This window comes from Lissotriton vulgaris, chromosome 9 (genome assembly GCF_964263255.1).
Source record: "Lissotriton vulgaris chromosome 9, aLisVul1.2, whole genome shotgun sequence".
In the NCBI taxonomy this organism is placed as follows: domain Eukaryota; kingdom Metazoa; phylum Chordata; class Amphibia; order Caudata; family Salamandridae; genus Lissotriton; species Lissotriton vulgaris.
In genome coordinates this window covers 879539828-879684006 of record NC_141697.1, presented here as the reverse complement: position 1 = coordinate 879684006, position 144179 = coordinate 879539828, and positions in this window count along the sequence as shown.

The window sequence follows — 144179 nt, the reverse complement described above, 5'->3', positions numbered from 1 at the left end:
GCTATATGCAAATCAGTCTGTCCCTGGCCCAGTGCATCATGGGAACAGGGCAGACTAAACTACCAAGCCAATTCTTCACCAGAAAGGAGACAAGCTACCGGGGACCGGTTTCTGGCATTTCAGCCTTCTTCGACCCGGCTTGCTTGAATCCTGATGGTGCAGTGAGAAAGGGACTCATGTCTGAGTATACCCTGCCACACCTATAGTGGCCAAAAATGATTCAGAAAAGGGGGTGGTGATGAACAGAGTGTCTGAATTAAGCAGACCACTCTTACCCAGTCCAAAGATCAGGGCTTGATCCATCACCGTTATTTATCTCACTGCACCATCCCAGCTCAGAACCTGGCTATATGCAAATCAGTCTGTCCCTGGCCCAGTGCATCATGGGAACAGGGCAGACTAAACTACCAAGCCAATTCTTCACCAGAAAGGAGACAAGCTACCGGGGACCGGTTTCTGGCATTTCAGCCTTCTTCGGCCTGGCTTGCACCATCAGGATTCAAGCAAACCTGGCCGAAGACGGCTGTAATGCCAGAAACAGGTCCCCGGAAGCTTGTTTCCTTCCCAGTGTAAGAATTGGCTTTTGTAGTTTGGTTTGCCCTGTTCCCATCATGCACTGGGACAGGAACAGACTAATTTGCATACAGCCAGGTTCTGAAACTGGGATGGTGCAGTGAGCTAAAAAACGGTGTTGGATCTAGCCCTGATCTCTTGACTGGGTGAGAGCTTTCTGCTTCATTCAGAGACTCTGTCCCTCACCACCCCTTGTTGTAAATATTTTTGTCCACCCTAAGCGTGGAAGGGTATTCTCAGATGTGAGACCCTTGCTCATTGCACCATCAGGATTCAAGCAAACCGGGCCGAAGACGGCTGTAATGCCAGAAACCGGTCCCCGGGAGCTTGTTTCCTTCCCAGTGTAAGAATTGGCTTTTGTAGTTTGGTTTGCCCTGTTCCCATCATGCACTGGGACAGGAACAGACTAATTTGCATACAGCCAGGTTCTGAAACTGGGATGGTGCAGTGAGCTAAAAAACGGTGTTGGATCTAGCCCTGATCTCTTGACTGGGTGAGAGCTTTCTGCTTCATTCAGAGACTCTGTCCCTCACCACCCCTTGTTGTAAATATTTTTGTCCACCCTAAGCGTGGAAGGGTATTCTCAGATGTGAGACCCTTGCTCATTGCACCATCAGGATTCAAGCAAACCGGGCCGAAGACGGCTGTAATGCCAGAAAACGGTCCCCGGGAGCTTGTTTCCTTCCCAGTGTAAGAATTGGCTTTTGTAGTTTGGTTTGCCCTGTTCCCATCATGCACTGGGACAGGAACAGACTAATTTGCATACAGCCAGGTTCTGAAACTGGGATGGTGCAGTGAGCTAAAAAACGGTGTTGGATCTAGCCCTGATCTCTTGACTGGGTGAGAGCTTTCTGCTTCATTCAGAGACTCTGTCCCTCACCACCCCTTGTTGTAAATATTTTTGTCCACCCTAAGCGTGGAAGGGTATTCTCAGATGTGAGACCCTTGCTCATTGCACCATCAGGATTCAAGCAAACCGGGCCGAAGACGGCTGTAATGCCAGAAACCGGTCCCCGGGAGCTTGTTTCCTTCCCAGTGTAAGAATTGGCTTTTGTAGTTTGGTTTGCCCTGTTCCCATCATGCACTGGGACAGGAACAGACTAATTTGCATACAGCCAGGTTCTGAAACTGGGATGGTGCAGTGAGCTAAAAAACGGTGTTGGATCTAGCCCTGATCTCTTGACTGGGTGAGAGCTTTCTGCTTCATTCAGAGACTCTGTCCCTCACCACCCCTTGTTGTAAATATTTTTGTCCACCCTAAGCGTGGAAGGGTATTCTCAGATGTGAGACCCTTGCTCATTGCACCATCAGGATTCAAGCAAACTGGGCCGAAGACGGCTGTAATGCCAGAAACCGGTCCCCGGGAGCTTGTTTCCTTCCCAGTGTAAGAATTGGCTTTTGTAGTTTGGTTTGCCCTGTTCCCATCATGCACTGGGACAGGAACAGACTAATTTGCATACAGCCAGGTTCTGAAACTGGGATGGTGCAGTGAGCTAAAAAACGGTGTTGGATCTAGCCCTGATCTCTTGACTGGGTGAGAGCTTTCTGCTTCATTCAGAGACTCTGTCCCTCACCACCCCTTGTTGTAGATATTTTTGTCCACCCTAAGCGTGGAAGGGTATTCTCAGATGTGAGACCCTTGCTCATTGCACCATCAGGATTCAAGCAAACCGGGCCGAAGACGGCTGTAATGCCAGAAACCTGTCCCCGGGAGCTTGTTTCCTTCCCAGTGTAAGAATTGGCTTTTGTAGTTTGGTTTGCCCTGTTCCCATCATGCACTGGGACAGGAACAGACTAATTTGCATACAGCCAGGTTCTGAAACTGGGATGGTGCAGTGAGCTAAAACACGGTGTTGGATCTAGCCCTGATCTCTTGACTGGGTGAGAGCTTTCTGCTTCATTCAGAGACTCTGTCCCTCACCACCCCTTGTTGTAAATATTTTTGTCCACCCTAAGCGTGGAAGGGTATTCTCAGATGTGAGACCCTTGCTCATTGCACCATCAGGATTCAAGCAAACCGGGCCGAAGACGGCTGTAATGCCAGAAACCGGTCCCCGGGAGCTTGTTTCCTTCCCAGTGTAAGAATTGGCTTTTGTAGTTTGGTTTGCCCTGTTCCCATCATGCACTGGGACAGGAACAGACTAATTTGCATACAGCCAGGTTCTGAAACTGGGATGGTGCAGTGAGCTAAAAAACGGTGTTGGATCTAGCCCTGATCTCTTGACTGGGTGAGAGCTTTCTGCTTCATTCAGAGACTCTGTCCCTCACCACCCCTTGTTGTAAACATAAAGAAAGACGGCAGAGCTGAGCTGATCCATTCCTTGGTAATACAAGACCTAGCTGCAGCCATGCAAATAAATAAAAAATATGAAATTGATCTTGACCTGGTAACAGTATGGTCAATACCCAGTAACAGCAACTCCGCTGTTATCTTAACCTCATATTTAAGAATAATAAATAAAAAAATTCGATATGTTGGAACAGATTAGAAAGTTTAGGACAAGAAAAAAACATATGTAAATCATCAGCTGAAAATAGACCACATCGACTGCAGTTCGTACCGGTCGTCGTGCTCCACTTAGCAACTTTACTAGGGGTATAGTACAGATTATGAATACACATAAAATGTTGTGATTTCATCATCCCTGTTATTAAACAATCTGATGCCATTTTGATCGATAGCAAAATATCAACTTCCGGTATACCTAAAATATTGGCCCATTTCTGCTGACATTGTCCTAAATCAGTACCATATTCCTGAATTAAACTTATATAAATTGCTCCTATACGGGTTTTTTTTTGCAAAAGTTCTAACAGTGGGACTTTAGATGGGGGAATAAAAGGATGATTTTGTAGGTAACTTCGTAACTGGAGAAATTTAAAGAAATCTTTTCTTCCCACAGCGAATGTGTTCATTAGCTCCTGAAATGACAACATTTGATCATTACTAAACAAATCTCCCAGATAGCATATTCCTTTCTGTTGCCATCTATACATAGTTAGATCACAAAAAATGTCTGGTAACAAGCCCTTTGATATTAGGGGGGTATAAGAGTTCAGTTTACATAATTTCAGATGTTTTCGAACTTTTTGCCAAACTCCAAAGGCCGCTTTCAATATCTTATATTTTGTTTTTTTATGGTAGCTGGTCTCTACAATCTTCAGAAAGCTACCCTTAACTTTCTCACCCAAGATCATTTCATAGATTGACGGAGTTTGATGTTTCTCCACCTCTACTCTATCTCCCAAAATCAAGGGACTTATATATTGCAGTACGGCAGAAAAATAATAGAGAAGAAAGTAAGGAACGGTCCATCCACCACATTCATTGCTCAGTATCATTTTCTTTGATGATTTCCTATGGCGTTTATACCCCCATAAAAACCGAAAGGTAGTTCTTTCTAAATTTTTAAAACAGAGCGGTTGGAATTCTAGTGGTATTGTACGATACAAATACAGCACTTTTGGTAAGACCATCATTTTTAAAATGTTAAGTCTGCCATAAAGTGATAAATGTAAATGGTCTAGACGCTGTAATGAAGCATTAACTTGCGTTATTATGGGATTTATATTGCGTTCTGGTATCTTCTCTATGGGGAGGGAGATCTTAATTCCTAAGTATGTAACCTCTGAGGTATTGGAAATGTTTGACGGTGGTTTATCTCCTGAACAAAGAATTTGAGTTTTCTCCAAAATAAGTTTGTACCCTGCGAAGGATCCAAATTGCCTAGCAATATCATCAATCACCGGTAGGGCTGACTGAACATCGGTGGTGGTTATCACTATATCGTCAGCATAAGCTAAAACTCGGTAATTAACATTAGCTAATGCAATAGGTTTAATTTTTTGCTCCAAAAGAAAACGATTAATTAAAGGATCATGGTCTTTTGACCGCAAATTACTATACGATTTATCCTATATTGATCATATGAGCAATTGGATTCCGGAATTTTTTTTATATAATAGAGGCACTGCGTCTACAGAAACAGTGTGGGATGCTTTTAAATGTGGGGTTCGGGGAGAAACATTGAGCTATTCAATAAAAAAACAAAAAGAGGCCAGAATGCGAGAAGTAGTAGAAATGAAAAATTTAAGAATGTTACAGATTCAATTTATGCAGGCGTACAATAAAGGATCAGCTACTGAAACCATAATAAAGGATTAATGACCCTTAAAGTCAAGATTCATCAGGGATTTGCTACAAAATTTGCTCAACAAATCTCTGTCTTTAGGACAGAGGTTTATGAAGTGGGAGAAAATACCGGTAAACATTTGGCTAAGAGGGCTAAACAGAAAGCGACATTTGCCAGCATTGATAAAATAAATAATCTGACAGGAACGAGAGTTAATAAAATAGAAGATATTCTTGAAGTATTTAAGGATTTTTATTCTAAATTGTATACAGAAGATGTTAGGTCAGCCTGCTCAGATCAGATCACTCAGTTTGCTGACTCAGCTCTGGATATCAAGCTATCTAGTGAGGAAAAGGAGAAATTAGATTCACCATTTACCTGGGAAGAAATTGAACTCTCTCTAATGTCAAGATTTCCCCTCCTTTTTTATTTACCAGAGGCACCCGACAAGGATGTCCTTGTTCCCCTTTACTTTTTTTACGAGGTCCTTTCCTAATAGTGTAAGATGCGGTAACCTTCGTTAATCTGCTGCACTAGGTGTGTGAGCCTGTGCTTCAACTTGAAAATTAGAGTGTAAATTGTGATGGTGGGCCAGGAGGCTGCAGCAGCCAAAGTAAAAAGATAAATAGACATTGCTGAGCTGGTGTAGTGTGGCGACGTAGCAGAGTCCTAATCATTAGCAACCACAGCAACTTGAAGAGGTAGGTGCACTGATGCTAGTATAGGTGGGGTCAAAGTGGTCAGAGGAGACCCTGATGAAGCTATTCAAAATGGGAAAAAGATTTCCACTATTCACTCCACTTTGTGGACATGCAAAGACATTGAGGTGCCTTGGGTACCTTGCAGCATCAGAGGCCAAAATTGACAGATGTTAGTCAAGAGTGGCAAGTTTTTGACCACTTAATGCTTAGGTACGACCCCCTGCTGAATAATCTTGAACCCCTCAAATTTCTAGGGCTATAAAGGGGACGACTGAGTTGCTTGGTGGGCACTCAGATGAGTTTGGCTCTGAAAGTAATTGGACCTCCGTCCGAGTAAAGATATTTTTTTCCTGTGTCAGCATACAGAAAGGTACTACAAGATACAATCTACAATCCACTTGTCTGTCGGGAGTGTGGTGAGACACCCGGCCACTACAATACATTGTTTGCAAGCAACTCCCTGGGCAAACCGTGGGCTGGGGAGTATTTAATAAATGGTGACGTTGGTGCACGTGGCTGATGGCATGAACGGAGCACATGAGTAGCTGTGTCTTATTGCTGTTCAGATGGAATCAGTTAGGCCCCCCTAGTCCCTAGCCTTAGCCCCCTAGCAGTAGACTGTGGCTACTGCTTCCTGCTATCTGGAGTACCTGATGTTCTGTTACACTCTGGGTGTTCCCACTGGCAGTGGGGGCACCACAAGGAGCACAGTCACCTCTCTAAAAGCATGGAGTGTGACAATATTGTCGATTAGCCATTGTGCAATCGGCCTAGTGTGCGGATGATGCCCTTGCAGGGGTGTATTGGATGAGGCTCTGAAGCAGGCCAACGCCTAGAACAATTATTTTATCACACTACATCTTACACAGTCAAAAGAAAGAAAGAATCAAACTGAAGAATTGTAAATGGTGTCTCTAGGAGTTTGTGGAGAATAATTATTATGTTTATTTTTTCTCTTTAATTAAAACTGAAAAATAACTCAGAAAATCAAATTAACAAACACAACCATCAAACTCTTCAAACGGCTCAAAGATAATAATCTTTCTACTTAGAACAGAGGGTTGTAGATATTTTAGGCAGTTGCTTTAAGCAAGTTTTAACACAATAAATATCTTGATGTTTTAGAGGGGGGGCACACACTGATAAATGATATGGGATGGTGCAACCATTGAGTCCATAGCTATATACATCCAGCAGTTAATTGATACTACTGCTCTGCAGACAAAACAATGATAAATAATATGTGATTTTACAACCCATGGAGTAAAGACTCCACAGCCGTATATATGCAGAAATGTTCTTTCTTGAGTTCAATTTCATAAAAACAGCCGGCCAAAGAACAGCCAATGTGTTTCATTCATATTCATGAACTTCTTCAGGGCTCTTTAACATATAAGAAAAAACTGTTCAAATTGCATCATCAATTATGGCCAAGTTGTCATTCAAATCATCAATCAATTGTCTCTATCCCAAAAGGATGTGGTGTATTCTTAAGGTGGCACCAAAAATCAGTGCCCCTTGCTGCTGGTCCAGCATCCGATCCTGACAAGAAGAGTTTTTCTTACATGTTAAGGAGCTCTGAAGAAGTTCATGCATATGTGCCTCCAGAAAGAAGATACTGCCTTGGACACTGGGGACTAAGAAACAGTCTTTCATAGAACCTTTTGGTAGTTCTGTGAATCTGCATAACTCTTACAAGAAGGCTAAAATCTTGCAAGTAGGATTTTTTTGGGAAGGATGTTTCTAGAAAGATTAATTATTGGAAATATGTCTTTACTTACATTCTAGAATCCTTTTGATTCATCCATGTTTCCTTCTCTGTTCCCACAGAATTTCAGGAATAGGAGGACACAGAATCTATCAATGCCCCCTAATCAAAATGGTGGGTGCTTCAGAGTCCAATAATGACATCCCAATATTATGAATATTTCCTCACTTCTTCTCCTGATCTGGTTCTCTCTTTATGTACGAATCTGCCTCTGGAGTTCCAATGTCAGCGATCCACGAAAATGCCAGGAGTTGCGGTAGTGACCTCACATACCCTTTGACCTTAATGACATCACAAGTAATTACATCATATGATCCTTGACCTTGATTCTTCACCAGAAAGGCATGTCACATGACTCTGACATCACAGCATTTGACATCTTTGAACTACCATAATAAGTGCATGACCACTATAACAGAACACAAATGTCTATTTTAAATATCACCTATACCATAGTATTGACTTGATCTTTGGAAGTTCTGGAGCATAATAATTGCCCTGAAATATAGCAAATAAGCAAAGCGAGTAAGTTAGACGTTTTCTAAGGGAGTTCTCCCACTGTGACAAATTTGAAAAGAATGAATGGAATTGTGAATTTTAAAGACAATTTTCACATAAATTTACTAGAATTAAATAGGCACTGAAATGGTCCTCAGTTAAATTTAAAATCATCTAACGGTGTGCCAAGCCAATGAAACTTGACATTCCCCAGGAGTTGACCGATTTTTTTTCAAAATGTGGTATGGTTTCCCCATATGTCAATAATTATCTCAATTGGACCAGGGCCAGCATTTTGTTGTGGATGCCCCATATTGCTTGGGTCCTCCCTTATATAAAAAATGGCAAAAAATATGCCAGGGACAGAATTTTGCAATTTATGCCATCGATATACCATAGGTGACCATTGTGTGAAAAAAGACCTCAGTATGGCAGGCCCAGCATTTTGTTATGGTTGCCACCCTCTCATATGCCAGGTTGTACACCTTTATGGCGAGAATTGCCTCAATTGCGCTAGTCCCAGCATTCTGTCACTGGTGTCCATAGGCAGAGAATTTCCTCAAGTATATCAGTATTTTTCAGCTGGTGAGCATGAATTACGTCTAGTATGCAGCACCGTAATTTACCATCTGCATCCCTAATGGCAAGAATTACCCAGTGTGCCACTGTGAGTATTTTGTCACAGGTTTTTGCCATGCTAAGACTTGCTGCAAGTATGCCAGGACCAGTATTTTGCCCTGAGTGTATTTATAAGACAATAGTTACCTTCAGTATGCCAGAGCCAACAACAAATTCACAAGCACCACTTCACATTGTTGCACACACTCACACTCATTGTCTCACTCACACTCATTCAGACTTTGTCACAGTCTCTTACACACCGTTACTTTCAAATCGGCATCCCATGTAACCTCCCAGGGGTTTTGACGCAAATCCCGATCTACAAACATTGGTCGTTAGGAATTTGTAGAAAAATCTTACAGTTTCTCCAGGCAGGCATAACGAGTAGAAAGGCTTTCATTTCTCCTAATTCTTCCAACTTTGCATGTGTGCTACATTGTACAGCATACATATAAAGTGAGGAAAGCTTTAAAGCAAAGTTGTTGTACTGGAAGAGACCTCTTTGAATTAAAAAACCAATGCTTCAGAGAAAACCCACAGCCTTGCACTATGTTTTTTCTATTTTTTATTTCTGAGAAGTCTGTTTTAATTACCCTTCCACGACTCCTTCCTGTTACTCACAGTCTGAGCTTTCATGGTGAATACAGATTACAAAATGTTCTTTTCCATTTGGATCATAGATAAACTGTTTCATGAATCTGCCCTGAAACTAATAATTGATGAACTGTAAGCTTCTGGATGACTCTCTTGTTGCAATCTGCCCGCCAGAGAAGAGGGATTTCGCAGAACGTACATGGTGCAACGGAATACATTTTACAGGACAGGGAGTCCAGAAACAAATGAGGCTGCTGGAGTCCGCTACTGCTGGGATACCCGAATGAAATTAAACTTTATGTGTGATGGGTGGGTGAGGAGGAAAAAGTAAGGATTTTTTTAACTCAGTTCAATTCAAGTTCTTGTACCTTAAAGAGATGAACTCTTGATATAAGAAGCTTGAGGTGGCTGGCTGGTCAGTTTCAGAAAACTGTAAACACCTGAAAAGAGCTACCTACATTATAGAGCAAAAGGACTGGGGGGCATATTATCAACAGCCAGCGATAATTATTGCTGGCAGTGCTTAGCGATAAATTTCTTATCGCAGGCTATCCCTGGAATTTATCGCCCTGGTAGCACAATATTAACAACGCGTTTCTCCAGGGCAATAAAAATTCCAGAGATAGGGAGGTTATCGCCGTTCTGCTGGGAACATCGCTGGTTTTTCAGCGATGTTCCCTGCAAAACGGCGATATCCTTGCTGATACGACCCACAGGGTCGAATCAGCATAATCCACCCCAATGTTAGGGATAGGTAAGTCTGCATTTTAGCAGACGTTAGTTTTTGGAGAAAACAACGGTTTTCTCCAAAAACGAATGTCTGCTAAAATGCTGGGGCAGCCTTGTAACTATTGCGATATTTGCAAGGTTGTAATGCTCAGTGACGCCCACTTTGCATTTCATTAGAGATACAAAGCGAGGCGTCAGTAACAAGGCTGCTAGCATGCACTAATGCATTTTAGCACTGCCTTGTTAATAGGGCGAAAACATTATCTCCACTTTTGTTGGCTTTTAAAGCCAAAAAAGTTGAGATAAGGCCCTTGATAATATGCCCCTGGAATCGTTAGGCATGGTTTTAGCCCTCAGTCTGGTCCTTAAGTTCAATCAGCTGCAAATTGGCCCTCTTCAAAGTTCATGTATTTACCACACTTTAGGCAACCTGAAAATGTGAACAAATGGGATTTTAGTACTAAATGTTATTAGATGGAAGATACCAATACTTGTTTATGATCCAAAGATGAACCCAAATTCTGTAAATGCAACATCTGGGCAGGAGGGCTTGTGGTGAGAGACACTGGGGCATATTTATTAACAAATCCCCCAGGGCAGCGCAACAAGTCACCTTGCTGCTCTGCATGATAGGGAAAGGGCAGGAATGAGCCGTACTTAATATTGTTAGGCACAATGCTGTCATTTCTCAGCGCTGGTGCATGATGTGCTGCATAGTCCCTATGCAGGCACTCTTGCACCATGGAAAGCAGCATAATTAGAAAGAGGAAGCAACGATGATAAATGAAGATATTTTCCCTCGTTGCGCCCCTGGTGAGGAGGTGTACAATTCTGATGCATTCCCAGGTCTACCACTCTTTGTAAACCTGGGATTTTGCCAGAATACATGGATGGGTGTGTGGCAACACCCACGCTCCACCCATGTAATGCCCTCACCACACAGTGTAACGAGAGGCAGCAATTTATGGTGGTTTGCATAACACTAGATTTTCCAAGCCACGCAGGGCAGCCTTGCATGGCTTGATAAATCTGATTGTAGGTTTTGCACTAACCTGCGTCATCTTGCGTGGTGCAGAGAGATGCAAAATCTATTTTAAGTATCCCCCTGGTTTTGCAGGAAGGTCAACTTCAACATGAAAAAGATCGCAATGTTATGGAGATATCCTGACCTTGTCATACAAACTAATATGACCCTAGACATCAAACTAAAAGTGTTCACTCCACCCAGTTGCCCTGTGAGTCAACCCTCCATCCACCAGTTTGGCTCCATTGTCACCTCCATGCCAATCCATTTCACTTTAATCTCAGATTCTATAACGTTTCCTATTTTCCTGGGCCTACTGGTCCTCTGACTGGTCTCTCGTTTGTTCCTAATAACCTACTGGTCTTTTTCAGCCTGTACTCACCAGTCCTCGCAGGCCAGCCCTTAAGCATCAAAGCAACAAACATGTGATCGAGAATTCAGAATTTGCTTGCACGATTTTATGTAAAATAAACAGAAAATAGAATGGAAATTGTAGTTTAAAAAACAGTAGATGAAAAAGTAATGACTAGCAAGCATGTCTATGAGAAAGTACAAAAATGTAGTGGTGAAAAGTCATAATGTTAACACAAGGTTATAGGCATTGATATATTCATAGATGAACCCTTAAGGGTCACTTCCTACTTAGCCTTATTGTTTTTCTATTACATCATGCTTTCTCGCTCAATTTACAGAAGGACTTCCCTGCACCAGTTCCTGGGCATTCCTTCTCCTATATCTTCTCTTTATATCATCTGTTACACCTTCCATTACTCTAACCCTGACCCAACTGCTCAAACCTAACCAAAACTTAGGTGCAGAGTCAAAATATCGAATTTTCAATATCAATCTACACTAATATCGAGTTTTTAATATCGTAGGGACAGAATATCGAAGTCAAGAATATCGTTGACTAGTATATCGACTTAAAGGTAAGTAATATCGATTTTTTAAAATATCAAAGTAAGTAATATCAAAGTAACTAATATTGTTAGCAAAAATATAGTTGTAAATAATATCGATTTTTTTAGTGTTATGTATCTTATATGTATGTTTAAATTTTTTTTTAATGTTTTCATTATTTTTAAATATATTTATTAAATGTTTAGAAAATAGTAATTTTCTTAAAGTAAATATTGTGTTTTAGTATCAGAGCGGGTTGTGGGTTTATAGGGGAATAGGGTGGGAAGCATTTTAATTAGAATTAATTACTTAATATGTTTTTATTTATTGTTATTGATTGTTAATTTATTGTTAATTCATTATTAATTGGTAATTAATTATTTTGATGATTGTTATTGTTAATTTGTTTATTGTAAATTAATTATTAATTGGTAATTAATTTTTATTAAATGATAATTACATTAATTATGTTATTTTTAATGTGTAGTGGGTTGTGGGTTTATAGGGTAATAGGGTGGGAAGTAATTGAAATATAAATAATGAGTTAATATGTTTTTATTTATTGTTATTGATGATTAATTTATTGTTAATTAATTATTAATTGGCAATTAACTTTTGTTAATTGATTAATTGATAATTATATTAATTGTGTTCTTTTTTATGTGTAGCGCATTGTGTGTTTATAGAGAAAGAGGGTGGGAAATAATTTAATGTTATTTAAGTAAATATGAATTCAATTTAATTGGAATTTATTAATACATTTTTTGTTAAATATTTATTATGTTATTTATTTTACAAAAAATATTAATAGATAAGTATGTTAATTTAACCCATACGCTATCCTACATGTTCCCTACTGTTACACTCACTGGAGTTGGAATAGTAATTTTTACCCCACCGCTACCTAACACTTTCCCTACTGTTGTACTCACTGGAGTGGGAATAGTAATTTTTACCCCTCCGCTATCCAACACTTTCCCTACTGTTGCACTCACTGGAGTGGGAATAGTAATTTTTACCCCTCCGCTATCCAACTCTTTCCATACTGTTGCACTCACTGGAGTGCGAATAGTAATATTAACCCCTACGCTATCCAACACTTTCCCTACTGTTGCACTCACTAGAGTGGGAATAGTAATTTTAACCCCCACGCTATACAACACTTTCCCTACTGTTGCACTCACTGGAGTGGGAATAGTAATTTTCACACCTACGCTATCCAACTCTTTCTCTACTGTTGCACTCACTGGAGTGGGAATAGTAATGTTTACCCCTACGCTATCCAACACTTTCCCTACTGTTGCACTCACTGGAGTGGGAATAGTAATTTTTACCCCTACGCTATCAAACACTTTCCCTACTGTTGCACTCACTGGAGAGGGAATAGTATTTTTTACCCCTATGCTATCCAACTCTTTCCCTACTGTTGCACTCACTGGAGTGGGAATAGTAATTTTAACCACTACGCTATCCAACACTTTCCCTACTGTTGCACTCACTGGAGTGGGAATAGTTATTTTTACCCCTACGCTATCCAACGCTTTCCCTACTATTGCACTAATTGCAGTGGGATTATTAATTTATACCCCTATGCTATACAACACTTTCCCTACTGTTGCGGTCACTGGAGTTGGGATAGTAATTTTATTTCCTCCGCTATCTAATATTTTTTGTATTTTTCTAGCTAACGTACTGTATAATTAATTTTAAAAAGATAAAAATAATAATTTAAAGATAAATGTGTTACATATATTTATTTAATTTGTATTTATGTTATTGTGTTATGTGTATAGATGTATTTATAATTTATAAAAAATGTTTTAACAATTTATAAGTTATTAAAAAAAAAAAATTTAAACATATTAATAAGTAAGTATAAATATTATATATTATGGGGTCGATTCCGATTTGGGAAAATGCCCTCCCAATTGCCGTACAAAGCTTTTTTCCCACGGAAGAGTATGGAGAACCGTACCCGTACGTACGACCTAGTACGATGTGTACCCAAAGCAGTTCTCCGTACAAATCGTACCGAAGTCCACACAACTCACTGATCCGTACGAATCGCATTCGGAACACGCAGTACGTGACGTCCGTACGGATTGACGCTGTATTTTCTGACCCAGCAAGTACGAATCGTATCGACAACACTTTGTACGACTCTTTTTCTACGGGAACTTAAAAGATCGGTAAAAGCATATTTTGCCTCGAAATGCGTACGAAACGGACCCCCCGGGTACGGTGTGTGCACAAAAACAACAACTTTCAGAGGAGGGTCAAAGGGACTATGTTTGAAGACCATTTAAGTTAAGGCCCCTACCGAAACTATGTAAACAACAAAGAAACTTGAAGGTCTCAATTAAGCTGAGTAATCTAGGTCATCACCAAAAGCAACACACTGAAAATACAGTGCATCAGCTACCACGTGATGGAGAGACACTTAAAGTACTAATATAAGTCCTATCAGCCCACCCATATGGCGGAATATCGTCATGTAGGACGTCTTGAACCAGGTCTATGTGCCCACGCCCTGATAAATCGGCGTTGTGTCACTAGGCCATGGTTCAGAGGATAGAAGTGTCCTCGCCACTGGCGGTCCTGATGTAATGCAGTGCAGTGAAAGAATGAAGAAATAAGTGGTGTTTAAAATGACGGTCAAGGCAAATCAAACAGTTTAATAATATCCACCTGGACGTCAGATTAAAAAACAGTGTAAAAACAGTGTGAAAAAATCACTGTGAATTTTGCTTGGTAATCAATAAGGCCAACATGTTTCTGCCGTAAGGTGGGAGTTCACCGGCATTCATCAGGGCCAAGCTGACAAAAATGCTACTGCAAAAATGCACTATTGGAAGTGAAAAAAACTGAACGTAAATAAATGAAATAAATCAGACCGGAACTTGTCTGTAAGAAGTGGATGCGGTCAGATAGACCATCCTACCGTATCCTCTTGATTGATGTTAATTTAGAGGATGCTGTTCCTGCGGAAATCAAAAGAACAGAAAAACAAAAATTCTTTCGCTATTTCAAAGTACAGTCATGAAAGTTGAAGCCACTTAAATAAAAGCACAATGATGTGTAATTTGTGAACATACTGGTGCACAACAAAGTGATAGTCAGGAGAACTCAGCTTTGCCAGTCATACCTATGACGGCCATAGTATTATATATGCGCTCTAAATGTCTCAATCAGATAATCTGTAAATTTGTAGAAGATAATAATTTTAAACGGACTTACCCAACTATGTGTGGGAAGATAGCCTCACCTCACCCGGCAACGGCTCGGAGAATGAGGCCCCGCTCTAAACATATAAACAAGGACATTTTCAGGGGTATGATAAATGTCACAACAAATGTCTGTTTAAAATGTGTTCTAAAAACTCGGTTATCTAAGTTGCCCAAAAAAAGCCTGCTATGCAATAGGGACCAAGGTGGTGGCCACATTCAATTCTCAGTGCTTGAAAAACGATCCTATTAGATGTCTAAAATAGGTTAAAGCCTCTATAAAGCATGCTACATTCACCCTGTGATAGAAGTAGCAGCCTTTCTAGATCACCTTAATGTAAATCCTGCTAGGGGCCCTTCTAACTGCTGGTAGTTACTTAAATGGTCTAAGCATAAGCTCTAAGTATCAACTAGAGCTGGAAGTGATATCACGCTGTTGCAGTGAAGCCCAGCGCTACTGCTCACAGAGTAACAAGGGTAGTGATCCGTAAGCCTAGAGGTTGCTCTTATCTATCCGTCGGTACCTCTCTGCGTAGTCCAAAGCCGAAAGGGAGGCACCGACGGTAGGGAAAGGGAGCGTATTTATACTGCCGCTGATTGGAGGAACCTAATTCAAATTCCGATCAGCTGGCGTAGGTTTGATATTCAATCGGCTCTCTCGCCGGGTAAGGACATCCTGCGCATGCTCGCACTTTAGTCCGCTAATACTGTCTTCGCGTATGTGTCTATCTGGCGCGCATGCGCAAATATCGTTGGAGAGCTCAGACACTCCTGAACGCGCTCGTGCCGGGAAAAGGAAATGAAGTTTGTGCAAAGCAAACTTACATCCTGACGCGGCGCTCTAACTAATCTGTATGTGCGCTATACTGGGAAATCAAAGCAGTTACGCCTGAACCAATTGTTAAATGAAGGTGTCAACGAGTGCAACCATCCCCCCATATTCATTTAACTACAACTAGAGCGTCAGGTGAGTGCACATGTAAAAACAATGCCTCATTAGGAATATACAGTCTAGGAATAGTCAGCTATTAGTCTTTGACTCAACACTATCCGTTAGTCTGATTTGTTACCAGCTATTACATGTTTACCGTAGTGAAAATACAGTATAGGAGTGGTCCATTATTAGTCATTAACTCAAAACTATCCCTTAGTCTGATTTATTAACAACTACTACATGTTTAGCGTAGTGTTCACTTCTTCCTGCACCTGGTAATCACTAAGATATTGTATGTCATTGTGATTCAAGGTGAAACTCAGAATATACGTTAGTGACTAAAAGAGTCCTAGAATAATCAGGCATATAACTATCATAGCTACATAGTGTTAATTTGAGTATCTGAGGCTCAAACAGGCCTTAGAGGCATTAGCATAGCGGTGAACTCAACAAACATTGGGACAAATAGTGCCTACTTTCATCTATGAATATTGTAGATGCAAAGTGCGTTGGTTTCATTTAGAGATACTCTCAGTGTTGTTGATTAAACAGGCTCTCGTAACGGATCAGATCAGACAGGTACCGGATGGTAAGTGTGCTCATCAGATTGATACCCATGGTATGCTATCATTCAGCCCTTTAACGTCGGTCTTGAGTTTAAAAATCCAACGTTGTTCTTTTATGTTTCTTTTCTAAAAAGTGGTTCGTTAAGCAGGTCGATTGTTTATTGCAACGAATTGTGCTCTTGTGCTCGCTGATACGTAGCTTAATCTTCCTAGTAGTGTGGCCGATGTAAGCCAGCATACAAGGGCACGTAATCATGTAAATCAATTTCTCTGAGTTACAGTTAGTATGATTATTCAACCGCCATGGTCTAGCTGTTCCGATGTCTATTGCTAAAGTCTTCTGTGTCTGCGGGCAAACAGTACAACCTCCGCAGGGGTAATGACCCCGCACTGGACTCATGTTCCAGAGAGTGTTCGTGATTTCTCTTTTTTGGATTCTGGGCCTGGTATGCACCAGATTGTCCCTGATGCTGGGACCTCTCTTATAAGCAAAGAGGGGTCGAGGTATTTGACCTGATGCTGTGTTGAGAATCTTCCAATGTTTCAGCACGATTTTTATGACTCCATTGGATAGGGTACTGAAGGTATGCACCATCGTCATCCGGTTTTCTGGTGTTTTTGATCTAATGTGTTCAATGAGTGCTTCACGGTTGTTATTCGACGCTCTTTTGTGTGCACGACGTACTAAATGGTTGGGATAATGTCTTTCTTTCAGATGCACAGATAGCTCCTTGGCATGCTGTTCGAACAAAGTATTAGAGGAACAGTTTCTTCTCACCCCCAGGAATTGACCTACCAGTAGGTTGTCACGAAGTGATTGAGGATGGAAGCTCTGATAAGATAGCAGGGAGTTTCGAGCCATGGGCTTCTTATACAGTTCACTTTGTAAGCCTCCTTCTCCGGGAAATATTAGAATGTCTAGGAATGGAAGCTTCTCCTTGCTATATTCCATAGTGAATTTAAGATATTGATTCTTAGAATTCAGCCAGTTGTGGAAGTCAGACACCTCGGTAGATGAACCTCTCCAGATTACTATGATGTCATCAATGTATCTTCTCCACAGCAACACCTGGTTGTAAAATGGGTTGCTGCGGTTGAGGACGTATTCTTGCTCGAACTGATGCATGTATAGATTGGCAAGACTGGGGGCAAAGACGCTCCCCATTGAAGTCCCTGATACTTGTAGGTAGAGGTCGTCTTGATATTGGAAATAGTTTTCCATCATGGCCAGTCTGGCACACTCCATGATAAACGGTACTGGTGTGATTGTATCCAGTTGCCTTGATTCCAGCAGACTCCTAATGCAATCCAGTGTCTCCTGTTGCGGGATGCACGTGTAAAGAGACTCAACGTCAAAACTAACTAATAAGTCAGTGTCGACGTTGAACTCAATTTCCGCCAGGAGTCTCAAGACGTCACCAGTGTCCTGCAGATACGTCGGTGTCTCCCTCACTATCGGTTTTAAGAAAAAAATCAACGAACGTGGACAGTGACTCGAGTAAGGAGCCAATACCCGAGATGATGGGTCGCCCGGGAGGAGGTCTCCTCTCCTTGTGGATTTTCGGGAGGCAATAAAAATTTGGTATAACTGGGTGTGCCGTGATGAGATATCTGGCCGCTTTGGGGGTGATCCAACCTTCTGACGATGCTTCCTCGATAAGGCTCTTGATTTCATTGGAGAGCCTGGTGGTAGGATCCTCAGTGAGACGGCGGTAAGCTCTGGTTTCATTCAATTGTGTCTTGCACTCATGATGGTAAGTGTCCGTGTCTTGTAGCACAATGGCTCCGCCCTTATCAGCGGGTTTAATGGTAAGGGTCGTGTCTTTTGACAGACCCGCAAGAGCAAGTTTCTCAGCTGTGGTAATATTGTGATAGATCCTTTTTCTGATTTGATTCAGGCCCATGATATCGTGGGTCACCGCTTGCTCAAACGCAATTACCCTTGCAGGCACTTGATGGTTAAGTGGCATATACGTGGATTTGGGTCTAAGACCTGTGTTGCGGTCCATAAGGTCATCCATGTTGGTATTGTCGTTGCCAGTTTTAAAGAAAAAATGAAGACGTATCTTCCTGTAGAACGTTTCAAGTTCACACCTCAGGGTAAAGGGGTCTCCCTCATTGGTAGGGACAAATCCCAATCCTTTATTCAGAACAGAATTTTCAGTGGGTGTAAGTGCCCGGGTGCTGAGGTTCACCACTAGGTCGCTGCTCCTGTCCGGGCTTGGCCCCCTCTGTTGTTGGTGGTTTCCGGTGCCCAGTTCACCGACTGTTGCCTTCCTCTTCTTACACGGCTTCTGCCTTGTCCCTGCCATAAAAATGACTGGTCAAAGTAAAACTGAGGATCCACAATTATCCACCTCATCCTCAGTTTTACTTTGACCAGTCTTTTTAATGGCAGGGACAAGGCAGAAGCTGTGGAAGAAGAAGAGGGCAACAGTCGGTGAACTGGCCACTGGAAACCACCAACAACAGAGGGGGCCAAACCCGGACAGGAGCAGCGACCTAGTGGTGAACCTCAGCACCCGGGCACTTACACCCACTGAAAATTCTGTTCTGAATAAAGGATTGGGATTTGTCCCTACCAATGAGGGAGACCCCTTTACCCGGAGGTGTGAACTTGAAACGTTCTACAGGAAGATACGTCTTCATTTTTTCTTTAAAACTGGCAACGACAATACCAACATGGATGACCTTATGGACCGCAACACAGGTCTCAGACCCAAATCCACGTATATGCCACTTAACCATCAAGTGCCTGCAAGGGTAATTGCATTTGAGCAAGCGGTGACCCATGATATCATGGGCCTGAATCAAATCAGAAAAAGGATCTATCACAATATTACCACAGCTGAGAAACTTGCACTTGCGGGTCTGTCAAAAGACACGACCCTTACCATTAAACCCGCTGATAAGGGCGGAGCCATTGTGCTACAAGACACGGACACTTACCATCATGAGTGCAAGACACAATTGAATGAAACCAGAGCTTACCGCCGTCTCACTGAGGATCCTACCACCAGGCTCTCCAATGAAATCAAGAGCCTTATCGAGGAAGCATCGTCAGAAGGTTGGATCACCCCCAAAGAGGCCAGATATCTCATCACGGCACACCCAGTTATACCATATTTTTATTGCCTCCCGAAAATCCACAAGGAGAGGAGACCTCCTCCCGGGCGACCCATCATCTCGGGTATTGGCTCCTTACTCGAGCCACTGTCCACGTTCGTTGATTTTTTCTTAAAACCGATCGTGAGGGAGACACCGACGTACCTGCAGGACACTGGTGACGTCTTGAGACTCCTGGCGGAAATTGAGTTCAACGTTGACACTGACTTATTAGTTAGTTTTGACGTTGAGTCTCTTTACACATGCATCCCGCAACAGGAGACACTGGATTGCATTAGGAGTCTGCTGGAATCAAGGCAACTGGATACAATCACACCAGTACCGTTTATCATGGAGTGTGCCAGACTGGCCATGATGGAAAACTATTTCCAATATCAAGATGACCTCTACCTACAAGTATCAGGGACTTCAAGGGGGAGCGTCTTTGCCCCCAGTCTTGCCAATCTATACATGCATCAGTTCGAGCAAGAATATGTCCTCAACCACAGCAACCCATTTTACAACCAGGTGTTGCTGTGGAGAAGATACATTGATGACATCATAGTAATCTGGAGAGGTTCATCTACCGAGGTGTCTGACTTCCACAACTGGCTGAATTCTAAGAATCAATATCTTAAATTCACTATGGAATATAGCAAGTAGAAGCTTCCATTCCTAGACATTCTAATATTTCCTGGAGAAGGAGGCTTACAAAGTGAACTGTATAAGAAGCCCATGGCACGAAACTCCCTGCTATCTTATCAGAGCTTCCATCCTCAATCACTTCGTGACAACCTACCGGTAGGTCAATTCCTGAGAGTGAGAAGAAACTGTTCCTCTAATACTTTGTTCGAACAGCATGCCAAGGAGCTATCTGTGCATCTGAAAGAAAGACATTATCCCAACCATTTAGTACGTCGTGCACACAAAAGAGCGTCGAATAACAACCGTGAAGCACTCATTGAACACATTAGATCAAAAACACCAGAAAACCGGATGACGATGGTGCATACCTTCAGTACCCTATCCAATGGGGTCATAAAAATTGTGCTGAAACATTGGAAGATTCTCAACACGGCATCAGGTCAAATACCTCGACCCCTCTTTGCTTATAAGAGAGGTCCCAGCATCAGGGACAATCTGGTGCATACCAGGCCCAGAATCCAAAAAAGAGAAATCACGAACACTCTCTGGAACATGAGTCCAAGCGGGGTCATTACCCCTGCGGAGGTTGTACTGTTTGCCCGCAGACGACACAGAAGACCTTAGCAATAGACATCGGAACAGCTAGACCATGGCGGTTGAATAATCATACTAACTGTAACTCAGAGAAATTGATTTACATGATTACGTGCCCTTGTATGCTGGCTTACATCGGCCACACTACTAGGAAGATTAAGCTACGTATCAGCGAGCACAAGAGCACGATTCATTGCAATAAACAATCGACCTGCCTAACGAACCACTTTTTAGAAAAGAAACATAAGGCTGATGATTTAAGGTGGGTCGTCTTGGAGCAGCCCCACATCCCTGCACATATAACCGATGTCTCACGTTTTCTTTTTATCAAAGAATAACGTTGGATTTTTAAACTCAAGACCGACGTTAAAGGGCTGAATGATAGCATACCATGGGTATCAATCTAATGAGCACACTTACCATCCGGTACCTGTCTGATCTGATCCGTTACGAGGGCCTGTTTAATCAACAACACTGAGAGTATCTCTAAATGAAACCAACGCACTTTGCGTCTACAATATTCATAGATGAAAGTAGGCACTATTTGTCCCAATGTTTGTTGAGTTCACCGCTATGCTAATGCCTCTAAGGCCCGTTTGAGCGTCAGATACTCAAATTAACACTATGTAGCTATGATAGTTATATGCCTGATTATGCTAGGACTCTTTTAGTCACTAACGTATATTCTGAGTTTCACCTTGAATCACAATGACATACAATATCTTAGTGATTACCAGGTGCAGGAAGAAGTGAACACTACGCTAAACATGTAGTAGGTGTTAATAAATCAGACTAAGGGATAGTTTTGAGTTAATGACTAATAATGGACCACTCCTATACTGTATTTTCACTACGGTAAACATGTAATAGCTGGTAACAAATCAGACTAAGGGATAGTGTTGAGTCCAAGACTAATAGCTGACTATTCCTAGACTGTATATTGCTAATGAGGCATTGATTTTACATGTGCACTCACCTGACGCTCTAGTTGAAGTTAAATGAATATGGGGGGATGGTTGCACTCGTTGACACCTTCATTTAACAATTGGTTCAGGCGTAACTGCTTTGAATTCCCAGTATAGAGCACATACAGATTAGTTAGAGCGCCGCGTCAGGATGTAAGTTTGCTTTGCACAAACTTCATTTCCTTTTCCCGGCACGAGCGCGTTCAGGAGTGTCTGAGCTCTCCAATGATATTTGCGCATGCGCGCCAGATAGACACATATGCGAAGACAGTATTAGCAGACTAAAGTGCGCGCATGCGCAGGATGTCCTTACCCGGCGAGAGAGCCGATTGAATATCAAACCTACGCTAGCTGATCGGAATTTGAATTAGGTTCCTCCAATCAGCGGCAGTATAAATACGCTCCCTTTCCCTACCGTCGGTGCCTCCCTTTCGGCTTTGGACTACGCCGAGAGGTACCGACGGATAGGTAAGAGCGACCTCTAGGCTGACGGATCACTACCCTTGTTACTCTGTGAGCAGTAGCGCTGGGCTTCACTGCAACAGCGTGATATCACTCCCAGCTCTAGTTGATACTTAGAGCTTATGCTTAGACCCTTTAAGTAACTACCAGCAGTTAGAAGAGCCCCTAGCAGGATTTACATTAAGGCGATCTGGAAAGGCTGCTACTTCTATCACAGGGTGAATGTAGCATGCTTTATAGAGGCTTTAACCTATTTTAGACATCTAATAGGATCGTTTTTCAAGCACTGAGCATTGAATGTGGCCACCACCTTGGTCCCTATTGCATAGCAGGCTTTTTTTGGGCAACTTAGATTACCGAGTTTTTAGAACACATTTTAAACAGACATTTGTTGTGACATTTATCATACCCCTGAAAATGTCCTTGTTTATATGTTTAGAGCGGGGCCTCATTCTCCGAGCCGTTGCCGGGTGAGGTGAGGCTATCTTCCCACACATAGTTGGGTAAGTCCATTTAAAATTATTATCTTCTACAAATTTACAGATTATCTGATTGCGACGTTTAGAGCGCATATATAATACTATGGCCGTCATAGGTATGACTGGCAAAGCTGAGTTCTCCTGACTATCACTTTGTTGTGCACCAGTATGTTCACAAATTACACATCATTGTGCTTTTATTTAAGTGGCTTCAACTTTCATGACTGTACTTTGAAATAGCAAAAGAATTTTTGTTTTTCTGTTCTTTTGATTTCCGCAGGAACAGCATCCTCTAAATTAACATCAATCAAGAGGATACGGTAGGATGGTCTATCTGACCGCATCCACTTCTTACAGACAAGTTCCGGTCTGATTTATTTCATTTATTTACGTTGAGTTTTTTTTCACTTCCAATAGTGTATTTTTGCAGTAGCATATTTGTCAGCTTGGCCCTGATGAATGCCGGTGAACTCCCACCTTACGGCAGAAACATGTTGGCTTTATTGATTACCAAGCAAAATTCACAGTGATTTTTTCACACTGTTTTTACACTGTTTTTTAATCTGATGTCCAGGTGGATATTATTAAACTGTTTGATTTGCCTTGACCGTCATTTTAAACACCACTTATTTCTTCATTCTTTCACTGCACTGCATTACATCAGCACCGCCAGTGGCGAGGACACTTCTATCCTCTGGACCATGGCCTAGTGACACAACGCCGATTTATCAGGGCGTGGGCACATAGACCTGGTTCAAGACGTCCTACATGACGATATTCCGCCATATGGGTGGGCTGATAGGACTTATATTAGTACTTTAAGTGTCTCTCCATCACGTGGTAGCTGATGCACTGTATTTTCAGTGTGTTGCTTTTGGTGATGACCTAGATTACTCAGCTTAATTGAGACCTTCAAGTTTCTTTGTTGTTTACACGGTGTGTGCACCCCATGATAGCAGGAGTATGGTGCGTCTGTGTACGGTGTGGATTTCAGGGGTACGGTGTGTATGTCCCCGTGCGTACACCCCATGAATTTTGGCATACGGCGCGTAGGGGTACGGTTCGTACCCCCCAAAGCCGTAGGTGTACGGTGCATACACGCCGTGCGTACACCCCTTGCGTTTAGGGGTACGGTGCGTATGTGAATGTGTGGCTCTCCGTACGAATTGCCTATAAGCTACGTGTTCCGTACGAATCACGTACTCGTTCCCCGGTCCGGATCGTACTTGGCGAGTCGTACTGCATGTTTACAAATCGTACAGTTCACTGTGAGAATCTAATCATACTGATATAGCCTTGTATTTCATACGGTTCGCACGGATTTGGACGTATTTCTATTCTACTGATCGTACTACGCGATTCGGACGGATTTGTACGAATCGTACTGAAACGGCTTCGAATACGAATCGTCAGACGGATTTGTTTCCCGAATCGGAATCGACCCCCATATGTATATGTTTAATGTATTTTTAAATGATATATATTACTTACATTTTTAAGCATTTAAAAATGTTTTTAACTGTGATAATTTTAATTATAAGGATTAATTACTTTATTTTACATTATTTTTTTAACTTAAATAAAAAACGATATTTTTGACAATATTTTTGACCGATATTTTTTCTCGATATTTTTGTACTTACCATAATGTAGATAGGATGTCGATATTCTTGACTTCGATATTTTTGCTGCAATATTTCTGTAGGTCGATATTGTGACCTTGAATATTTTGTCAGTGAGTCTAAAACTTAACCCATCTCTTATCCCAACCCTAACCCATACTCAAATCCTAATTATACCACTTTGTCCTCCTGGGCCTAACCATACATTCTAAACCAATCCTCAAAGTTAATCTAGCCTTAACCCAACCCCTTTTATGACTACTGACATTAAACCCTATTCTAACCATAACCTGTTCACCTTACCTTGCATCATCCCTCACACTTTTACCCCAAATGGAAACCCCTAAACATAACCTAAACCCAAACCTCTTCTTAATCCATTTGCTTCCCCCAACCATATCCCATGCACTTTTTTTTACAAATTTTCAAAATATTTTCTGGGGCATATTTACAAGCCCGTTGCACCACCGGTGCATCACTTTTTGCGACGCACCGGTGCTCATTTTGCTGCCTCATATTTACAAGGAAACGCAAAACCACCCTGCGTATCTATTCATGTCCTTGTAAATACAGCCCCTTTTCATGCAGTACTTTGCATGAAAGAGGCGTTCCATGGGTGTTGCTGTGGGTGTTCTCATGCAACACCCATGAAATCTGACACATACTCAGATTTACGAGAACTCGCAATCCTGGGAATACGCCGGAATGTTACGCCTCCCCAGGGGAGGTGTAAGGAGGTACAATGAGGAGAAATGCTTTCACTTCTACTTGCTTATTTTCTCTTTCCATGCGTTATGCATTAAGCAGTACACATAGGAACAGGAAAACATATCTTGTGATTGCTTTTGTGCAGAAAGGTGTCCCTTACTGCACAATAACAATCTCCCCGCATGGCAGGCACCCTTGCACCATTGTGCAAGGGTGCCTGCATCGGTGCATGGCAGCCAATTGTGCACCAGCACAGGGGAGAGCACAGGGATCCATCATATCATTGTAGATATGACGCTTCCCTGTGCTTTGAAAGTGACTCAGTGCGGCACAGCAAAATGGCTTGCGGCACCGCGCTAAGTCACTTTCTCATAAATAAGGCCCTTTGGTTTTTTTAGGCGTATTTTCTTAATCTACTTTTTTGTTACCATCTTTGAAATTATATTTTACCGCAAAACATTTAAACAGCTATTCCAGCCTCTTAAAACATTTCGGAATACACATTTTCGGCTACAGTGTCTCCAGAAGTAAAGGTGTACACCAAAACCTCCTGACAGGGCTCTGAGCTGCCCTGTGGTTCAGATAATCCAAATGCCTTTGCAAGTTTGGCCTCCATGGGAGTGCCCTACAGTATTGACATTTTGTTGGGCCTTCGCATGAGAGATGGCTCTACCCCTGTGGCGAGTGGATGTGATGTCAACCGCACATCCGGCTGGTCCCTTGGCTTTCTTCCCAAGGTCCTTCAGAAGGGAGGGACGCCGCTGCCCTCTGCTCGGGGCCTTCCTTGGCCTTTTTAACATTCATGGGCTGCTTCGCTGGGATGATCACAAGACATCCCTGTGATTTCCAGGGCCTCTAAAACTGCTCTGGTTTGATGTCAAAGGTGCACGAAAAATAAATGTAAAAAAGCTGAGAGTGAATTGAAAGGGGCAACAGGCGCCAGCATGACCAACATCTGCAGCATCCTCGGAAAGCCCACCTGATGAAACATTCATGGGGGTGAAAATTATAGCTAATTCAAATGCAGCATAATTATACTTTCATAGCGAAATTCATCTGGAAGAGGCTTATGACTTGAAAGTGTCAGTTCCTCTGAGTTGCTGTGCAGAGGGACATGGCAAGACAGGCTGGCTACCGTGGAGACACTGACAGAGGGACAAAAAGATTCACAGTATCAGACCAGAACAGAATGTGTACAGGGAGAGATACTGTGACCTACAGGGACGAGCCTGTGCATTAGAGCGAAGGAGGATACATCTATGAAAAGAGTGGATGCCTGAGGCAGAGGCATAGAGTAAAGAAGGGGGAAAAGAAAAGCACAGGAGGGTCAGAGACAAAGAAAACATACAAGAAAATAACAAATATGAGCAAAACCAATAGACCTGGCTTTAACTGAAAGCGCCTGGATGTGTCCACTCATTCATTCACTCATCCACCAGTACGCGCACTCATCATCCATTCACTCAGTCAGTCATCCTTGGTCTTATCTATCTAGTTATCCATTCATTGACCTAGTCTTGCATTCAGCTAATTGCCTGTTCACTATACCGCTACACAACTTTTAGCATTATGATTGTACTGCTAGTTTGTGATGGACGTCAGAGTGCTTCTGGTAGTGTGTGACTATTAGTCTGTGAGGGGTGTGAGGGTTCTTCAGTGTGTGAAATTACTACTCTGTGAACGGTGGGCTAGAGTTGTCGGTAGTGGGAGACTGGCTGTGTGTGAAGATGTGAGAGAGCCATCGCTATTGTTAACTGCTATTCTGTGACGGATACAGGAATGCTTGTGGTAGTGTGTGACTGATCCTCTGCAGAAGTGTGAGTGTGTTTCTGAAATTGTACGACTGCTGGTCTGTGGGGGGTGTCTACTCATGTTATAATGGACGAGTCTTATTCTTGAAACAACATTGTAGTGATCATTCCTAGGTGAATTTCTCTTATTTTGCTTGTGAGCCTTGATGATCTGCTTTGTCTACTAAGGATGAACGAAGATTGGGGGTGTGTGCATTCATGAACCAATCTGTCCATATATTTGTTTTTAAACCCTTGCCATTGTCTGCTGCAAGGCTGGCTCTGACCACCAACACCACACCTAAATCACTAACCCCACATCATGTGCACACGTGATTATGCTTACTTTCACCACCAGTTACCCCAGTGAACTGAGGTTCAGACCCCTCCCACAGAACTCTTAGGACCGATTACAAGTTTGGAGGTCCACGGTCCACCAGATCATGGGGCCCGGCAACCCTAATACTATTAGGACAGTCAGACTGCCATTGCCCTGCAGCAGCCACCAGGGAACCGCTGTCCCATGGCCGTGTTACTTCAGTTCAGGAGACATCCATATGTTTGGTGGGAATGCCGTGGTCCCGCCAAGCATATGAGGAATTTCCTCTCCGCCATGATTTCCATGGCGGTTCCTTCTCCATGAAAACCCTGGCGGATAGAAAACAAAGGGGCCCCACAGGATCCACTTGTGTTTCTGCACCCTGGGGTTCATGCAGGGGGCACAACATGTATCCCCCTTTGTGCATGCACTCCAGAACTGTTTTTGGCGTTTCCATTGCAGTACCCATTTTTAGAGGCACCACCATGGGAATGCCAAAAAAAGCCCGCTAGACAGGAGCAAACTTTTAATCTGGCAGGCGGCCTGAACATGACTTTGGCAGTGCGGCGGCAGAGTGGGGCGGCAGAGTGGGGCGGACCTGGCGCTGCATCGTCAAAGATGTAGTCATGCCCTTAGTGCTCACTGACCTTCTGCTCCAATACTCTCCCTTTGGCATCACATGAACAGTCATGTTTCTACCAGCTGATCCCCATGGCAAAGCCGGTCTCAGTGCACCAATCTCAAAGCTATTCCAGCTCTCCTGTATGCCAAAGAGGGGCCTGTTAACAAACTGCATTTTGTAGTACATTTTGTAGTTCTACAGTAGTACTAAAGACATTCTGCAAGATGGTATTCACAAACCTAAGTGCGAGTTTCAGCCTCTGCCACTCCTATCATTTTCTTCGTTGAGCTTTCTATCCTGACTATGGAGCGGCCGCACGAGTAGGGGCCTCATTACGATGTTGGATGAAAACCTTCCGCCAGACACCTTCTACGATTTGGGAACTGACTGATTACGATTACTATGGGAGCTTCTTCTCTGCCAGTCAACACAGGCTCCTATTGGTAAATAGGGTGTGTGGTAAATAGGCTGTCGTGGGCACCCCATGGTGCCTGCCACACAGTGCAGGGTTTTACAGGCGGTCCCTTAGGTACCCCCTGGGCCCCCAACTGGAGGCCTCAGTATGAAGGTGGCCATGCTAGGGGCTCCCAAAGTCACTTTCTGACAGCCTTTTTATGTCGGACAGGCCGACTTGGAAAGGCAGTTGGAAATCGTAATCGGTTGGTTGGAAACGCAGTTCGTAAAGGGGCACGATGCGTTTCCGACCGACACAAATACTCCTCTCGCCATCCTTGCAGCAAAGATCCCCTGCCATATTACTATGGCTGGGGGGTCCGCGCCGGACCGAAAGACCATCCACTGCTTTTCCTTCCAGTCGACAATTCGACCGGGCGGTGAAGGGTTCAATATGGCGGCGGTGTCTGTTAGATACCTCCAGCCATATTAGGATGTGGGCTGCAAAATGGTTTAAGGCATGCAGAGTCTGCTTGCGGGGGCCCGTTGTGGGCCCTCACCGACCCCAGGGGGTGGGAGTTGCACATGGGGGATACCTATGGTTGCCCCCTGCAGTTCCATGCACAACATGGCAGGCAGCGCATGGTGAGTGAGGGTTCTAGTCCTTAAGAGATAAATTCCACCACAATTTTCCCTTAGGTTTAACAAATTCCTTGAGAGAATTTGGACATTGATCACACTTTTTTGCCAAGAATATGCTCTTTTTGTGCATTTTCTAGACCCGAGGTGATAGTGTTTTGTCAATTATGCTTAGGAAAAGTTTCTACTCGCAGGTCTGTAAACTAGATTCCCTAGGACCTTAACGCCACCCATTTTGTTGTTATAGCTTTAGAGGGTCCATTAAGTGTGCCTTTGACGAGGACATGGCTCTTAAAACACCAACGCTCCATGGTTGTTTCTTTTTTCGTAGTACTACAAACTATCCTGTGTTGAGGAATATTTTATAACTGGGGATAGCACTCTCACCACATTTTCAAGATGGCAGACAGGCTAGGCTTAGCCTTTGACGAGGACATGGCTCGTGAAATCCTCAGTACACCAAGCATCCTCGAAAGTACGACAAGTGGCTTGGATGGCAAGGAGGCAGTATACCTAAGTCCAGAGCTCCCGACCCCCAAGTCGAACGAGCGGCGCGCAACGAAGGTTAACGCGAGGAAACGCAACAAAAAAAGCTACGAGGGCATGTAAGAACACAAGAGGCACCCAACGCGAGGCTCAAAAGACCGAAAGGGTAAAGAACGAGGCAACGGCGGAGAAGAAAGCAAACGGGGCAGGAGAGGAAGGAGCGAGCACAAGATGGCGGCGTGACCCCAGAGGAGGAGAGGAGAACGCGAGAGGCGATAGGCAGAACCAACAACGCCAGCCGCAGCCGCAGCGAGGAAGCGACATCCAAGTAAGAGCGCCCCAGGCGAAAAGCAACTCCAACGCTCAGCGTGAGCCACAGAGCGAGCAGCCAAACCCGCAAACTCACCGACTACAAAGATAGCCATTTTCGGCAAAGGCAAAGAAGTAAGCGGTGGCCATCTTGGCAAAGGCGCAGAAGTAAGGAGCGGCCATCTTACCAAGCACAAGTAACGGCGACAGTAGCGGTGACAGTAAAGCGAACGCAGTGGCCACTTTGACAAGGTTAGAGAGGCGCGGGGCGGCCTTTTCTTCATGCAGTAAGTGAACGAAGAGGTGGTGCTCACATAAGGCGCTAAGCAGGACCCACCCCAAGCAGGGAAACAAGCCGAGCGGCAAGTCAACACCACGGCGGCCATCTTGGAGAAGGGAAAGAGGCGCGTGTCGGACATCTTAACATAGCAGCAACCAAAACAACAAGGGAACAGCAAACAAACACAGCGGCATACCCGAGTGGGAGGAACTCGGAAGCCTGCGGCAAGCACGAAATGGCAAAGAACTTTTGTAGGTCCAGCGCAACAAACAGCCGCAGCAAAACAGCCAGCTGGGGACACAGGAGGCACTGACAAGGGTAGCTGCCCGAAGGTGCAGAAATCCACAATAGCCCAAGAGAGAGAACAGCAGGGAGGGAAGGCGCGCAGACAATAAGCAGGCCTAGACAAGCCAGCCAACACGAGATAGCGCACACCTCCCCGACCAGCACGGCGAGAAACAGACACAGAGGCGAGCCAAGACAATCGCTAAAACGAGCGAGATTGCCGCAGGGGAGCTCAGGCGACAATAGGCATAGCAAGGGTACGCAAGCGCAAGAGACTGGCGGGGGCGAAGACCAGGACCCAGGTCATTAAGTGGCCGTGCAGGTTCAGAGAAAGCACCCTGCCCCCACTCAGCAACCAAATCACCAAAGAAGCAAAAGACCCAAAGGCAGAACCAACCAAACAACAACAAAAAGAAGGAAGACTTCTGACATATCAGGTCAGAAGAGGCTTTGACACCATGACGGGGAAAGACGACAAGAAGATCACAAACGACCCCAAAAAAAGCAAGAATGACATTCCAGACTCACAAGCAAAGAAACAAAACGGCCAAGGCAACGAAACGATAACGCTAGACACACTACTGAGGAAAATCACGGAAGACCTAACAAAGGCCACAAAAAAGACAGTGGACAACATCCAAAATGGAACTGATAGCAATAAGAGCCGAGCAAAGCAGAGCTAACGGAAGGATAGACGAAGAGGAGAAAAGGGTGAGCCATCTGGAGGATCGCGCAGGGTCAGTGCACAAAGACCTGGGGTTAGTGATAAGGAGGACCTCAACACTGCAAGGGGCAATGGCGGAACAGGAAGATAGATGCCGCATAGGGAACGTCAGATTGCTGGGAGTCCCCGAAGAGGAAGAAGACACCCCAGGCGCATGCGCTCTGATGCTGGAGACCATAATTCCGAAGCTGACTGGCCTAAGCTTTGACAGGCCCTTCGAGATCGAAAAAGCCTACCGCATCCCGGCAAAGAAACCAGGAAACAGCAACATCCCGGGACCAATAATTTGCAAGCCCTTACGAGCAAATCACACGGAGCGCAATATTCCCTGTTGCTAGGAAGGGCCATCCAATGTTGGTCAATGGGAAGAAGGTGACAATCACCCAAGACTTTTCAAAAATCACAGTTAAAGTGAGAAAAGGGTTCCTAGCCCTGCGAGGTCAACTGCGCAAAAAATAACATCACCTTCACTTTCGCGGGCCCGTCCAGAATGAGAATAACGGACAGACACGGAAGTAGACTCTTTGAGGAACCCAGCGACCTACGCAGATACTTAAACGGCCCAGCACCTGAGGAAATGGAGCTACAGAGCCCAGAAGCAAAGCGAAGAGCATCGTCGGACGGAGCTCAGGGAGAGTGAGAATGAAGCAAGGGCAAAGAGCGCTACAATACCGGCAAGGCCTGCGTAAACCTTTGTGTGACTATACCCCCAACTGAGTCTATCCACTGACAATCGAGAAAACATAAGGATAGCAGAACTAGCAAACAAACCAAGGCATGATATGAACCATACTACCTCAGACAACGCACATTGGTGCACGCACACGGACATAACAGCATCTACCTCTGGAGGGGAAAGGGAACAGCTGCTAGCTGCCAAGGAGAAGACAACCTGCTACAACCAGCTATATCCTTTTTCATACCCTGTAACCCATGCTGATCCATAACAACAACTAATAGTCACTAAATGAACTAAGTGTGCCAACACTATGCAAAGACACAAGGGCAAGAGCGCTACGCCTTCCCAGCAGACATAGACTTGGGGGGGGGGAGAGCGGGAGGACCCTTGCTGTCGCACACCCACAATTCCACAGGCAGAGGGTGGGGGGGAGGGAGGGAGGGGGGAGGACGAGGGAGAAGGGGGGGACATGTGGACCGGAAGGCAAATGGTACAGTACGTAAATGTGTAACTAGACTATCTTTTTCTTCTTATATCCCTTTCCCACCTATCACCCCACACCCCACACTCTAGTCCTCGGGGAGGCTCTTAGGGAGATCCAAGGAGGACAGACCGAACAATCAGCCATGCGCATAGTGAGGAACAAAGAACACAGCGATAACACAAGACCACCATGAGTAATGCACCAAGAACCAAACTAACCACAAACCTCAAGGTGGTGTCCATGAACAGTAAAGGCTTCAACCACCCAATTAAACGAAGGAAAATACTAGACCACTTAGCCAAACTAAAAGGCGACATCTACACACTGCAAGAAACTAAACTCACAGAAGAAGAAGCTACGCTTCTGAAAGCGAGGTGGATAGGGGAAGTCTTCTGCTCGCCGGCAAACGGGAAGAAACGAGGTGTAATCACCATACTGAGGAAGGCAAACCTAACCATAAAAAGCAGAAAGCGCAGACGAGGATGGGCGGATACTAATAACGAGCTTACTCAAAGGAGGAGAACGAATACATATAGAAACATTTATGAGCCGGACTCCGAAGACAAAAAATTATGGCAGGATGTAGACACGAAGCTCTCCAACATTCCTCAAGACGACCTCATGCTGGTAGCAGGGGACATGAACAGGGTGATGGACCAAGCCACCGACAGACACCCGCACAGAATAAGCCACGAATCTCAAAACACCGACACCCTGAAAGACTTCTGTACCAAACTACACCTTGCCGACCCGTGGAGGCTACAGAACCCAAACGCACGCGAATACACCTTCTACTCGCATCCACACAACTCCTACGGCAGGATAGATTACATACTGATGTCTAATACACACACACACCTAATCGAAGACTCAGAAATCACACCAATAACCATCTCTGACCACGCACACATCACACTATCATTGAACGGAAGACATAATGAAAGTCCAACCAGAAGATGGCGACTAAATGACGACATCCTGCAGAACAAAGACAACGTGAAGGAAATTGAAGACCCTTTAAAGGACTACCTAGAATACAACGACAACGGTGAGGTAGGGAAAAGTACCATCTGGGATGCCCTCAATGCGACTTTAAGAGGAAAATTGATCAACATCAAAGCAAGAATGAACCGGGGTAGGAACAAAAAGATCAGCAAACTGGAAGAGGAAATAACACAGCTGGAAAGAGGGAACTGCGCTAACATAACGGACAAGAATACCCTCACCACACTAACGAAGAAGAAATATGAGCTGAACAAGATTCTAAGTGAAAGAGCAGGGACGTGGCTGACTAAATTCAAATCCATAAACTTATGTGCCACCAACAAAGCTGGGAAACAACTGGCGTCTTACCTGAAAGCAAAACAAAGGCAACACACAAAATAAGAGACAAAACAAATAAGTCCCAAACGACAAACAAAGGTATACTCAAGGTATTCAGACAGTTCTACCAAGAACTATACACCGAAGACAAGAATCTAAAAGAAGACGGCGGCGCAGCCCTGCTCAAAAACACCAACCTGCCAGAACTCCCCACAGACGAAAGAACATCACTGGAAGCGGACATAGCGGACACAGAAATCGAAGCAGCCATCAACCAGCTCAAACCAAACAAGGCACCAGGTCCAGACGGATACACGGCAAAGTTCTACAAGACCTTCTGCCAGCAACTAAAACCACAAATAGCGGAAACATATACTCACTGCATACAGAGAGGCAAGATGACGGAGTCCATGGGCGAAGCGAACATCATAATAATCCCCAAGGAAGGGAAAGACCCACAATACCCGCAGAACTACAGACCGATCTCGCTCATAAATGTGGACTGTAAGATGTACGCGAAGATATTGGACAACAGACTGAACAAGGTCCTACCAAATATCATTCACAACTCACAAGTAGGATACATCAAAAGCAGATTATCGCAAGACAATACACGCCTACTGTGCCATCTCATCAACCACACAACACACAGCAGCAAGCAGGTGGTGATGATAGCACTAGATGCGGAAAAGGCGTTTGACAGAGTCTCCTGGCCATTCCTTAACAACTGTATGAGCAGGTTTGGGCTAGGGGCCAAATACAGATCTATGGTGATGGCCCTGTACAACGAACCAAAAGCAAAAGTGGTGGTAAATGGAAGCACATCGGAAACACTCACACTGGGTAGAGGCACCAGGCAAGGCTGCCCCCTCTCACCAGGCCTCTTCCTTCTAGCACTAGAACCACTATTGCCAGAATAAGGGACAATAACGAAATAGCTGGCATCAAAATCAAAGAAAAAATACGTCAAACTGGCAGCATACGCGGATGACATCCTCACCATGACCACCAGTCCGTCAACGTCAATAACGGCACTCATGGACACAATAGGAGAATACGCGGAAGCCTCGGTATACAAGCTCAATAAAGACAAATCAGATTGTAAGCCAATGAACATCCACACCACCAGGGAGGTGCTTGGTGACTCAGGACTGACATGGCAGATGAAACCACTCAAATACCTAGGCCTGCTTTTCGGGAGAGACCTAACATCCACACTAGAGCACAACGAGGACTCAACCCTGAAGAAGATAAGGGAAAGACTAGACCTATGGTCACCCAAATACATAAGCTGGTGGGGCAGGATAGAAACAATAAAGATGATGGTAACGCCAGCTGTCAACTACACGCTCAGCATGCTACCGCTCCCGATGACAGACGCATTCCACAAAAAACTGGACAAGCTCATAAATAACTTCATATGGAGAAACAAAAAACCGAGAATCAACATACAGAAACTGAGATTAACGAAAGACCTTGGAGGACTCAACTTAGCGAACTTCAAAACCTTTCAAACAGCCTGCCTAGCGAGGCAATGAATCTTCTGGCTAGATAACACCCAAAGCTACGAACCTGTCTGGTTAGAGGTGGAAAAGAACATTCTGGGGGGGCTAAACCCCGTAGCGCTTCTAACAGTAAACAGGCACCCCCAAAGAACGAACCCGATACTGAGATACACCAAGGACGCACTGATGATAATAGACAGGCGTATGGCACGGAAACTGAAGGGCACGACATGGGAGTTGATCTGGTTCAACACAAAGATAACCAATCAAGGGGCAACAATGCACAATGATACATGGATAGAGAAAGGAATAAGCCTTCCAAACCAGCTAGAAACTAGACAGTCACCATTAACATTCCAAAACCTGCAACAACTAAACAAACTCCCGAACCGAGAACTCTACAACTTCCTAAAAATCAAAACAGCCATAACCAAAACAAACCTATGCAAGGAAGAACCCACCATCATCAAATACATGCAAACCCTAAACTCAGCAGGCCACCAACGGGCAAAGGTATACAAGCTCCTCAACCCATCCACGTCGTCATTGGACAAGAAAACAACAAACACATGGGAACATTTCCTAGGCAGGCAGTTAAACGACAGCAAACAATGCAAACTGTCGTGCTCAGCGTCAACAAACAAGATAACCCCACAACTAGCCCAGACAAAATTCTGGCTCCTCCACAGAGCCTACTGGACACCATCAAGACTCCACAAAATCGGCATCACAGAATCAGGCAACTGCTGGAACTGCCGGATAGAGGAAGGTACTCTAGAACACCTCATCTTCAACTGCATGAAGGTCAGGAAGTTCTGGATGCAGGTGAACAGCTTCCTGAACGAGACTTTCAACAAAGACTTAACAATCAGCTTTGTAAGCCTGGCAACAGAACATATGACAGCAGACCTAAACAGCAAAGAAGAAAGAGACCTACTAGACCTACTGCTCACAGCGGCCCTAAAAATAATCCTGACGAACTGGAAAAACACGGCCAAAGGAAACTTTAAAACGTGGATGAATTGGGTCACCTTTCTCAGAGGGGCGGACAATATAACGGGGAAATTCTCAAAGGAACACAACTCGAAAAGAGAGATGTGGGAGCTACTGGATGCACAGCTGACGAGATCCCAGCAAAAGACACACAACTGAGGCCCCCCCCATCTCTCTTCCTTCTCTCTCTTTTCTCTTTCTCCCCTCTTCTTCGGGGAAGATGAAGGCGAAGCGTACCACATTCTGTACTGTATATAAGAATTGACAAATGTATATTAAACTTCTTTTTATATTTTAATAAATAACTTTTAAATAAAAAAAAAAGAAAGTACGACAAGTGCTAGTACGACGTCAAGTGATGACTGGGTGAAATTGTTAGTGCTTAAACGCTCACATTCAAGAACACATATACACGGAGCTATTATGATAGTGTTTTTTAGGGCTAACTGTGCACCATCAGGTCTGATAGTTACTAATGCCCCTAGACTCTTTTAAGAGGATAAATCTTTTCTAAAAGTTTGGTGATTAATAGCATGGAGGTGTACCAGATACTGGTTAATCTTGATCATCACTACAGCAAAATGAATTGCTGATACGATATTCGTGAAGATACAGACACTAGAGTCCAACATCAAATCGGTGCTGGTTACGTCAGTGTATAGCAGTCAGACGAGACCAACAAAAACAATAAAGAGTTTAAAGAGTCCATTCTAGCTACGAAAATTGCAAAATTCAAAAAAGATTTGGAGAGATTTTCTCTAGAGAAAGTGTACCAGTACACCAGTGATCAATATGTTCCCCCACAATTTAATCACAAAGGAGGAAGATATGGTTCCAACTACTCTACATCTGCTAGTGATGAGGTTTCAAGGGACTCAGATTCTTCATCTTATGGAGTAAGAATTGGACAACAGTCGAATAGAAGGAGCAGAGGAAGAGGTCAAAGAAGAGGAGGGTCCTTTGAACAAAGGCAAAATCAATAGTGGCCACCTGTTCCTTTCGGATACACACCACCACATCCGCAACAACAGTTCTTCCCATTCCAACCATTCAACAATATGATGCCAAGCCAGCCTTTTTTAGGGTATGGTCAAGTCCGTCCACGAGGGAGACAAAGAAATGCCCAAGCAGGAGTACAGTGGAATATACCAATAGCGTCAACAACGATGCGCAGAATGATGCAACCCCCTGTACACCCGGGGAGCAGCAGTAATACGCAGGCCACGCAAAAGAACTGCTAACAGCAATAGAGAAGCACTGTTAGAGAGCCACCAGAAAAAGACCAGAACTCAAGACTCACCTTTGTTAACACCTTTTCTGGCTACTTAAATCAAATAAAGAAAAGTATTGTTCAACATTGGAGAATAATTAATACTGGAAATACCAAACTTCCAGTCCTGATGTTTGCCTACAAAAGAAGCACCAACATTAGAGACAAGCAGGTCCATACCCGACCGAAAGAGAACAAGATGAAGGAAGTACAAACATCGCTGTGGAATCTTCCACTTATGATGGGCCACTTCCCTTGCGGAATGTGTGCTGTGTGTCCACAAACAGAGAAGACAACACAAATTGACATATGAACAGGGAGACCTTGGAGACCTTGGAGACTCATGAGACATACAAATTGTAAAGGCGAGAAATTGAAATATTTGATTTGGTGCCCATGTAAGCTCCAATATGTCGGGATGACAACAAGAAAAATTAAAACCAGAATCTCAAAAAATAAGAGCACTATTCGGTGCAACAAGAGATCAACTAAACTCACTAATCACTGGATAAACATCATGCAGAAACAGATTTGCGCTTGGTTGTCTTGGAGCATCCCTGGATTACGTCACATATATCTGATGTCTCGAAATTTCTTTTGCGACGTGAACAACGGTGGGTGTTTAAACTCAAAACTGACACTAGTGGCCTGACTGATGAGATACCATGGCTATCCCTTTAGGAACAATCAATAAACCAGGGGGGAGAAGGTCTATAGGTATGGTTTAACGACCCCGAAATGCTACTATCCCTAGGAACAGTAATAACAACAAAAGGTAGCACGGGGTCAACAAAAACTAAGTAAAACCCTATATGGTGACTCAGAAGAATAAAGGAAATGAACTAATAGTGTGTGTAAAGTGAGAAAGACATGGGACCACTAGTCTCATTGAGAGAAAATTCCCATCAGTCACCATTCGATTCCGCCCTTCATCATCTGGGATCTTTTGCCCTCAGAGACAAAAAATGGAACCACAGGGGACTGGTCAGATGTTGGAAGCCTAATCTCGCCTGTGGAGTCCAAAATGAGGGGAAACCGCTAGAGGTGGTGACTGAAAGCAGTGCTTCAACAAGTGAGGTGCAGAGTGCAATAGTGAAATGAAATATATAAAAATTAGGTAGGGAAGTGAAAAGGAATTATTTATTAAAGAATCACTTCACTCCTAAAGTTAAAAACTGAGTGCGTAGTGGTCTAAACAAATAACCACTGTTGGAAAAAGGAGGTCGACATGTTTCTGCAGACTAACAGGATCAACATAGTATCCATCTGCTTCTTCAGGACCAAAACGCTACTGCTTTAAAGAGAAAGGAATTTATTATAAAGAAGTAAACAGATATCACCTGTGATCCAGTGATACTATCCTTCTCCTGGCTGTGTAGTTCAATGCCAAGAATGGTTCAATTCACCGTGAGACACACATAAAGGGGAAAAACAAAGTACAAGGAAAGGTAGTTGGAAATAAAGTCCTGTGTTGAAACCAATTCTTTCTAACACAGTTCTCTTGAAAATACCAGGAGAATACCAAACATGTATACGTCATGTCCTGATATTGCATGGTCACACACTCATAGCTGCTCACTTACCAAATCGGCAGGAGAGAGAAATCCCACCTCACCTGGCACACAGCGCAGGTAAAACAGGGCACCGCTCTGAAAGTAGCGAAAGAAATATATGAGAAAAGGAAACTAGGAGGTCATAGAGACTCTACTTGATACCCAGGATCTCAATTCCATAACACCTGTGAGACAGATCATGACTTTGGCTACCTTAGCCATGACGGAAAACTTTTTTATGTTCGAGGATTCTGTGTACCTACAGATTAGCGGGACTAGCATGGGCAGCGTTTTTGCTCCTAGTCTCGCTAATCTGTACGTACACAGTTTCGAACAACACCATGTGCTCAATGTGATCAATCCATTCCTAGAAAATGTGCGTCTTTGGAAACGGTACATTGACGACGTTTTGGTGGTGTGGCACGGTTCAGTGGATGATCTTAATAAATTCCATGTGTGGTTAAACGCGAGGAATCCTTTCCTGAAATTCACCATGGAATACAATAGAAACCATTTATCCTTCCTTGACTTGCTAATCACGTCTACTCCCACTGGTTTGCATACAGAAATATATTGCTAACCAATAGCAAGGAACTCACTATTGAATTACGAGAGTTTTCATCCTAAGGCACTTCTTAACAACTTGCCTTATGGACAATTTCTCCGTATTCAACACAACTGTTCAACTAAATCTGCTTTCGAAGAACATTCTCGAATCTTGGAGAAACAGTTGATTGAGAAGAAATATCCAACCAAATTGGTGAGAGCTTCAAGAAAACGTGCTTCAAACAACAACAGGTAGGGTCTACTAGAACTGTTACCCCCTAAGCCAACATCTAAAAGGATAACTTGTGTGAATACTTTTAGCACAAAGTCCAATCAGATTCAAAAAATTGTGAAGAAGCACTGGGCTATTTTAAACACTGGGAGCGATACGACCACTTTACCTCCCCCCCTTTTTGCTTTTAAACGTGGACGAAATGTTAAAGACCAGCTGGTGCATACCAGACCGAAACACACTTGTCCACGACCAGTTGGGACTTTATGGGATATGCCAGCGGTCACAGGGCATCATCCCTGTGGGAACTGTGTAGCGTGCCCTTTAACAACTAAATCCACTCAAATTGATATTGGCACAGGTCGCCCCTGAGAACAGCGACGTTTTACAAACTGTAATAGCCATAATGTTATCTATTTTATCACTTGCCCCTGCAATAAGCAATATGTAGGCATGACTACGCACAAAATCAAGACACGAATATCTGAGCACAGGAGTTCTATCAGATGTAACAAACAGTCAACAAGGCTGACTGCTCATTATATAGAAGTTGGCCACTCACCAACAGAACTCAAATGGACAGTAATTGAACAGCCTATAATTCCATCCCACATTACTGACATTAGTGGTTTCTTATTCAAAAGAGAACAAAGATGGGTATACAAACTTAGATCTGATAAAGAGGGCCTGAACGAGGAAATCCCTTGGATGGCACTCAAATGATATTTGCCCATAGTCTGATTCTGCTTAGAAATTGCTGAAATATGCTGAATTGGGCGACCATTGAGTGGGGTGTTCTAGTCTTTTGCCCCATCCAGCACGGGTATTTTGAGAACTACACCTGTATTGGGTACGAGCCAGGTGGCACTTCGCAAAGATTTTTTCCTGTGTGAGCGCACGCCACTTGAGGCTATGACTGCATGGCACTCAAATGATATCTGCCCATAGTCTGATTCTACTTAGAAATTGCTGAAATATGCTGAATTGGGCGACCATTGAGTGGAGTGCCCTAGTCTTTTGCCCCATCCAGCACGGGTATTTTGAGAACTACACCTGTAGTGGGTAGGAGCCAGGTGGCACTGCGAAGAGGTTTTTTTTTTCCCCCTGTGCGAGCGCACGCCACTTGAGGCTATTACTGCATGATCTCCTTCGTCCCCTCACCCTATGACGAGCGATGAGAGTCCTGTTTAGTCGTTATGTTTTTATGTTTTCATGAGGGATATCATATTCCAATGCCTCGGTACTCCGTTTAGCCCAGACACTGACTGATAGTGTATATTCATTTCTGTTTTCAGACCCCTGTGACATAGACTACGAGGGTCCCATGACGCGCTCATTGGCCATATTACCGTAAAAGACTTCAATTCCCAAGACACCGTGCGCGTGGCGCATCGACTGACGTCATCCAGTCGCATCCCTCGGCTGAGGGAGTGGGCGGAAATATATGGGCTGATCAGGCGCCGCGTCGGTACCTCCCACGACAGCCCAGAGGGACGCCCGGGGTACCGACGGACAGGTAGCCTTCCTGACCTTGTCTGTCTACTTCTGTTTAGGCAACCGCATTAGCGGTTTAGCATATGTACCAGCCTTGCACCAGCCAGGTCAAGCGTTTTGCATGCAACATTATAAAATGTGATCATGTACGGATTCTGACTGTCTTTTGGTCAGACTTCTTTGGGGGGTTTTTCCTTCCCTTTCCCTCCGTCTTTTCTTTAACTGAGATGCCATCATGTTGTTCGGATTCCGAGCACCCTTGGATGTTTACTGGCGCTCTATTACCATCTCAACTAAGAACGTAGTTAACAATCAATCATACTTACTCTCGGACACAGTATTATGTCAACAATTAAATGCTGGTGTACTTTCTTTTAAACGTTTTGTGGGCTGTGAGTGTTGCTGGAGTATCGCGACACCCCGAGTTGCCTAGTTTCCTTTTCTCATATATTTCTTTCCTGCCCTGTTTTACCTGCGCTGTGTGCCAGGTGAGGTGGGATTTCGCTCTCCTGCCGATTTGGTAAGTGAGCAGCTATGAGTGTGTGACCATGCAATATCAGGACATGACGTATACATGTTTGGTATTCTCCTGGTATTTTCAAGAGAACTGTGTTAGAAAGAATTGGTTTCAACACAGGACTTTATTTCTAACTACCTTTCCTTGTACTTTGTTTTTCCCCTTTATGTGTGTCTCACGGTGAATTGAACCATTCTTGGCATTGAACTACACAGCCAGGAGAAGGATAGTATCACTGGATCACAGGTGATATCTGTTTACTTCTTTATAATAAATTCCTTTCTCTTTAAAGCAGTAGCGTTTTGGTCCTGAAGAAGCAGCTGGATACTATGTTGATCCTGTTAGTCTGCAGAAACATGTCAACCTCCTTTTTCCAACAGTGGTTATTTGTTTAGACCACTACGCACTCAGTTTTTAACTTTAGGAGTGAAGTGATTCTTTAATAAATAATTCCTTTTCACTTCCCTACCTAATTTTTATATATTTCATTTCACTATTGCACTCTGCACCTCACTTGTTGAAGCACTGCTTTCAGTCACCACCTCTAGCGGTTTCCCCTCATTTTGGACTCCACAGGCGAGATTAGGCTTCCAACATCTGACCAGTCCCCTGTGGTTCCATTTTTTGTCTCTGAGGGCGAAAGATCCCAGATGATGAAGGGCGGAATCGAATGGTGACTGATGGGAATTTTCTCTCAATGAGACTAGTGGTCCCATGTTTTTCTCACTTTACACACACTATTAGTTCATTTCCTTTATTCTTCTGAGTCACCATATAGGGTTTTACTTAGTTTTTGTTGACCCCGTGCTACCTTTTGTTGTTATTACTATCCCTTTAGGAAACCATAATTGCCCTTCTTCTTTCACATACTGTGTCATCAGGCATAATGTTTTCTCCACGTAGGATATACACAGAATCAGGGCACTTTGGTACACTACCATCCGCCCCTATGTATGTGCAATATACCTTTGGGTTATAGAGATATCTCCACCCTATTAGGAGGAATACACAGAGCCCACAATGGTTGGGACTATACTTGTGAAACAGTTCGTTGCCTGTGGGAAACCAGTATGAGTGTAATAGCAATTGTCTTTGGACATATAGTAGAGATGGCGAGTGTAGCCTCCCGATATTCATCAGAAATATGAAATAGCAGAATCACTTGCCCAATTATGCGATCAGTGAAACATCACATCATGACCTTTGTAGTCATGTATCAATCCATGCGCGCTAAGAAAACAAGATATTATGGCTCTTGAGGCCATTGTTAAGTTATATAATATATCTCATGATTTTACAACCTGCACACATGAGATATAGAATATGATACATAAGTGCACATAAAATTGGCTACTACTCTTTTGACACATATTGAATGTGATCGTTATATTTGTTATAATTGCTTACTAACTTGTACATATGGTGAAAGGAATTGATAATAACATGTGCCATACTTAATCCCCCTTTCTGATTCTAATATGTTGATAACGAATGAGCAGGGAACTAACATTTATAACACTAACACGGAATATCGCGCAGGCATCGCCCTAGCCAGGAAATGTGGAAGCCAATGTTAAGAGCGCATGAGCAGAGAACTAGTATCTCTCTGCACATGCTCAGTCTTTTACCATTAACGGTGTCCATGGTACACTAACTTTGGAATAATGCGCATGCGTGATTAAAATCGCATGATCAGGCAAAGTAAAAGCCACCTTGGAGCTTCTCAGAAAGGCGGACTGTTTGGTCGATGAGACACTATTTAATACGAGTCCGCATGTTCGTTCTGTACCTCCTAAGGCAGCTCGTTTTCGCTGCTGGGTACCGACGGACAGGTTGGGCGCTCTATAATCGTTTCTTGATGGAAATGTTTTCCCATTTGGGCCCTGAGATGAGTTGGCTAATTTATAATATCTTACATAGGGTGCTAAGAGCTATAGCTATATTAATGGTCATCCCATGTATGGCGTCTTGTAGAAATAGTAGCTCCCAATACTTCTGGCTAACTAGCGGCTGTAATCTATAGTATTGCTCACACTACTATTAAATTTCACCTTTATAAATGTGTGTGAACTGAGATTTGAGGCGTAAACGCTCAGTATTTTTAAACACTAGCACTAGATTACAGCTTTGTAATATAAGCTATTTAGAGTTGTGCAATAAAAACGTGATCCATGAGCACAGCTAAATTGATATGACAACAAACAAGTGGCACTTCTTAGAAGACACTGCGATAGATTTAAGTGAAAAAATACCCCCAGTGTAATTCCCTCTACTGGGGTAAACGCTGCATTGTTTTGTTTTTTAACAAAGTGGATCTGTGCTAGTAATGTCAACCTAAAATATTGTGTTAGGTGTGACTTACAGTTTTACCTTCCACAGAGGGGCGTCTCCTTCCCTGAGCTGCCTGCCAGGTCGAGGTGGGCATTATATCCTACTGATGAGGGTAAGTGAAACAATATCTATTGTAGATATAGAGGACTATTGACAATACAATGATAAAGAGTATGTCAATAGCAGAGCACTTTAACTGATTGGTGTGTTCTTTGTTGTTCTTCTCTCTTATGTATTTCCCGATATTCGAGGTATTACCTGACATCATGTCGCAGGTATACTGGTTTTGTATATTTATTTTTGTAACACTTTATACAACGGCAGCAGCAATTGTACCACTCTATTCTTTTTGCCCTGAAGAAAGCCACTGATACAGATTCCTGATCATAAAGCTGAAACATGTCGACCTTTTTTAATAGTAGTTAAAAATCCATACTACTTTCTGCACTTTTTTTTAATCCTGCCAGTGAGAACACGCTAATAAAATCAAATTTGAGCATCAATCTAGGCAGTTTTAACATTCACCACTTTTCACTACACATCACTCCTTTTTGCGCTGCACCATAAGCTCCACATATGGGAATTTATCATCCTGTCTCCATGGTTACATACCAATGAAAACATCTCTGGGCTCCTTGCTCACAGTGATGAAGTTGTAGCTCCCAGTAGTAAGGTTCCTCCTTACCAGTAGGATTTCCTACTGGTAAGGAGGAACACATGCGATGAAGCATGTCACCCTCGGGTGAGTGAGGGTTCTAGTCCTTAAGGGAGAAAATCCCCCACTATTTTCCCTTAGGTTTAACAAATTCCTTGAGCGAGTTTGGACATTGATCACACTTTTTTGCCAAGAATAGGCTCTTTTTGTGCATTTTTTAGACCTGAGGTGATAGTGTTTTTCCAATTATGCTTAGGGGAAGTTTCTCCTCATAGGTCTATAAACTAGATTCCCTAGGACCCTAACTCCACCCATTTTGTTGTTACCGCGCTGTGCCTGCCATGTTGTGCATGGAAGTGCACAACATGCCTTCCTGGCATTGTGGTGGGTGGTGCTGAGTGCAACGCCCGTAGCAATGTCAGAAATGCAGGATGCACCCTACAGTGTGGCGGGTGCATCCTAATGTATGCAACGGGACCCCCCGCACCAATGGCGGGTGGTCCCATTCCACCGGGGGATGTCGGCTGGACAAAGTCCGCCCGCCATCCTAATGACTCCCTAAGTGTACGTTTTACTACTAAATATAGGAGGGACAGAGGAGAGTATCTATAAATGGAGAATACTTATGAGCAAAGAGGATGGGATTGGGAAGGAGTAAGAAGGGGTGTGTGAAGGGATAGTGACGGCTAAAGAGAGGTTTTGAAAGCAACGTTTACCCACCACCCACAAAAGAGTAAGCCTATTGCTATTCACAAACTGCACTTCTGAAGGTAGTACAGCCAAAAAGTAGACCAACACAGTAGTAAATCATTTCATATGATATATTAAATTGAATATACATTAATAATTAAATATAAATGTTAATGCAAATTCATTTTATATAGTTCTTTACATGTAGAACTAAAGAAAAAAGTGCTATAATACGCTTAAGTTAATCTTGAAATAAACCCAATAAACTAAATTAAATTAAATGTATTGTTATGAAGTTTAGATTTTAAAAAAATCCACCTAAAGTAAAAATATATACATTAATAACTATTAAAAGTGATGTATAGAATTCATTAAAAGTAATTAAATTACATTTTAAGAACATGTGCTGTTACATTACTTTTTTAATTAAAATGTTTCATTAAGCTATTTTATAACTCAATAATAAATATGTACTATTTTCTATTTTTTACAGATTTTAAATAATTTAATTTAATTTAACATTATTTCCTATGAGTTTCAATTTAAGTCCATCATTTATTTCCTATAGGAAGGTTTTTTACTGCCTGTAGTTGGCCATGTGTGGTGCTGGACATACTGCTGTTTTTTTTTCAGTAGGAAGAGTTGTGCAAGCCTACACCTTTGAGTAACTTTACACTTTACATTTTATAAAAAGTCAAAAATAGCAAAATTACTCACAAGTATAAGAGTAAATTACACATGAAAATAAGCAAAAGTGTAATTTACCTTTGTAAATAGGCGTAAGACTGAGTATGTTCAGAAAAGCGTCCTTCACACCTGTATATGCATAAGAGTGAGCTTTAGTAGATCAGCTGGTTCATTAATAGGCAGTGTTGTGTCAATGAACACGTGCTCATGGATGCACCAAAAAGAAGCATCATGGTTGTACACTACATAAAACAGCATAGTGAAGCATAGATCTCCCCATCAACTATCTCCTCCCTCTGAGATTGAGAGATAGAGGTTCTGTGGAGAGACCATAGTGACTAATGATTACAGAATCCAATCACACATGAGGAGAGGAAGGGAGCACACTAGTGTTGGGACAAAATATCGGATAATAAATATTGTGATAAAAAACTATCATGTCAGGAATATCAGGAAGTCAAAAATATCTTCAACAGGAACATTGTAGATAAGAATATTGTTTTAAGTGTTGTTTTTTATATCGTAAAAGATATAGATTTAGAAATGTTTGTTGAATGTAATAACATTTGTAAGTGTTATTTTGTGTGTCATTTATTGTAGTGTGTTTGATAACATATGTTTAAAATATTTTGTAATTGGTGTTTTTAGGAAGAGAATTTATTATTTATGACATTTTTGGAATTAGATTTCCTTGGTGTTATGTTTAAAAACAATGGATTTATATATATTTTTTAGAGGGATATTGGGATTTAAGGGAAAATGTGGGTAGATTATTAAAAGGTTGTATAATTCTAATTAAAATGTAGTATAGTAAATGTTCTAAATTACATTTGTAACATTAACAGCTTTATTTATCAATAATTTATAATAATTGTGAACATATATTATTATATTAAACTGAAAAATATAATTTAATTGTACATTTTAAAATAAATAATAAGATTATAAGACAGGTATGAAAAATGAAAATATATAGAAAATGCATTAAATAATGTGAAATAAATGTATATTTTTTAAAAATAATGTAGATTTGAGTTAAAAAAATAAAGAACAATGTATCGAAATTAAAATATTTTGATCTCTTCATTTTTAAATATATAATCTAAATGTAAAAACTTTCTGGAAATAGATTTATTTTCATATTTACATTTTTTTAAAGGTTTTTGAAAGGTATTTAGTTATATTATTTATTAAATATCATGAATACATTTATATTCTACAGTATGTTTAAATGTTATTGGCTTATTTATGACAAATATATTTAAAAAAAACAATATTCTGTTAAATATTTGAATAAGTTCTGTTTGGAATATATTTTCAAAATGTAACAAATGTAATTCAATGTCAATAAAATATTAAAACAGCTATATTTTTTGTTATGGTTGTTAATTTTAAAGTATTATGTTAAAATATTTGAAATGGTAGTAAATATTTTTAGAAATATATTAATTAGTATTAGTGATAATAAGAATAATCAAATATATGTAAATGTTCAATTATGAAAATTTTGGGTTGTATGTTGGGTTAGTGTATTTTTTAAGTAATTTTTAATTTATTTTATAGTTAAAAACTTTTGTGTCAGTATGGAGCTTTAAATGTGTATATAAAATCTTTAGTTTGTAGCACCTTGCATAAAATCTTTTCGATTGTAATGCAAAAAGTAAATGTCACCCCATCAGTGTTCCAGTGCCTTCCCCAAATTTTTATAAATTGGAGTGGGAATAGTAAATGTCACCCCTTTAGCGTCCAAAGCCCACCCTAAATTTAGGTAGATTGGAGTGGGAATAGTAAATGTCACCTTTAGTGTAAAACACTTTCTTCAAAATAGTTTACATAGGAATAGGGATAGTAAATGCCACGGCCTTTGAGTCCAACATCTTCCCCAAATTGGTATAGATTGGAATGGGAATGGTAAATGGCACCCTTTTAGTGTCCAACACCTTCTCGAAGTTGGTGTGGATTGAAGTGGGAATAGCAAATGCCACCAGTTTAGTGTCCAACTCCTGCTCCAAATTGGTATATATTGGAATGGGAATAGTGAATGCCACCCCTTCAGCGTCCAACACTTTCTCCAAATTGGTATAGATTGGAGTCTGAAAAGTAAATGTCACCTCTGTAGTGTCCAATACATTTCCCAAATTGGTTTAAATTGGAATGGGAATAGTAAATGTCACCCCTTAAGTGCCCAACGCATTCTTAAAATTGCTAAGTTATATTGTAAATCCTTTTAAAGTGCACAAATAAACGGAAGTGCCTTGGTTCTAACACTGCAAAACACAAGTTGAAGAGAGAGCTCACAGCTATGCAAATGGCCAGGTTTTTCATGCTTTTCTAAAAGCTAGCAAGCTAGTCATGGATTTGCTGTGCAGAGGTAAGGTGTTCCATGCATTAGCTGTGTGTGAGTGGGCTAGATGAACGCAAGGACGCAGTTTCTTTAGGTTCAGGGGATTTATTTAGACTCAACAAAAGCTTTCTCCTTATAGGACTGGGGCGATAATAGGGAAATGAGGACTCTGGTTCGTCGTCAGGCAACGGGCAGCTCTTTGGCATCCGACGTCTCCTCTCCAGGATGACTCCACACACGGCCATGCCCCCAAAAGAAAAACAAAAGATTCAGTCAGAAAATGTTCTCTTTCCTAATGTGTAAAGGGAAGGGAGTGAGGGAGGCACACAGTGCGTTTTATACAGAGGCACACGGTGAAGGCAGTGCTCAGGAGGGGAAGTGGGGGTTTGGAAGAAGGGATCTTGTGAGGGGGTCATTTCACACTCTCCTCCCTGCCCAGCCCGCAATTCGCGCTCGTACCTGGTTGAGCCACTCTTCTCCTGAAGAGCGGCTGGGCGGCGCGTGGGTACGTTGGCCTCCAGGCTCCTCTCGTCTCCCGCTCAGGATCGCAGCGCTCGGGCTCCGCAGGGACACTTGCTCGGTTTTCTCTCGCCTCCGCGTACTCCGTCTCCTCCCCTGATTCCGCTTCGCTCCTTTCCGGTGTCTCGCACACTCCTCCAATGGGCGTCCTGCCTTTCATGCAGTCTCCCCCTGTGACGTTGGTGAACGGGGTGGGAACACCCGCCAGCTCTGCCCAATTAAAGAAACAGGGCTCTGGTTCAGGCGTCGCAACCTTGCACGGAGCATGAATGGGCGGGGGACACTGTGAAGAGACAGATGGGGAGGTAGTGAGACCAGTCCAAGGAGAGGGTGATGTCCGTCTACCTCCTATTGGCCCCACTACCCCATCACACTGTGCAAGTAACAAAACATTTTTCACCCCAGAGGGAGAGTTTGAACTTAACATTTTTTGCCCCTGAGGATCACAGAGTCCTACTTGTACTTGAAGTTAAGTCTCAAACAGTCCGGGCCCATATCATGCAGTGTTTTATAAGCAATGCACAGGGCCTTTAAACTGATCCTTTGCTTGATTGGTAGCCAGTGTAGTTTTAGAATTGCTTGAGAGGCGGGTTGAAATGTCGGAATCCCTAACAGCAATTGTGCAGCAGCATTTTGTAATATTTGGAGTTTATTCATTAGTTGTTACTGCATGTTTAGGTATAGACCATTATAATAATCTGTTTGGAAAGCACTAATGATGTGAATACGGTTTTCTTTGCATTTGGAGGAATGTATGGAAGGATTTTTAAAATTATCCTTAAGGTATAAGAAGAAACACAACTGACCGCACTGTCTTGATCACCATTGGTGAGCTTGTTATCAACTAACACTCCGAGGTTCTTTGCCATCCTCATTGGAGTAGGACGAGTTACCATTTTGTCAGGGCACTAGAAAGGCGAACAGGATGTGACTTGATTCCCGAACAGGATGACCTATGACCTCTCAGAGTTCAATTTCAAGCAGTTGTTATTCCTCGAGTTACTCAGTGCCCGCATGCAGTTATGGAATCTGCTTTCAGTGCTATTATCACTGCTGGAGAGGGAACGGCAATCTGGGTGTCATCAGCATAAGATGTTAAAGAGAATCCAAAGGATCTTATCAGAGTGGCCAAGGGGGTAACGTAAACCTTCAACAATGTTGAGCTTAACAAAGACCCCTGTAGTACCCTGCAGGGCAGTGAAAAGGGTACTGACTTAAATTCATTTTGTGCCACAGATTGGTCTTCCCCACACAGGAATTATCTTAGATGGTCAATCAACAACTCGTAATTGACCATATCGAATGTTGCTGATAGATCGAGTAAGACAAGAGCCGATCATCCTCCCTGATCCAGAGCAGCCCTTATCACCTCTGTTGCCATGATCAAGGCAGTTTCAGTGCTGTTGCCACTTCGGAATCCAAATTGGGTAGAATCCAAGAGATGGTTGATCTGCATGAAGGAGGCCAGTTGTTGATTCATGGCCGATCTTGGCTGGTAGTGCGACTTGGGAGATTGGACAGCAGCTATTAGGATCTGCAGAGTTAAGATAAGATTTTTTAATCAATGAGAGTACTGACGCTATTTTCCATTATTTGTAGAAGTGGCTTGTCTTAAACATTCTGCTGAAAATATCTGTGAGATTAGCAGCAATAGTGTCAGGTGCAAATTTGGCTACTGGAGAGGGCATGGATCAAGTGCTGAACCTGACTTTGAGGATTTAATTTGCAATATTACCTGCACGACTGTAAAGGCAGTGAATTTAGTAAAGACTTCATTATCAGAGCAGGAAGTGGGGGACATGTTTCCTTCTGAAATGGGTACCTTATTTGAAGAGAACTTGTTATAGACCTGCATCACTTTATTTTGAAAAAGTCAATAAGAGTATCACTAAACTAAACTCACAGAAGAAGAAGCTAAGCTTCTGAAAGCGAGGTGGATAGGGGAAGTCTTCTGCTCGCCGGAAAACGGGAGGAAACAAGGTGTAATCACCATACTGAGGAAGGCAAACCTAACCATAAAAAGCTCAAGCGCAGACGAGGATGGGCGGATACTAATAACGAGCTTACTCAAAGGAGAAGAACGAATACATATAGAAACATTTATGAGCCGATCTCTGAAGACAAAAAATTCTGGCAGGAGGTAGACACGAAGCTCTCCAACATTCCTCAAGACGACCTCATGCTGGTAGCAGGGGACATGAACAGGGTAATGGACCAAGCCACCGACAGACACCCGCACAGAATAAGCCACGAATCTCAAAACACCAACACCCTGAAAGACCTGTGTACCAAACTACACCTTGCCGACCCGTGGAGTCTACAGAACCCAAACGCACGCGAATACACCTTCTACTCGCATCCACACAACTCCTACAGCAGGATAGATTACATACTGATGTCTAATACACACACACACCTAATTGAAGACACAGAAATCGCACCAATAACCATCTCTGACCACGCACACATCACGCTATCATTGAACGGAAGACATAATGACAGTCCAACAAGAAGATGGCGACTAAATGACGACATCCTGCAGAACAAAGACAACGTAAAGGAAATTGAAGACGCTTTAAAGGACTACCTAGAACACAACGACAACGGTGAGGAGGGGAAAAGTACCATCTGGGATGCCCTCAAAGCGACTTTAAGAGGAAAATTTATCAACATCAAAGCAAGAATGAACCGGGGTAGGAACAAAAAGATCAGCAAACTGGAAGAGGAAATAACACAGCTGGAAAGAGGGCACTGCGCTAACATAACGGACAAGAATACCCTCACCACACTAACGAAGAAGAAATATGAGCTAAACAAGATTCTAAGTGAAAGAGCGGGCACGTGGCTGACTAAATTCAAATCCATAAACTTATGTGCCGCCAACAAAGCTGGGAAACAACTGGCGTCTTAACTGAAAGCAAAACAAAGGCAACACACAAAATGACAGACAAAACGAATAAGTCCCAAACGACAAACAAAGGTATACTCGAGGTATTCAGACAGTTCTACCAGGAACTATACACCGAAGACAAGAATCTAAAAGAAGACGGCGGCGCAGCCCTGCTCAAAAACACCAACCTGCCAGAACTCACCACAGACGAAAGAACATCACTGGAAGCGAACATAGCGGACACAGAAATCGAAGCAGCCATCAACCAGCTCAAACCAAACAAGGCACCAGGTCCAGACGGATACACGGCGAAGTTCTACAAGACCTTCTGCCAGCAACTAAAACCACAAATAGCGGAAACATATACTCACTGCATACAGAGAGGCAAGATGACGGAGTCCATGGGCGAAGTGAACATCATAATAATCCCCAAGGAAGGGAAAGACCCACAATACCCGCAGAACTACAGACCGATCTCGCTCATAAATGTTGACTGTAAGATATACGCGAAGATATTGGCCAACAGACTGAACAAGGTCCTACCAAATATCATTCACAACTCACAAGAAGGATACATCAAAAGCAGATTATCGCAAGACAATATACGCCTACTGTGTCATCTCATCAACCACACAACACACAGCAGCAAGCAGGCGGTGATGATAGCTCTAGATGCGGAAAAGGCGTTTGACAGAGTCTCCTGGCCATTCCTTAACAACTGTATGAGCAGGTTTGGGCTAGGGGCCAAATACAGATCTATGGTGATGGCCCTGTACAACGAACCAAAAGCAAAAGTGGTGGTAAATGGAAGCACATCGGAAACACTCACACTGGGTAGAGGCACCAGGCAAGGCTGCCCCCTCTCACCAGGCCTCTTCCTTCTAGCACTAGAACCACTACTAGCCAGAATAAGGGTCAATAACGAAATAGCAGGCGTCAAAATCAAAGAAAAAAAACGTCAAACTGGCAGCATACGCGGATGACATCCTCATCATGACCACCAGTCCGTCAACGTCAATAACGGCACTCATGGACACATTAGGAGAATACGCTGAAGCCTCGGGATACAAGCTCAATAAAGACAAATCAGATTGTAAGCCAATGAACATCCACACCACCAGGGAGGTGCTTGGTGACTCAGGACTGACATGGCAGACGAAACCACTCAAATACCTAGGCCTGCTTTTCGGGAGAGACCTAACATCCATACTAGAGCACAACGAGGACTCAACCCTGAAGAAGATAAGGGAAAGACTAGACCTATCGTCACCCAAATACATAAGCTGGTGGGGCAGGATAGAAACAATAAAGATGATGGTAACGCCAGCTGTCAACTACACGCTCAGCATGCTACCGCTCCCGATGACAGACGCATTCCACAAAAAACTGGACAAGCTCATAAATAACTTCATATGGAGAAACAAAAAACAGAGAATCAACATACAGAGACTGAGATTAACGAAAGACCTTGGAGGACTCAACTTAGCGAACTTCAAAACCTTTCAAACAGCCTGCCTAGCGAGGCAAGGAATCTTCTGGCTAGATAACACCCAAAGCTACAAACCTGTCTGGTTAGAGGTGGAAAAGAACATTCTGGGGGGGCTAAACCCTGTAGCGCTTCTAAAAGCAAACAGGCACCCCCAAAGAACGAACCCGATACTGAGATACACCAAGGACGCACTGATGATAATAGACAGGCGTATGGCACGGAAACTGAAGGGCACGACATGGGAGTCCTTCTGATTCAACACAAAGATAACCGATCAAGCAGCAACAATGCACAATGATACATGGATAGAGAAAGGAATAAGCCTTCCAAACCAGCTAGAAACTAGACAGTTACCATTAACATTCCAAAACCTGCAACAACTAAACAAACTCCCGAGCCGAGAACTCTACAACTTCCTTAAAATCAAAACAGCCATAACCAAAACAAACCTATGCAAGGATGAACCCACCATCATCAAATACATGCAAACCCTAAACTCATCAGGCCACCAAACGGCAAAGGTATACAAGCTCCTCAACCCATCCACGTCGTCATTGAACAAGAAAACAACAAACACATGGGAACAACTCCTAGGCAGGCAGTTAAACGACAGCAAACGATGCAAACTGTGGTGCTCAGCATCAACAAACAAGATAACCCCACAACTAGCCCAGACAAAATTCTGGCTCCTCCACAGAGCCTACTGGACACCATCAAGACTCCACAAAATCGGCATCACAGAATCAGGCAACTGCTGGAACTGCCGGATAGAGGAAGGTACTCTAGAACACCTCATCTTCAACTGCATTAAGGTCAGGAAGTTCTGGATGCAGGTGAACAGCTTCCTGAACGAGACTTTCAACAAAGACTTAACAATCAGCTTTGTAAGCCTGGCAACAGAACATATGACAGCGGACCTAAACAGCAAAGAAGAAAGAGACCTACTAGACCTACTGCTCACAGCGGCCCTAAAAATAATCCTGACGAACTGGAAAAACACGGCCAAAGCAAACTTTAAAACGTGGATGAATTGGGTCACCTTTCTCAGAGGGGCGGACAATATAACGGGGAAATTCTCAAAGGAACACAACTCGAAAAGAGAGATGTGGGAGCTACTGGATGCACAGCTGACGAGATCCCAGCAAAAGACACACAACTGAGGCCCCCCCCTCTCTCTTCCTTCTCTCTCTTTTCTCTTTCTCCCCTCCTCTTCGGGGAAGATGAAGGCGAAGCGTACCACATTCTGTACTGTATATAAGAATTGCCAAATGTATATTCCACTTCTTTTTATATTTTAATAAAAAACTTTTAAATAAAAAAAAAGAAAATACGACAAGTGCTAGTACGACGTCAAGTGATGACTGGGTGAAATTGTTAGTGCTTAAACGCTCACATTCAAGAACACATATACACGGAGCTATTATGATAGTGTTTTTTAGGGCTAACTGTGCACCATCAGGTCTGATAGTTACTAATGCCCCTAGACTCTTTTAAGAGGATAAATCTTTTCTAAAAGTTTGGTAATTAATAGCATGGAGGTGTACCAGATACTGGTTAATCTTGATCATCACTACAGCTAAACGAATTGCTGATACGATATTAGTGGAGATACAGACACTAGAGTCCAACATCAAATCAGTGCTGGTTACGTCAGTGTATAGCAGTCAGACGAGACCAACAAAAACAATAAAGAGTTTAAAGAGTCCATTCTAGCTACGAAAATTGCAAAATTCTAAAAAGATTTGGAGAGATTTTCTCTAGAGAAAGTGTACCCGTACACCAGTGATCAATATGTTCCCCCACAATTTAATCACAAAGGAGGAAGATATGGTTCCAACTACTCTACATCTGCTAGTGATGAGGTTTCAAGGGACTCATATTCTTCATCTTATGGAGTAAGAATTGGACGACAGTCGAATAGAAGGAGCAGAGGAAGAGGTCAAAGAAGAGGAGGGTCCTTTGAACAAGGGCAAAATCAATAGTGGCCACCTGTTCCTTTCGGATACACACCACCACATCCGCAAAAACAGTTCTTCCCATTCCAACCATTCAACAATATGATGCCAAGCCAGCCTTTTTTAGGGTATGGTCAAGTCCGTCCACGAGGGAGACAAAGAAATGCCCAAGCAGGAGTACAGTGGAATATACCAATAGCGTCAACAACGATGCGCAGAATGATGCAACCCCCTGTACAGCCGGGGAGCAGCAGTAATATGCAGGCCACGCAAAAGAACTGCTAACAACAATAGAGAAGCACTGTTAGAGATCCACGAGAAAAAGACCAGAACTCAAGACTCACCTTTGTTAACACCTTTTCTGGCTACTTAAATCGAATAAAGAAAAGTATTGTTCAACATTGGAGAATAATTAATACTGGAAATACCAAACTTCCAGTCCCGATGTTTGCCTACAAAAGAAGCACCAACATTAGAGACAAGCTGGTCCATACCCGACCGAAAGAGAACAAGATGAAGGAAGTACAAACATCGCTGTGGAATCTTCCACTTATGATGGGCCACTTCCCTTGCGGAATGTGTGCCGTGTGTCCACAAACAGAGAAGACGACACAAATTGACATATGAACAGGGAGACCTTGGAGACCTTGGAGACTCATGAGACATACGAATTGTAACAGCGAGAAATTGAAATATTTGATTTGGTGCCCATGTAAGCTCCAATATGTCGGGATGACTACAAGAAAAATTAAAACCAGAATCTCAAAAAATAAGAGCACTATTCGGTGCAACAAGAGATCAACTAAACTCACTAATCACTGGATAAACATCATGCAGAAACAGATTTGCGCTTGGTTGTCTTGGAGCATCCCTGGATTACGTCATATATATCTGATGTCTCGAAATTCCTTTTGCGACGTGAACAACGTTGGGTGTTTAAACTCAAAACTGACACTAGTGGCCTGACTGATGAGATACCATGGCTATCCCTTTAGGAAACCATAATTGCCCTTCTTCTTTCACATACCGTGTCATCAGGCATAATGTTTTCTCCACGTAGGATATACACAGAATCAGGGCATTTTGGTACACTACCATCCGCCCCTATGTATGTGCAATATACCTTTGGGTTATAGAGATATCTCCACTCTATTAGGAGGAATACACAGAGTCCACAATGGTTGGGACTATACTGGGGAAACAGTTCGTTGCCTGTGGGAAACCAGTAAGAGTGTAATAGCAATTGTCTTTGGACATATAGTAGAGCTGGCGAGTGTAGCCTCCCGATATTCATCAGAAATATGAAATAGCAGAATCACTTGCCCAATTATGCGATCAGTGTAACATCACATCATGACCTTTGTAGTCATGTATCAATCCATGCGCGCTAAGAAAACAAGATATTATGGCTCTTGAGGCCATTGTTAAGATATATAATATATCTCATGATTTTACAACCTGCACACATGAGATATAGAATATGATACATAAGTGCACATAAAATTGGCTACTACTCTTTTGACACATATTGAATGTGATCGTTATATTTGTTATAATTGCTTACTAACTTGTACATATGGTGAAAGGAATTGATAATAACATGTGCCATACTTAATCCCCCTTTCTGATTCTAATCTGTTGATAACGAATGAGCAGGGAACTAACATTTATAACACTAACACGGAATATCGCGCAGGCATCGCCCTAGCCAGGAAATGTGGAAGCCAATGTTAAGAGTGCATGAGCAGAGAACTAGTATCTCTCTGCACATGCTCAGTCTTTTACCATTAACGGTGTCCATGGTACACTAACTTTGGAATAATGCGCATGTGTGATTAAAATCGCATGATCAGGCAAAGTAAAAGCCACCTTGGAGCTTCTCAGAAAGGCGGACTGTTTGGTCGATGAGACACTATTTAATACGAGTCCGCATGTTCGTTCTGTACCTCCTAAGGCAGCTCGTTTTCGCTGCTGGGTACCGACGGACAGGTTGGGCGCTCTATAATCGTTTCTTGATGGAAATGTTTTCCCTTTTGGGCCCTGAGACGAGTTGGCTAATTTATAATATCTTACATAGGGTGCTAAGAGCTATAGCTATATTAATGGTCATCCCATGTATGGTGTCTTGTAGAAATAGTAGCTCCCAATACTTCTGGCTAACTAGCGGCTGTAATCTATAGTATTGCTCACACTACTATTAAATTTCACCTTTATAAATGTGTGTGAACTGAGATTTGAGGCGTAAACGCTCAGTATTTTTAAACACTAGCACTAGATTACAGCTTTGTAATATAAGCTATTTAGAGTTGTGCAATAAAAACGTGATCCATGAGCACAGCTAAATTGATATGACAACAAACAAGTGGCACTTCTTAGAAGACACTGCGATAGAATTAAGTGAAAAAATACCCCCAGTGTAATTTCCTCTACCGGGGTAAACGCTGCATTGTTTTGTTTTTTTAACACAGTGGATCTGTGCTAGTAATGTCAATTTTGTGTTAGATGTGACTTACAGTTTTACCTTCCACAGAGGGGGGTCTCCTTCCCTGAGCTGCCTGCCAGGTCGAGGTGGGCATTATATCCTACTGATGAGGGTAAGTGAAACAATATCTATTGTAGATATAGAGGACTATTGACAATACAATGATAAAGAGTATGTCAATAGCAGAGCACTTTAACTGATTGGTGTGTTCTTTGTTGTTCTTCTCTCTTATGTATTTCCCGATATTCGAGGTATTACCTGACATCACGTCGCAGGTATACTGGTTTTGTATATTTATTTTTGTAACACTTTATACAACGGCAGCAGCAATTGTACCACTCTATTCTTTTTGCCCTGAAGAAAGCCACTGATACAGATTTCTGATCATAAAGTTGAAACATGTCGACCTTTTTTAATAGTAGTTAAAAATCCATACTACTTTCTGCACTGTTTTTTTAATCCTGCCAGTGAGAACACACTAATAAAATCAGATTTGAGCATCAATCTAGGCAGTTTTAACATTCACCACTTTTCACTACACATCACTCCTTTTTGCGCTGCACCCTCGCTACACCATAAGCTCCACATATGGGAATTTATCATCCTGACTCCATGGTTACATACCAATGAAAACATCTCTGGGCTCCTTGCTCACAGTGCGGAAGTCGTAGCTCCCAGTAGTAAGGTTCCTCCTTACCAGTAGGATTTCCTACTGGTAAGGAGGAACCCATGCGATGAAGCATGTCACCCTCGGGTGAGTGAGGGTTCTAGTCCTTAAGGGAGAAAATCCCCCACTATTTTCCCTTAGGTTTAACAAATTCCTTGAGCGAGTTTGGACATTGATCACACTTTCTTGCCAAGAATAGGCTCTTTTTGTGCATTTTTTAGACCTGAGGTGATAGTGTTTTTTCCAATTATGCTTAGGGGAAGTTTCTCCTCATAGGTCTATAAACTAGATTCCCTAGGACCCTAACTCCACCCATTTTGTTGTTACCGCGCGGTGCCTGCCATGTTGTGCATGGAAGTGCACGACATGCCTTCCTGGCATTGTGGTGGGTGGTGCTGAGTGCAACGCCCGCCGCAATGTCAGAAATGCAGGATGCACCCTACAGTGTGGCGGGTGCATCCTAATGTATGCAACGGGACCCCCCGCACCAATGGCGGGTGGTCCCATTCCACCGGGGGATGCCGGCTGGACAAAGTCCGCCCGCCATCCTAATGACTCCCTAAGTGTACGTTTTACTACTAAATATAGGAGGGACAGAGGAGAGTAGCTATAAATGGAGAATACTTATGAGTAAAGAGGATGGGATTGGGAAGGAGTAAGAAGGGGTGTGTGAAGGGATAGTGACGGCTAAAGAGAGGTTTAGAAAGCAACTTTTACCCACCACCCACAAAAGAGTAAGCCTATTGCTATTCACAAACTGCACTTCTGAAGGTAGTACAGCCAAAAAGGAGACCAACACAGTAGTAAATCACTTCATATGATATATTAAATTGAATATACATTAATAATTAAATATAAATGTTAATGCAAATTCATTTTATATAGTTCATTACATGTAGAACTAAAGAAAAAAGTGCTATATTACGCTTAAGTTAATCTTGAAATAAACCCAATAAACTAAATTAAATTAAATGTATTGTTATGAAGTTTAGATTTTAAAAAAATCCACCTAAAGTAAAAATATATACATTAATAATTATTAAAAGTGATGTATAGAATTCATTAAAAGTAATTAAATTACATTTTAAGAACATGTGCTGTTACATTACTTTTTAATTAAAATGTTTCATTAAGCTATTTTATAACTTAATAATAAATATGTACTATTTTCTATTTTTTACAGATTTTAAATAATTTAATTTAATTTAACATTATTTCCTATGAGTTTCAATTTAAGTCCATCATTTATTTCCTATAGGAAGGTTTTTCACTGCCTGTAGTTGGCCATGTGTGGTGCTGGACATACTGCTGTTTTTTTTTCAGTAGGAAGAGTTGTGCAAGCCTACACCTTTGAGTAACTTTACATTTTATAAAAAGTTAAAAATAGCAAAATTACTCACAAGTATAAGAGTAAATTACACATGAAAATAAGCAAAAGTGTAATTTACTTTTGTAAATAGGCGTAAGACTGAGTATGTTCAGAAAAGCGTCCTTCACACCTGTATATGCATAAGAGTGAGCTTTAGTAGATCAGCTGGTTCATTAATAGGCAGTGTTGTGTCAATGAACACGTGCTCATGGATGCACCAAAAAGAAGCATCATGGTTGTGTACTACATAAATCAGCATAGTGAAGCATAGATCTCCCCATCAACTATCTCCTCCCTCTGAGATTGAGAGATAGAGGTTCTGTGGAGAGACAGTAGTGACTAATGATTACAGAATCCAATCACACATGAGGAGAGGAAGGGAGCACACTAGTGTTGGGACAAAATATCGGATAATAAATATTGTGATAAAAAACTATCATGTCAGGAATATCAGGAAGTCAAAAATATCTTCAACAGGAACATTGTAGATAAGAATATTGTTTTAAGTGTTGTTTTTTATATCGTAAAAGATATAGATTTAGAAATTTTTGTTGAATGTAATAACATTTGTAAGTGTTATTTTGTGTGTCATTTATTGTAGTGTGTTTGATAATATATGTTTAAAATATTTTGTAATTGGTGTTTTTAGGAAGAGAATTTATTATTTATGACATTTTTGGAATTAGATTTCTTTGTTGTTATGTTTAAAAACAATAGATTTATATATTTTTTTAGAGGGATATTGGGATTTAAGGGAAAATGTGGGTAGATTATTAAAAGGTTGTATAATTCTAATTAAAATGTAGTGTTTATTATTTTAATGATATGCAAATTAGTATAGTAAATGTTCTAAATTACATTTGTAACATTAACAGCTTGATTTATCAATAATTTATAATAATTGTGAACATATATTATTATATTAAACTGAAAAATATAATTTAATTGTACATTTTAAAATAAATAATAAGATTATAAGACAGGTATGAAAAATGAAAATATATAGAAAATGCATTAAATAATGTGAAATAAATGTATATTTTTAAAAAATAATGTAGATTTGAGTTAAAAAAATACAGAACAATGTATTGAAATTAAAATATTTTGATTTCTTCATTTTTAAATGTATAATCTAAATGTAAAAACTTTCTGGAAATAGATTTATTTTCATATTTACATTTTTTTAAAGGTTTTTGAAAGGTATTTAGTTATAATATGTATTAAATATCATGAATACATTTATATTCTATAGTATGTTTATATGTTATTGGCTTATTTATGACAAATATATTTAAAAAGAAAACAATATTCTGTTAAATATTTGAATACGTTCTGTTTGGAATATATTTTCAAAATGTACCAAATGTAATTCAATGTAAATAAAAAATTAAAACAGCTATATTTTTTGTTATGGTTGTTAATTTTAAAGTACTATGTTAAAATATTTGAAATAGTAGTAAATATTTTTAAATATATATTAATTAATATTAGTGATAATAAGAATAATCAAATATATGTAAATGTTCAATTATGAAAATATTGGGTTGTATGTTGGGTTAGTGTATTTTTTAAGTAATTTTTAATTTATTTTATAGTTAAAAACGTTTGTGTCAGTATGGAGCTTTAAATGTGTATATAAAATCTTTAGTTTGTAGCACCTTGCATAAAATCTTTTAGATTGTAATGCAAAAAGTAAATGTCACCCCATCAGTGTTCCAGTGCCTTCCCCAAAGTTTTATAAATTGGAGTGGGAATAGTAAATGTCACCCCTTTAGCGTCCAAAGCCCACCCTAAATTTATGTAGATAGGAGTGGGAATAGTAAATGTCACCTTTAGTGTAAAACACTTTCTTCAAAATAGTTTACATAGGAATAGGGATAGTAAATGCCACGGCCTTTGAGTCCAACATCTTCCCCAAATTGGTAAAGATTGGAATGGGAATGGTAAATGGCACCCTTTTAGTGTCCAATACCTTCTCGAAGTTGGTGTAGATTGAAGTGGGAATAGCAAATGCCACCAGTTTAGTGTCCAACTCCTGCTCCAAATTGGTATATATTGGAATGGGAATAGTGAATGCCACCCCTTCAGTGTCCAACACTGTCTCAAAATTGGTATAGATTGGAGTCTGAAAAGTAAATGTCACCTCTGTAGTGTCCAATACATTTCCCAAATTGGTTTAAATTGGAATGGGAATAGTAAATGTCACCCCTTAAGTGCCCAACGCATTCTCAAAATTGCTAAGTTATATTGTAAATGCTTTTAAAGTGCACAAATACACGGAAGTGCCTTGGTTCTAACTCTGCAAAACACAAGTTGAAGAGAGAGCTCACAGCTATGCAAATGGCCAGGTTTTTCATGCTTTTCTAAAAGCTAGCAAGCTAGTCATGGATTTGCTGTGCAGAGGTAAGGTGTTCCATGCATTAGCTGTGTGTGAGCGGGCTACATGAACGCTAGGACACAGTTTCTTTAGGTTCAGGGGATTTATTTAGACTCAACAAAAGCTTTCTCCTTATAGGACTGGGGCGATAATAGGGAAGTGAGGACTCCGGTTCGTCGTCAGGCAACGGGCAGCTCTTTGGCATCCGACGTCTCCCCTCCAGGATGACTCCTCACACGGCCATGCCCCCAAAAGAAAAACGAAAGATTCAGTCAGGAAATGTTCTCTTTCCTAATGTGTAGAGGGAAGGGAGTGAGGGAGGCACACAGTGCGTTTTATACAGAGGCACACGGTGAAGGCAGTGCTCAGGAGGGGAAGTGGGGGTTTGGAAGAAGGGATCTTGTGAGGGGGTCATTTCACACTCTCCTCCCTGCCCAGCCCGCAATTCGTGCTCGTACCTGGTTGAGCCACTCTTCTACTGAAGAGTGGCTGGGCGGCACGTGGGTACGTTGGCCTCCAGGCTCCTCTCGTCTCCCGCTCAGGATCGCAGCGATCGGGCTCCGCAGGGACACTTGCTCTGGTTCTCTCGCCTCCGCGTACTCCGTCTCCTCCCCTAATTCCGCTTAGCTCCTTTCCGGTGTCTCGCACACTCCTCCAATGGGCGTCCTGCCTTTCATGCAGTCTCCCCCTGTGACGTTGGTGAACGGGCGGGAACACCCGCCAGCTCCACCCAATTAAAGAAACAGGGCTCTGGTTCAGGCGTCGCAACCATGCACGGAGCATGAATGGGCGGGGGACACTGTGAAGAGACAGACGGGGAGGGAGTGAGACCAGTCCTACGAGAGGGTGATGTCCGTCTACCTCCTATTGGCCCCACTACCCCGTCACACTGTGCAAGTAACAAAACATTTTTCACCCCAGAGGGAGAGTTTGAACTTAACATTTTTAGCCCCTGAGGATCACAGAGTCAGTCCTACTTGTACTTGAAGTTAAGTCTCAAACAGTCCGGGCCCATATCATGCAGTGTTTTATAGGCAATGCACAGGGCCTTTAAACTGATCCTTTGCTTGATTGGTAGCCAGTGTAGTTTTAGAATTGCTTGAGAGGCGGGTTGAAATGTCGGAATCCCTAACAGCAATTGTGCAGCAGCATTTTGTAATATTTGGAGTTTATTCATTAGTTGTTACTGCATGTTTAGGTATAGACCATTATAATAATCTGTTTGGAAAGCACTAATGAGGTGACTACTGTTTTCTTTGCATTTGGAGGAATGTATGGAAGGATTTTTTAAATTATCCTTAAGGTATAAGAAGAAACACAACTGACCGCACTGTCTTGATCACCATCGATGAGCTTGTTATCAACTAACACTCCGAGGTTCTTTGCCATCCTCACTGGAGTAGGACGAGTTACCATTTTGTCAGGGCACTAGAAAGGGGAACAGGATGTGACTTGATTCCCGAACAGGATGACCTATGACTTCTCAGAGTTCAATTTCAAGCAGTTGTTATTCCTCCAGTTACTCAGTGCCCGCATGCAGTTCTGGAATCTGCTTTCAGTGCTATTATCACTGCTGGAGAGGGAACTGCAATCTGGGTGTCATCAGCATAAGATGTTAAAGAGAATCCAAAAGATCTTATCAGAGTGGCCAAGGAGGTAACGTAAACCTTCAACAATGTTGAGCCTAACAAAGACCCCTGTAATACCCTGCAGGGCAGTGAAAAGGGTACTGACTTAAATTCATTTTGTGCCACAGATTGGTCTTCCCCACACAGGAATTATCTTAGATGGTCAATCAACAACTCGTAATTGACCGTATTGAATGCTGCTGATAGATCGAGTAAGACAAGAGCCGATCATCCTCCCTGATCCAGAGCAGCCCTTATCACCTCTGTTGCCATGATCAAGGCAGTTTCAGTGCTGTTGCCACTTCGGAATCCAAATTGGGTAGAATCCAAGAGATGGTTGATCTGCATGAAGGAGGCCAGTTGTTGATTCATGGCCGATCTTGGCTGGTAGTGCGACTCGGGAGATTGGACAGCAGCTATTAGGATCTGCAGAGTTAAGATAAGATTTTTTAATCAATGAGAGTACTGACACTATTTTCCATTATTTGTAGAAGTGGCTTGTCTTAAACATTCTGCTGAAAATGTCTGTGAGATTAGCAGCAATAGTGTCAGGTGCAAATTTGGCTACTGAAGAGGGCATGGATCAAGTGCTGAACCTGACTTTGAGGATTTAATTTGCAATATTACCTGCACGACTGCAAAGGCAGTGAATTTAGTAAAGACTTCATTATCAGAGCAGGAAGTGGGGGACATGTTTCCTTCTGAAATGGGTACCTTATTTGAAGAGAACTTGTTATAGACCTGCATCACTTTATTTTGAAAAAGTCAGTAAGAGTATCACAGAAAAATTGGATGCTATCTGCCATGTTGTGTCTAGGAATAGTGGCCAGTTTGATCACTCGCTGACACATTTCTTTTACTGAATTTATGGAAGCTTCAATTGTTTGTGTAAAACAGCATGATTTCTCTTTTTCTAACAAAGTCTGCCATTCATTCATTGTATTTTTCTTTCTCCACAATGTTGTATTCCTTTCTGCATGTTGTTCCTGTCTTCAACAACATGTTTTCTGGGCCCTGAGATTGTCTGTAAATCACAGACCTGTTGGTTTATTCCCATGGTGCTGAGATACCTTGAAAGGTGCTAAAGTGGTTACAGCTGGGTTTACCGAATTTTAGTAGAGTAAAGTTTGCTGATCTAAGTACACTACCCACTCTGGCTGTGACTCGATTAGCATCAATGAATTTGATCGATTTTAATTTTGTGGCAGGCATGTGACGTTCGAAGGTTATAGAAAACTTTATCTGAATGCCCTCAAGTTGCCCTCACAATGCAGATTTTGCTGCATTATGGCCTGACTAAGTCTGGGGAAGGGTACTTGTTCCGGTTAAAAATACATTATTTGTAAAAACCCATACTAAAGTATGGTGTGCTTGGTGTGTCGAGCTAACTACCACTTGAGTTAGGCCTAAGCAAGACTTGGTGTTAACTAATGCTTCTGTGTCTTTGTCTGTTTGTGCTTCTAAATAAAAATTACATTTTCTACAAGCATTGTGTAGTCATTGGAGAATAAACATGAATCCAATAGAGAGCTAATGGCCTGAGTGAAGGTATTTCTAGGGGTGGGTGGCCGATATACTAATAATCCATTAAAGGATTGGGCTTTGGATGCTTCTATAGTGAAAGAGAGTGCTTCACATTTGGACAAGGTTGCTGGTAAGAAAATAGGCAAAATATTGTTGTGGTATAAAATAGCGAATCCACCATCCCGCTCGGGAGGTGAATGGAGTATCCGTGAGGAATTGCTGCAACCAGGTCTGGACTTGACGTAGGGTTGGCCCATGTTTCAGTTACATAGACTATATTGGTTTATTGTAGTATAGGAAGTCTGCAAATTCAGTTTTGTGTCTCAACTGAGACCTGGCATTAATTTGGGCGCAGAGGATTTACCCTTCTCTAATGATATATTATATATATATATATATATATATTGTAGTTCCACTGGAATTTCAACATATTGTTGGCCCTGAGCCTCAGGACTCACTACCAGGTAGCTGCATACCTGACACATTTCTTTTAAGGCTGTATTAATGGAGCACTGATCTATTCTACCACAGCTGCTCCCGTATTGCAGATTAGTAACTCTTCTCCCAAGTAAATAAATAAATCGTAAATCATACGTTCTTATATAGCGCCTTTCACCGTCAGGTCTCAAGGCGCTTGCTTTGGGAACCCATCCTGGCCTTTCCCTGCGAGATTACCTCTACTGGGCATCCCCAAGGTGAAGACCAGGCATCCCATCGCTGTGGGGCCGTAGTGGAGATTAAGCAAGCTATTGCCCAGAGTTGCAGAGTGTGAACCCACGATTCGAGTAGGCGCTGAGGTGAGAATTATCGAGTCTGTGGACATTTTGAGCTCAAGGCCCTGCCGCGTCGGGGATTGAACCCTGGTCCCTGGTCTGACCTCTGCATCATGGACTGCCTCCTCTAACCGGTGAGCCACACTTCTCCAAGTAAACTCATCTCTGTGAGAGGTGGGGCCTGAAACCGGCAGGGGCACTGGCCCTCAGCGCAATCCTGGCACGGAAGGGCACAGATGAGTTTGGCTTAGGGTGTAAGCAGCATGCCCGCGGTGTGCATCCATCCGCTGTGTCGACGCACTGTCTGCTGTTCTAAATAGCCCGCCATAGAAGGGGGATGTCTCCAGGGGCATGGCAGGGAGCCAACACTCTCGCATATGCGCATATCCCAAACAGGTGGGGAAATAAAACACAAACCGGGGTCCAGGAGTCCCTCGATCATTCCATAGGCTCCCCTGTGAGAGGAAAATACTGGCAATGTGTGAAATGAATGCATAAAATCAAGTCAAAAAGGGAATAAACCCTTTACAGTATGGCGCCCTGAGTACGCGGGAGCCAGGCATCTCCCTAAATTGACACTCTTACAATGAAAAGAAACAGGCTCTCAACAAACCTGTGTATTAAAGGTGAGTGGTCGCACTGTCTGCTGTTCTAAATAGGCCGACATAGAAGGGGGGCATATCCATGGGCGTGGCAGGGATATGATTCTCTCAAGCATGTATATGCCAAACAGGTTGGGAAATAGAACACAAACTGGGGTCCAGCAAACCCTCAATCCTTACACAGGCTCCCCTGTCGGAGGAATGTATTGGCAAAGCAAAACTATTTAAAATAAAGTGTGAAATAAATGCATAAAATCAAGTAAAACATATAAAGGAATAAACCTTGTACAGCATGGCGCCCAGAGTAAGCAGGAGTCAAGCACCTCATGAAATTGGCATACAGGAATTGGTATAGATTGCAGTGGGAATCATGAATGTCACCCCTTTAGTGTCCAACATCTTCCCCTAATTGGTTTAGATTAGAGGGGGAATGGTATATAACACCCCTTTGGTGTCCAACAGCTTCCCCAAATTGGTTTAGATTGGAGTGTGAATGGTAACTGTCATCCTATTAGTGCTCAACACCTTCCCAAATTGGCTTGGATTGGAGTGGGAATAGTAAATGACACCCCTTTAGGGTACACCACCTTCCTCAAATTGGTTTTGATTAGAGTGGGAATACTATGGACCTCATTATAAATTTGGTGGTGCAGGAGTGGGGTGGTTCACCACCACCCCACTCCTGCACCGCCAAACCCAAACGCTGCCCACCAGCCAGATTACGATATAAATTGTTGTCTGGTGTGCGGGCAGCTTGCGGTCCTGCGGCGGTGCAATAAAAAAGCTCAATGAGCCTTTAATACTGCCCTGCTACGGAACTGCAGCAGCACGTTTCAGCACAAAATGGAATGTAAAGTCCATGCCTTGCTGTAAATAGGGGGGTACTTGCACACAGGGGGGCACCACATGTGCCCCCGTCATGCACCTACCTACATGGGGCAAAGGGGGCCCTCCAGGGCCTTGGTTATTTCCTCACTGCAAGCTTTTACACAGTGGAGTAATTCTGGCAGTTGGGAAACTCAAAAATGCATGGCGGTGCCGCAGTGGCTCCACCAGCATATTCTAAGCCCCTGGCCGCTGCTCCACCACTAGGGATTGCAGTTCCCTGGCAGGTCAGTCAGTCAAATAGCGTCTGACCGACACATCTCTAATACGGCGGTCGGACCACCGGTGTGGCAGTGGCTGGACCTCCACCTCCACGACCTGCGTGTCTGGTGGTCCATGGACTTCCAGACTCATAATAAGGCCCTAAATGTCACACCTTTAGTGTCTAATACCTTCCCCATATTGATTTTGATTGGAGAGAGAATAGTGAATGTCAGCCGTTTAGTGTCCAACACCGACCCCAAATTGGTTTTAATTGGAGTGGGAATAGCAATTTCATCCCTTTAGTGTTCATCACCTACCCAAACTGGTTTAGATTGAGGTGGGAATAGTAAATGTCACTCCTTTAGTGTGCACCACTTTCTTAAAAATAGTTTACGTTGGAGTGTGATTATTTAATTTTATTATTGAATCCTTTGTTATAATTGTAGTTTTATGTAGTAGAAATAGTTTATGCCATTTAATTAGTATTACTGGTGTTTAGAAATATAATTTAAAAATAGTTGTATGTTTATAATAATATTATTAAGGAGCCGATTCCGATCTGGGTCGGAAGGGCACCGAACGCGATCTGGCGGGAAAAAGTTTGAGCCGTATGCTTTTTTTCTGTCCTACTCGTACACCTGTACGCCCGAGCAAGTACGATGCAAGCAATGCAAATTTCACCGACCAAGTTGTTTCTGGGTCTGAACTGCTCCGTACGACTCGTCCATAAGCTGACTGTGCCGTGCAATGGATGCGAATAACAACTGAGCCAGTACGATGCACGAGTCGGACAGCCAGTGCGAACCGAAGATTCCGGCTCGTAAAATGTCCGGGACGTTGCATTTGGGGGTCTGCGTCGGACCCCCTGTCACCCCCAGCCTTACGACTCAGACAAAGCGGGAGACCCTGGGCTTCCCCAACACAGGCATGTAAGGTGCGGATGGCAGTGACGCATGCCCACTGAAGGGGACGCCCTTGTGCGACATATACCCATTTGGTCAATGTGAGCCTATGTACGCGTCGTACAACCGGCTCAAATTTACTGTCTGGCAGCATGCGGCCGCATCGTACTCGCTCGGTCGGACTGCAGGACTCTGGCTCGGATGAAAAACACTGCGGATTGGGCTTGGTCGGAGAGCTTTCCGGCCCAGATTGGAATCGGCCCCTAAATTTGTATTTATACAATAAGGACATGTAGCACATATTTTTAGTTCAATGTTTTCAAAGTTTATTTAATGTATATTTTTGCATTTTTAAAACATACATATCATTTTCAAAATAAGCTTTTATATATAGATTTCACATTTTTCAATACATTTCTCTTATTGCATAAAAAATGTAAATAATATTTAAGCCGTTCCGTGCTCCCGTCGTCCAATGGCCGACGGGAGCACTCCCTCCCTGGTGCAGTGAACGGCCAACGTCCGTCGCAGCCCCACCCACTCTTTAGCACACCCGTACCGCGGCTGAATTGCCGCCGCGGTTAAGGCGTTAAATAGTATTGCATGTTGTACATTTTTCTCTTTTTTCCAGTTTACATTTTTTTAACATTCATTAAATTGTTTCATATTGCATACTTTCAACATCATTTTAACATAGGTTTTTCAGCATTTACTAAATAATTGTATACATTTTATACTTTTATTAAATGTATGCTTTACAATTTGTTTACATTTTTTACAACATTTTTTTACATGTTTTACACGTTTAACAATGTTTTGTATTTTATTATACATATTTTTACCATTTTAAAATTATTTCTCATTCATTTCTATGAGGCAATAGTCTTTACTTAGTTTAGCAGCTATTTTATTTATTGCTACCTTCAATTTTGTAGTCTAGTTTGCATCATTATTAGTCTATTTTACAGGAGCCAGGTTGTGGGAAGGGGCTGCTGTTTGTCAGTCTTTTTGAAAGGTTTTTTAAGAGTTTTGAGGGTAGAGGGGTGTAGAAGGGGATCTAGAGGTTAATTTTAGTGCTGTTAGTGGTGGGTGGTTTGTACATTCAGTTTTATTAATAATAGTTTTAGGCTTTTTACACGGTTTTAGTTATGTATTATGATGTTATGGTATATTGCGTTATATTACTCATTTTATGATGATTATGTTTAATGTATATGTGTTTTGGGGGATGTAATGTGTTTTGTGGGAGGTTTGCTGTATTTTCTTCACCATCATGCCTCCGACCATGCCTCTGCCCCACACCTACCTTTCCAGAAGAGAACAAAATCCCCAGACACAGAAGCATCGGAATATCTCTTTACCAGCCATGTTACTGGGTGTTCCGGCTGCCAAGCTGTTACTACACTGCAGTCAAACAAAAATTGCAGCCACACCTCCAAATCTCTCTTCAGTCAGTCTAATCCTGTGGTCGGGATTGGTCACTGCCCTCAATGAAAATGCCAGTTATATTAATAGGGTGATTCTGTATTTTATTAATCATCCAACTGACGCCCCTACTCTTGCTGGCATGAAGATCCCCCTGCTTATGTTTGCAGATGGCACTCTGTTCATCTCTAAAACCCAAAAAGGTCTACAGACGGTGATTGTTAGATTTGAGGAGTTCTGTCAGGACCATGGCCTCTTAGTCAATGTGGACTAGGCCAAGTTTATCGTGCTACATAAACACAAGATTGTAAAATGGAGAGTAGGCATGAATGAAGCTACACTAGAGCAGACTCAAGTTTTTGCATACCTGGGTATTACTTTGGGTAGCAAACTCAATTGGAAACTGCACATAGATCAGGTGGTCCTTAAACATGCACAACTGTCTGGTGCCCTATTAAAGGAACAGCGCCTTTCTCATACTAAGCCGATTGCCCCTGCGTTAAAAAATTACAACTCAAAAATTTGTGCTTCGGTCCTGTATCGGGCCGAATTCTGGGGTTTCGGTAATCTAGCATCCCTGACGATTTCCCAAAACAAATTTATGAGGGGTATAACTGGTCTTCCACAATCTACACCATTGCTGCCCCTTTATTAGATTTGGACTGTCATTTTTTCGAGGACGTGGACGTGGCACGCTATAGACCAGTGGCTTATTGGAGAAGGCTCTGGGTTAGCTACACTAGAGCAGACTCAAGGTTTTACATACCTGGGTATTACTTTAGGTAGCAAACTCAATTGGAAACTACACATAGGTCAGGTGGTCCTTAAACATGCACAACTGTCTGGTGCCCTATTAAAGGAACATCGCCTTTCACACACTAAGCCGATTTCCCCTGCGTTAAAAATTTACAGCTCAAAAAATAGTGCTTCGGTCCTGTATGGGGCCGAATTCTGGGGTTTCGGTAATCTAGCATCCCTGACGATTTCCCAAAACAAATTTATGAGGGGTATAACTGGTCTTCCACAATCTACACCATTGCTGCCCCTTTATTTAGATTTGGGCTGTCATTTTTTCGAGGACGTGGCACGCTATAGACCAGTGGCTTATTGGAGAAGGCTCTGGGTTACCCCTGAGCTTTCCCAGTATGCATATGCTCTCTTTGAAGTTAGGGATGCTGACAGTGCGTGCAAAATCCCCTGGCTGAGGCAGGTAAAAGCTATTTTTAGTGAGATGAGAGTGAGCCGACTGTGGGAAAATCCTGTAGACAATGTTTTTCCTTCTAGGAAGGATTTCAAGGAAACATATTGGAGCATGGTCAACATGAAGCATTTTTCGTCATTATCCAGGCCGTCTCTAACGAGGGAGTTTTTGGAGATTAAACATGTTACTGAGTACGAAGGATACTGGGATTTTATTACGGTTTTTAATGATAGGAAACATTACCATCAATTTAGGGTGGGCTCACTCCCAGTCAATTCATTTGTTGGTAAGTGGTGTACTACGATCTGCACCAAATGCCCATTCTGTCCGACCCGGACTGAATCTATAGTGCATATTTTATTTATTTGCCCAGCCTATAAAATACCGAGGCACAAGTGGCTTAAACCCATTTGTATGTCTATGGGCATTAATACTGGCAGCGAAGCACCTAGGATTTTAAAAACAGATACAGCTGAACCTATAGTAATTGCGGTTGCCACATTTTTAAACTGGATGTGGGCCATTTGTGCCAATAAAATGAGATTACGCTAACCTGTTTTTTTTATGTAGATTCCTGGTCTTTTTATATAGTCACTTACCTACATGGGGCACCTTCTGTAAATAGGTATGGGGTTTTTATTTGATAGTATTTTTATCCAGTTTTAGAGTTATTTATTGTATACTATTTGTATTTTTGGATGGAATCACCTGATGGTGTCATTTTTCTATTGTGTCAGTCTTATATTAGTCCTGGAAATGAAATGTTTAAATATTTTAAATGTAAATGTCTTTTATGATTCTTGTTAAATCGAAATAAAGACTTATCGAATTGAAAATGCCAGTTGTCTGCAAAAAGCTCTCCTAAGGGCCACCACTTGGCGCACAATGTTCAAATGTTATTGAAATTTCAGAAGAAATGACAGCTTACATATTGTCTTGCTAACAGATACCGCCAGTAGCTCTCACAATTTCTGCAGCTTATCGTCTGCAAATGTGAAATCATTGCCACTGAGTTGAGGTCGATTCCTACAAAATTCAGCCCTGTGATGAGCCTCTCTTTTTTTCATCTGCCTAGGGATCTTGAAATAATGTGTCACTTCCTGAAAGATTCCAATGAGACTTGTTGTTTTCCACTTCCTTTTCTTCCATCAAAATGTCAATGTAAAGCAGCATGTAATCAGATCCCACAACTTTCCTCACTGTCCACTAAATGAATATGCTGAACTTCTCAAATGCTGCACATGCCACCGTAAAGCCTATAGGCTTTGCCTTGTCTATTCCGTCATCTTGGATACACAGCAAATAAAAGTCACATGGGTGGTCTGGCAGGAGCCTGAGAGCAGACTTTATGTCCACCTTCCCCATCACTGCAACCCGTCCTGCACTGTCTCATCAGCCTCACTGGCTCGTCCAAGCTGGTTTCTGAAACCAAGAACTTGTCTTGGTCCAAGTAGACATTAAGAGAGGACCCGTCCTTTTACAAAAGGTGGTGTATTAAGAAGAATTCTCCCTTAGCATTCTTTGCCCCAGCGGCAATCCATGATATCACTAAGTCATGTATTTACATTTACATTTAATTACATATACATTAACAGTCACAAACTGTCTTGCCAACCTCTTGCACACCACTTCTTTTGTCAAATCAAATCATCTCTTTCACTTTACTCAATTTCCAGATCTCTGCCCATTTCTCGCTCTTGGGACCCATATATGGTAGTTCATAACCCCTCTGTAAAGGTCCCTCCTTAAGTAGTCAGAAGCTCCCTGCTCTGGGTACACCCTCAGCAACTTACCCTGTTTTTCATCTCAACTAGCATAGCCCCCTTTCTGTCTCCCCTGCCCCTGACATTATATGCAGCCCCTTGAATATCGTGACAGAGTATGACACATTTCCTTCAGTCATGCCTAAATTTGCAGGGATAGCAAAACCCGCTTTTTTGTTGATGTTCCAGCAGCTCCCCAAGGGGACTGCTCATCCCACTTGTCCCAACCATCCAATATCCCCCCTTGGGTGGGACGCCCCACAAAGTGCTTTATCAGCAATGGAGAACCACTTGTTGTGTTCACACACGCCTTAGCGGTTTTCAAGCTGTTCTGTTATCTAAATTCCTCATGGTTACTTAGCGACGCTAGCCCTCCAAAGCTTATGCTGTGCATATGTATGCATTTGAATACACCTACACTTGTCTCTGGGATCTTTTTTCATATAATGCTAGCACAGATAATGACAGCAGGTGTCCATATATCTACGTTTGTTGGTACCTTTGGTTGCTTGGCCAACTCCTTTGCTTTATATCCTTCTTTGCACCGTATTTCCCTGTGTAGTACTTCAAAGATATAAACGTATTTGCCAGCCCAGTTTTTTTCCTTCATGCTCAGAAGGAGGTGCCTCTCTTACTGCATCCTCCTGTCCCATATAAGTAACTTTTCCAATGTTTTGTTTGTCCTGCTCTGTCTTCCCTTGTTCCTCCATCCTCTGTTGCTTTGGGCTTGTCACAATCCCCTCTTACTCTGCCCTAGTCATCACATCTTCCTGTTCTATTTCTTTCTGCTTGTCATTCTCATGCCCCCGTCTTCCATTTCTTCTTTTCTTCCATCCTCTCTTGTGTCGGCGCTTCCTCCTCCACCTCTATCAAATACGTATACTAGAACCCAAACAGCACCAATTGAATGACACTACAACACATGCTCCTTTCATTGTCTCTCATGCAGCTCACACTCAGTCTCTCCCTTTCACATTCTACTGTGTCTCTTGTCCCCCACCAATAATCCTTATACTTGCTCTCCAGTCTTACCGCCTCCCCTATTCCCCTCAATGACTTTCTCCACTGTTGTTTGCTAACTTTCTTCCTCTCTCTAAATGTTCCTGCCTGTCACACTGTTGCTCTCCTTTGTGTCATCTCAAGCTCATGCTCACTTCCTCTCAACCCTCTCCCCTTTCTACTCCATTCTCCGATCACCCCTTACCTCCCTCTCCCTTGTTCAGCTCCTTCTGTTCCCCTTTTTCCTGTCTGAATCAGAATTTGGGTGCCCTTCGCTCTGCATCTCGAGATTGATCTCTTCTGAATATCTCCTCCAATCTCATCTGTTCCAATTTCCTCCCCTTGTGCCGCTCATCTCTGCCTTCCATCATGCTGTGCCTGTTTGCCTCTTAATCCCCTTGAATCACCTGCACACCCTCTGCTCTGCCCGTGCACCACATTGTCTCACTGTGGCTCCCCTTGTATCTGATACCATGTGCCCTAGTGAATCTCTAAGCGCCACCCCATATTCCACAGGCTGATCTCCTGTTGCACTGGTGTTCTCGAGACGATGGGTGTGCACAGTCTGCCTGCACCTTCTCCACTGCCAGCCCCCTTCTGCCTGCCACATTGATCCAGCTCTCAGGCGGTGCACACACTTTATCTCTACCCTTGAGGCTGGAATCTTCATCCTCTTCCACTGTGCTATCCTCTTTCCAGACACTAGGACCAACAAAACAGTTCACCTTGCATCTACTCCAGATTCTTAAAGCTCTATGGTGCCTGGAGCCCCCACTTCCAATACTCCTCCTATTTTGTTGATCCTACACTGCATAGGTGTCTTCTCACAGGCGTCTCCATCCATATGTGTGGGTGGGTCAGCTCCCGTGAGCCCTGTCCTACCTTGCTCTTCACTGCTCTTGCCACCAACCTTTATTCTCTGAGTGCCTCCCCTGTGCCCTACCTTCCAACTGCTGGCCTTCCTGGTGCCTCTGGGCTCTGCTGGTGACACCCCTCTAGCCCCCCATCTACATGGGCTGCGACATTGTCCTCTGCAATGTGCTGGCCTCATGCTGTCCCAGATCCCCTATGGAGCAGCCCCTCTCTACGGCCGTCAGACCACTCTCTGAATTGCCCATGCCCTCTCTAATGCCAGGGTCCAACTCTCTCCCATGGTTGAAGAGCTCTTGGGGGAGTCAATGACCCCAGAAGTAAATCTGCTACACTTCTTCCTCTCCAATTGAGAGCCACAAACCGGTCTTGTTGCCCTTATCACGACGCCGCTGCCCTCGTTGATCACTGTGTGGGATCTGTGTTGCCTGGCGGTGCTGCATTCCAGCAGGTAACCTCTTCCCTTCCCCTTAGAGGCCGCTCTTCTTTCCGCCCTTGCTCCATGATCAGTTGCTGCAGCTGCCACACCATACACACACACAGGAGTTCCTGTTTCTCCTGCCATTTTGCCCCCCAACCCCCAAAAAATCAGTATGTAGCACCACACTGGGTCATGAGGAGCAATTTGTTTTTTCTGCTCTTTTCTCTTTCTGTTTCAAAGGACCAGACCCATGGTCATAGAGACAGCAGAAAGTATCCCCTCTAATCGCAAACAAGCACTGCAGGTCAATGTAGCCGACCCCCCCTTGCCGAACGGTGGGGACATTTTTTTCCCACACTCTGCGTTACGTGATAACGTGAAACAAGGCGACCACATGGCAACACCACATTTGCACCTCCAGGCTTCTGCCACAGAGGACATTCCCTTCCCACCTCCCTGCTTGCCTAGTAACAGAGAAGGCCACAAGGATTGAGGGAGCAATTTTAGGGGCGGAAAATCTCCAAAAGCCACTTCTCCATAATGAACATATCATCAGGCTGCTGAGTGCTTATGAGCTCATACATTTCTAGTTGATGTCTATGAAGGGAGCTTATAATTAATTAGAAAGCATTTTCAGTTGGATGAGAGGGAGTTAAAGACCAAGTATGAAGGAGGTGATGCAAAAAGGCTTTTACAGGCAGATATTATTGGTTATAGTCTACCTTGCAGCGGACTAAAGGAGGAATAATTGCAAGAATGAAATTTGAAATAAACAATAAGCTTTCAGGGTAATAGAGGCAAAGAGTGATAATCTTAAAAGTCAGGTCAAGAAAATGCAGTACGTCAGCTGAATAAGTGATGCAAACTGAAGATTGAAAGTGAAGAGATTCAGCATTTAGGACGCTTGCTCAGCTGACTCTGAGCACAATCAAAATGCAAAATAAATGGGATAAAAGAGAGTGGGGTGTGGGAGGAGAAATGCACAAGGTGTAGTCCAAAATCTCTGATACTACTAACTAAGGTGGTCATTATGATGGCAGACGGACCACCAGCGCCAGCCGTGCGGTGGTGATCTGTCCGCCATCAAACATGGATTAACTGCCTGCAAGATAAGGATGGCGGGCGAATCCACACTGTGACCGTGGCGGACACAAAGACCGTTCCCCACGGAACCGCCACAGGCAATCATACTGATTGCCTGGCAGAATGATCTGCATCGATAAAATGGTGGCGGTGCCTAGCAGGCACCATCCACTATATTATGATGCAGGCTTTGGCTGACAGAGGGAAAACTGGAGGCCCTTCCGAGCCCCCTTTGAGGGTGTGGTCACGTTCACTGTGATCTGGAGTACCGTCTCAATAATGCACTGAGAAAGGAGGAACAATGAAATGAGATGACGACATTTCACGTTGAAGTGGCACTTTATTACACAAAAACATGTATTTCAATAAAATGTATTGCTAAATAATACGCTTAGGAAAACCTGGCTTCACTCTGCCAGGGGTACATGCTAGATGAAGATTGCTTGTAAAATGCTCCGAGGCAAGCAGAAGTGATTGATTATTAAAATGCGAGATTTGATTAACTTGAAACTTTAAGAAGACATTGAAAACCAGTTCAAGACAATATTTCGTCGTCACACAAGTCTCCTGGAGAGAATCATTTTAGCAAGTTTAAGCATTTCAGAAAGAAAATACCAGAGGCTAAGATCCTTAAAAGGCATAATAGAATTTAGCTGATGTATACAGAATACATGTTTATCAGGCCTAGTGCCTTAAAGCACCTGTTAGAACTGGCTGTCTCTAGTTGGCAGAGGTATACACTTCTGACAAATAGGGACACACCTTTTCTAGTCAGGGCAAGGGGATCACACCCTTCGATAACCCCTGCTCACCCCCTTGGTAGCTTGGCAGAGCAGACAGACTTATCTCAGAGGCTGTGTGTTAAGCATTTATGACCACATACAGTAATAAAGTGAATACACTACGAATGGACACGACACAGTAGTATTATAAAAATAAGGATTTTTATATAAGGCTTAGCACAAGACCAAATAACGACAAAAATGTACACAATCTTAATAAATACTCTTGGAAGGGAAAAATAGTTCAAAGGTAGTTTCTTCTTTAGCACAAAGTCTTTCGTAACAAAGCAAATCTTCTTCCCGGAAACACAGTTCTTGGCAACAGGGTAACCCACACGGGAGCTACACGACGTCGAGGCAAAGTTAATCCAAAGGTTCGGCGTCGACCGCGAGGGGCGCTACGTCGAGCCCGGAGTCACACGGACCCCAACAACACAGTACCTTGGAAAATGAAGCACACGAGGATCAGCGGCGTCGAGCAATCCGGCGTCGCGTCTTCGGTGTCGATCAGGCCTCAGTAGTCGTTGATGTCGATGATGATGATGATGTTGCAAAGTGTGAGCAGCGCTCACGGCGTCGAGAGGTCACGCAGTCGATGCGATCAGCAGCGGTGCAGACACGAGGTCCCTTGGAGCTGGAGCCGAACTCACTACTCACTGGCGTTGCTGCTGGCGTCGATCAGGCCCGGCGGCCGGCGTCGAGGGAGCGGGACACTTGAGCCGTCACTCACGGTGTCGAGCTGGATTCGGCGACGTCCGTCGGCGTCGAGATTGCTGGTTCTTTCAGAGGTGCTGGATTCACAGGTTCCAGCAAATAGCACTTTAAGCAGATGAAGTACTTTAGCCCTGTGACCTCAGCAGGAGACTGGCACTCTTCCAGTCTTTGGAGATTTTCTTAGCAAGCGTGAGAGTACACACACAGTTCCTCTCTCCTGGTTCCTTGGCAAAAATAAAGAAGCACTGTAGGATTCCCCCCAGCAAACAGCACACTGGCAGAAGAGGTAGGCAAGTCCTTAGATCAGCAGGCCTCTTGTCCTTGGTTACAGGGTTCCTTGTCAGAAGTGATCTGATTTCATGGTTCAGGGGTCCTTCTCTTATACCCCTTTTCTGCTTTGATTCCTTTGTCCATGCAGGGGGATTTCCCAACATCCTGGGTCTGTTGTGGGTGGAGCCAGGCAGAAGCACCTGGCCTATTTACTGAGCAGGGCTGGGTCCTCAAACGCCCAGCAGGAGGTGGAGCCAGCATTGTCACGGGCAGGAGCAGAGCTATTGGCCTCCTGGCAGGAGGTGGGGCTAGGATCATCCATGGCAGGCACAGAGCCATCAGCCGCTTGGCAGGAGGTGGAGCCAGCATTGTATCAGGCAGGGCAGGCTATCAGCAACTACTCCCCCCCTACTCTCAACGCAAATGTCCCACTCATCCCACACTGACTCACTCAGACCTCTGGAGCCACCCAGCTCCTGTCACACACACGCAAGACCAGCAGAAACCAGAAATGGTTAGACAAGAAAATAGACACCTTCTAAAAGTGCTATTTTCAAACCCAGAGTCCAAAAACCATCCACACCAACGGATGCGTAATTAAACCCCGAGTTCAGGGATACCAAACTCGACATTGCATCATGCTCCCCGAGCCAGCTAGGATCATAGCATTAATAATCCCAGTGGCCCATTCTAACTAACGGAGAGCAGGTTACCTCGCAATAGTGAAGAACGAAGATGGCTGTTGTTCACTATTAGGACATGCCAACTTGGTCAGGCGTGTCCTACCTTATACTTACAACGCACCCTGCCCGTGGGCCTACCATAGGGGTGACTAACATGAAGTTAAGGGAAGGTTGGAGGGACTGGCAAGCAGGTATACTCGCGCAGCCCGCGTGACAGTACCAGACTGCACGTAGGTCTCGCAATGACCGACCCGTAGACATTCTTTTACGAGGCCGCTCTTGTGGGTGGCACAACACGCGCTGCAAGCCCACGAGCGGCATTTGTATTTACACGCCCGGGCACTCCTGGTGCACTAGACTAGGGACTGACAGTAAACCAAATAAGCCAAACATGGAATATAATTGATACATAAATTTAACATAGAGAGCACTTGCGCTGTGGCACTGATCAGCATTATCAAAAATGGGGTATCCCAAACCTGTCTAGGACCTGGGTACAGAGCGTTAACAAAAACAGTGGTCCTAAGCTTAAATTAATTCAATGATCATATCAAACAGTATTACCTAATTTTTCTAAGTTGGAGCCTAAATAATTATTGCTCTTTTTAGAGAAAATCTAGATTTATTCATGCAATCACAGAGCCCAACAACTGTGTCATGTTCATAGAAAATATATTTTTATTTTACTGAACTGAACTTATAGCCTCTTAAAATTCAAAGGTTTTCAAATTGGAATTTTATCACACAATTTTATCAGGGTTTTTTCATTATTTACAACATTTTGAAGGTACGTATAAAAGGTGCTCAAGGAGAACGTGCATAGAGTAAGTGCTCGAAAAGTTGGCGCAAGTGATTCAAGAGAAGGAAAGAAGAGTAAGTGACAATTTTTACAAGTGAGTAGACTTGTTCAGTACTACTAGCAATTCAAAATAGCCTGTCCACTTTCAGAAATTCACAATCCAGTGTGTCAAATCATCAGTTTTTACACGTTTTTTTCACTGGATGTATAGTGATCCAGGGAGTATTGGTAAGGATGTCGACGTTTCGACCCGACTTAATGCCTTGGGGAAAGCTGAAACCTCTGCTGGCGGGTCTTCTTCAGGACTAGGGAGCACCCTACGTACCTGACATAAACCAGTACCCTAAGGGTAGTACAAGCGGTCGTCATCAATAACCGACCCAGGATATATGTATCCTACTTTCTGATTCGAATCCGTTAGAATTAATCCAATTTACATTGGCGGTGCGTTCTCTTCAAAGGTAAGATTAGTTGTACAATGCCGCCAGGGTAATTCTAATCTCCAGGATAATGGATTCCGAAATTTATGGACGCCTTCACATTATTTTTAGGCAGTCCAATCTCTCTAACAGCCTCGGTTCCGGTGCTGTATGGAAGTGCCGATGTGGTCACTCTTTCTGTTTGATTGCTCGCCGAAGTGAAACACGGCAAGTCGGGGTAGTCCGTAGTCCTACGTTGTGGCACTGATCAGCAGTAGCACAGCGCCCAAAGCATATACCAGCAAAACATCGTAAAACAGTGGAGGCAAACAGAAAAAATGGAGGAGAGGCTCAAGCCAATGATGTCAGATCTAACACGTTTCCCCTCCAGCTGAAATGTGGGGAGAACTACCCTTGACCTAGGGAGTCCTCATCACTAAGGCGGAAAAATCTGGACAGACCATCAGCATTGGCGTGATCTGTACCAGGGCGGTGTTCCACCGTGAAGTCCATCCCCTGTAGGGAAATGGACCACCTCAACAGTTTCGGATTCTCACCCCTCATTTGCATCAACCATCTGAGGGGTCTGTCTGAACCCGGAAGTGAGTCCCAAACAGGTAGGGTCTTAGCTTCTTCAGCGCCTTGACCACAGCAAATGCTTCTCTCTCTATCGCACTCCACCTCGTTTCCCTGGGAAGTAACCTCCGACTGATGAAGGCTACAGGCAAGTCTCGGCCCTCTTCATTCACCTGAGCCAGAACAGCCCCCACGCCATGCTCTGAAGCGTCCGTCTGGACAATAAATTCTTTGGAAAAGTCGGGTGCCTGGAGTATAGGTGCGGTGCACATTGCAGTTTTCAGGGTATCGAAGGCCGTTTGACAGGCATCAGTCCAGATCACATTTCGTGGCTGCTTCCTGGAAGTCAGCGAAGTCAAGGGGTGCACAATGTTACCGTAATCCTTGAAAAAACCTCCTGTAATAACTCTTGAGTCCTAAGAAGGCTCTCACCTGAGTTTGGGTTTTGGGCGGAGCCCAAGCCAGGATGGTATCGATCTTGGGTTGCAGGGGGGCAACCTTGCCCCTCCCTACTTGGTGCCCCAAGTACACCACAGAACTCTGCCCAATCTGGCACTTACTGGCTTTGATTGTGAGGCCTGCTCTGCGCAGGGCCAACAACACTTCCTGGAGGTAGCGCAAGTGTTCCTCCCAGCTGGCGCTGAACACTGCGATGTCATCCAGGTAGGCTGCACTGAAATACTGGTATAGCCCATCTGGTGTGGAGAATGCGGACCTCTCCTTTGCCTCATCAGTCAAGGCGATCTGCCAGTACCCAGACGTTATATCAAACGTACTAAGGTACCGGGCAGCCCCCAACCGATCTATGAGCTCATCAGCTCTGGGGATGGGGTGCGCGTCAGTCTTCATGACTGAATTGAGTCCTCGGTAATCCACACAGAACCGAAGTTCCGGCGAAGCACCAGGCGCTGCAGCCTTCGGGACCAAGACCACTGGGCTGGCCCAAGGACTGCTAGAGGACTCAACCACCCCTAACGCAAACATTTTGGAGACCTCCTCCTTAATGTATGCTCGAACCTTGTCAGTCACCCTGTAAGCCTTGTGCTTCACAGGAGGGCTGTCTCCGGTGTCAACGTCATGGACACACCAATGAGTGACACCCGGAACCAAGGAAAACAGATCCGGGAATTGTCCCAACAGGTGGCGACAATCCTGTTTCTGCTCAAGGGTCAGTGTGTCAGAGAGGACCACACCATCCACTGACCCGTCTTGCTCTTTAGCACACAGGAGGTCAGGAAGAGGCTCACTCTCCTCCTCCATTCCAGCATCTGTAGCTAGGAGCATGCCCACTTTGGACCTTTCTAAGTGGGGCTTCAAACGGTTGACATGCAGGACCCGCAAGGGGTTCCTGGGAGATTTCAAGTCCACCAAGTAGGTGACATCGCTCTTCTTCTCCACAACCTTAAACAGTCCAGTCCACCTGTCCTTGAGCGCACAAGGTTCCATAGGGGACATGACCCACACTTCCTGTCCAGGCTGAAGCTCTACCAGAGTGGCATTCCGGTCGTACCAACGCTTCATCTCCTCCTGGCTGGCCTCCAGATTTGCCTGAGCAAGATCTCTGAAGCGCCGAGTCTGGTTCCTGAAGGCCAGCATGTAACTGTATACATCCTGGGGAGGTTTCCTGGGAGATTGCTCCCAGCCTTCTTTGACCAGACTCAAAGGCCCTCTTACCGGGTGACCATACAAAAGCTCAAAGGGGCTGAACCCTAGAGACTTCTGCGGCACCTCACGTTAAGCAAACAACAGGCATGGCAAGAGGACGTCCCATTTCCGCCTCATTGGTTCTTCAAGACTCATGATCATGCCTTTAAGGGTCCGGTTGAATCTCTCAACTAGCCCATTTCCTTGAGGGTGGTAAGGAGTGGTGAACTTGTAGGTTACCCCACACTCCTTCCATAGAGACTTCATATAGTTAGAAATGAAGTTGGTGCCCCGGTCTGACACCACCTCTCTGGGGAACCCCATCCGGGAGAAAACACCCATCAGTGCCCGTCCCACTACGGGGGCCGTCACTGTTCGGAGAGGGATGGCTTCCGGGGACCGTGTGGCATGGTCCACCAAGACCAGGATGAACCTGTTGCCCAGGGCTGTCTTGGGGTCCAGGGGCCCAACAATGTCAATACCCACCCGGTCAGAGGGGGTACTGACAACTGGAAAAGGTTGGAGGGGAGCCTTCTGCTTCCTCCCGCTTTTCCCACTTGCCTGGCAAGTGTGACAAGTCTTACAATTGATATCTACATCCCTGCGCATCTGAGGCCAATAAAAATGGGTGACAAGCCTGTCATAGGTTTTGTCCTGCCCCAGATGTCCAGCTAACGGAACGTCATGAGCCAAACCCAGTAGGAAGGCTCTAAAGCGCTGGGGTACCACCAGCACACGGGCTGACCCAGGCTCAGCAGCCTTAGGCTCGCTATACAGGAGGTCGTTCTCCCAGTACACAAAATGTGACCCTGACTGATCACCTGAGGATTGGGCTGAGGCCTGCTGCCTCATACCCACAAGAGAAGGGCACACCTTCTGTTCGGCACAGAATTCCTCCCTGGAGGGACCACCATCCTGCTGCCAATGGGTCAGCTCGGGCAGGTCTCCCAGTTCGGCAATTTGTTCCCCTGTGGGCTCCTGGGCATCCCCCTCAGGGTCTACCTCCTCCTGGACCACGGGAACTACGGGGGCCGGTTTCCCGCACCTCCTGCCTCTTCTCTTCACAGCTGGGTCCTGGGCCGAACTTTCAGGCTCCGGGACCTCATCGACACCCTTACTCCCTGTCATCAATCGAGTGGTTGCACACACCCACTCTGGCACACCCAACATCCTCAAATGTGTCTCCCTCTCCACCTTAGCCCAAGGGGAGTCTTCTAAATCATTGCCCAGGAGACAATCGACAGGCATGGCGGGCCTCACAGCAACCTGAAGAGTACCTGAAACTCCCCCCCATTCAAAGGAAACCTGAGCTACCTCACACTCTTTCTGGGAGTTGTCAGCAGCTATTACAGGGTAGAATGCGTGGGGAACCACCTGCTCTCTGGACACCAAGTGACACTTGACAGCTGTCACACTCGCTCCGGTGTCTGTGAGAGCTTCCACTCTATGGCCATTAATGGTCTCCCACTGCCTATATTTACTAATGTTACTAGGCAGAGGGGGTGGAGGGACCATTTGCATGTCTCCTAGCGAGACCAGGGACATTTCTGCGGGACTGTCAAGACTGGCAGCAGCGCAAGCACAATTATCGCCACTAACCTTATCAGACGACCAGCAGAAACGATGTCTGAAGCCAACCCCCCCAGTCCGACCAAAACACGACCCCCACAGTGAAACTAAGAACTCTCTGTGTGGAGAAGTGCTCAGATAGGAAAAGGGGACGTGGATAAAAGAACAAAGGCAGGGTGTTTGTCTGTGGATCCCTCCAATCACTTGCCACTGGATTATGAGAATTCAATAGGGGATTCCACACTGCAAAAAGGAAGGGGAACAGCAATTAATTACTACCCTTATTGGGGGGAGCTATGTGAAAGACAAATAACGTTTTAAGGGTACTCACACTAGTGTCACACCACCAAAGCAGGAAATAATGGCATAGGCTTTCTTGTTGTAATACGTTGCCAATGATTTCATTGAATATCCAAAGGAAAAAGAATGTGTAACCTCCCGTTACACCAACAAGTTCAAGCAAGCCGCCTGACACAGAGTAGCAGTAGTGCAGGTCTATGTAGAAAACAGTTCCAGTATGAAGCACACCTCGTAAATCACTGCCCCTGCTCTTACTACTCTTCTAATCCGTTTCACTTCTTGTATATACAGTTTCTTTCGTTACGGATTCAAAAACACACAAATCCTGCCTTAAATAAATGCATGTACGAAGAAAACAAAAATAAAGCGCGACTTCACTTTCAGTCGCGCTCTCTGCTTTTCTCTTCCTTACGCGGGATGCCCTTCACGAGCAAGAAGCATCTACGAGGCACCTCGGTAGAACTTAAACAGGCAAAAAGAGTTTCAAAAAACATACACGCGCCGGAGGCGGGCCCGCTCTCCGGTCAGCTCCGTACTTAGCTCAATCACAGTCTTCCACGTCCTTCCTGACACAAAAAAGGCTTCACAGTTCCGGAATACAAAAAGCTTCAGTCTCATAGCTGAAATCCGGCGGGGGACACCATCCGCCACATCCAAAACGTTCCGGGTTAATTGACAAGCACCTTCCTGTGGAAAGGGAGGTGCTTATGTATGAACCGCCTCACTCCTCAGTTTACCAGCCCCTTAGCATGCTGGTCATTGTAGTGTTTTCGGCTTGGAACATTTACACATCGATTACACAAGCCACAAGGCTGCTTTGGTAGATATGACACTAGCCCCCTTGTCCATGCTACCGCTACAGGGACCCCTCCCACCAGGGACAACCATCTCCTCCCCTCCCAGGGCTACACTCGCCAACTGACGGGGGGTGCACGCGTCGGTGCATTCGAATTCTTCATGGGACACTGGGGGTCATAATACCGGTGTCCCACCTGCCCGCAAACGTAGCAGGTTAGGGGGCCCCTATGAACAGGTTTACCCGTTGGGGCCCCTGGCTTCTTCTCAGGGGGAGGCTGGGAACCTTTCCCTTGGTTCCCTTGGGGATTACTTTGGGGCTCTTTCTGAGACTCCTTCTGCTTACCCTTGTCCCCCCACTCTTCTGCTGGGGACCCTGCCCCCCTTTGGCTGAGTCTCCCACTGGACCCTTGTGGACCCTGGTACTGACCCAGCGGTCCGCCTCCTCAGCAAGTTTTCTAGGGTTAGATATCTTGCTATCAATAAGGTGCTGGCGCAGCTCTGGAAAACAGTTATTAGACAAATGCTCCCAAGCAAACAAATCATAAAGAGCTTCATAACTTTCCACTTTGCTGCCCTTTACCCAACCATCCATGGCTCTGCAAAAATAAGACACATACTCAACCCACGTCGTACCAGGCAACTTCTTACATTCTCTAAAAGCTTGTCTGTACTTCTCGGGGGTTAGGCCATACCGCAACATTAAAGAATCCTTCATATGAGCATAAGACATCCTATCCTCAACAGGCATGTCTAGCAGGGTATCTCTCCCCTCATTCACAAAGCGACCCCACAACCCCGCTCCCCAATCCTTCTCAGGGACCCGGTGGGCCAACAATGCTAACTCATACGCTTTAAACCACTGGCCAATATCTTCATTCCTATGATAATCTTTGATGACATCTTTGGGAAAATAAAACCTACTTTCTGCAGGCCCAGATGGAATGCTGCCACCAGAGGGATTCAATTCTAACTTCTTAGCTTGGATGTCCAACTCCCTCAACTTGGTATCACGCTCCAAAGCTAACTTTTCTCTCTCAAACTCCAACCTTTTGGTCTCCAAATCAGCTTCTCTTCTACCTCTTGCATTTTCTAACTCCAACTGCCCATTTATCTTTAGCCTTGCCATTTCCATGTTGTATGCACGCTCCTTCGCCCTTTCTTCTCGTTCTTCAGGGGGAAGACCTTTGGAGGAAACACTGCTTCCGGGAGAGGACTCATGCCCATTCACTGGCGCCTCCTCATCCCCTTCCCCTGGCGGTACCACCTCCGCATCAGAGGGATCTCTGGACTCCAACCAGGCCTCCAGTGCTTTGAGATAGTTTTCCTTAATCTTGAGGCCTTTGGTAGGAACTTTAAACTGTTTGCAAAAGGATTTCAGCTCTTCCAGTTTGTAGACGTTTATCTTCGCTCTGTCGAATTCCTCCACGACAACAACAGGGGTAGTGACTCCGGTGTCACTCATGGTCAAAACTGGCAGTGTTAAAAAAATCAAGCTTCAGAAAAGCGGAGAACCAAAAATGGATCCTTCCAAAATCAGATTGTGGCTGCGCTATGGTCTGCTTTCACTATGTAGCGCACACTAATCACTGCACATGGGTCATAAATGCAAGGTTCAAATCCTCACCGATGTATCCAATGTTAGAACCGGCTGTCTCTAGTTGGCAGAGGTATACACTTCTGACAAATAGGGACACACCTTTTCTAGTCAGGGCAAGGGGATCACACCCTTCGATAACCCCTGCTCACCCCCTTGGTAGCTTGGCAGAGCAGACAGACTTATCTCAGAGGCTGTGTGTTAAGCATTTATGACCACATACAGTAATAAAGTGAATACACTAAGAATGGATACGACACAGTAGTATTATAAAAATAAGTATTTTTATATAAGGCTTAGCACAAGACCAAATAACGACAAAAATGTACACAATCTTAATAAATACTCTTGGAAGGGAAAAATAGTTCAAAGGTAGTTTCTTCTTTAGCACAAAGTCTTTCGTAACAAAGTAAATCTTCTTCCCGGAAACACAGTTCTTGGCAACAGGGTAACCCACACGGGAGCTACACGACGTCGAGGCAAAGTTAATCCAAAGGTTCGGCGTCGACCGCGAGGAGCGCTACGTCGAGCCCGGAGTCACACGGACCCCCAACAACACAGTACCTTGGAAAATGAAGCAGACGAGGATCAGCGGCGTCGAGCAATCCGGCGTCGCGTCTTCGGTGTCGATCAGGCCTCAGTAGTCGTCGATGTCGATGATGATGTTGCAAAATGTGAGCAGCGCTCACGGCGTCGAGAGGGCACGCAGTCGATGCGATCAGCAGTGGTGCAGGACACGAGGTCCCATTGAGCTGGAGCCGAACTCACTACTCACTGGCGTTGCTGCTGGCGTCGATCAGGCCCGGCGGCCGGCGTCGAGGGAGCGGGACACTTGAGCCGTCCTTCACGGTGTCGAGCTGGATTCGGCGACGTCCGTCGGCGTCGAGATTGCTGGTTCTTTCAGAGGTGCTGGATTCGCAGGTTCCAGCAAATAGCACTTTAAGCAGATGAAGTCCTTTAGCCCTGTGACTTCAGCAGGAGACTGGCACTCTTCCAGTCCTTGGAGATTTTCTTAGCAAGCGTGAGAGTACACACACAGTTCCTCTCTCCTGGTTCCTTGGCAAAAATAAAGAAGCACTGCAGGATTCCCCCCAGCAAACAGCACACTGGCAGAAGGGGTAGGCAAGTCCTTAGATCAGCAGGCCTCTTGTCCTTGGTTACAGGGTTCCTTGTCAGAAGTGATCTGATTTCATGGTTCAGGGGTCCTTCTCTTATACCCCTTTTCGGCTTTGATCCCTTTGTCCATGCAGGGGGATTTCCCAATATCCTGGGTCTGTTGTGGGTGGAGCCAGGCAGAAGCACCTGGCCTATTTACTGAGCAGGGCTGGGTCCTCAGACGCCCAGCAGGAGGTGGAGCCAGCATTGTCACGGGCAGGAGCAGAGCTATCGGCCTCCTGGCAGGAGGTGGGGCTAGGATCGTCCATGGCAGGCACAGAGCCATCAGCCGCTTGGCAGGAGGTGGAGCCAGCATTGTATCAGGCAGGGCAGGCTATCAGCAACTACTCCCCCCCTACTCTCAACGCAAATGTCCCACTCATCCCACACTGACTCACTCAGACCTCTGGAGCCACCCAGCTCCTGTCACACACACGCAAGACCAGCAGAAACCATTAACATTATTGTGGGCCTAGTGCATTTTGTTAGCCTAAGGCATGTATTTTTGGCCTTTGCCTTGGGTCTATAACCCTAGAATTCAGGGGATTTGTGGGATTTAATTTGCTGATCATACATAGCAAAAGGTGAGGGTTTTAAAGCATATTTCAAATTTTCCTGGGTGGGGCCATATAGCACTTTTATGCTACCAAGGTAGATAAGAAATGCTCTTTCTGGTGGTCAGATGGTAGAGCGTGATTTTAACCCTTCATCATCTCGGTGACCCTTCAGCCAGTGGGGGGTACCCAGGGCATGTCGTTAACATAACACTTAAAGCTGTCTTGTAGTGGCCCTTGTCGCCTGGCTCTTTCTCCTATTTGTCTAACTAGTATTTTGGCATAATCTGCACTTAATTCAGATTCATTTAGCAGAAATTCATATTGGGCTGCTGCAGGATTCTTGTTTAGCGTGTCTCTACTTGGGGGAAGTGGGGGAGCAGTTGGTATGCCATAGTGAATGCCTGGGACCGCTAGCTCGTTCATTTCTAATTGTATTCCAGTCCCATCCCCGGGAATCCTATCCACTTCTTCATACTTGGCTACCTGGTAAATCCCTGTGCTAGCATAATTCATCCCTACTGCCTTGGTACTTAATCTCTTAATACAGTGACGCCCTATCTGAAAGGCGAAACACAGAATTATCATAATCCCAACTATGGGTATCATCAATTTCAAAATTGCTGTTAGCCATGAAGGCATCCAGTCAAAATCGAACCAGTCCGTTGGAATAATGTCCGCAGGGGCACCTCCTTCATTGGTCATTTCTTTTCCCAAGTTTGTCAACTCCTCAAAGGCCCTTGATATTGATCCGTTATCCTCATCGTTTCCTGGTATGAAAGTGCAACAGGATTTTCCTATTTGCTGACACAACCCACCATCTTTGGCAGTCAGCATGTTGAGGAAGTAGCGATGTTCCAAAACCATCAGCCTTAATGGGCGCAGTTCTTCCATTATTGCATTTAGTCCGTCTCTGGTGCTGTTGATGGCTTTCATGACCTCATAGCTTGTCACTTCCAGCCAACGGGCATTTGCATTTGTTTGGAAGATTGGAACTACCCCTCCGAAGAAAAGCTGGGCCTCGTTGAAGAGGCGGAATTCTTCTGGAACTTTACCAAGAGCCTCTGCTGCGAAGTACTCCGCTGTTCGCCGGTGGCGGTGGAGGAACGTCACGTCGCCTGACATGGGGTGTGACAGCATGTGGGAGGCATTCAATGCCAGCACAACCAGATGTACTTCATGCAGAGTTACCAAAGAGCACAGTCCGAGACACTGAGGAGGTAGGTGGAGATATAGGCGTTCTCCACAAGCCCAGTAGTAGTCCATTAATGTGGAGGTGCCAAACTGCATATCGAAATTGAAGATAATGGTGTTACAGTCTGTGTTACGCCCAACAGAGACAGAGCCATTACCTATGAAACAAAGAGAAGGGTTTTTTAGTTTAAATGCTTTTTTTTGTTCGAACATTCCGTCCCCACCCCAGGTGTATCTCTTTCCTTTCCTATTCCAAATGTGTTCGCAGCTTTCCTCAACATCCCAGTCAATGTCTCCCTCCCATTCTGTTTCTACAGTCCAAGGGGGGCCTAAGGAAGCTGCTCTGCAAAATAAGGTATGGAAGTGGACGCATTTATCTTTTACATAAAGCAGTGCTCGCATGTTCAGCACAGTTCTATTGTGGCACGGACAAGAGTTTTCATTGTGTGGTATAGTCGGATCACATGCGGCTGGGGGTACCGTCACCGCGGTAAATCCTTGTCTCCTAATTACTGACTCATAATAATGTACGTTTTGTTCTTTAATTTGGTTACGTTTTTTATTCCTTTTGTTAGGGCGGCTGTCCCGGGGAGGATCTTGTATATGATGGGGGTATAGTCCCACACTGTGGTATTCACAATCTCAGTGTCTAACTCTACTGTATTGACCTGGATCTGTCCCTCTATGCGGCAAAGATACAAGTGCAGAAGGCACATGGCAATGTGCGGTGGGACTTCTTTAGGGAATATTAGTCTGTCCGCCCCTACTGCATGAGGGATGTATGAACATACATAACAGGAATCGTTGGTTCTTGATTTCCCTACTGCTGTCATGTCCCTGTACCATGAGTTGTCAACTAGGGAAGAGTGAACAGAATGATCCCTGACTGTCTGTTGTAACTCCAGTATGGGCTCTAGGCTTTTTTGTATCTCTACAAGGCGTTGGAATGTTTTGAATGGGTGTCCTTTAGACTAGTGTCGGCTCCCTATATTGGAACCAGGGACGAATGGGGAAGGGACACGGGGCTTTGACTTTGTTAAGTAGGGGGGAATAGCGAAAGCGAATCTACGTTTTCTATAGTGGTGCGAGGGGCGCCTGCGGAATGTTAGTTGATGCGTGGGGTTAGCTGTCCCATTCCAAGTATTATTTCTGTCACCTGGGATTGAAGTTGGGAGTTCGAGGTGCACAGTGGTGTGTGTATTGGCAGTGGTGTTGCTGTAAGGGAGTTTTGGACCTAGTATTCTGTGTGTTGCTTTCTGCTGATTGAGTGTGACCGCTGGTACAGTGGGTGGAACAGTGGATAGCAAGGCCTCTTTGCTACTCCCATCATTATAACTTTTTACAGCCTGAAAATAGATACACCAATTGAACGTTATGAGTGCCACTCCAACAATGAGACATAACATGAATGGGATAAGAACACATAACTTCGCATCACAGCTGCTGTATTCACGGAACAGCTCGGGGTGTCTTCTTCTTCCTCTACTTCTTCTTCGGCAGTGGACAGAAAGCCGCTTTCCTCATTCAGGGGGACCATGGGCATGTCGCTTTCCTCTCTTAGTCCATTGTCTGTTGCTGTGGAGGCGTAGGATTGAGCCGGCCGTCCTTCCGATGGATCCATGCCTTCCTCTCGGCTATCCGGACGGCAGTTGGAGAGGAATCAGTCACTGCAAAGGGTCCGTCAAACTTGGGGTCCTGCCTGACGTGCCTCCGGACGAAGATCAGAGTCCCAGGACGAATTGGTGGAAGTTCTGGATCGATGGAGCTCTTCTCCTTCCTCTTGGACACCTGGGCAGAAAGGAACTGCGTAGCCCGGGTTAGTGTGCACAAAAAATCATAGAGCTCACCTTTAATAATTTCAGAGAATGATTCGCTATCAGTTTTGGGCCTGGTGGAGGGTACGGTCACATTTATGGATCGTCCGGTGACAAGTTGGTGGGGCGTGAGGTGGTGATCCGAGCTTGGGGAGTTTCTTAGTGAGTAGAGGGCAAGTGGGAGGCAATAGAGCCATTTTTTACCGATGGTGGCACTAATTTTGCTTATTTTATTTTTGAGCAAGCCGTTGAGGCGCTCACAAATGCCATTGCTTTGAGGGTGGTAGGCAGATGTTAGTGTGTGTCTGATGCCTAGCATTGTGGTCAGAGAGGAGAAGATGGCATTTGAAAAATGACTTCTGTTGTCTGTCCTAATGCATCCGGAATTCCGAAGCGGGAAATGACTTGACGGAGTAGGAACGTGGCCGCTGCTTTGGCATCGCAGTGGACACAAGGTCCAGCTTCGATCCAGCGCGAGAATGGGCATACCACCACAATGAGATATCGGTAATTTTGACACCGATCAATCATGTCGACATAGTCGAGGTGGAGTTCTTTGAAGGGGCCAGATGGTTTGGGGATGGTGGAAGCGACTGTTTTGAGTGTTGGGTTTGGTGAATATTGTTGGCAAATAAGGCATTTATTAACAAAGAGTTGTATTAGCTCGTGGGCATTGGGGAAGAACCAATCTGCTTGCAACGTTGTGGACATGTTATCTCAGGAGACATGTGCGGGAAGGTGGAGTTGGTCCAGTGCCACTTGCAGTAAGGCTTTTGGCATGACAGGCTTCCCTGACAAGGTCTGCCTGTAAATGAAATCAACAGGGTCCTGCTGTGCTCACCTCTTCTTCCATAGCTCTTTCTCGTGTTGTGGTGCACTTTCTTGTATTTCTCTGAGATGCAGTTGGGCAATGGAATCATATTGTTGTGTGTTATCTATCGGGCAGGAAGCATTTGGGTCAAGAGTCTCGTTGTTGTCTGTGTCATTGTTGTTGTCTGTGTGCTGTGCTAGAGCTACACTGTCTTCGTGTGTCTTTGCTGCTCTGCTGGTGCTATAGCTTGGGCAAGTTAGATTGGGACATTGTACGGATCGGGCTCAGTGAAAGGTAAGGGGGGTCCGGCTGAAGCTTTGGCTGCCCAATCTGCCAAAGCGTTACCTCTGGAGACAAAGTCATGTCCATTCGTGTGCGCTGCACATTTGACAACCGCTACCTCAGTTGGAAGTGTCAGGGCCTCAATCAAGTCCTCCAGCAATTGCTTGTGGCACACAGGTGTTCCATCTGATTTGAGAAACTAGCACCTCTTCCAGCGCAGGATACTTGAGTGTGTTGTAGTTGTGACATATGCAGAGTCTGAATACACTGTGATGCGGTCGTCAGCCCGTGGTGCAAAGCGGCAATTAATGCCACTAGTTCAGCAGCTTGGGCTGAGTAGTGTGGGGGCAATGCAATTTGTTGTACAATGTCTAGGGAATCAGAGGACTCATGCTGCTGGGCCCTAACCACTGCGGCTCCTGTGTACCTCATCCCTGTTTCCTGATCAATGGTAGAGGACCCATCAACAAAGTATACAGTACTTTCTGGAAGGGGGTGCTCTTTTGCTGCTCCTGACTCATCAGGAGAGTATGTGGCTCAGTCGTGCGTGTCGTCATCTGAGGCTGCAATGGGATGGGCAAAGAATGTGGCAGGAGTGACAGTGTGACAACCTTCAGAGAGGGCAATGACAGTATGACTTCGTAGCCTGACACTCTCTGTGTAGTCAGTGTTGTCTTAGCTTTCTGAATTATAGCAAAGACAGCATGCTCTGTGTACATGGTCAGCGAGGATCCCATGACAATGGGGGTGCTCTTATCTACAGCAAAGGCTGCAGCAGCGAGAGCTTGTTCGCAGGGGTAATGGACTTTCAGGACTGAGTCTAGCATGCCGCTGAAGTAGGCATTGGGCTTGTGGCCCATGGGGTATTTCTGAGTAAGGACAGCAGTCATGACCTGACCATTGCAGTGGGTGAACAGGTAAAATTATTTTGTGTAGTCAGGTATGCCTAACACTGGTGCGTTTGTTATTTCATCTTTGAGCTGCTTAAAGGATGCTGTCATTTCAGGAGTCCAGTCAATTCTGTTGCGTCTGTCCTTGGCTGCTTTGACTGCCTTCAGCAAGGGGGCAGTTATCGTGGAGAAGTCGAAGACCCATTGACGGAAATAATTAACAAGTCCAAGGAATGTTTGCATTTCTTTCACAGTTTGGGGCTCTGGGGTATTTCTTATGGCCTCAACTCTTCCTGGTGTGACTCGTCTTCCTGATGTTGATAGTACCTGGCCTAGATAGTGTACCTCAGTTTGGCAGTACTGAAGTTTGTTTTTGTCCACTTTATAGTCTCTGTGAGCTAGGTTGGTGAGCAGAGAGATGGTGTCTGTTCTGCACTGCTGTTCTGTGGTGCTTCAGAGCAAAATGTTGTCTACATATTGCAGCAGAGTGCTGTCACATTGGAAATTTGATAAGTCTTCCTTGACCACTCTGTTGAAGACGCTAGGGGACTCACGGTACCCCTGTGCCAATCTTCTGTAGCTCATTTGCACCCCTCTGAAGGAGAAAGCCAATAGGTACTGACTGTCTGGGTGAAGGGGGATGCTGAAAAACGCATTTTTCAGGTCAATCACGGAAAAGTATTGTGCATTCGGGGGAACATTGGTGAGGATGACAGAAGGGTCTGGGACGATGGGAAACTCTGGTACCACTATGGTATTTATCGAACGCAGGTCGTGTACCAAACTCAATTGATTGGTCTTACCTTTTCGAACAGGAAAAAGGCAGGTGTTACAAGGTGATACACAGGGGTATATGACTCCCTGTTCCAGTAGGGCCTGTATGGTAGGGGCAATGCCCTCCTCTGCTTCCTTGGATAGTGGGTACTGTTTAATTCTGGATAGGATTGCGCCTGGTTTCAGTGTTATTTTAAATGGAGTGGCAGAGCGAATAAGACCTACATCATTGAGTGCAGTAGTCCACAGGTGCGGCGGGACTTGAGCCAAGTCCGCTTTACGCACTGAATCATATTTTTGTGGGGCAGTGGGTGTTCTCTTTTCCATTGTCACCGAGAGGGGTACCTCATACTCATAGGCGATCTCTGTTATTGGATATTCATCAGGATCACCAAAGAGCTGTTCATCTGAAATGTCTATCACTTGGTGTCCGGGCTCGATGAATATTACACAGGCCCAGGAGCACATGTTGTTGTCTCCTGCTATGAATGCTCCGTATGTAGCAGTACTGTGAAGAGCGTATATGCCTAAGATCATGTTTATGTCGGATGTCTGGGAGTTCTGGGACTGTGGGCGGAAGAGAAACTCTTTTGGGAGCTGGACAATGCGATTGTGCAGTTCTGGTGTGTTGGCTACAATGATGTGTACCGCAGTGGAGAACGCTTTCTCATCCACGGGGCGAGCTCTTATTTGATCCTTCAAGGATGAGTCAATAGTGAGTGCCATCATCCTTGCTAGGGTAGTGCCTGGTATAGAACAAACCATTGTTCCATTCTCATGGAAGTGAATGGTCATGTTCAATTTTGCCATGAGGTCTCTCCCTAAAAGGTTAACTGGAGAATGTGGCGAGTAAAGCAATGGTTGCTCCAGAATCCGGTCTCCTATTTGTAGGGGTACTGGCTTGGTGAATGGGACCCTTGCTATCGCCCCAGAGAATCGCTGTGTGTCTGCTACTTGATCAGAAATAGGCAGGTGTCCGCCTGTAATGCAGGAGTATGTGGCGCCTGTCTCAATGAGGAAGCGATATGTTTTGTTATTTATCGTGACCAGGACGGTGGGGTCATCTTCACCGCTCATAATGCATGATAAAACTGGGCACACAAGAGTTGTCTGTGGGCTGTCCTAGCAAGTGTATCCTCCAGCTTGGTATTGTTGGATAGTGCCTTGTGTGAGGGTATTGTTGGGGGTAATCACCACTCCTCCTTGCGGTGCGGTCCTTTGGGCTTGAGGCATCATTTGGTATGTGGATACTTGCTGTCGCGGCTGCAGGGGGGCTTGCATCTGCTGGGGCTGCATAGTTTGCTGTGGGGCAGGTTGAGCATAGGCATACAATATCTGGGGCTGTTTTAAATACATTGGTCGTTGGTGTTAGAATTGTTGTGGTGCTTGTTGGATGGGGCCCATGGGTTGTTGGCCTTGCTCTCGAAGTCTAGTATGACATTCTCTTAGCATGTGGCCCGGTTTGTGACAATAAAAGCAGGTGCGTGGCCCTGCCTGTCGTTGGGCCCTTTGCTGTCCCATTCCATTTCCTCTTCCCTGCATGCCTGTGTATCTGTTGGTGTTGTTTCTGTCATTGTTGTAGTGCTGTTGCTGGTCACTCCCGTAAGCAGGTAGTGGTGCTACGTATTGTACAGGGGGCTGTTGTTGTACGTACTGCACTGTAGGCTGTGGTTGGGCCTGTACATACTGTATGCTTGTTGCGGTGAGGTCTGCACGTACTGTACGGCTGGCTGTGTTTGTTGTTGTGTCTGTACTTGTACATATTGTATGGCAGGCTGCTGTACTTGTGGTGTCTGTGCCTGCACATATTGTATGGCAGGCTGCTGCCCCTGTTGCGGAGTAGACTGGGTATTGGTGGTGAGCGCATTTTGAGTGGCCTGTGGAAAGGTGGTGACTGCCGTCATTTGGCTGACAGGTGCAGCTAACATGACATTATCTAATGCATCTTTTTTCTTATTAAGCTTCTGCTGTACCAGTTTTGAAGCTGCATTTTCAATAGATAGCTGTCTACTTTTTTCCTGTTCAATTTTCTTTTTGCAGAAATGTGTGATGTGGTCTTGGATCTCAGGCCATGGTTTTGCCTCCATGGCTACTACCCCATCTAGTTTTTCCTGCACGTCTTCTGGCAGTCCTCTCTCGACCATGTGGTAAAAGAGAGTGCTGTTTCCTCCAGTTGTGTTCCTGGAGTCACCTAACTCCTGGTGCAATTTTTCTGTCATTCTGGAAATAAAGTTAATCGGATCTTCATTTGTTTGCATTGTCAGTGACATGGGAGACCCAATATCTGGAACATCAGGGTATTTTAGTCGCAATTTAGTCCAGACTGCTGCCCTTATTTTATTTAATGGTTCTCCATCGTACTTGGTGTTGTTCATAGTTATTAACTCTCTACTGATACTTGTGAAAATTTCTTCTGCTTCCCCTCCCATTAGGGAGATAAGCAAACCTTTCATATCGCCTATCCCTGGGGTGGTGCCTGTAGTATTTTTCTCTAGGGCCACTATCAATTTGCTGGCACCCTCCGTGAGGGGCGGGAGGTTCTTTTTAATGGCTTCCTTCTCTGCGTAAGACCAGCAGTTATAAATTGGGGGGTCCTTCGCTCTTTTGGATAAAAGCGGCATCTGGCGGGTAATTCCTGCACATTGATGCTTTGGTCTTGTGCTATCATATTGTCTGGCATATTTCTGCCAAATTTTGAGACTGGCTCGCATATAGGCATAATCCCAATCCTCATCCCCTACACCCTGCATGATACATTCTACTGCTGTGGCCACGTGCTGAGGTTCGAAAGACCCTTCTCTTGGCCAGGGGATCATCTGCGGGGCCAAAGACTCTGTCCATCCGGCCAGATCGTCCGTGAAGGGTTTGACAGCATAATCTGAATCCTCTCCTTGTGTCAATATTTCGTTGGGAGTTAGGTCATCGTCTCACAGGGCACATGGTCTGCTGAGGAACATGCCATTACCCTTTTTCGCTCGAGTGTTGATCATGGAAGCGGTGCCAGTGACATCATACTGGATGTCCACTGGGCGTCCGTGTGTTCCCAACACTCTAAGGCTTTCTACCTCTGTTGTCCTAGTCCTCCTTCTCCCCCCTTTATTGCAAGTAGTCAGACAATAGTGCTCTTAGAAGAGGTGTTGTATTGTCCTCAGACTGTAAGTGGAAAGAATTAGCGTCGGAGACTGAGGGTGTAGGGGAGTCAGGACCTTCACCTTCCAGAGGTGGGATGGACGCCACTTCAGATAGAGCAGGTGGCTGTATGGAATCTACAGAGGAATCTTCGTTAGTGACAAAGATGGGTGAGTTGGCAGGATGGTTAGGGTAACCTAGGTATTCACGGGGTAGAAAGGGGGGGGCAGATAGGGTGGAGGAATTAGAGGCTTCTTCTGCGTACAGCAGGTCAGGGCGGGTAGTGTCTGGAGATGGCAGGGTGAGAGATATATCTGGGAGGGCGTTGTATATGTCGTTCAGAGAAATCGCAGAGATGCGAACTAGGGTGTTTTGAGTGAAGTTGATGCATAAAATCGCCCAGGCGGCTGTCAGTATTTCTCGGATCTCGTCATCAAGGGGAGTGATTTGGTCAGCGGTGGTATTATGAACAGCCTCAGGAATACTGTTAATAAACTGGATTTTACAATGGATAAGGCGTGGTGGGGCGTTGGACATCATGGATATAGGGGAAGGCAGAGCATAACTATTGTAGGGGGGGCAGAAAGAGCAAGGGGTAGGAGAAAATAGAAATTCTCCCCCCTCTATTTGGCAATCAATTGCGCGAGCAAATGATAGACAAAAACAGGTGCATAGCAGGGAGGAAAAACGCGATGCAAGAGTAGGGACTGGAGTAGGAGACGGCTATGTTACCTGGCAGGGGTGCAAAAATAAAAGGGAATATTGGTGAGTATACAATCCAGACACCGGGGGGGCAAGGAGCTGAGGATGGGAGCCACTGGAGCAGATGTTATCGAAAACACAAGCAATGTTATCAAAGAGCATAAGCAATTAGACTGATGACACAAAGCACGACAAAGTAACACGGAACAGGAAACAAAAACATTGAAAAAAATATATGTTTTAAGCGCAAATACAGAAAGAGCAATAAATGCTGATCAGGTAAAAAGGATGCCTCCTAGAATAAAGAAGCAATGATATAGACACAATATCCTAAAAAGAAACTGGAATGATGGAGATGCTGTAGCGGAGGAACGTAATAGAGGTATTGTGGGATCTTGAAAAATGGGAGGAGAAGAGGTGGTTGGGAGGCAAGTGTGCCGATAGAGAGTAGAGAGGGGGTGGAGGAGGTGGAAGGGGGAGGAAGGTGTGGAGAGGGAGAGTAGGATAGAGGGATGAAGAATTCAAGAGAAAAGGTTGGTCAGGAGGAGGAGAGGGCGCGAGGCAGGAGCTCAGTAGCGTCTGTGGAAGAGGGAGGGGTAAGGCACCATGGCAGGAAATGAATGACTGTAGCAGAAGCTGTTCTGCAAATAGCACAGGGCACTTCCTCTTTTTGTGCGCGCAGAGGACGTGCTGTCAAAGGCTGTCGGCACTGCTTAATGACAAGCGGAAGTTTAAGATAAACAATAACACCCAATCCATGTATGTTGGACCCGGCCCTTTGGGCAGGTTCACCCCTAGACTTTTTGCTTTTTCCTAGCCTGTTTCTGGAACCTGGTGTTGGTGATTCTAGGCCTCTGCGCACTTTTTTCACTGTGGTACAGTGTAAAGTGCTTGAGCTCTCTGTATGAAGAGTGAGTGACCTGCCCTCCCATAGGAATGAATGGGGAATATGTATGCCCATGGTAGTTCCTGTTGTGTGGGGAGTGCAGGGGTCGAGTTTGATATGTGTGAACTCGTGAGAATGAATGCTGCAAAATGATGTATGCAGCATGACTGTGTCTAGTCTAGAAGTATCACTTTTGGAAGTTGGCATAATTGTGTAAGTTGGTGCTAGCGTGTGATTGGCTGGTGAGTCTGCCCAGGAGTGCTTGGACCTGCTGGTGGATGGACTGTCCGGTTTGAGTAGGACAGGGTCTGCAGGGTCTGCAAGGCCCCAGAGGAGGGGGTCTGAGTCAGCCGTGGATGAAAGGCCCCTCTGCTGTCAGGGATGGGAGGAAAGAGCGTCTGGTGGTGCCGGGTCGTGCCTGTCACCCACCCTGCTAGCTCTCCTTCCTGACGGCCCACTGTCACCTCTGGCCCTGAAGCTGTCAGGAAGACGAAAACCAGAAACATTCCAGCACTCAGGGTCCCTTGCACAAAGTACTTCAAAGGCATTTCTGGCTATAAGAAGGGGATGAGTCTCCTTCCAAGTGGTTCTTGTTCTAGCTCTTGTGGCTGACTTTGATCTACCAGGGGTGGGCGCTGCCCAGCCCCTGGGTGCCTGGATTCCTGAACTCCTGGGGGACCCTTCTGCCCTGCCTGGGCTGAAGGGGGGACTTGGCTTTGCCCCTGGGGAAGCTCTGGGACCCTGGCAGCATGGAGAAGCTGCTTTTTCCTGGGAAGAGCGCTGGAGTGGATTTCTAGCGCCTGGAGGCGCTGTGCTTCCCCTTGAGCGCCTGGGAGCGCTCTGCCTGCTGTCTGGAGCTCTGGGGCGCTTAATTTCCCCCCACGCGCTTGAGAGCGCCTTCTCTGGACTTTGTAGCGCTTAGGAGCGCTTTTCCTGCTCCGTAGCGCTGTGGATCGTGTTTGGCGCTTTGGAGCGCTTTATCTGGCCCAAGCGCTTAGTAGCGCTTTTATGCTGCATTTAATGGAGGCCGGTGCCCACCCGGCATTGCCCCGTGTTGTCACCGCTGCGGCCCGGGGGCCTAAAGGCGATCAGGAGCTGAGGAGAGGAGAACGAAGGGGCCGGGACCCGATTGGTCCCTCGCCGATAGGAGCCGCGCTCTGATTGGCCGTTGCAAGAGGCCTGCCCCCGAGAGTCGCGCTGGGATTGGCTGCCTGGCCCGCAGAGGGTCCGACGTCACGGGGAGGCTCGCCGCGAGAGCCGCGATGGGATTGGCCCATCGCTCGTGATCACCGCCGGGCCCGGGAAGAGAAGAGGCCGGGAGGAAGTTACTTCCACTTCCCCCCCTTGCCTGGGGGAAGCCTGTGGCTGTGTTACCGGTCTCCCGTGTGGAGTGGGAGACCGGAGGTGCTACGCGCTGAGAGAGGAGCAAGGAGCCGGGAGCCATGAGGGCTCCACTTCCCGAAGTCCCGGTCCCGAGATGGGGGACCGGGTGAAGCGTGGTGCGAACCCCCACCCTGGTGACGCAGCTGGTGAGTGACGCTGCTGAGGAGATGGCGGGGGAGGAGGGAGCACCAAGGGGAGATCAGTGGGAGTCCCCGTGGGTGCGGGAGCGCACCCGCATTAGTTCTTGAGTGGCCCCCGCCTGATAGGGGGCCGCTCCACCGAAGGGGCCATGTTTTGGAACTGGGGAGCCTGCGAGGCTCCAGGGGCGGTTACAATATTGAGCCTGAGAGGCCCGGGGGCCATCATCGATTGAGAGGTTCCCGAGTCGGCCGCATTGGTGTTGGAGAGCAAGAGGGCTCGGGGCATATCGGGGCATATTGTCGTTGCCCGTCCCCAAAGGGCTCAGTGTGTCTAAAGCCACGAGGGCTTCATGGGCGGCCCCGGTTGACAGTGGGTCGCCCCAACGCTTGGAGAGGCCATGAAAAGGCTCGAGGGGGCATTGTCTGCAGAGCCTGTGTGGCTCCAACGTTTGGCCACAGTGTTTGTTTCAGAGCCTGTGTGGCTCCAGCAGTGGCGCAGTTAGCGCCTAAAGGCCAGTTAGGGCCCTGGCGCAGTTCTGTTGTTCTCCAGGTGCCCAGCACTTAGTGGGCACCTGCCACGTTTAGGCTTTGTGAACTTTGAGACTGGCGCTGCATGGCAGCGCACCCTGACACTGAGACTCATGGCGTCTGAGCCCCAACAAGGCCATTGGCCTAGGGACTGCCACAGGTAGTGGCTTATGTGAGTTTGCGCAATGGTATGGTTATTGCACCTCTGAATGTTTTGCATCATGTGTTATTCCTGCACCTCTGAAGGTTTTTAGGCCTCACGTGATTTTTGCGCTATTGCTTCACTCTTGACACCTCTGAATGTTTGATGCATTATGTGTCTTTCTTTTCATGCGCTGCACCTCTGAATGTTTAGTCATCATGTGTCTTCTTGCGCTGCACCCCTGAATGTATTGTGATTACATCATGTGCTCTGTCCTTAACACCGCTGAATGTGTAGGTCTATACATCATGTGTTTTCTTTCTTTACTACTCCTCTGAATGTATATTCATGCATCATGGGTAATGTGTTCTGATTTATACCCCTAAGTGGATTTTATCCTTAGGTGGTTGTTCTTTCTAGTACAGGGGGTCCTAGTGAGGTCCTGGGTACCTGCGTGACATGCTCCTAAGGTGTTTAGGGTTGCGTAGTGTGTACTTACCTGTTCCCAGTAGTTACTGGATGTGATTCATAACTGTTACTTTGTGCTACAGTGATTTTATACTCTTTTAGTCTAAGTTCTGATAGTATTTCATTACTACTAATGTGCTGATTGTGACAGTGGCCCTTGTGGCCCTGTCTTGTGAATAATCCCATGTGAATATTGCCCGTGCCAATTGGCACCATGTATATGTGTGATTTTATCTGATGTGCTTTTACAATACAAAAGGTATTTTTATACTAACCTTGTGTGGAGTTTCTTTTGTGGTGTACCTAGTATGTTGTTGCTATTGTGCGCTGACGCAAATGCTTTACACCTTGCCTCCGAGTTTAGCCTAGACTGCTCGTGCCAAGCTACCAAGGGGGTGAGCAGGGGTTATCTTGGCGTGTGACTTCCTTGCCCTGACTAGATTGGTGGTTTCTGCCTGGCTTTGGCGTCAGCCTTAGCCTACCAGAAATAGCCAGTTCTAACATTGGTGGGTCAGCGGTGCGGATTTGGGACTTGCGTTTGCTCAGTGCCATAGCGACAACTGGCTACATTACAAAACTCTGCAATTGTTTTTTCAGATAGTCACATGTTTGGGATTATTGTTTTTGATTTTTTTTTTCCTCAAGAGTGTCATTTTCAAATGTGTTTCTGCGCTTTATGTTTAGCGGCAGATGAGAGAAAGTGACAGGGCGGGACGCCAGTAGAGGGGGAGGTTCCCATAGATTAGGAATCCCTTGCTGGGTCCAGTGTCCAATCCCAAATCCTATCCCCATGTGTGTGTAGATAGGAGAGAGAAGGAGTGTGAGGAGAAAAGACTAGCTCAGGGGGGTGGTTGTTCCCTGAGTGTAGTGTGTGTGTCTGGATTCCCCAGTGTGGTAGGATCCAGTGGTGGCAGCTTAAATTTGTCCAGAGTGTTAATTCCCATTCCCCGCTCCCAGAGTTTGGTACCTGTGTCACGTGTGGTCAGGTTGAGTGATCAGGGGTGGTAAAAACTGCCTTACCAGTCCGAGGGGGGGGAGTGTGCGCATGAGTTATGTGCTGAACTGGAGGAGTTGGTGTGAGTTTTCTTTTTGTTAAAGAGCTTGCCTGAGAGGTGTACCTCTGGTGGTGTGCAGGAGGTCCTGCAAAGGAACTGGACAAGAAGGTGGATGTCTGGCGGTGTGCTAGATGTCTGGCTGAGGCATTAGGAAGTGACTCTAAAAGCAGTGGCTTGTGTATCTGATGATCCTGTGTAGGTGAAGAGGTTCATGTGTAGCCCAGCTAGATCCCAGTAGGATGGTAGGGGTGTAGGGGCTCACGTCCTGTCTCAGTGGAGGCGGAGTGAGTGTGGGACGGTGTGTCCCACGTTGGCCTGAAACCTTATCTCAGGGCCCGGAGGGTTCCCTAAGGGAGCGCCAGGTCAGGGGCCTAGGCTGTACATACAGGTCAGTTGAGGAGGATCTTCCTGTGTCTAGAGGACGGGGAGTGTCTGTAACCAGAACTCCGGCGGTCCTAGTGTTGGGCAGTACCGCTCCGAAGTGGAGGGTGCAGAAGTCCTGGCTCGCTGAGCATTGGCCCGTCTAGAGTGCTTGACCATTTGTGGGGCCTCTGGAGGTCGTTCCCCGAGGAGGGGGGAAAGCCGGGTTGGGGTTGTGGCCTGACCTGGGAGAAGTACTGGAGGAAAGTGTGTCACTGATACGCCGCTGGCGTGTGCTCTGTCTAGCCTTGGACATACTGAGAATCACCCTGTGATAGGGAGTACTGAAGGAAAGTGTGTCACTGATACGCCGCTGGCGTGTGCTCTGTCTAGCCTGGGACATACTGAGAATTACCCTGTGATAGGGAGTACTGGAGGTGGGTGTGTCGCTGATACGCCGCTGGCGTGTGCTCTGTCTAGCCTGAGACATACTGGGCCTGTAGTAATGGAACTGGAAGGGGGCGCAGAGGGACTGTGTCCTTACTTCTGACCCCGGTGCAACCTGAGGGTTTAGATCTTAGGTTGGGAGATTAGGAAACTTCTAGGTCAAGAGGAATCTCTGCCAAAGTGGATCAGCTGAAGAGACTGAGGGGGCTGCCCTTGCTGTGTGTTCTGGGGCTCACCTGCAGTTTGTTGTTTTCACTAAGGTAGAGGAAAGGGGGCTTTGCGGTGTGCTGTGTCCCCCCACCTGCTTGAAGAGGGACTGTGCTGTGTGCTTTGTACCTCTGAAGTGAAATAGTTTCCAGGTGGTAGACCAGTGATGGAGTGAGGTCCTGATCTGGTAGGAGAATTGTGATCTGGTGAGTGCTTCTCTGTGAGGGTGCGGAAACCCAGAAGTAGAGGTAGGTTGGGGCATTCTTGCCCGAGACCTCTGGTCAGCTTGGGGGTGTGGACCCTAGGTTGTTGGATCAGTGGTAGTTGTAGCTACACTGAGAGAGAGAGTGAAGAATGGCTATTGTGTGCCAGGGGTTATTGCCCCCCGCTCTGTGGATTGGTTAGGACCTGTGATTTGAATGGTCTTGGCTGTGGATGACTAGGGAGTACCAGTGGGGTGTCCTAGTTGTGTCAGAGAGTTATTGTTTAGAGGTAACCAGGTAGGTTCAGAGTGGCGAAAAACCGGAGGGTGTCCCTGCCGTGCAGGTCCGTGTCCGTGGTTTTTGTCGCCCAAAGCAGTGAAGCCCATCAGTGGAGTGATTGGTCTACCCTGCGTTTTGGCTGGAAGGGGGCTGTGTTGGACCCGGCCCTTTGGGCAGGTTCACCCCTAGACTTTTTGCTTTTTCCTAGCCTGTTTCTGGAACCTGGTGTTGGTGATTCTAGGCCTCTGCGCACTTTTTTCACTGTGGTACAGTGTAAAGTGCTTGAGCTCTCTGTATGAAGAGTGAGTGACCTGCCCTCCCATAGGAATGAATGGGGAATATGTATGCCCATGGTAGTTCCTGTTGTGTGGGGAGTGCAGGGGTCGAGTTTGATATGTGTGAACTCGTGAGAATGAATGCTGCAAAATGATGTATGCAGCATGACTGTGTCTAGTCTAGAAGTACCACTTTTGGAAGTTGGCATAATTGTGTAAGTTGGTGCTAGCGTGTGATTGGCTGGTGAGTCTGCCCAGGAGTGCCTGGACCTGCTGGTGGATGGACTGTCCGGTTTGAGTAGGACAGGGTCTGCAGGGTCTGCAAGGCCCCAGAGGAGGGGGTCTGAGTCAGCCGTGGATGAAAGGCCCCTCTGCTGTCAGGGATGGGAGGAAAGAGCGTCTGGTGGTGCCGGGCCGTGCCTGTCACCCACCCTGCTAGCTCTCCTTCCTGACGGCCCACTGTCACCTCTGGCCCTGAAGCTGTCAGGAAGACGAAAACCAGAAACATTCCAGCACTCAGGGTCCCTTGCACAAAGTACTTCAAAGGCATTTCTGGCTATAAGAAGGGGATGAGTCTCCTTCCAAGTGGTTCTTGTTCTAGCTCTTGTGGCTGACTTGGATCTACCAGGGGTGGGCACTGCCCAGCCCCTGGGTGCCTGGATTCCTGGACTCCGGGGGACCCTTCTGCCCTGCCTGGGCTGAAGGGGGGACTTGGCTTTGCCCCTGGGGAAGCTCTGGGACCCTGGCAGCATGGAGAAGCTGCTTTTTCCTGGGGAGAGCGCTGGAGTGGATTTCTAGCGCCTGGAGGCGCTGTGCTTCCCCTTGAGCGCCTGGGAGCGCTCTGCCTGCTGTCTGGAGCTCTGGGGCGCTTAATTTCCCCCCACGCGCTTGAGAGCGCCTTCTCTGGACTTTGTAGCGCTTAGGAGCGCTTTTCCTGCTCCGTAGCGCTGTGGATCGTGTTTGGCGCTTTGGAGCGCTTTATCTGGCCCAAGCGCTTAGTAGCGCTTTTATGCTGCATTTAATGGAGGCCGGTGCCCACCCGGCATTGCCCCGTGTTGTCACCGCTGCGGCCCGGGGGCCTGAAGGCGATCAGGAGCTGAGGAGAGGAGAACGAAGGGGCCGGGACCCGATTGGTCCCTCGCCGATAGGAGCCGCGCTCTGATTGGCCGTTGCAAGAGGCCTGCCCCCGAGAGTCGCGCTGGGATTGGCTGCCTGGCCCGCAGAGGCTCCGACGTCACGGGGAGCCTCGCCGCGAGAGCCGCGATGGGATTGGCCCATCGCTCGTGATCACCGCCGGGCCCTGGAAGAGAAGAGGCCGGGAGGAAGTTACTTCCGCTTCCCCCCCTTGCCTGGGGGAAGCCTGTGGCTGTGTTACCGGTCTCCCGTGTGGAGTGGGAGACCGGAGGTGCTACGCGCTGAGAGAGGAGCAAGGAGCCGGGAGCCATGAGGGCTCCACTTCCCGAAGTCCCGGTCCCGAGATGGGGGACCGGGTGAAGCGTGGTGCGAACCCCCGCCCTGGTGACGCAGCTGGTGAGTGACGCTGCTGAGGAGAAGGCGGGGGAGGAGGGAGCACCAAGGGGAGATCAGTGGGAGTCCCCGTGGGTGCGGGAGCGCACCCACATTAGTTCTTGAGTGGCCCCCGCCTGATAGGGGGCCGCTCCACCGAAGGGGCCATGTTTTGGAACTGGGGAGCCTGCGAGGCTCCAGGGGCGGTTACAATATCGAGCCTGAGAGGCCCGGGGGCCATCATCGATTGAGAGGTTCCCGAGTCGGCCGCATTGGTGTTGGAGAGCAAGAGGGCTCGGGCATATCGGGGCATATTGTCGTTGCCCGTCCCCAAAGGGCTCAGTGTGTCTAAAGCCACGAGGGCTTCATGGGCGGCCCCGGTTGACAGTGGGTCGCCCCAACGCTTGGAGAGGCCATGAAAAGGCTCGAGGGGGCATTGTCTGCAGAGCCTGTGTGGCTCCAACGTTTGGCCACAGTGTTTGTTTCAGAGCCTGTGTGGCTCCAGCAGTGGCGCAGTTAGCGCCTAAGGGCCAGTTAGGGCCCTGGCGCAGTTCTGTTGTTCTCCAGGTGCCCAGCACTTAGTGGGCACCTGCCACGTTTAGGCTTTGTGAACTTTGAGACTGGCGCTGCATGGCAGCGCACCCTGACACTGAGACTCAGGGCGTCTGAGCCCCAACAAGGCCATTGGCCTAGGGACTGCCACAGGTAGTGGCTTATGTGAGTTTGCGCAATGGTATGGTTATTGCACCTCTGAATGTTTTGCATCATGTGTTATTCCTGCACCTCTGAAGGTTTTTAGGCCTCACGTGATTTTTGCGCTATTGCTTTACTCTTGACACCTCTGAATGTTTGATGCATTATGTGTCTTTCTTTTCATGCGCTGCACCTCTGAATGTTTAGTCATCATGTGTCTTCTTGCGCTGCACCCCTGAATGTATTGTGATTACATCATGTGCTCTGTCCTTAACACCGCTGAATGTGTAGGTCTATACATCATGTGTTTTCTTTCTTTACTACTCCTCTGAATGTATATTCATGATCATGGGTAATGTGTTCTGATTTATACCCCTAAGTGGATTTTATCCTTAGGTGGTTGTTCTTTCTAGTACAGGGGGTCCTACTGAGGTCCTGGGTACCTGCGTGACATGCTCCTAAGGTGTTTAGGGTCGCGTAGTGTGTACTTACCTGTTCCCAGTAGTTACTGGATGTGATTCATAACTGTTACTTTGTGCTACAGGGATTTTATACTCTTTTAGTCTAAGTTCTGATAGTATTTCATTACTACTAATGTGCTGATTGTGACAGTGGCCCTTGTGGCCCTGTCTTGTGAATAATCCCATGTGAATATTGCCCGTGCCAATTGGCACCATGTATATGTGTGATTTTATCTGATGTGCTTTTACAATACAAAAGGTATTTTTATAATAACCTTGTGTGGAGTCTCTTTTGTGGTGTACCTTGTATGTTGTTGCTATTGTGCGCTGACGCAAATGCTTTACACCTTGCCTCCGAGTTTAGCCTAGACTGCTCGTGCCAAGCTACCAAGGGGGTGAGCAGGGGTTATCTTGGCGTGTGACTTCCTTGCCCTGACTAGATTGGTGGTTTCTGCCTGGCTTTGGCGTCAGCCTTAGCCTACCAGAAATAGCCAGTTCTAACAATGTAGAAATAAATCATGAAGAGAAGGAAGGAAAAGAGTGGAGGACGGAGAAGCAGTCCTCATAAAGTAGTTTGCAGGGGCTACCCCGTGAGGGGAGGCACAGTGGAGCAAAATATGAAGTGAAAGAAAATGAAATGCAATTTCAAGGTACAATATAAATCATAACGAAAAGAGTAAAGGACATGGAAGTCAATCTGAAAGCATAATGTAAGGCAGAGAAAGGCAGCGGCTAATACCCTTAATAATGAGACACAATGTTGGACGTATGCAAAATCAACCAAGAAAGAAGTGAAACATAGAATCTGCCGGGGAATTGAACCCTGACCCCATGCAAAACCCTGAAGTGCTGAGGGAGTATTAGTCTAGAATCTGTCTGAGAATGAAACTCAGACCCCGTGCATGCTGGGGGAAGAGGAATCTAGACCCTGTCGAGGAATGGATCCCTGACCCCATGCACTGACCAGAGATGCTGAGGGTGTAGAACTGTGGGATCCTAGGTATATAGGACCAGGACCCTTCTCTATTGTCAACCATTCCCTCCAGGCTACAGCCGGCAGTGCAAAACAGAAAAACCACAAAGCCACATTCCCTCTGGGCTACAGCCGGCAGGGCAAAACAGAAAAACCACAAAGCCACGGCACCTGAAGGCACAAGAGACACATGGGAGTAGTGAAAGTACACAAGAGGTGGATCATTGAATGTAAAAAGAACGAGCAAACTCATGACCACAAAGAGAGAGCAAGAGAGAGTTCAAATCGTGACCAGAGATAGTGCTGCAGAGGGACATGTGGCAGCCAGAGACAGTCTAGAAAGAGTCCGTCGCAACCCCAGGCAGCAGAGACCCAGGAGATTCAAGGGAAAAACAAAAACCTTGTCTTACCCGGTGTTTCTGCCGCAAAGGAGCGGAGGCCAGACTCTCATGGACCTCTCGTGGATGTACACCTGATCTGCTGCAAACAGTACGTAGTACGATTCCACGTTGGGCGCCAGCTGACAGAGGGGAAACTGGAGGCCCTTCCGAGCCCCCTTTGAGGGTGTGGTCACGTTCACTGTGATCTGGAGTACCGTCTCAATAATGCACTGAGAAAGGAGGAACAATGAAGTGAGATGACGACATTTCACGTTGGAGTGGCACTTTATTACACAAAATCATATGTATTTCAATAAAATGTATTACTAAAGAACACGCTTAAGAAAACATGGCTTCACTCTGCCAGGGGTACATGCTAGATGAAGATTGCTTGTAAAATGCTGCGAGGCAAGCAGAATGGATTAATTATTAAAATGCGAGATTTGATTAACTTGAAACTTTAAGAAGACATTGAAAACCAGTTCAAGACAATATTTCGTCGTCACACAAGTCTCCTGGAGAGAATCATTTTAGAAAGTTTAAGCATTTCAGAAAGAACAAATACCAGAGGCTACGATCCTTAAAAGGCATAATTGAATTTAGCTGAGTTATACAGAATACATTTTTATCAGGCCTAGTGCCTTAAAGCACCTAACTAGGAAGAGTAACCCTACAAGATCTAATGCTGCTAAGGTTCCTTAAGAATGTAAGGGATTAAGTGTGGATGGAAAAATCCTAGGTAAAGTCAAGAATTCTAAGAGAGATAGAGGTATTATCTTATTTGGGAAGGCATCACCTGATAGAATAGGCTTGGCAGTCCCAAATCAGATAAACGGTCGACCGGAGAATCTCACCAAAGGCAGCTGGAGAGTTCTGCCTTTCGATTGTGATGCTGAATCTTTTATACCTGAAAATGCAGAACTGACACTGTCCTGACGTATTTTCTGACGCAGGTGGCTTGACCGCATTGTTCTAGGACAGTGGGGGGCGGTCAGGTGTCCTAACGGTTGGTTGGCCATGATTGACCGCAGAACATAAACAAAGAACATCTTGTCCTGTACATATTTCTAAAAATGTATGAGAGCGGAACTTACGCCAGGTGCTAGCATTCCAAGATGTTGCGGCTTATATTTCGGCAAGCTAAGTTTCAAAACAATATTTCAGTAAAAAGTCCTAAGATGTGCCAACTTGTACCAGCTGGGTTTGTGTACGTGTGTGGGCGTTGGTTTTGATGCTGTGGAAAATTACTGTACTTCGTGTTAGCCCAATTTACCATGTAGTTTTCAGTAAACCAGAAATGCATGTTTAACATCATTGTGGGCCTAGTGCATTTTGTTAGCCTAAGGCATGTCTTTTTGGCCTTTGCCTTGGGTCTATAACCCCAGAATTCAGGGGATTTGTGGGATTTAATTTGCTGATCATACATAGCAAAAGGTGAGGGTTTTAAAGCATATTTCAGATTCTCCTGGGTGGGGCCATATAGCAATTTTATGCTACCAAGGTAGATAAGAAATGCTCTTTCAGGTGGTCAGATGGTAGAGCATGATTTTAACCCTTCATCATGATCCAGCCTTTCTATGTCGGCAAAACCATCATGGAAAGGCTGGCGGTGATTCTTTTTGGGAGCCCGTTGCAGGCCCCCAATGTGTTTGGGGGAAGGTATATGTGCACTGGGGGTACCAATGGTACCCTCCCTACATTTCAGTGAACTAAGTGGCAGGCACCGTGTGATGCCTGCCACATAGTGCACTGAAATGCACAACATGCATTTTCAACATTACGGTGGATGCTGCTGTCAGTAGCACCCGCCGCAATGTTAAAATGCAAGATGCGACTGGCATGGTGGTGGCAGCATCTTAATTTGGTGTGCGGAACCGCCCCATGTATTGCGGACGGTCCCGGTCACCACCACAATGGCGGACGGACTCTAGTCTGTCTGCCATCATAATCGAGCCCTAAGCTTTTTTTCTGATTGTTGGACTTGGCCTTGTTGGCTAAAGTTCACTTAAACATTTTGCTTTCACCCTGGACCGTTTTCCTGACAGAGAGCTGTGAAGTTAGATGCTGTAGGTACTTGCCACTGCTAACCAGTGTGCAAGTACAGATGTTCCCTGTATAAATTGTAGTGGTGTTTGGTTGTCTCTGATTGGTATGTTTGCCTTACTAGCAAGATCCCTAAGTGATGTGCACTGTGTGTGCCAGAGCTAGTACTAAAGAAATGCACAGAGAGGGAACACAGGGCTTCAGTGTAGGGCCTGCGCACATTATACTAAATTAGCATGTTGTCCCGACAAGTGCTACCACTCGTCAGGCCTTACTTTTCCTTTTGCATACACATGGGGCAACCCTGTAGGACGTCCTGGGTTACCCCTAGGCAGGGTGCACTGCAGGTAAAAGGCTGGACCTGTGCCAGTATGGGTGCTAGGCCCTGACAGTGGAAATATTTATTTTTCCCTGGTGAAAGGCCATTCTGCCCGTAGGACAGAATGGGGGAGGCTGGGTGTAGTATTCAGCAAAACACACAAGAAGATGGACGGAATGTTGCACAATGGCAAAACTTTCACCCCCAGTCACAGATCTGGGTTTAATCCATCGTTATTTTGCTCAGTAAGCCACCCCAGTTCAGACATGGCCATATGCGAATCAGTCTTGACCCTGTGCCTCATGGGAGCAGTCCAGCCCGAACTGCCAAGCCATGTCTTTCCTGGACCAGAATCAAGCATCCTAGGACCAGTTTCTGGCTATCAGCCGCCTTCAGCCAGGATAGCTTGACTCCAGTGGCTTAGTGAGCAAAGGACCCACGTCTGGGCATAGCCTTCACACATAGGGTGAACAGCAAAGCACACAAGATGATGGACGGAATGTTGCACAATGGCAAAACATTCACCCCCAGTCACAGATCTGGGTTTAAGCCATTGCTATTTTGCTCACCAAGCCACACCAGTTCAGACATGGCCATATGCAAATCAGTCTTGAACCTGTGCCTCATGGGAACAGTCCAGCCTGAACTGCCAAGCCATATCTTTCCTGGACCGGAATCAAGCATCCTAGGACTGGTTTCTGGCTATCAGCCATCTTCAGCCAGATTAGCTTGACTCCAGTGGCCGAGTGAGCAAGGGACCCACGTCAGGGCATACCCTTCCCACATAGGGTGAACAGCAAAACACACAAGATGATGGACGGAATGTTGCACAATGGCAAAGCATTCACCCCCAGTCACAGATCTGGGTTTAATCCATCGTTATTTTTCTCACGAAGCCACCCCAGTTCAGACATGGCCATATGCAAGTCAGTCTTGACCCTGTGCTTCATGGGAACAGTCCAGCCCGAACTGACAAGCCATGTCTTTCCTGGACCGGAATCAAACATCCTAGGACCGGGTTCTGGCTATCAGCCATCTTCAGTCAAGATAGCTTGACTCCAGTAGCCTAGTGAGCAAGGGACCCACGTCTAGGCATACCTTCCCACATAGGGTGAACAGCAAAACACACAAGATGATGGATGGAATGTTGCACAATGGCAAAACATTCACCCCAGTCACAGATATGGGTTTAATCCATCGTTATTTTGCTCACCAAGCCACCCTAGTTCAGACTTGGCCATATGCAAATCAGTCTTGGCCCTGTGCCTCATGGGAACCGTCCAGCCCGAACTGCCAAGCCATGTATTTCCTGGACCGGAATCAAGCATCCTAGGACTGGTTTCTGGCTATCAGCCTTCTTCAGCCAGGATAGCTTGACTCCAGTGGCTTAGTGAGCAAGGGACCCACGTCTGGGCATACCCTTCCCACATAGGGTGAACAGCAAAACACAAAAGATGATGGACGGAATGTTGCACAATGGCTAAACATTCACCCCCAGTCACAGATCTGGGTTTAATCCATTGTTATTTTGCTCACCAAGCCGCCCCAGTTCAGACATGGCCATATGCAAATCAGTCTTGACCCTGTGCCTCATGGGAACAGTCCAGCCCAAACTGCCAAACGCTCCATCCATAATACCCTTTTGTATTGCTTTGTTCACCCTAAGTTGGCAGGGTATGCTCAGACGTGAGTCCCTTGCTCACTTTGCCACTGGATTCAAGCTAGCCTGGCTGATGACGGCTGAAATGCCAGAAACCGGTCCCAGGATGCTTGTTTCCGGTACAGGGAAGACATGGCTTTGGCAGTTCGGGCTGGTCTGTTCTCATGAGGCACAGGGTCAGCCTGATTTGCATATGGCCATGTCTGAACTGGGGTGGCGGAGTGAGCTAAAGAATGGTGATGGATTAAACCCAGCTCAGTTGACTGGGGGTGAGTGTTTGATTTGCTCAAACGCTCCGTCCATCATCCCCTTTTGTATCGCTTTGTTCACCTTAAGTTGGCAGTGTATGCTCAGACGTGAGTCCCTTTCTCACTTTGCCACTGGATTCAAGCTAGCCTGGCTGATGAACTTCTGAAATGCCAGAAACCGGTCCCAGGATGCTTGTTTCCGGTCCAGGAAATACATGGTTTTGGCAGTTCAGGCTGGACTGTTCCCATGAGGCACATGGTCAGACTGATTTGCATATGGCCATGTCTGAACAGGGGTGGCGGAGTGATCTAAAGAATGGTGATGGATTAAACCCAGATCAGTTAACTGGGGGTGACTGTTTGATTGGCTCAAACGTTCTGTCCATCATCCCCTTTTGTATCCCTTTGTTCACCCTAAGTTGGCAGGGTATGCTCAGACGTGACTCCCTTGCTCACTTTGCCACTGGATTCAAGCTTTCCTGGCTGATGACGGCGAAAATGCCAGAAACCGGTCCTAGGATGCTTGTTTCCGGGCATGGGAAGACATGGCTTTGGCAGTTCGGGCTGGACTGTTCCCATGAGGCACAGGCTCAGACTGATTTGCATATGACCATGTCTGAACTGGGGTGGCGGAGTGAGCTAAAGAATGGTGATGGATTAAACCCAGATCAGTTGACTGGGGGTGAGTGTTTGATTTGCTCAAACACTCCGTTATTCAACCCCTCTTTTGTATCGCTTTGTTCGCCCTAAGATGGCAGGGTATGCTCAGACATGAGTCCCTTGCTCACTTTGACACTGGATTCAAGCTAGCCTGGCTGATGACGGCTGAAATGCCAGAAACCGGTCCCAGGATTCTTGTTTCCGGTCCAGGGAAGACATGGCTTTTGCAGTGCGGGCTGGACTGTTCCCATGAGGCACAGGCTCAGACTGATTTGCATATGGCCATGTCTGAACTGGGGTGGTGGAGTGAGCTAAAGAATGGTGATGGATTAAACCCAGGTCAGTTGACTGGGGGTGAGTGCTTGATTTGCTCAAATGCTCCGTCCATCATCCCGTTTTGTATTAGGGTGTAGTATTCAGGGCCGAACTGGCTACCGGTCATTTTGGTGTGCTGCACAGTGTGGGCTGATTTCGTTGATGGGACCTGTGTGTGCTGAAAAATATTAGTTTTGCTTTGTTTATTTCACAGCACACGCAGGTCCCCATCAACAAAATCAGCCCCCACCACAGTGAAATTTGCCCCCATCTTGGCAGCACACCAAAACGCCAGGTAGCCAATCCAGCCGCGGTAGTATTGTTAGCCTAGTTTCCCAAGAATTGGAAATGGAACAGTGAAGTTTGGTATGTCTAAACTCACAGCGATATAAAACATATTTTGGGTAGATGGTTTTGTCACTGTGTGCCCAGAAACTGCTGTTTGAGAAAATGGCTGAGTTTGTGCTTTAGACCTTTTTGTGTGTCTCAGCAGAATGTGAATTGCCTGCCTGGATCTGGGAGAGGTGAGAAAGGCTGAGTGAGGTTGAGCCCCAGGATAGGGGTGGAGACGGCGCCAGGCTGCCCTTCACCTGGAGCAGGGAGAAGGAGAAGCTTTGCAAGGTGAAGAGGCATGGTTCAGAGCCATAAAACACTAGACGCATCTCCCTCTGAGTGATTAAAAATGTAGGCCCCCAGTATCAAAGAGAGGATGGTGACACTGGGGGGGAGATATGCAAGACTGATTTAGGGAGGGATGGGGGACCCCTGAGCACAATGAACTTCAAAGACAATGATGGGTATAACTGGAAAACTATTTATTTATTTATTTTTCAACATTTATAGAGCGCACTGTTACCAGGAGGTGTCCTGGCGCTAATGAAATGCTCCCAAAGGGTATGAGCCGAATGAGATTACTGTGTGAATAACTAAGTCTTGATGCCTTTCCTAAAAGTCATTAGATCCGTGGTGTTTCTCAGGGCGAAGGGCAAGGCGTTCAAGGCCTTTGCGGCCCCCAACACAAAACCCCCCATTGTGCTTTCCTTATGCGAGGAACTATGACCAGGCGCAAGCTCGATGATATTAGCTGTCTGCAGGGGTTATACCATTGAAAATAATCTTGCAGACATGCCGGTCAAAGGCCTTGAAGCGCCTTAAAAACCTGGCACAAAGCCTTAAAAGCAATCCGCTTCCGCGCTGGCAACCAGTGTAGTTTCATGAGTTCACACGACACAGAGGCGTACTTCGGAATGCCCGTCAGGAGTCTGGCTGCTGCATTTTGCAGGACCTGCATCTTGTTAAGAAGTCCTGTTGGGCATTCAACAACAAGCTATTGCAGTAATCCAGCCGGGGTACAACCAGGGCTGTTACCACTGTCTTTTTACTGCTTTCGGGGAGAAAAGGAAGTATCTTCCGCAACATTTTCAGAAGAAAATAAATTGAAGATGTTTAAGCATTGACCTGGGGCCTGAATGTGAGTTGGTCATCTATTGAAACCCCTAGATTCTTCACCTTTTGCCACGGGAAGAGGGGGGATCCCCATCTCTTCTGGCCACCATTGCGGGCTCCAAAAGTTATAACTGAGGCCAGAAACCATAACTTCCGTTTTTGCTGTGTTCAACTTCAAGAAGTGTTCGCCCATCCACCTTCCCACCGCCAACATGCATTCCTGAAATTGTAAAGCCACTCCATCTTCCCTTCCTGGCAGCACTGACACCACAATTTGTGTGTCGTCTACCGTAGGAGGTAAGATCAAAGCCGAAGGACTTAATAATTGGGGCCAAGGAAGAGACATATATATTGAACAGAGTGGGGCTTAGGGAGGAGCCCTGCAGAACCCCACATAGTAGAACAAAAGATTTAGATACGTACTCCCCCATTGCCACACTCTGTTCTCTGTTAGTCAAAAACGCATTCACCAGGTCTCCTGCTTTCCCCTACACCCCACAGTCCTTCAACCGGTCCATCAAAATTCTATGATGGACCGTGTCGAAGGCTGCGGAAAGGTCCAAAAGGACCAGTGCAGCTCTGCCCCCTAGGTCCATTACTCCTCTAATTTCCTCAGTTGCCTTTATTAGGGCTGACTCCGTACTGTGGCCCACTCTGAACCCGTGCTGAGAGGGGTCCAAGGCACAAGTTGTGCCCAAAAACACACTGAGTTGATAATTCATCATTTTTTCAATTAGTTTAGCTGGGAGTGGGAGCCTTGAAATGGGGCTATAGTTATTGGGATCCGATGTATCTAGATTTGACTTTTTCAACAGTGGAAGGATCGATGCACGTTTCCAGCAGGAGGGAAACTGCCCGGTTGCGAACATGTTGTTGAAGATCATTGTTAATGTTCCCACAATAGGACCAGGCGCCAGCTTGGCTACAGTTACTGGACATGGGACATATGGGGATCCTGATTTTAGCCCGTAAAGCATTTTTTTTGTCTCTTCCGTGCTTACAGGTGTTAAATCTTCTAGAATATCTTCGCGTGGGTCACCCCTAGGGATCTGATTTTGTGCCAATGGCCACCTCCTAGGTATGCCTGTGAAAGCATTAAAAATTGTCTCAACTTTAATCCTGAAGAACATGGCTAGGGACTTACACAGATCTTGGCTGGGCTGTGGCCCTGCAACTTTTGGGGATACAAGACTAGAAAGTGTCCTGAAAAGTTCTTTTGAGTAGTTACTAGCCTGATTGATATGGTTCGTAAAATAATCTTGTTTTGCTTGGGCAATCAACTTCTTATATTCAAGAAGCCCATATTTTAGGTTCCTCTTGTACCTTTCCTTATAACGTATGCACCATTCCTGCTCTAGCTTTTTACAACCTATTTTCGCTAATCTGAGCTCCTCAGAAAACCAGGGGGCCGAGGGGGTCTCCCTCTGCCTGCAACTTTTTTTCAGAGACACTAGAGTCGTAGTTGCGTGTTCCTGCCAGCTCGTATATGCTAGAGCCGTTTCCTCCACATCTAGTGGAGGCTCCTCTTTCGATGCCACAAGGAGTTCCTCCAAATCTCCTCCTGCCAACTTATTCCAGGCTTTACTAGTCTTTATTTGTTTTTTGGAGCGGAGCTCTCTGCTCGTAAGCTTTCTAACCGCTATGCTAAGCTCTACGACTAGACTTTGGTTATGACCCAAAGACTTTGGTTATGTTGATGATGTTGTCGAGAACACTCTCAGTATTGTTCAGAGATGTGCTTTGAAGACGCCGTGGATTGGTCGAGTTTCTGGTGGCTTTGACCTGTCCCCAATCGGGAAGAAAACCTCTGCCTCGGGAAGAGTTGCTGAATATTTTGCAGGGGACACTTGACCCTTGCTTCATGATCTGGGGCTTGTGGGCAGTTTGTAGCTCTTGATCAAGGAGAGACTGAAGAGATGATGCAATGGGTCGTGTCCCCCCTTCTTCCTGAGCAGGACTTTGCTCTGTGCTGCATCCTGTACCCCAAGGGCCCGAGGTGAGCTGGCTCCCTGTTAGGAAACACAGGAACATAAAAGTTTCCAGGAAGCCTCAAGTGGCGTGGTGGTGGGATCGTGTTGTGGGAGCCTGAGACCTCCGAAGGGATGCCTAAGGTGATTGTGGGTACCGGGAGAGAATCAAGACTCTGACACGCAGGGTGCGTGTCTTGGTGTGGCTACTGGTTTTGGAGCATCTATGGATTGCGGGTATCGTGGAAGAGAGCTGAGATTTGGAACGCACTGGAGGTGCGTGTCGCAGTGCAGTCCAGGCACTGGTGAAGAGTGCCGGGACATTGTGGGCACTAAGAAGGGGTGAGTCTCCGACATGCAGATCAGCGTGTGCTGGTGCAGCCAGGGCATTAGTGGAGACACCTGGTACCTTGTGTGCACCAGGAGGAGAGGTAAGACTCAGACTCGCAGTGTGCGTGTCGTGGTGTGACCCGGGCATTAGTGGAGAGCACCTGAAGAGCGTGTGCACCAGAAGACGGAGTGAGTATCGGACACGCTGGGTTGCGGGTCAACGATGCCACCGGAGGTGCTGGTGAGGAGTCCCGGGGAGCGGTGAGCACCAGGGAGTGAAGAAGTACTAATAGCACTGGAGAGGAGGGCCGAGTGATCGGGCCCTCGAAGGCAATGTGAGGTAGCACCAGAATTGTGTGGAAGGCTTTGTGGAAGGAGTTTGTGCTGAACATTGGCAGCCCGGACCGGCAGCCCCGCAAAGAGCTGAACTACCTGCCCGAGCGCGCCTTGCCCATGGTGCCAAGGTTCTGGAGTGAGGCAAAGCCGCTGCGGAAGGAGAGTGGGGTCGTGCCCCCCCAGGTAAAGTGGATCATCGCCTGGGGTGGAGTGCGGGCCTGGAGGAACACTCTCTCAGCCTCTTGCTGCTGGCAGCTGTGTGTGCCTGTTGCTTTGGCCCAGATCTTGGTCCCTGCTTGTCCCGGACAGGGCAGTACAGGGGCCAGGTCCCGGAGTGGAACTTGGGTGTCATCGTTAATCAGTGTTGGGGGGAACCGGTTACCCAACTTCAAAAAACAGTTGTATAACACTTTGCATATTTGCTGCTGACGAACTATCAAACTATTGGACAACGTCTGACATTTGAAGTGCTCAACAAACTCAGGGGTGAGTGCGCTACGCACTACGTTATGTTTCTCTTGCAGGATACAGGATCATAGCGTAGTGCACTGCATTGGTTGCTTACTGCACTGTATTGAATTGCACTGTGACACATTAGCTTATTCCTTCCTTGCACAGGGCATGAGGGTGGTGATACGCATTGCATTGTTTTCCTATCGTACTGTACGTATTTGCAGCGTGACGCATTGCTGTATTCCTTCCTAGTGAACAGAGTTGCATTATCTTGTGTTGACTCAGTACATGATCTTGACGCTACACATTGCATTGTTTCACTGTGGCACTGTCCAGGAATCCCTAGTTAAGTAGTGCAGTATTCCTTGTATTTTGCAACATGTGTGAATCTAGTGATACGACGTACCTAACTTGTTGAGAACTGTTAAAAGTCAGCGTAACTGTTGGTTAGATGCGGTGGTTGGGAATTAGAACTTCCCAACTCACCGAAAACTATATTACCCAGTGTATATATGCAGGAGTTGTATTGTGTGGCCATTTCGTATATCTTTTTAAATAAAGTATACTCAATTTATACAAACTTATGTGGAGTCCATTTGTGGTGACATCATAGGGATTGCTGTGGGCAGGGTTGCACATACTGAACACTCGTGCCTTGGACATAAGCCTGGCTGCTCGTGTCAAGCTACTAAGTGGGTGAGTAGGGCTGTCTCGGACGGCGTCCTTTCTTGGCCTAACGTGGGAGCGGGGGTGGTCCGGGTCGCGCACTTGACAACAACGGTGTGCACAGGAATGCTGGCTTCTAACACGGAAACAAAATAAGAAGTGCAATAGTTAAAGCATAAACTTAATATGCAGCACAGACATGCACCAGAAGCTCGCAGCTGGTGCCCCACTTTCACACCAGAGACACATCATATGTAAGCCCATCTGCACCTGGACTGCACCCTGCGACAGTAACCTTGGTCCAATTACCACCCACCAATACTCTGCAGCACTCCTCAGGATGCTAGATCCTGGACACTGTCCCACCAACTGCTGTTGTGCCAAGCTTTACACCATGGTAGGAGCTGCACCCACTCCCAGATGTGAAAGTTGCCACCCACCCACACACCCCATGCAATTACTAACAAGGCCCTCAACACCCTCTCACAAAACACAAGCCCCAATGCCTACACCCATCCTGCAACACACACTACAGCAAAACTGCTTCTCAACACCCAAGTGCATGCGTGCCTCATAAAACACAATCACCCGGCAAACACACAATCGAAATATGGCACCTGCTAAGTAGTAACACACTCAGCATCATCCTTATCACAAAGACCAGGCTCAATTCCTCATCAGCTCCCGACATGATCATGGCAATCCCAGCGGGCTGCAAAATCACTCGACAGGACCTCCTTCACAAGCCAGGAGGAGGACTCGCAATCATCTACAAGTAATCGCTCAAATGCACAACATACACAGACAACGGTACCCCATACAAGGAACACCTGCACTTCAAGCTTCAAATCTCTGAAAACTTCAGCATGAATGGAAAACTTGCATACTGACCACCTGGACCACAAGCCACCTTTCCCAACCTCATCACCAACTTTGTCGCCCTGCTCACCATCAACTTCAGAGCCTACATTCTCCTCAGTGACCTGAACTTTCACCTGGAAAACCAAAACAACCCCTGCTCCACAGCACTCTTCAAAAGCTTAAGCAACATCGGACTCACCCAGCTCATCTCAGAACTAACACACACTGCTGGACATACACACGACCCCATCTTTACCACAAGTGACAGCATCAAACACAGCTACACCACTCCACTCACATGGAACAGCCAATCCATCATCCACTTCCAAATCAACACATCTCAAGTCAACACCCCACCCAGGTTCGGCATTCCAAGCCACAGCTGGGACAAATTCACAGAAACAGACTGGCTCCACACCCTCAGCACGGATCAACCTAGCCCCACACTCAACCTCGACAAGGACATCAACAACTGAATAAAGGACTGTGCAAACTCCATCACACCCATCAAACCTAACCACCATAGTAGATCAAACAAGCAGGCCAGCTAGTACACAGAAGACATCTGACACACCATAGGACACTGTAAACAGGTAGATAGGAAACAGAGAACCAGCCACGGAACCAATGACAGAACTACTTACAAGTCTGCACTCAGATGCCAGTACCAGCAAATAAGAGACACCAATGAAAAAAAGGACTAGTGGAATTTATCAATAGAAGCTCCAAAAGCGGAAAAAAGATTTGCTCAATTGTAAAGGATTTCACCTCACTCTCAGCCACTGTCAAAAACATTCCTACATCCCAACAACTCTGTGACAGCCAATTCAAATTCTTCCACAACAAAATTGTAAACATCTACAGTAACTTTGCATAGCAACCCAACCCCAGATAACCAGCCCACCACCAACCAAGCCACCATCTGACCAAATGGACAACCCTCACCAAAAATGACACAGCAGCAATCATGCAGTCCATCCACTCAGGGGCACCAAGGGACCCATGATCCCATCTGCAAACTGGGAGCATCACCAATCAGCACCACTCTGACCCACATTATCAACACTTCCATGACGGCCGCCATTTTTCCAGATGAATGGAAACTTGCAAAAGTTCACAGTTGACCCGAATCAACTGATCTACTTCTGAATCATCTCCGTGCTCCCCTATCCAGCCAAAGTGATTGGAAGGACATCAACAAGCAACTCACAACACACCTTGAACTTCACCAACATCTAGACAACACTCAATCAGAATTCAGAAAGCACCACAGCTCCAAAATGGCACTCATCGTGGCCACTGCCAGCATTTGAATCATCCTGGACGGAGGAGAACCAACAGTCCTCATCCTGCTCGATCTCTCCATGGCATGTGACACTGTCTCCCATAGCACCCGCATCAGATGACTAAACGAGATTTGCATACAATGATCAGCTCTCAAATGGAGACCTACATGGTCAGGCTGTCACTCTTCACATCCGAGACCAAGAGATTGATATGCAGAGTCCCAAAGGGATCGTCCTTCAGTCGCAATCTTTTGAATATATACAAATCACTGCTTGCCAACATCATGCAATCACAAGACATCACCGTCTTCGCCTAAGCCAATGACACCCAACTCATTCTCTCCCTGACAGACAAGATAACGATCACCAGGAACAACTTCATCAACTGCATCACCAGGGTAGCAGAGTCGATGTGACACAACAGCCTGCAGATCAGCTCTGACAAGACAGAATTACTGGTCTTTGGGAACAAGACCTCCCCATGGGACTCCACCTTTTGGAAGTTGAAGCTAAGACCAATACCAATAGCTACGGACCACGCAAAAGATCTAGTAATAGTCCTAGATTGCAAAATCAACATGCCAGCTCTAGTCAAGGAAGTGTGCACCTCGTGCTTCCATATCCTGTGCATGTTATAAAAGATCTTCAAATGGTTGCCTTAGGACAGCCGAAGGACCATAATGCAAGGTCTCATCACCAGCAGGCTGGACTATGACAAAACTCTCTATGCTTGAATCTCCAAACAAGATAGACTCCAGACCATCCAGAACACCTTTGCAAGACTCATACTCAACCTCCCATGCCACACCCACATCACACCACACCTCAAGAAGCTTCACTAGCTTGCCATTCACAAGCACAGCCAATTCAAACCTCTCACACACAAATAAAGAGCCCAGCACAGCACAGGACCCGAATACCTGAACAGCCATATGCACTTTCACCAATCCACCAGAAGCAAATACATTGAAGATGTTAAAGCATTGACCTGGGGCCTGAATGTTAGTTGGTCATCTATTAGAACCCCTAGATTCTTCACCTTTGCCACAGGAAGAGGGGGGAATCCCAATCTCTTCTGGCCACCATTGCGTGCTCCAAAAGTCATTACTGAGGCCAAAAACCATAACTTCCGTTTTTGCTGTGTTCAACTTCAAGCAGTTTTCGCTCATCCACCTTCCCACCGCCAACATGCATTCCTGAAATTGTAAAGCCACTCCATCTTCCCTTCCTGTCAGCACTGACACCACAATTTGTGTGTCGTCTACCATAGGAGGTAAGATCAAAGCTGAAGGACTTAATAATTGGGGCCAAGGAGGAGACATATATATTGAACAGAGTGGGGCTTAGGGAGGAGCCCTGCGGAAGCCCACATGGTAGAACAAAAGATTTAGATACGTACTCCCCCATCGCCACACTCTGTTCTCTATTAGTCAAAAACGCAATCACGAGGTCTCCTGCTTTCCCCTACACCCCACAGTCCTTCAACCGGTCCATCAAAATTCCATGATGGACCGTGTCGAAGGCTGCGGAAAGGTCCAAAACGACCAGTGCAGCTCTGCCCCCTAGGTCCATTACTCCTCTAATTTCCTCAGTTGCCTTTATTAGGGCCGACTCCGTACTGTGGCCCACTCTGAACCCGTGCTGAGAGGGGTCCAAGGCACAAGTTGTGCCCAAAAACACACTGAGTTGATAATTCATCATTTTTTCAATTAGTTTAGCTGGGAGTGGGAGCCTTGAAATGGGGCTATAGTTGTTGGGATCCAATGTATCTAGATTTGACTTTTTCAACAGTGGAAGGATCGATGCACGTTTCCAGCAGGAGGGAAACTGCCCGGTTGTGAACATGTTGTTGAAGATCATTGTTAATGTTCCCACAATAGGACCAGGTGCCAGCTTGGCTACCGTTACTGGACATGGGACATATGGGGATCCTGATTTTAGCCCGTAAAGCATTTTTTTTGTCTCTTCCGTGCTTACAGGTGTTAAATCTTCTAGAATATCTTCGCGTGGGTCGCCCCTAGGGATCTAATTTTGTGCCAATGGCCACCTCCTAGGTATGCCTGTGAAAGCATTAAAAATTGTCTCAACTTTAATCCTGAAGAACGTGGCTAGGGACTCACACAGATCTTTGCTGGGCTGTGGCCCTGCAACTTTTGGGGATACAAGACTAGAAAGTGTCCTGAAAAGTTCTTTTGAGTAGTTACTAGCCTGATTGATATGGTTCGTAAAATAATCTTGTTTTGCTTGGGCAATCAACTTCTTATATTCAAGAAGCCCATATTTTAGGTTCCTCTTGTCCCTTTCCTTATAACCTATGCGCCATTCCTGCTCTAGCTTTTTACAACCTATTTTCGCTAATCTGAGCTCCTCAGAAAACCATGGGGCCGAGGGGGTCTCCCTCTGCCTGCAACCTTTTTTCAGAGACACTAGAGTCATAGTTGCGTGTTCCTGCCAGCTCGTATATGCTAGAGCTGTTTCCTCCACATCTAGTGGAGGCTCCTCTTTCGATGCCACAAGGAGTTCCTCCAAATCTCCTCCTGCCAACTTATTCCAGGCTCTACTAGTCTTTATTTGTTTTTTGGAGCGGAGCTCTCTGCTCGTAAGCTTTCTAACCGCTATTCTAAGCTCTACGACTAGACTTTGGTTATGACCCAAAGACTTTGGTTATGTTGATGATGTTGTCGAGAACGCTCTCAGTATTGTTCAGAGATGTGCTTTGAAGACGCCGTGGATTGGTCGAGTCTCTGGTGGCTTTCACCTGTCCGCAATCGGGAAGAAAACCTCTGCCTCAGGAAGAGTTGCTGAATATTTTGCAGGGGACACTTGACCCTTGCTTCATGATCTGGGGCTTGTGGGCAGTTTGTAGCTCTTGATCAAGGAGAGACTGAAGAGATGCTGCAATGGGTCTTGTCCCCCCTTCTTCCTGAGCAGGACTTTGCTCTGTGCTGCATCCTGTACCCCAAGGGCCCGAGGTGAGCTGGCTCCCTGTTAGGAAGCACAGGAACATAAAAGTTTCCAGGAAGCCTCAAGTGGCGTGGTGGTGGGAACGTGTTGTGGGAGCCTGAGACCTCCGAAGGGATGCCTAAGGTGATTGTGAGCACCGGGAGAGAATCAAGACTCTGACACGCAGGGTGCGTGTCTTAGTGTGGCTACAGGTTTTGGAGCATCTATGGATTGCGGGTATCGTGGAAGAGAGCTGAGATTTGGAACGCACAGGAGGTGCGTGTCGCAGTGCAGTCCAGGCACTGGTGAAGAGTGCCGGGACATTGTGGGCACTAAGAAGGGGTGAGTCTTCGACATGCAGATCGGCGTGTGCTGGTGCAGCCAGGGCATTAGTGGAGACACCTGGTACCTTGTGTGCACCAGGAGGAGAGGTTAGACTCAGACTCGCAGTGTGCGTGTCGTGGTGTGACCCGGGCATTAGTGGAGAGCGCCTGAAGAGCGTGTGCACCAGAAGACGGAGTGAGTATTGGACACGCTGGGTTGCGGGTCAACGATGCCACCAGAGGTGCTGGTGAGGAGTACCGGGGAGCGGTGAGCACCAGGGAGTGAAGAAGTACTAATAGCACTGGAGAGGAGGCCAAGTGATCGGGCCCCTCGAAGGCAATGTGAGGTAGCACCAGAATTGTGTGGAAGGCTTTGTGGAAGGAGTTTGTGCTGAACATTGGCAGCCCGGACCGGCAGCCCCGCAAAGAGCGGAACTACCGGCCCGAGCGCGCCTTGCCCATGGTGCCAAGGTTCTGGAGTGAGGCCAAGCCGCTGCGGCAGGAGAGTGGGGTCGTGCCCCCCCCAGGTAAAGTGGATCATCGCCTGGGTTGGGGTGCGGGCCTGGAGGAACACTCGCTCAGCCTTTTGCTGCTGGCAGCTGTGTGTGCTTGTTGCTTCGGCCCAGATCTCGGTCCCCGCTGGTCACAGACAGGGCAGTACAGGGGCCAGGTCCCGGAGTGGAACTTGGGTGTCATCGTTAATCGGTGTTGGGGGGAACCGGTTACACAACTTCAAAAAACAGTTGTATAACACTTTGCATATTTGCTGCTGACGAACTATCAAACTATTGGACAACTTCTGACATTAGAAGTGCTTAACAAACTCAGGGGTGAGTGCGCTACGCACTACGTTATGTTTCTCTTGCAGGATACAGGATCATAGCGTAGTGCACTGGATTGGTTGTTTACTGCACTGTACTGAATTACAGGGTGACACATTACCTTATTCCTTCCTTGCACAGGGCATGAGGGTGGTGATACGCATTGCATTGTTTTCCTATCGTACTGTACGTATTTGCAGCGTGACGCATTGCTGTATTCCTTCCTAGTGAACAGAGTTGCATTATCTTGTGTTGACTCAGTACATGATCTTGACGCTACACATTGCATTGTTTCACTGTGGCACTGTCCAGGAACCCCTCGTTAAGTAGTGCAGTATTCCTTGAATTTTGCAGCATGTGTGAATCTAGTGATACGACGTCCCTAACTTGTTGAGAACGGTTAAAAGTCAGCGTAACTGTTGGTTAGATGCGGTGGTTGGGAATTAGAACCTCCCAACTCACCGAAAACTATATTACCCAGTGTATATATGCAGGAGTTGTATTGTGTGGTCATTTCGTATATCTTTTTATATAAAGTATACTCATTTTATACACACTTATGTGGAGTCCATTTGTGGTGACATCATAGGGATTGCTGTGGGCAGGGTTGCACATACTGAACACTCGTGCCTTGGACATAAGCCTGGCTGCTCGTGTCAAGCTACTAAGTGGGTGAGCAGGGCTGTCTCGGACGGCGTCCTGCCTTGGCCTAACGTGGGAGCGGGGGTGGTCCGGGTCGCGCACTTGACAACAACGGTGTGCACGGGAATGCTGGCTGCTAACACAGAAACAAAATAATAAGTGCAAAAGTTAAAGCATAAACTTAATATGCAGCACAGACACGCACCAGAAGCTCGCAGCTGGTGCCCCACTTTCACGCCAGAGACACATCATATGTAAGCCCATATGCACCTGTGTGGTAAATAAAATATTCCCCTGTCGGAATTTCTATACTTGAACAATGGGTCATGCATATAATGAGAGGCTTTATTTCAGTAACTCGAGTTAAGGGAGAATCGGGTTCCATCACCACTAAGGTTCAGGAAGGGTCTTCTAAACTTTATTCACAGAGTACAATATTTATACATGAAATATACATTGCATTGCATAGAGGAGGAGGAGCGCTCCAGGCAGAGCAAGAGAAAGAGAGAGATAAGAGCATATGGGCGTGCAAGAGGCGTGTAAGAAGGCGTACATGTGGGCGTTCACTTGAGGAGTCATAGGTGAGTCATAGGTGGGTGGATACATGGAGGGGGTCTTCATGGTCAGCTGGAACCTTTACCCTACTTGTGTGCGCAACTTGGTCATGACGTGCAACTAACGTGTAACTGGGGGGAAGCTGGGGGGAGCTGACTTTTGATCTAGTAGAGAAGCCTTCAGTGTCAGGACGACCTGCACGTCTGGTATTATCTGATATCTTAGGTTTGGAGGATGTATTATCTGAAGTAAAGGTCGCTCGAGCAAAGGTTGCTCATCACCAAGAGGCAGTGTGCGCATATATTTCTTCGTGCATTGCGTGGGGGCCATGGGCTTTCTATGGATGCGAGCTCTGCAAATCACTTAAACGGAGACAGAAAGGCTAGGCCCTATCTCTGCAGTCGGGTTCTGTTTACCTTCTTCACTAAGCAGGAATACGTTTCTGTGGAGCAAGTAGATAACTGTGTGCAAAAAATTGTCTTGGCAGGCCGGGCTGGGCCAGAAGTATGCGAGAGGTCAGGGATACGTAGCTGAGCTGCAGCTTTCAGAGTGTCTGGAGGCAAGAAACCTGAATTCGGAGACTGGCTCAGGCTGAGCCACAAAGCGGGTTCATCTCGACTTTTATTAAACGTGCACAATGCAAATACATTGGCAACATAGGCATCAGTGCAGAATTAACATTTCTTTCATGGAGGACTTGGCAACTGACATTCTAATGTGGGACGGAAATGCAGAGACATTATTATTACAGGCATGAGAGGGAAGATGCATGGGTGACATGCACATACACTAAACGTGGGGTACACGCAGGGGACACATTGGCCACGTAAAATTTCTATTTCCTTATTCCCTCCTTGTCCCCTACTGTGCCCTTCAGGACACATCTATATTCATGAGACCGTATATCTGATCATACAGCATCATCTGTTCGTCTTTTTTCTTTTGTATACGTGGATGGGGAATACAGGCAGTGGCACACAAGCCGCAAATCGCCGGGCCACATTGCAGACAGAGACAGCAGCTGAATATCATTAGCAGTATCATTCCTAGGAACAACAACACTTTCCATCCCCATGCTGATATTACACCCCAGAGCCAACTGGACCAAGTCCATGTGCCTGGGTCTTGATGTATCTCGTGAGCTATCTTGTGGAGTCTTGTTATTGCTGCGTACACGGATGGCGCGTTATTAGGAATAAACACGCAACAACTGGAGCCGATCACTCTACAAGCCCCGCCCCTATCTGCCAGGATGACGTCAAGAACAAGGCGGTTCTGAAGAACAACAAGTCGCATGGCAGACTGCTCCTGGGTCAAGTTCGCCAGGGCAGCGGTAGTCTCATTCACTACTGCTTCTAGGGTTCTTGTTAACCTGCGTATGAGTTTACTGTTTTGGATGGGACCTATGAAGAAAAAGAATCCTCTATTGAAATCTGTATATTGCTCCCAAGCTATCTATGTCTGATCAACCACTGGGGAATTGGTCTCCCTCCTGTGTCTAACATGCACTAGTCGTGAATCTCGATGATAATGGGTTGGGGCTAGAAAGACAGGGGGCAGAAGGAACGATATATAGCATGTTCCACCCCAGCGTAAAGGGCAGATGTACATAGGCTGTCTGACCGCAAATAAAATAGGAATGGCGAGATGTGTTGAAGGAAGACTGTCCTTGATCATTAAACTCGACTACAGTATTACATTCACTGTGTCCCAAATGTACCGATCCTTTCTTTCTGACGCACAAATCACCATTTACTGGTAGGACTCTAATAAACGGTGGACCTACATTTTGCTTGGGCTGAACATTCGAGATCATAAAGTTAAGGGAAGCATTTCCTTGCTCGTACTCTTCAGTTTCTAGATCGGTCCCCTTCCTTTGGGGAAGTCCGTCTTCGTCTGGAAAACATGCCTCATTCATTACTTTATTCAAATCTCCCCATATCCAATCATCCTTGGAAACTGTGGACTTTCTGTCTAGTGATGTCATTAAGGCAAACCATGCTCCGCACGAACCATTGTGGGAGAACGGAAAAGGGAAGAAGGGCAGTACTCCCTTCGTCTTTTGAAAAGGTGGAAGTTGGCCACATACCCAACAATCTGTCGCATTGCTGGTCTGATGAGAACGGTGCAACATCCGAATAAAAGTATTGTTGCGCAGGGCTAGCCGATATGACAATTCATGGGGTGGCAGATCACTAAAGGTATGCTCTGCAGTGTTATTAATGGAGAAGTGTATACGTGAAGAAAGAGGAGGAAAGAAGACATGTAGTGTCAAGCTGATACATATGATAGTGATGCACAGAAGAGACATAAAAATCAGAGTTACTATACATCTACTGCGTAATATCTTGCAGTATTTCTCTCTCATCTTGCTCTTTTTACTATTCTGGTCTACGATCTTATACATGTCAGGAACCTGTCTAACCGATTCACCACCTAGTGGACTTAAACAATTAAACGCTGTCTGACTTACTAGATCGTAACTTGGACCTATACTCTTGTTGCGGAGTCTTTTCTAGCAAAGGGGGCTTAGAGTCTGTACTATCTTTAGTACTTTCCGTACTGTCCTTTGTCTTTATCAAAGTTCCAGGATTTCCAAAGTATTTTTTACAATGTTGAGCGTGAAGCCATCCCTTACGTCCTTCGACCTTGACGGCAGTCCTCGTTGTGAGCAGTACTAATTTCGGTGTCTTCCAGCGCGGCTCAAGGGGGCTTGATCGATCAAAGTTCCGTATATAAACAAAGTTTTCCAGGGACGATGGCGTGCTCCTTGACTTGGGTGTTGTCAGGGAAGGCGGCGGCAACCTGTGAATGACAAGAGAGTAGTGCAGACATCAAGGAAGCCAGGTAATCTGTCAGCATGTTACTGTCAACATCAGTTATTTTCTTAGGCATAGGCGTACCCCACATATTCGGTGGTCTACCGAAAACCACTTCATAAGGAGATAGGCCTGTTCTGGAATGAGCTACCATACGCATGTAAAAGAGGGCAACCGGCAAGGCTACCATCCAATTCACGCCTTTTTCTGCACAAATCTTGGCTAATTTTGTCTTAAGTGTCTGATTATGGCGCTCGACAAGTCCAGCTGCTTCAGGGTGTCGTACACAATGAAACTTCCACTGATATCCTAACAGAAGGGACACTTGTTTCATTAATTCAGAAGAAAAGGGCTGACCATTATCTGAGTACACGACACGGGGCAATCCATATCTGGGAAAAAATTCACGCACCAATTGCCTGGCGGTGGTCACAGCAGTATAATCTGGGACTGGGTACGCTTCTGTCCATCTAGATAGTGCACACACAACTACTAGGACATACTTGTAACCTCTACATCTGTCCATTTGGATATAATCCATCTGGAGGACTTCAAAAGGATGGTCAGGAGAATGAAATCCGCCTTGTTCCACTGGAATGCCTTTGCCTGGATTGAACTGGCAACAGATCATACAGGTACGTACTTTCTGTTTCGCTGCTGCACGTAGGTGCTTGTTAAACCAGATATTCTGTAAGCTGTCTAGCATTGCCTTTTCTCCTAAGTGTGCTGGACTATGTGCTGTGTTTATGATCACTTGTACCATGGAGTCTGGGAGAAACCATGTAGCTTTGCCTTTAGTCATCCAACCTTGGTCAGTCTGGGCCCCTCCTTGTTCAGTCCAATTCTTTATTTCGTCTGGAGTGGCATGTGTCTGTATGTCGAGTACATCTTGTGAAGGATCCCTGACTGTCATGCTTTTTGTCAGTGATGGTACCTCTGTCTTTGTCGTGTCTGTTGGTGTCTGGGCTGTCAATTTAGCAGTTCGGTCTGCCAGGTCATTACCCTGGGAAATGGTGTCTGTAACTTTGGTGTGTGCTTTGCATTTCAGGACAGCTATGGCTGTAGGCAAATGTATTGCTTCTAACAGAGCCTGAATAAGCGGACCGTGCTGGATTTTGGCCCCATGAGAGGTTAAGAAACCTCTCTCCTTCCATAACACTCCGAAATCATGAACAACACCGAATGCATACTGTGAATCTGTATAAATGTTCACTTTCATGTTCTTGGCTCTTATGCAGGCTTGTGTCAGAGCGATGAGCTCTGCTGCTTGTGCTGACAGTGTGTCTATTCTTTGTGTCTCTATGACTTCAGTCGCAGTGGTCACGGCATATGCTGCCACTAACTCTCCTGTGCTTGTTCTCATGCATGAACCATCTACATAAAGAGTCAGGTCAGGGTCTGGCAGTGCAATGTCTGTCAGGTCTTGTCTTGGTTTCGTCACTGTATTCATTACTTCCACACAGTCATGTGGTGCAGTGTCTACTGTACTTGAGGGCAAGAGTGTAGCAGGGTTGAGAATATTGCATTGTCTGATCTCTATGTGTGGCTGAAATAACGTCAGTTCATATCCTGTCAGTCTCGCTACAGTAAAGTGCTGTGTCTGTGTCCTGTTCAAGAGAACTTCCACTGCATGTGGTACCTGGACTGTCAGGGGGTGTCCCAGCACTATGGAGTCACTCTGTCTTATGGCTAGGGCTGTTGCTGCAACTGATTTCAGGCACGCAGGCAGAGCCTGGGCCACTGGATCCAGTGTACTAGAAAAATAAGCGCAAGGCTTGTGTTTTCCTGCTTGATCTTGTGTGAGGACAGATAATGCTGTTCCATCTCGCTCAGTGACAAAAAGCGTAAAAGGTTTGCTGTAACAAGGAGTCGCTAAAACTGGTGCTTGACATAAGGCTCTTTTTAATTCTTCAAATGCCAAAGTATGTTCTTGTGTCCAAGGGAGGACAGTCGAAGACGCTGCCTCCTGTGTTGTCAACTGTATGAGTGGTTTGGCTAGATAGGCATACTGGGGAATCCATTGTCTGCAGTATGAAGTGAGGCCAATGAAGGCCCGTACTTCCTTTTGTGTCTTGGGCTGTGAAAGGTTAGCAATTAACTGAATACGTTCTTGTGTCAGCTGTCTACCCCTCTTGGACAGCAAGTGTCCAAGGTATACCACTTGCTGTGCACAGAATTGCAACTTGGAAGGGGACACTTTGTGCCCCTTGTCCGCCAGAAAGTGTAAAACTGTCAGTGATGCATTTTCGCAGTCTGGTTCTGATCGTGCTGTAATTAGGATGTCGTCTACGTACTGGAGCAGTGCAGTGTTGGAAGGCATATGAATACTGTCTAGCTGTCTTTTTAGTGCTTGGCTGTAAATGCTAGGACTCTCTGTAAAACCTTGAGGAGCTCTCGTAAATTTAAAGCTGCGTCCATTTAAACTGAATCCGAAGAGATACTGACTATCTAGATGAATTGGAACACTGAAAAAAGCATTCTTCAAGTCAATGACAGTAAAGAACATTGCCTCAGAATCAATAGCAGTCAATAATGAAGAAATGTCTGGGACCACTGAGTATTGAGGGACTACACATTTGTTCAATTCTCGAAGGTCAACAACTAGTCTGTAAACAGGTGGCGCATTAGGGTCTGTTCGTTTAAGAATAGGGATGACAGGTGAATTACATACATTCGAGTCAGTCTCCACTACCACCCCTTGTGCAATGAGTTTGTCAACAATTTTCAATAAGGCCACTACGGCATCAGGTGGTAACTTGTATTGTCGGAGACGTGGTAGTACTACTCCTGTTTTGAGAGTGACACGGTGTGGTGTAATGTGCATGTAACCTACGTCAGTCGGACCTTGTGCCCATAGGTGCTGTGGTACATTCTGGAGTCTGTGGTCAAAATCCTTCAACACATAATGTCCCTTAAAATCACGCAAGAACAGTCGTACTCCTTCCGGAGAACAACATATAACTGCTCCTACTTCTTTCAATGTCTTTATACCAAGCAAGTTTTCTGGACATGACTTAGTAAGTAGCAAGTCTGTGGTGCGTGACAATGGACCAACTCCAAGGGAGACTGGTTCTGATACTTCATTAACAATAGGCTTTCCTGAAAATCCCAGGGAAACATTCTGTGAGCCTGAAAGGGGTGCCCCTGGAACCTCGTCATGGCTGATGGTAGTTCTGCTCGCCCCTGTGTCAATCAGAAATTTTCTGTCCTTTCCCAATACACGATTATGTACATAGGGACCCTCTTGATCTACAGGAACCTCAATAAGGGGCAAGCCAACTTCCCTCTCTAGGCTGTTTCATGAGAACTGTTGGTATTCTGGATAGTCTGACTGCGTGTACTGATACATTTGTGTCGGGCAGTAACAGGTGGCGGTGGGGGTGGTAAATTCGCTACTGTCTGGTTTGTGTTCTGTGGGGTGCTGTTCTGCCTGGGAACGTGTGGTCGTTCTTTGGTTCTGCCTGTAGCTATATTGTGTTTCAGGACAGCACAATCTTTTACAAAGTGACCTGGCTGTTTGCAATAATTACAGTTCCCTTTAACAAGTGTCGTGGCATTTTTGTTCGTATTTGCCGGCACCGTTTGGGCAACCAGCACTTTCATTTTCGTCTCTTTCATACGTCTCTTTTCATGATCCTGCTCTTCTCTAATTCTATTTTGGTGATATTGTAGCATTTGCAACATTTGCGAAGGACTATTTGCTAGCCAAGTACTCTCAACCTTCAGTACTCTATTCTTGATCTGGGGCAAGGAATTCTCTACTAATTTGCTCACGAAAAGATGAGGATATGACTTGCTACTGGGCTTAAGGCCACTATTAATAGAAAAACATTTCTCGAATCTAGAATAGAAATCACTCGTGTCCTCGTCTTGTTTCTGTTTACAGGCTGAAATAGCATCCCAGTCTTCCTTTTTAGTAATCAATAGTCTCGGCAAAACCTGTATCAGGAGTTCAGGTAGTTCTTTAGCTTTGTCCCCAAGACCAACACCCGGGTGCCGGCCTTTATCCTCTGTTTCCAATGCTGCCCAACTTATCTTCTTCTCTCCCACCTCCCAGTCTTTCTCCTTAAGCTTTTCATAAACACCAGCAGGCAACAGTACTTTTAATAATTTTATAATATCAGCGTACGTGTAATCTCCTATGCGGAGAATGTCTTTTAATTCTCGGTGAAACCCCCCCGGGTCTTTATCATGGCAGGGCAACATCTTTTTCATTTCCAGTATTTCTAATTTCGTCAAGGGTGTGTAAACATACACTCGTTGAAGCTCACCCGCTGCATTTTTGACGGGATGCACCTCTCGTAGGGGGTTCTGTCGTTCTCTGTATAAGTTCTTTCTGTCGTGGTGTGGGGCGGGAAGCATGCATGTGGTCAGAGAAGTTAAGTACTTATGTCGTTGATCCAGAATGACATTAATTAAATCAGTACCTAGGCCTGTCCATCTGTCTAGTACTATGTCGTCCAGTAATTTATACAATGAACCGGGATCAGAATATTGACTCTCGTACAACGTTATCAAGTGTTGAACCATGTAAATACCGGCCAAACGCTGTTCGTTCGGCGGAAGGCTCAAGAAAGTCTGGGCCACTATATCATTGCTATATATGTTAGAATTGGAAACCCATTGGATGGCTGACCGGACCAATTCCTTTTCGTGTGGGGTGTGGGATCGCTCGCTCTCTACCCATCGTTTCAGGGCCTTTTCAGTAGCTTGGAATAGATTTTCAAGGGAATATCTTTCTTTTATAGCCTGTCCCTGTTTGCGGTAGTCGAGGCACTTGGGCTTGTCAAACTGTCGTGCTTTGCCTACTTAATTCATTTTGTCCTTTGCCTCGCTTTCTGGCTCAAAATCTTCCGATGATGACTCAAACTGCCCGTCAGAAACTTCACTGTGTATTTCTAAGATCTCCTTTCGTATTTTCTTGTACATACTTTCTGTCTGTCCCTGTCTATCATGCCGACCGGCAGCTATGTTGTCACTCCAATCCATCAGACCTTTCTTTACATCTTTGTCTGGTTGGTCTTGTTCCCTGATCAGACAGTTAATCATAAAACGTAGGATAATGTTCTTATCCTCCACCTTTCTGTGTTCCATGGCCTTTTCTATACACTCGGGTCCCTCTCCCGTTCTAATGAAATGGTATATTTTATCTAGGTGTTCCTTCATGTCTGGTAATGTGACCAAATAGTCGACGGCATGTCTTAATCTTAGTGAAAACACGAGCATTGCACCCTCTCCTGGTACTGGATCGTATATACAACGTGGGATCGTTACACCTACGGAATACTTAAATGGCGTTGATGTCAATTGTGGCGTTCGTGGCGGCCCTAGCGGTGTTCGTGGCGTTGGCGGTGGCCCGCCTCCCACTGCCCCGGGCCCTACGTCGTCTTTCACGACCTGCTGGAGCGGAAGCTGTATCAGCTGATCCACTGGTGGGGGCGGAGGGAATTCTGCGTTCACATAGTCCGGTGCGGGCTCCTCTAGATAGGAGGAAATAAAAGCCTCAGATGCTGTCGGCTTCGTTCTACGTACTCTAAAGGGTACTGGTGGTGGTGACGACCTACGGGGTATTTCTGAGGGCGTTACTCTAGCTAGTTCTTTTGAGAGGACGGGATAAATACCAGCAACGAGGGCATTTCTTTCTCTTTCAGCCTGTTCTGCCTTGACCCGTTCCCCCTCCTCCCGCAGTTCCTTTTCTTTGGCTTTTTCCGCTGCTTGTTTACTTCTCTCTGCTTGGTGGAATTCTTTCTCTGCCCTCCTATGTGACTCTTTACGCCATAACTCAATGGCATCTTTCTGAGACGGTCTTACTTTCCTTTTCCACAGCGCTTCCTCTACTTTCATAATGCATTCAGAATCCCATGTTCCTGAGGCAGGCCATCTGTACTTCTCCTCTAAATCCTTCGTGTAATCTACCCACAAGTCTAAAAACAATATGGCATCTAGCCCATGTTTATTGTACATGAAATGACCAGTTGTGTCTCTAGGCGGGACGGGAACTGACTCTTCGAGTATTCCATTCCTGGTCCCTATCTGACGTAATTTCGAAAACAGTGGCATGTTGAAACCGACTCAATGAAAACACAATATACACCAAAATAGACTGACTGAATCAATCATTCACACTACAACACTAAAACACTAAAACAGATACATTCTAACTAATACATGGGGAAAAACATGAACTAGAAAACAGTTAACTTTATGCACTGGAATACAGTACAGCCATACCGGTCTCGTAAAGAGACACGTCTTTACCGTGCCCACTGAAATGGACCCGTCTTTACCGTGCCTGTGTGAACGGACACGTCTTTACCGAGCTCAAATAAATGAACCCGTCTTGAATCTTTATGCGTTCCCTATAACGGTACTCACCGTGAAGCAGAACTTGAAGGCCTCGGAAACTTGATACTGCGTGAACACGATACTGCGCATGCGCCTCGGAACAGGTGGGCCTCTGGAAACCTCGGACCTTGCTCTCTCACGGCTTGGGCTTTGGTCGGGATGATCCGCAATCCTCACCGCCTCGTGTGGATGCCTGGTCGCAGTCCGTCCTCCTCGTGGGCCTGAGGGAGTAAGCAGGAAGTCCCGCTGGCGTGTACACTTTGAAGTCCGTCACGGCTGTAGAAGGGGGCAAGGGCTGGACCTACATCACCGGCGCGTGGGGAAGGGGGCTTGTCCCTGTTCGGGCGCCAGAATTATGTTGTAAATAAAATATTACCCTGTCGGAATTTCTATACTTGAACAATGGGTCATGCATATAATGAGAGGCAGAGTCCGTGGTGTCCGATTCAAAAGGGCTTTATTTCAGTAACTCGAGTTAAGGGAGAATCGGGTTCCATCACCACTAAGGTTCAGGAAGGGTCTTCTAAACTTTATTCCCAGAGTACAATATTTATACATGGAATATACATTGCATTACATAGAGGAGGAGGAGCGCTCCAGGCAGAGCAAGAGAAAGAGAGAGATAAGAGCATATGGGCGTGCAAGAGGCGTGTAAGAAGGCGTACATGTGGGCGTTCACTTGAGGAGTCATAGGTGAGTCATAGGTGGGTGGATACATGGAGGGGGTCTTCATGGTCAGCTGGAACCTTTACCCTACTTGTGTGCGCAACTTGGTCATGACGTGTAACTAACGTGTAACTGGGGGGAAGCTGGGGGGAGCTGACTTTCGATCTAGTAGAGAAGCCTTCAGTGTCAGGACGACCTGCACGTCTGGTATTATCTGATATCTTAGGTTTGGAGGATGTATTATCTGAAGTAAAGGTCGCTCGAGCAAAGGTTGCTCATCACCAAGAGGCAGTGTGCGCATATATTTCTTCGTGCATTGCGTGGGGGCCATGGGCTTTCTATGGATGCGAGCTCTGCAAATCACTTAAACGGAGACAGAAAGGCTAGGCCCTATCTCTGCAGTCGGGTTCTGTTTACCTTCTTCACTAAGCAGGAATGCGTTTCTGTGGAGCAAGTAGATAACTGTGTGCAAAATACTGTCTTGGCAGGCCGGGCTGGGCCAGAAGTATGCGAGAGGTCAGGGATACGTAGCTGAGCTGCAGCTTTCAGAGTGTCTGGAGGCAAGAAACCTGAATTCGGAGACTGGCTCAGGCTGAGCCACAAAGCGGGTTCATCTCGACTTTTATTAAACGTGCACAATGCAAATACATTGGCAACATAGGCCTCAGTGCAGAATTAACATTTCTTTCATGGAGGACTTGGTAACTGACATTCTAATGTGGGACGGAAATGCAGAGACATTATTATTACAGGCATGAGAGGGAAGATGCATGGGTGACATGCACATACACTAAACGGGGGGTACACGCAGGGGACACATTGGCCACGTAAAATTTCTATTTCCTCACCTGGACTGCGCCCTGCGACAGTAACCTTGGTCCAATCACCACCCACCAATACTCTGCAGCACTCCTCAGGATGCTAGATCCTGGACACTGTCCCACCAACTGCTGTTGTGCCAAGCTTCACACCATGGTAGGAGCTGCACCCACTCCCAGTTGTGAAAGTTGCAACCCACCCACACACCCCATGCAATTACTAACAAGGCCCTCAACACCCTCTCCCAATACACAAGCACCAATGCCTACACCCATCCTGCAACACACACTACAGCAAAACTGCTTCTCAACACCCAAGTGCATGTGTGCCTCTCAAAACACAATCACCCGGCAAACACACAATCGAAATATGGCACCTGCTAAGTAGTAACACACTCAGCATCATCTTTATAACAGAGACTAGGCTCAATTCCTCATCAGCTCCCGACATGATCATGGCAATCCCAGCGGGCTGCAAAATCACTCGACAGGACCTCCTTCACAAGCCAGGAAGAGGACTCGCAATCATCTACAAGTAATCCATCAAATGCACAAAATAAACAGAAAACGGCACCCCATACAAGGAACGCCTGCACTTCAAGCTTCAAATCTCTGAAAACTTCAGCATGAATGGAAAACTTGCATACCGACCACCTGGACCACAAGCCACCTTTCCCAACCTCCTCACCAACTTTGTCGCCCTGCTCACCATCAACTTCAGAGCCTATATTCTCCTCACTGAACTGAACGTTCACCTGGAAAACCAAAACAACCCCTGCTCCACAGCACTCTTCAAAAGCTTAAGCAACATCGGACTCACCCAGCTCATCTCAGAACTAACACACACTGCTGGACATACACACGACCCCATCTTTACCACAAGTGACAGCATCAAACACAGCTACACCACTCCACTCACATGGAACAGCCACTCCATCATCCACTTCCAAATCAACACATCTCAAGTCAACACCCCACCCAGGTTCGGCATTCCAAGCCACAGCTGGGACAAATTCACAGAAACCGACTGGATCCACACCCTCAGCACGGATCAACCTAGCCCCACACTCAACCTCGACAAGGACATCAACAACTGAATAAAGGACTGTGCAAACTCCATCACACCCATCAAACCTAACCACCATAGTTGATCAAACAAGCAGGCCTGCTAGGACACAGAAGACATCTGACACACCATAGGACACTGTAAACAGGTAGATGGGAAACAGAGAACCAGCCACGAAACCAATGACAGAACTACTTACAAGGCTGCACTCAGACGCCAGTACCAGCAAATAAGAGACACCAATGAAAAAAAGGACTAGTGGAATGTATCAATAGAAGCTCCAAAAGCGGCAAAAAGATTTGCTCAATTGTAAACGATTTCACCTCACTCTCAGCCACAGTCAAAAACATTCCTACATCCCAACAACTCTGTGACAGCCTATTCAAATTCTTCCACAACGAAATCGTAAACATCTACAGCAACTTTGCATAGCAACACAACCCCAGATAACTCATTGCTAACCAGCCCACCACCAACCAAGCCACCATCTGACCAAATGGACAACCCTCACCAGAAATGACACAGCAGCAATCATGCAGTCCATCCACTCAGGGGCACCAAGGGACCCAGGATCCCATTTGCAAACTGGGAGCATCACCAATCAGCACCACTCTGACCCATATTATCAACACTTCCATCACGGCCACCACTTTTCCAGATCAATGGAAACTTGCAAAAGTTTACAGCTGACCCGAATCAACTGATCTACTTCTGAATCATCTCCGTGCTCCCCTATCCAGCCAAAGTGATTGGAAGGACATCAACAAGCAACTCACAACACACCTTGAACTTCACCAACATCTAGACAACACTCATTCAGAATTAGAAAGCACCACAGCTCCAAAATGGCACTCATTGTGGCCACTGCCAGCATTTGAATCATCCTGGATGGAGGAGAACCAAGAGTCCTCATCCTGCTCGATCTCTCCATGGCATGTGACACTGTCTCCCATAGCACCCTCATCAGATGACTCAACGAGATTTGCATACAATGATCTGCTCTCAAATGGAGACCTACATGGTCAAGCTGTCACTCTTCACATCAGAGACCAAGAGATTGATATGCAGAGTCCCAAAGGGATCGTCCTTCAGTCGCAATCTTTTGAATATATACATATCACTGCTTTCCAACATCATGCAATCACAAGACATCGCCGCCTTCGCCTAAGCCAATGACACCCAACTCATTCTCTCCCTGACAGACAAGATAACGATCACCAGGAACAACTTCATCAACTGCATCACCAGGGTAGCAGAGTCGATGTGACACAACAGCCTGCAGATCAGCTCTGACAAGACAGAATTACTGGTCTTTGGGAACAAGACCTCCCCATGGGACTCCACCTTTTGGAAGTTGAAGCTAAGACCAATACCAATAGCTACGGACCACGCAAAAGATCTAGTAATAGTCCTAGATTGCAAAATCAACATGCCAGCTCTAGTCAAGGAAGTGTGCTCCTCGTGCTTCCATATCCTGTGCATGTTATAAAAGATCTTCAAATGTTTGCCTTAGGACAGCCGAAGGACCATCATGCAAGGTCTCATCACCAGCAGGCTGGACTATGACAAAACTCTCTATGCTTGAATCTCCAAACAAGATAGACTCCAGACCATCCAGAACACCTTTGCAAGACTCATACTCAACCTCCCATGCCACACCCACATCACACCACACCTCAAGAAGCTTCACTAGCTTGTCATTCACAAGCACAGCCAATTCAAACCTCTCACACACAAATAAAGAGCCCAACACAGCACAGGACCCGAATACCTGAACAGCCATATGCACTTTCACCAATCCACCAGACACATATGGTTTGCCTCACTCTCAATCACACACGTTCCCTGCACCTGCAAAAGCAAAACTAAAGTTCGCTCATTCTCCTATATCGCATCCAAGACACAAAGCACCCTCCTTCAACACATCACAGCCTCCTCCTCACATCTTGAGTTCTGCAAGAAGCTGAGGACCTGATTCTTCATCTAGGCACCTTGGGGACTTCACACCTACAGCCCTATCCAAATGCCTGGATACCCTCTTGGGTGATTAGTGCGCTATACAAATCCATATAAAATAAAATAGCATAAAAGTAGGCTATGCAGGTAAAGGATATTAAAAAATTCACTAAGGTGGAAGAACTGTTTTTGTGGAGGTTGGGGAAGAAAAGAAAGTTCCCCTAACTTACCATAAAGATGGTAATTGTTAATGAAATGGTGCCCCCAGCCTATTTTTGAGAATACCAATCTCACAATGGATCAAAACCTGACGGCTTAATGTATGACCACACAGTAAAGCAATTAATACATATCACATAGAATTACTAATTATTAATCAAATTTAAGACTCGACAGGCAGAAGTGTTATAAAAAAAATATATATATCTGTTTATTCAAAGAAGAAAAATTCTCACAAGAATTTTGAAAACATTTTCACTAAATTAAAACCATATAAAATCAAAACATATATACAAAAAAAGAGACAATAATGGTTAAAATGTTCACAAGAACAGGGGTCGACGCAGCGTTTCGGTTGGAAAGATTAATGAACAACCTTCTTCAGGACCAGTTCTAAAAGAAAACACACAATTACCATTTCATCACAGAATTGCATTAATCTACAGCTCATTTAAAAACAACACTTCTTTGCATTTTTCGTTCAGTATTAACCTGTCCACTTAAGTTACACTAGTGTCCTATCTACTAACAGGTGAGGTCTTTGGTGGGTTTTGTATATTGGTATCTTCAAAAGCAAACATTTATACTAAAGGGCACATATCGTGAATTCCAGAGTAGAAATTCGAATAATGAAATCTCCATAGTGTTGTCCCTTAGCTATATTATGACGGACATCAGCTACATTTTTACCTGAAATTATATATTTCTTCCACATTGATCATAGAAGAACAGGGGCCCGATTATGCAATCCGGGTTTGGCTGTGCTGATTGGTTTAAGTATCCTCAGTATGATTGGAGGAATTCTGGTATCTGTAGGTTAATAATAACAACATATTCAAGTCTAATTGCTATTATTTTTGATTTATTCCATTAAGGAAAGGAGAGTCTCAAAATATTTACTCAGAATTAATCAAAAAATTGACCATACCTTCTGTTCATTAATAATGAGGCTAGCACTCTGGTAATAGGAGCCACCGATATTATTTAGCGAAATTTGCTGCGAAAAAATACAAAATATAACTATAACTATGATGTTTTGACTGGAGTGATTCCTGATGGTCTACATGGATATTTATGAGTTCACTTACCCAGATTTAGTTGACTGGCATTTAATTCACAAACGCTCTTTCAATTGGCGTTCTTTGCTCATATGTATGTTTCAGCCTGAGAATTTTTTCACATTATCTGGTGGGGAAAGAGAGAGTATTGATTATATTTTCTCTGTCATCTATAGAGAAGCTTGCTTCTAATCATTAACCTAGTAATGTCTGGCCTTTAAATTTTTTTTAAAACAGTAGCATCTTGATCGGGAATTTATCCTTATGTTTTCTCATAGTGTAGCTCGTATGGACAAGGACTATGCATGCCCTGCTCCTGCTTTAGCCACATGTTTAGGATATTCAGGGGCATTAGCGCGTTATTGAACACAAAGTAAAGCTTTGGCCACATGTTTAGGACAATCCGAAGCATTAGCGCGTTATGTGCACAAAGAACGGTTTCTTTTAGAAACATGTAGTTCTCGATTTCGTAATGCCGCTTTGATCGAACATAACACGTGTTGTGTATTTTTGTTCTTAAAAACGGACCAGGACTTATGGTGATGTGATGTCGAGCGTGCTGTTAAGTGATTGTGCATCGCTATAGTTAGCTATACTTGTTGATGATGGGCTTCTTTTCATTTAGTATTGTCCCGCCCCTCACCTCGTGCTGCTTGTTTATAAACACGGACTTATGGTTCTATGATGTTGAGCGTGCTGTTAATTAATTATGCTTCGCTCTATTTTGCTATACCTATTAACGGTGGCTTTCTTTTCATTTACACTCCTTCCCACCACTAACATCATGCTACTTCTATCCATATTAGCATATGCCGAAATGCCGGCCGGTAACTACCTTCATTATTACAAAACGCGTTACGCTAGACTTGCATCCCTTAATACCGCAAACTTTGTTAACCGGACGAAGTACGGTCTATCTACACGTGCAAGCGCTTACCTGTATCATTGTATTCGGCCTCTCTGCTCCTATTCCGGCGGCGTATCGGGGGTTCTGCTTTGCGGTAAAGTATTAGCCTCAGTCAGTTTCAGAGGCTTTATATAACTCAAAGCGTGATTGATTATCTGTTCTGCGCTTGTTCATAGGCTCATTGGTGGTCAAGTGGTATTGTGATTGTTGAAAGCCGGTATAGCTTTACACTCCACTCGAGAGTTACAGAAATTCCTTGCTTAGGATATTCGAGCACATCCTGCAGCTTGTACGCTGTTCATACCGAAGCTATCGCGTGATATGCCCCTTCTCTTTTGGTAACAATTGCTACATGGTGATATTCTCCTTCTTAATAACATTCCCTCGACCCCCGAGTGGGATCTAGATAAGAATAGGTATGAATCTCTCCAGATACAGCTGTTTAAATCCTGTAGGCACCATAGTTCTAGTACACCTGTTATACTGCTTATGGATTTGCAATGAGCTTTACGCACGCTAAGCCATGCCTATAAAAACACCATACAGCGCGTATCCCCAATAGTGAGTAGGGGATGGCATTTGCTATCCTCCTATTCCTGATCACTGTGACACCATATACCCATGTATTTCGAACAGGAAGTGTTATTATTGCTTTCTTACCCTGTATATGTTTAAACTGTATCTCCCCGTGTTTCTCCTCTCGTTATTAAGAAGGAGAATATCAACATGTAGCAATTGTTACCAAAAGAGAAGGGGCATATCACGCAATAGCTTCGGTATGAACAGCGTACAAGCTGCAGGATGTGCTTGAATATCCTAAGCAAGGAATTTCTGTAACTCTCGAGTGGAGTGTAAAGCTATACCGGCTTTCAACAATCACAATACCACGTGACCACAGATGAGCCTATGAACAAGCGCAGAACAGATAACCAATCGCGCTTTGAGTTATATAAAGCCTCTGAAACTGACTGAGGCTAATACTTTACCGCAAAGCAGAACCCCCGATACGCCGCCGGAATAGGAGCAGGGAGGCCGAATACAATGATGCAGGTAAGCGCTTGCACGTGTAGATAGACCGTACTTCGTCCGGTTAACAAAGTTCGCGGTATTAAGGGATGCAAGTCTAGCGTAACACGTTTTGTAATAATGAAGGTAGTTACAGGCCGGCATTTTTGGCATATGCTAATATGGATAGAAGTAGCATGATGTAAGTGGTGGGAAGGAGTGTAAATGAAAAGAAAGCCACCGTTAATAGGTATAGCAAAGTAGAGCGAAGCATAATTAATTAACAGCACGCTCGACATCATAGAACCATAAGTCTGTGTTTATAAACAAGCAGCACGATGTGAGGGGCGGGACAATACTAAATGAAAAGAAGCCCATCATCAACAAGTATAGCTAACTATAGCGATGCACAATCACTTAACAGCACGCTCGACATCACATCACCATAAGTCCTGGTCCGTTTTTAAGAACAAAAATACACAACACGTGTTATGTTCGATCAAAGCGGCATTACGAAATTGAGAACTACATGTTTCTAAAAGAAACCGTTCTTTGTGCACATAACGCGCTAATGCTTCAACTTGTCCTAAACATGTGGCCAAAGCAGTACTTTGTGTTCAATAAGGCGCTAATGCCCGTGAATATCCTAAACATGTGGCTAAAGCAGGAGCGGGGCATGCATAGTCCTTGTCCATACGATCTACACTATGAGAAAACATAAGGATAAATTCCGAATCAAGATGCTACTGTTTTAAACATTTTTTAAAGACCAGACATTACTAGGTTAATGATTAGAAGCAAGCTTCTCTATAGATGACAGAGAAAATATAATCAATACTCTCTCTTTCCCCACCAGATAATGTGAAAAAATTCTCAGGCTTAAACATACATATGAGCAAAGAACGCCAATTGAAAGAGCGTTTGTGAATTAAATGCCAGTCAACTAAATCTGGGTAAGTGAACTCATAAATATCCATGTAGACCATCAGGAATCACTCCAGTCAAAACATCATTGTTATAGTTATATTTTGTATTTTTTCGCAGCAAATTTCGCTAAATAATATCGGTGGCTCCTATTACCAGAGCGCTAGCCTCATTATTAATGAACAGAAGGTATGGTCAATTTTTTGATTAATTCTGAGTAAATATTTTGAGACTCTCCTTTCCTTAATGGAATAAATCAAAAATAGTAGCAATTAGACTTGAATATGTTGTTATTATTAACCTACAGATACCAGAATTCCTCCAATCATACTGAGGATACTTAAACCAATCAGCACAGCCAAACCCGGATTGCATAATCGAGCCCCTGTTCTTCTATGATCAATGTGGAAGAAATATATAATTTCAGGTAAAAATGTAGCTGATGTCTGTCATAATATAGCTAAGTGACAATACTATGGAGATTTCATTATTCGAATTCCTACTCTGGAATTCACGATATGTGCCCTTTAGTATAAATGCTTGTTTTTGAAGATACCAATATACAAAACCCACCAAAGACCTCACCTGTTAGTAGATAGGACACTAGTGTAACTTAAGTGGACAGGTTAATACTGAACGAAAAATGCAAAGAAGTGTTGT